We start from the raw sequence: 144,179 nt of genomic DNA, 5'->3' as shown, positions 1-144,179 counted from the left end.
GATCGGTGCAAATTAAAAATCAGTCAAAAAGTTGTTGCAGGGCCCCTTTAAAGGACCCACAAAACGAATTTTGGGCTGGTGTAAATCAATTTATATTGGGATTTTACTAATAGTACATTGTTCAGTGGGCCAAAAGAACAAAGGTAGAAAGCCAGAAGCCTGACTTTCGCTACAAAAATTTGCAAAACATAGCGGACTATTTCGTACCTCCTTCCCTTCGTAAACTCTCCGCCTTTTCACTGTGATACATCCGCGGACCCCGCAGCGCGTCACCGGGCTACTAGCCACCATAACCGGGCCCCCGCAGCGCGTCACCAGGGCCCAAGCGCACGTCACACCACACCGGACCTCACTTAATCCCTTTACCCCTAAGCTGGCATTGCGGTGGAAGCTACGCGCTTGCCGGACCAATCAGCCGCCTCCCTTTCATCACCTGACCTCATTCTCTGCGGGTCGGTATTCGCGAGAGAGCGTGATCACGTGGAAAATGTGTGGCTGGCCCAACGAGCACGTAGCTTCCACAGCACTGTCAGCTTCGGGGTGAACGGGGTGGGGAAAGCAACTAGTCGGAATTTTGAGCGACGGGCTAATCTTCTAGGGGGACAATGGCTGTGTCCGGGCTACACAAGGGAGATTCCGAGCAAGAGGGGACTCCCCCCTTTCTGACTTCTTGAACTGTTTGGTACAATGCGCGATTTATGAGTTGAGGAGGAAAGCTAAACAGAAAAAAGTTGAAAAAGCGTTTCATGACTCCTTTAAGAGGGGACTGGTCCCTCTTAACTGGACCAATGTAGTTCGGTCAGGAGGAGAGGGGCAGGCGCACTAATCCACGGCAAAGAGTTCGGACGGTGCTAAGACTTCGCGCCGATTCACGGAGAGCAGGAAACGGTCGTTGCCGGAGTGTCGCAAGCGTCATGCTGCTCGTTTGACTTCCTTCGGGTGAGTAATCCTGTCATATTGACGCTTTTGTTTTGGGTGCATTGCGGGTGGGAACAACGAGCCATCAATAATTTCACGCTGGCTGTGAGATGTACGAGGTCTGCATGTAGAGTAAGAGTGTTCAGCTGTAGTCCGCGGACGCGGTCGCTTCCTGGATCTGCTCGTTCAGCTACGACAAAGCGTCAATAATCGTTTGCCCTGCCGTGAGCCGCAGGGCTGTCTTTCGCACAAAACACTTTTAGCGGGTTAGGGTGCCCCAATGTGTACGCGTCTGTCTTAGGCTGGTGATATCAGACCATTTTCTGTCCGACGCTTTTCTCTACTTTTTAATTTCGGACGCGCGTTCGTTCTTCTCCCAGCTCGAGCTGCTAGCTTTGGCACTGCTACGCCGGCATTTCATTACCGGCAATTTCCTTGTATTTCATCCGTGAGCGTACACTGTCGGCATCGAGTACTACAAAGGATGGCATCACCCTCCCTAAGGGAAAGCCAGCATGAAGGCACCCTAGCTGGGGCAGTCAGTGTTTGTAAGCTTGGCTCGCCGATTTGTTTCTCGGTGTGCACTCTAAATGCTTGAGGTTGACCGCCCGAGAGCGTTGATTGACGGAAACAATGTTGGCGATTTTGCGTTTGTTTGCCTTCAGAGTTCATTACAGCAATTTACACTGCAACGTTATGTTGTAGACATCGTTAGCGTTACAGTAATTATGAACTTCTTTCTTAAGTGGGAGGCGAGCAAAAACCCATAATGTGTGTGTATGTATGTGAAAAGGGGGCGGAAGGGTTGACAAGCTTCTAATTCAAACCCCACAAAAAAGAAAAAAAAGTTTTTTTTTTTTTTCTTTGCGCGTTGCGTCGGCGTCGCGGCGTCTGCGGAAAGAGGAGAAAAGTGCCGCGATGGCCCTGGAGTACATTTTTTTTATATTTTCTTTCCGTATTTTTTTGTTTGCTATATTTTGACGGTCGCGCCAGCAAAGCTACCGGCTGTTTTTTTTTTTTTCGGCGCCGATCATGTTTTTGTTTTTGGAGATTTTATTTATGATGTTTATTATGCTCCTTGTTTTCTGTAGCTGGTTGAATATCTTTTTTTTCTGTGTGATACATCTGCGAAAATTATATAAACAGAAGTTTGCTTTTTCTTCTTTCTTTTTTTTTAGGCGCTTCAGCGCTAGGTTCAGTATGGGCGTTAAATGACTGACCGTTAAAAATATTGTTTTCAGAGTGAGGCAATGGCAACAAACGTCGACATGAAGGGAATCAGACGGGGGTTCTGCTCGGATTTCTCGTGTACAGAGCTCTACCGGGACCCTCTGCATGGTGGAACGCACCACCCTGAGTGATGAGTCCACTGCGGCCACTCGCACACGGCCCACAATGAACTCGGTAATTATGAACTTTTTGTATTCTGGTATGTAGGTAGGCTTGTATTCTGGTATGTAGGTAGGCTCTATTTACGTTCTGTTGGCATATGCGTTGCTTCTGAAAAAAAAAAAAAAAGAATAAATGAATGACTTGTGCCGAAATGTCAACAGAAATATATTTTTTTTTTATTTGATTATGTTGCTTTTTAAAACATGCATTAGATCTCTTCTGCAGCTTCGAGCCCCAAATGCAATCCCTGGTTTCCAAAGCACATGGGACTTCTAATGTTCATCTACTTCTAAATGCCTTTTCGTTTTGTCTTGGTAATACAAAAACGATTCGCGTAAATTGCTTAGAACAGCAGTCTATTCTCGCACCAAATATTAATAGTAGCAGAAGTTACGTCATAAGCTAATGTCACTCGCTATTTCATCGTATACAGATTGGGCTCCGAATCTTTGAACTGCTTGCACTTTAATTTCGCATTTGTTTCCTACCGCCGGCTTGAAAACAGGTGAAAGCGCTTCATTACCTTCATTCTAATTCGAACTCTTCTTATATTAAGGAAAACAATATGGTCTTTCATTCAACTAAAGGTGGATGCACAGCTTCGGTTCCATAACACGATCGTCACCATGCTGAAGAAACTGGAGGAGGTAAAAGGGGCCTTCTGCGGAGACAACCCAACAACATTCTTGAACATGAAGACCATTCTCCGGTCTCGATTGGCCAGAAGTCCTCTCATCGCCTATGGTATGTGAAAAAGCGAATGCAAAAATAGAAATGTAAGTTTGACGCTGACGCTTTTTTTTTTTTTTTTAACAATTGCTGCTTGCAGGACGATTTTATCCCTGACAAAAAAGTTCCAGGACCCAAGACTTTCTTCGGTTCGGAGAAACGGATCGTTTCTGGGAACTGGTCACTGAAACTCTCCGCTAGCACGACGGGACTCTCCTACCCTGTGGCATGTGGACAAACCCTTGGACTCCTCTAAATTCTGCTCGTTGAAAATAAAGTCTTTCGATTCAGTTTATGTCGGAGAAGCTCAGAAAATTGCTTAGGGCCGTTCGAAAACAACAGGAATTCCGAGCTTCTGCTGATGACAAGAGACGCCGAATAATTCGTTTTTAATGCTATGAAGTAGGTAACATACGCTCCAAAAAAAAAAAAAGCACAGGAATCTACTTTCCCGAACAGCACTTGGAAAGTCAATCACCGTAACTCACAGAATCAGCTCAGCGAATCACGATGCCGAAACATAAGATTAGACAAAAAAACCCCAGTCTGAGTTGTAACATTAAGCAATGCAAAACGTCACGCTTGTTGTGGTTAGTGGCGCAACTCATTTTTTTGGTATAATCATATATGTTTCGGCATCTATACATTCGCTGAGCTGCCTCCGAGAGTTATGGTGATTGTCTTTCCAAGTGTTGTGCGGGAAAGTAGACGCACGGGCTTTTTTTAGAATGTACTTATTTTTTGTGTTATCCGCTAAAAAAAAAGTTTTTTTTTTCAGCACGATTGTATTGTTTTTGTTTATGATAGGCAAAAGGAGTCACTTTGCAGCACGAACTATTTTGTGTGATTGTCTCCAAGAAACGCCAATTTCTGGCGTCGTTCTAACGTCTTTTATATCCGTAAACGCTACCAGGACATCGTTATAAAATTACTATTTTGATAAAGACATTTCAAAATTTTTTCTTGTGTCATGGCAAATAAAACACGTGTTTACTCTTAAAGCTTGTTTCTGTTTTATTTGACACATTGATTCCGTGTTTATCAAACATAATATACAGATCAAATTTCAATTCTGTTACGCAGCACAGAATAACTTTGGTTAAACAATATCAGCGAATGTGCGAGAACTGCATCACTGCAGTGCAGCATGTCAGCTGACAGTCCAAACACGAAAGAGCAGAAATTCTACGATACAATAAAAGAGATAACCTAAAGTCGGGGTCACGCTGCTTATACATCATACAAAATACATTCTGCAGACATGTTCCGGAACAAGTCACCGTGACATCCGTGCTTTGTATGCCACGTGACAAGGCAACCTCTTGATTCGGTTGCCTCGTGGCGTACGAGGCTCGGATGTCGCGGCGACTCGTTCCAGAACATGTCTGCAGAATGTATTTTGTATGATGTATAAGCAGCGTGACCCCGACGTAAGGGGGACTATACCCCTGCATTTTAAGCGGGCCACCGTCCCTCCAAATTTAAGAGGGAAAATATCTAAAAAAATGTCCCTCTTAGCAAGAGACTCTGACGTCAAATTTAAGGGAGACGCCGTATCGCCTACTTTAAGAGGGCTGGTGTCTCACTTAATTAAGAGGGAGCATCTCCATGTAATATTAAGAGGTCTGTCGCCCCCCTTAAAGTTAAGTGGGACAGGGCTTAGAGTGTACCGAGTCGCGTGGCGGGGAGCGTTGGGTGCACGAATTGATAGATGGCGTCGGGAGCAGTATCGGAATGCGTTATCGACCAGGGAAAGAAAACAGACAGCACGCAGACGAAATCCGTCGGCAGCAAGAGCACCGTTGTTACGCAAGCGCATTTCTTTTTTACTCGTGGTCTTGTTTTTATTGTCCGCATTTATTTTAAGCCAAAGGTACATAACATAAAATATTGTTCATTTTAATACAGCACGGTCGTCAAGAGCAGTCACGATGAGGAGCATCACCTGGAATCGATACGTACGCCAAACATGCCCCACCACTCGACTGGGCCGTCTGCGTCACCATCCGCCGTAGACACGGGCAAGCTTTTGGCCCTATTTTTCTACAGAATGAGAGCTACGTTTTGTAACTTTACATCATAAACCCGACCCGTAAAATGTACCTTGGACAGTAAATTTAGGGTGCTAAGTGGATTCGCTAATTTTTACGTCCCATTTCAGTTCAAGCCTGGTTATTTCAGTCACCCTATATATAGCTTGGGTCAGCATCCTTGCCAGACCATCTCGCAACGCCTCGCGACGAGCGCGGCGCTAGCACGCGGCGACACCGCCAAGACGGAAGTCTCCCGCGTTACAGCGTCTCTTGCCAAACTTCGGCGTGTTTGTCATGAGAAGACGTCGTACGCAGGCGGTGTCTTCTAGACGGTGTTCAATAGACCGTGAAGTCTGTATTGGTCTGTACCCCTCGTTCAAAAAAGCTGCGCAAAAAAAAAAAATATCGCGGGAGCCAGATTTTACTGGTAGAGGAAGACGTCGTGCCACATTGTAACAAAGCTTCTTCCGTTTTTTTTTTTCTGTTTTTTCTACTACCAGTTTGATGGCGAGCATGACGCCCGGTGAGGGATGTAATGCATCCCTAACCGCAATGCTGTTTGGTTCAGCGCTATCTAACGACTGAAGCAAGGAATATTGGGTATCCCTGGAAGTGGCGGCTGCATTGTTCAAACGTGAGCTTTTACTCTGGTGGCGCCACTTAGCCTGGTGTCTGAAGCAAGAAATACTGGGTACTATAGACCAGTGTCTGCTCTGTTCCATGGGAACCGCCATGTTTGTTTATGCTGACGTCATGACACAGAAGGGGGGCTGCGTTTTTTGAAAGGCTCAGTTTCTTTTAGAAACCTTTGCCCATATCGTATACTTCGTCTCAGCCTAGGCCCGAGCGCGGCCGATGTTATGAGCCGAAGGGCCAATCAAACTGCGAAAAAGGCACAACGTCATGGTGTGCTCTCTGCAGTTGACAGGAATAGCCGGTATTTGCCGTCCCTCTTTGCGTGCTCCTCTGCCGGCTAGTCCTATCAAGCGCAGGGAGCACGCGATGACGTTGCGCTTTTTGCGCTGTTTGATTGGCTCTTCGGCTCATAACATCGTCCGTGCTCAGACATAAGGTGAAACGAAGTATACTGCAAGAAGGTAAGAAATGCACAGTCACGAAGCTCCAAGAACCGCACCGACGCCAAGAGCGTTGTAAAAAGCAAAAATATTGTTTTATGCGCAGCCCCCCCTCTTTACAAGAGCGTGCGTTTGAGATTATTATTTCCCATTTTTATCGCTGGGGGTTAGGATATCGGACACTGGTCTATAAGGAAGCCGTGATCGCGTAAGATGCCAGTACAGCGGATGATACGGCCCTGGCGGGCCCATGGGAAGGTACTGCGTATCACCGGAGCGCGCCTCTACTCCGAATAAGTATCAGGCTTTTCGCTGCGTCATGCTCCAATATGCGTGCGTTGCGCTCGTATACGTCGCATCGCGTCACGCATTTCGAAGCCGTCGGCACGCAATGTAGGGCTTATCGTTCACCCTTTGTCAAGTTACAACGAGACAGGGTATAACCGTGGGCTCTCACTCTGCCGGCGCCGCCTTGCGGTTGCCGGCTGCCTGTACACCGAGATTACTTCTTTTTTGTCACAATATTCTACGACCCCATCGACTTTAGCATCTCTTATCACCCGGCCGAAAAATGCTGAGTCACAGAGCTGTGGACGCATGCGCAGCGTCTGACATACCGCATAGCAGAGCAACAGCGCATGCTCAGAAGGTGTTCCACAGCTCAGCAGACGAAGATGGCAGCGCGCAGAATGTGATTTTTGAAAAAAATCTAATGCCACGGTTGTTTTTTTTTATTTCTTATTTATTTTTTATTTCAAAGGGTGATCCCGTGAAAACAGGGAAGTACGCGAACACCAGGTCGCCATGTCTCCTTAAAGGGACACTGACACCCCCCAAAATTTTTTTTTTAAATTTTTTGCCAGGCGTTTCATTATGGTGTCGGAGGACTACCCAATTAATATTTTGCAACAGAGTAGCGTATTTTTTTAATAAAGCCAAAAGACGCAACTGCTCGAAACCGAAACCGAAACCCGACGGAGGTCGGAGAGGTGGAGAGAAGAGAGTGAGTGGCGGAAGTCACGTGGCTACACCCGACCGTGCGTTTTTTTTTTTTTTGTTTTTTTTTTGTCCTTCTCGTAGCAGACGACATGCGGCGTTCCAGAACTGTTCACCGAGCGATTCTTTTGCAGTTATGTATGTTCCGCTCGTTGTTCTGTACTCCAAGATGAGTTGTTTTGTACATTGAGGAGTTGGAGATGATTTGTGAGCGCCCGTGGTGAAATTTGATCGGCTCCGAAAAGAATACACCCAAGATGTTGCGTGAAGAGCTAGCTCACATGCCCTGCGTCCGAAACAGAAGTGGCATTGTGCGACAGAGTTTCCGAAAGATCAAAGTGATCGGAACCAATGGCTGGCTGCAATTCCTGTAGAGCATTTACGGGCACCTCGGAAAGCGGACGCTACCTGATTTATATGCTCCTTGCATTTTGTGGGAAGTGATTATATTGAGTTCGCAGGTGTCAAAAAGGAAATCCCGTACCATTTAATTCAGCGACGTGTCGTCCACAACATTTGTTTCTTATTTTTTGTTTCTTCAGTTATAATTGTTCAAAAAAAAATGTAGACATAAAAAAATATTTGAAAAAAAAAAAGTTTCACGGGGGATTAAACCCGGTACTACAACGTGTGAAGCGGACGTCTTTGCCACTGAGCTACTGGGACATAACGAACTGGGGAATCTCTTCCTTAATAATAATTCAGCTGATAAACTGTAAGTTGGAAAGTTTACTGCCGATTTTCCTCTAGCAAAAGCACTCCCGGGTCGAAGTCGGGATGCACCGCGCATTGGCGACATTCTCACGTAGTAAAGAAATCGTACGCGTGCATACTCAACTCGAAGTAGACACGTCGTGCTTGACGTTTGCGCGAGCGATGTCTTCAGCCACGAGAAGGGAGCGACGGCTCGGCGACGTCTTCGTGCAAATCGGCTTGGTGATCGGGCGTGTCGTACGGGATGAATACCAGTTCTTTTGATCAGTCCCGAATTTCTCTTTTAAAGGCAGACAAAATTCGCCGGTACCGCGAACGACAGTTTTGAAATAGAGGTCCCACGCCCGTCGTCCGCTGCCATCGCCGTCCCTGCGAGTCCCACGATACGCGAAACGACGCACGCACAGATTGCTTCCGGTTGTCTGTGGAACTTTTTATTCAATCAACGTATTTGCAGCTTTTTAGAAGCCACAAAAATGGGTTTCATATTTTTTATATTTTTAATATTGAGTGTGTGCCTTCAGTGACCCACGACTTTGATTAAATTTGGTGGTCGCATCGATATTTTAGAAAACGGCCCGTGACCTCGAAAAAGAGAGTGAGCGAGACTCGAACCGGCCAGTTCTTGATCGGCGGTTTTCGGGCGGAAAGAAACCGAATTTCGAGCCGCAAATTCTGTTCTGGGTAGTTGAGCTCTCATATGTCACGTACAACTAAAAACCTCGGCGAGCATAAATACCCTGTCAGTGTCCCTTTAAATAAAAGAAAGGGCAAAAACAGGTAGAAAACCTGATGATCTAACTCCATATTAAACCTGAAACCGAGGTACAAATAATAATAAAAAAAACAAAAAAAAAACACCGGAAGCTAACAGAGGCGTTGTATCTAGGTGAATGACCATTCGCTTGCCTCGATGGCTGTGTACGTTTTTTTTTTCTGTTTTTTTTGGCTTGTGTTTGCTGAATTCTTCGACTTCTAAAATATAGTACGCACGAATCGCAAAATTTTAAACGAATGCAAAAAGAAAGTTGTCAGTAGAATTAAGAAACAAAGAAACTAGACTGTAAAGCCTTGTGCCGCCGTTTCACGAATTCGTTAAATTCTATAAAAATCTGTATTTTCATTAACAAAGTAAAGTAAAAACCGATCTAGTTTCCCCTTGTAGATTTTTAACCTATTTAAATATTTTATTATTGTATAATACAACGAGACCTTGTTTTGCATGCTTTCTACAAAAGAAATCGTAATATGGCCAAATGAACAGGGTTAATTGTACCTTCGTTTAAACCAAATCGAATCAAAACGAAAACGCCCGCGCGCTTCGAGAAACCTCCGGGAACTAATAAAGGAAAGAGGCGCTTTGAATGCCTGACTTTTTCTCTTCTTTTTTATCTAAAAAAACTAAGCAAGTCTAGCGTTTTTACTTCGACACGCAACACTCTCCAGGACACTCTCGCCAGCTTGCGCAGACATTGCGCGAACGACAAACACGTGTCGTCCGTCTTGCGAGCCTGCATACAACATTTTAGCTGGCGGCTCGGGGTTTGTGACAGCGCCATTTCTTGTGTTCCCGAATGCAGCTGTATCTTTCGTCCTTCCTTATTCGCAATGTCTTTTATTCGCTAAATAAGCAACGCCTGTCAACAGACTCTGCGTTAGAAGAAACGAAAAAAACTACAACTGTCGGATGGATAGCGGAAGTGCTCGTTTTTCTTTTTAGCCTTGAATATGCCCACGATGCATGGTATTTTCCATGCGGTTGTCCAGGAGTACGAAAATATCCCCGCTGGAAGTTTAATAGAGACACATATTAAAACGTAAAATTTCGTTTTTTTTTGTTTTTTTTTATTTGCTTCCGTATATAGGACCTTAAGAGAAGTCTTGTTAGCTATATAGAACGTCTATAGCTCTCTGTTTTGCATCTGAAAAGAAAACTAAAGCAATTCACTGAGTGACTGGTACAGCTGAAAGGACCGAACGTACGACCTCCTTTTGACCCGCTTGTGCATTTACGAGGCTGTTCATTACGTCGCCAATATCTAGTGCCGTATATTTCCCCAATGAAAGCCAGTGTTGACGTCTACGCTCAGTAAGTAACGCTATTACAAATAACGCGTACTTTGTTTCCTCTCGGCACAGTCACGTAAACGTCGAGCGTTTAATCAAGAAGTGAATAGCCTAGTTATAGTTTATCGAAAACATGTTTAAAAAATGAGCTAACTTCGTATCACGAAATTCAAAACGCTAAAAAATAAAGGTCCTAGATCGCTTGGTGGTCCTGGACATACATCCAGAGCTCTTTTGGAAAATCCCATCTGTTAATCTCGCAATTGCACATGCACTTGCAACGCTTATAAATTTGGGAGCTTAGGCAAAACAAAATATTTAAAATTCACCTTAGGTGAATTGTAAAGAAAAAAAAAAAGAAGCCGCAAATATTTCTGTACCTTATTACCAAAAATCTTCTTACCACTGTTGACACCATAACGCACTATTGCATTTTGTTGCGGCGTAAAAAAAAACTCAGACGCTCCTCCCGCAAAACCTCCTCACTGCTTGTACCTTCCTTGAATGCTTGTTTGGACGAAATTCGGCAGGAAATAAAAATTACAGTTCAAAGGAAACCGCCTCCCGAGGTACCCCCATATTTGGTCCCCAGCTATAATGCATTATTTTCGGGGTAGATTTTCAGTACTATCATTTCTGTCTGTTCGACCACCGTAAGCTGCACTTCAAGTTGTGAGAATGCCTGAACCTGCAAATACGCAATGTATTGTACAGTTATATTATACTTACGCTAAATTTTCATGGTTTCGCATTGTTCGGACACCGACGATGACATCGTAATGGCTGAGTGTTGCGATTGTACACCACTAATCCTGCGTTTTATCCTTGACTAAATGCCCACATATGCAAAGCATCTTCGATCACAGACTCCGAGCCTTCAGCTGGCAAGATTCTCAAATTTATGGGAGATAAAAAATTGGTTCATATGAGGACGATAGTTTTTTGTTATCTTTTTGTGTTGTTTAATGGTGGTACTCAGTGCGGTATATAATGCTGAGAGCACACAATCACAGGGAATTTACAAAATAGTGTGAAACGACGCCAGATGTTGAGCAAAGGCAAGAGATGGAGAAAGCAAACGCTCTTTAACAAGCTCCAAAATAAAAAAAAAATGATGCAAACCACATTATGGTGTGAGTTCACCCAACTAACACGGTCACGTGGACATTAAGTTGCCTTCGTTCAGACATCTGCATTCATTCCGTTCGCTAGAACTGAACCAACAGACACGACGGACAGCGCCGCACAACAGTAATCTGTGTGCTGGACCTACTCTGAAAGGGTGGGACACGGTAATTACGTCCGACCAATCATAGTTGAAGAACAATATTCCCATGTGTCCTTTTTGTCTCTCGTTTCCTTATCGCACCTACTCTTTAAAGTGGTCGACACGTAATGGCAACGAGGAGCGTAACTTTCGTTTCCGTCGCTCTCAACGAGAATAACGTGCACGTCTGTGCCAGGTCTAGTTCCGCGTAATTCATATTAGCTCATGAAGTTTCTCAATAAATGTGACTTAGTGAGAATCCTGCTTGGCCTAGAAGCATCCATCAATCACCTGCATAATGTAAAACACGTAGTACAGAGTTCACAAGACAAATGACCTTGACACACGTGCATTTCGAAGTACAGCTAACCCTCTCCAACTGAAAAAAAAAGTTGCCCCTTTGTTTTACTAGCGTGGCGAATGCGGTGATAACACAGAACGTGATGTGCTAAGATGAAGAAAGCGTGTACACATACGGAGACCGGATGTCTCGAAGCAGCCCTGTGTCGTGTAAAGTAAGCGCGTAAGCGCGCCTCGATGTCTTACTGTGGGTGCCATCAAACACCTTGGAGACTGATACAGGAAACTCCGGAGTAAAATGGGAGACGAAGCAAGAAAGAGATCCTGGAGTCAGGGAGCGGACAACTAGCTCTTTTCACCGGAAAAGCAGCAAGTGGGTCTGGCTGAGTACAGAAATTTATAATCTATGACATATTTCTTTTTTTCATGGAGCATAGGGAGCATAAGCTCGTGATATTGGAAGTCTTTGTCTTTTGATATCAAAATGTAATGTTCTCTATAGACCCGTCAAAATGTGTATGGCGATTTTCTACAATTTAAATAATTAAATGCCTTTCCTGAGCTTCTCGATTTATTTGTTTTATTTCTAGCGACACATGTCTTATTAGATGTATTTCGCTAAGTGACCATAATTTGCAATAAGCCGCAATATTCGATGAGATCGATTTGAAATGGCTCTAAATAACTTGAAGTGATTATTGTTGATACTTATGCGATTTTTTTTTGTTCACCCGTATGAACGGCTTGCTTTTGTTCGGTATTAGCATCTTCTTTGACCAGATTGACTTTAAATGGCGGCTAATGGCTATTTATGAGATAATTGACAATCATCTATTTCGGATGTTGGTGAATGAGTACAATTTCAACTGGCTAATATTGGCTCTCAGTCTCCAGCTTTATAATTATTTTATAGATATGGCTACAAATGGCTATTAATAATGAGTGTTGAAAACTTCGAGCTATTTCTGTTAATGAATTGGAATGGCTTCAGGTGGCGGTTGTTCACTATTAGAATCTATTTCTGACCAGATTTACTCAAATGGCTACTAATGGCTATTACTGAGTATTACAGCAATTATCTGCTATTTGAGTGTTTATGAATGAGAATAGCTTCAAGTGGCTAATATTGGCTATAAGCATAAGTTATTTGAATAGATCGGCTTTAACTGGATATAAGTGGCTAACTATTGATTGAGCTATTTTTATATTTACGAATAAGACTGGGCTTCAAGTGGATATTGCTGACTATTAGTATTTATTTTTGGCCGGACTGATTTTAAATGGCTACTGAGGCTATTGATGAGATAATTGACAATTATGTGCTATTTCAGTGCTTCAAAATGAGTATGGCTTCAAGAGGGTATTATTGGCTTATGCATCTAATTTTAAATAAATTTTATTTCAATGGTTACAATTGGTTATTAGGGACTAGTGTTGATAGTTATCAGAGTGTTTTGTGTTTTTACTAATTGGAATGACTTCAAGCGGCTATTGTTGGTGATTAGCGTCTATTTCTGACCAGATTGGCTTCAAAATGGCTGGCAATGACTATTAGGGAGTATAACGAATTCTGTACCATTTCAGTGTTTATGAATGAAAATGGCTACAAGTCGCTATTATTGACTAGAAGCTTTTATTCTTTATTATGTCGGCTTGAAATTGCTAGAAATGGCTATTAGTGACAAGTGTAAATAGTTATGAGCGACCCCTCACTGGAACCACTCTTTGTGACTATTGTTGGCTATTATAGTCCGTTGCAACTCAAGAAGGTAGGGCGAGGGAAAGGCAGGCCGGGAAGAAGACGCAGACAAAAAATTGAAAAAGAGTGGGGGAGACCTCCTCCTCTATTTAGCGTTCCGCCTGCTTCCTCCTCCCCGGCCTCCTTTTCCCTCGCCCTATCTTTATGAGTTGCAACAGACTATAGCATCGATTTTTATATAGATCGGTATGAAATGACTGCATATGGCTATTAGCGATTAATATTGATAAATATATGCTATTTCTCTGTTTAAAAATGGGAAAGACTTATTCTTGGTAATTTTCACCTATTTTTTTACACTGGTTTCAAATGGCTACCATTGGCTATTGGTAGGCATTGGTAGCTAGTATTGTCGATGATAAGCACTAATAGTCATTCTGGAGAATTTTAAGCCGATTTTGTTCATAATAGATGATAAAGGCAAGAATTGCCACTTGAAGCCAGATCCCTGCCCTAAGTATGGAACAGCACAACATTGCGGCTAAGAAGCACCAAGGGCCTTTTGTAGCCAATTCAAGACACCCAGGTAAAGGGTAGATGTTCATGACCAATCACAGCCAGTTGAAGTCAATCAAATCTGTAAAGAAATCAACTGCAAAAAGTGACAAGAAGAGTCACAATTAGTCACATACAGCCATTTCAAGCCGATCTCGCAAGGAGCAGCAGCCAAAGGTCAATAATAGCTACTCCAATTGTATTTAAAGAATGAAAAAGCATATCAATGCCAGTGTTATTCGCTAACAGAGAGTTTGAAGCAATTTAAGCCGACTTCATTAAGAATAGATGCAAAGACCCAACATATTTAAGCCAAGATAGCCACTTGAACCGATACTCCTTCATAAACACAGAAATAGTGCCAAATTGTAAATTATACTCACAAATAGTCATTGGCAGCCACTTCAAACTAACCTGCTAAAATATATGCAAGGTGCGTTCTTTGTTGAGTGCGGAAGAAATGGTGCGACCAACTCCGAGCTTAGGCGAAGACATTCGGTTTAATTCACGTGTCGTCGCGCTTATGCGAACGAGTAGCGTCGTCGTCTTTGTTGGTGACGACGCTCGTCTTTGTTGGTGGCGAGCCAACAATACCCACTGGAAATCATTTCAGTTCGTAAACGTTGAAACAGCTCATAATCATCAGTACTAGTTCCTATTGGCCATTTGCAGCCATTTAAGCGAATCTAATTAAGTATAGATGCTTATAGCGAGTAAAAGCCAGCTGAAGTCATTTTCATCCATGAACACCAAAATATGACATAATTGTGAGTTATATTCACGAATAGCCCTTTGGAGCCATTTCATACCAATCTTGTAGAAAAATAGATGCCAATAGCCAAAACTAGCCGCATGAAGCCATTCATGTTTGTAGAAACAAAAATCGATACTCATTTCAAGTCACATATAGCCATATGTACCCAAATAAAGCCAACCAAGTCAAAAATAGATTCTCCCAATCAACAATAGCCAATTCAAGCCAACCAAGTCAAGGGTACATCTCTATAGCCTATGTGATCCAGTTAAAATCATTCAAATCTATACATGCTCAATTGCATAAATTGTCAATAACAGTTGCCTATAGCCATGTATAGCCATTTCAAGCAGCTTTAAAATAAGTCGATGCTTATCGCCGATAATAACAATTTGAGGTAGTTTTCTTCCATCAACGCCGAAATAACAGAGTTGTCAACATACATTCACGAATAGCCATTAATACAAATTTGAAGCCAATCTGATAAAAAATAAATGACAATAGCGCAAAATAGCCACATGAAGCCATTCATGTTTGTAGACACGGAAATAGCTAATAATTATAAATACCAGTCACTTGTCGCCACTTATAACCATTTTATGCCAACAAGGTCAGGAATAGATGCTTATACCCCTGTCAAACGGGCTAATTTAGTGTCACTGCAAGCGAGTGCACTTCAACCGGTCAAAACACACTTCAAGTGTGTTGGTGCTACACGGAAACATTTAGTGTCACTCCAAAATGATGGCAATGACGATGGGTAAGTAATGGGCACGCAAAATATTAGAGTGCATAAGTATTTTTTCATAAATAACTTCGTCGTCTTATTAGAAACACGTTACCACACATTGTTGCGCTAAGTCACCAGCTTAATCCAAATTTAAATCCAATTCGATAATTACGATCAGCCATTACAAGCCAGTGATACACGTCCACACGCCTGTACGATGCTCATCCAGATCGAAACGAGGCTCTGCAGAGCGAGCTTTTGCTCCGCGTGCTCCGAGCTGGTCTGCACGAGCCCACTCGGCCACTCGCCACTCGAAACAACGAAAGATCATGAAGTGTGTGGAGGACGAGCTGGAGGGCGATATCCGCGATGTTGGACAGTGGAAGCGCGTGGATGGGGCACTTTTCTCCGTGAGAGCCCAACGCCTTTCATATGAGAGGCAGCTGGACCTGGATGCCGAGGCACAGGCAAAAATTTCAAGTGACATCGATCAGCAGCTGCAGGTTAATGCCTTCATCATAGCCGCTCTCATGATTGACAGCCTACCCGTGATCAGTCGAGAACGGTGGACATTCCAGAGGAACGAACGGTGGTTCGAAAACACCTTGCCGCATTTGGGCGGGTTCCATTTCAAGCAAGCCTTTCACGTCTCTCCTGCCACCTTCAGATTCCTGGTGGAGTCTTGCAGGTGCTTCCTGGGGCTCTAAACTCGTCAAACACAAAGTTGGGAACGAAGTTCACGGACTGACCCGATTGGACTATCACGACGATGACTTCGCGCTTTTTTCGCCATCGTCCAATCGGCGTGCTCCGCCAACCTTCGGCTCAAACATTGTGTTTGACGAGTTTAGGTCCCCTGGCCGTCGCTGGCCGTCGCGAAGGGGTCAAGGCTGGAAACTAGTTTAGCCGCTTGTTTTTCTACAATGCACTACTTTCCTGACAACAGAAAACAAGTGCGCATCTAATATTACTTCTATAAAAATAACAATAATTTTACGCAGCGTTAATTTCCTCTATTATTCTTACTCCTTGAACACTGCTATCGAGATTACACACTCGGTCTACCGGAGCGAGCGTAGTGTGCTCCCCGAACTCACTTCATTGGAAGTGTGTTCTTCGGGCAGGGCTGGGGATTGAGCTCAGGATCACTGGGTTCTCCAGCGCGAGCTCTCTCTCCGCGTACTCCGATCTGATGGGCGCTAGCCCCCTCGGCCGCCGATACCCCTTAATAAAGACACGTTAAAAAAAAAATTGCCGTTTACAATTCTCTGTAATGCCGAATTGGAGCGCAGCTCTTGAGGAGGAGGAGGGAAGGGTACGAAGGGGAGGGTATGCAGCTGCTGCCCCTCCGTACCCTCCCAACCTCCTCTCCTGTTCCCATCCCACTTAGCGTAAAACTTTCGCTATATTTCCCGCTAAATTAAGTCGGGAGATTTTCCCGCTGAATTGTCGTGTGACGCCACATGACACGTCCCCTGAAATTTTAAGTGCGACGTCACGTGACGTCACAGGGGTAAAATTTTCCCTCTAAATTTAGCATAAATATTTTCCACCAAACTTAGCAAAAACCTTTACAGCCATATTTAGCGGAGAAATTTTACCCTCATGACGTCACACGTGATGATACCCACGACACGTCACGTGTGACGTCATTTTGGGAAGCAGCCCTTAATGCAACGCGAGGTTACTCCGACGCCGCTCAACTCAGAAACGGGTTCCTAGAAGCAGTGCTCTAAAACAACGTTACATTAATGAACAATTTTTACGCCAATTGAACGATTCTGATCGATCATCGCAAGCCAAGGTAAAGAACGAAGCATATCCAACTGTGGAGTTCCGCTTCGTTTCATGAAAGTCTACGAGGAGGCCCTGAAACTGCCTAATTAGATCATAATTATCCTGTTGTCTCGAATAGTTACACGCTGAAACAAAAGTACGCTCCATCATTCTCTACTAACCAAGATAGCCGTTGAATGACTGATTTTGTCGTCGTCTTTTATCAATTCGTGCTGCGCTAATCTTGGTTCAGATCACCCTGAACTCCAAGTCCACCCCACTATCTTTTTGCAATGCACTCTTCTACATGTCCTCTCTTTCACGAATTTCTTTTTCTTTATAAAATAAAACTTACGCCACCCTTTTGGTTTCTGTGTTGTTATGTTTTACTGTTGAAACACCCCTATTGATGCCAAGCACTCGATCGAACAAAGTGAGTTCGTCAAACTCACTCGAAGCCAAGTGTGTTCCTCAGGAAGGAGCCGTGTGGCACACTACAGAGATGACACTAAGGGCGAAGTGCACTCGCTTGTAGTGACACTAAACTAGCCCGTCTGACAGGGGTATTATAGTCAATTATTTCCAATTTACCCCAACTTAGTAAACAACAGATGCCTATAACAAATAATAGACAGTTCAAATCAATTAAATTTATACAAATTCCAAGGGCATAAATTGACAATAATAGTTGCTGATGTATAGCAATTTCAAGCCGATCTGTCCAAGGACTGCCCATAGCCAAATGTGGCTACTTGAATCCATTACCGTGCCAATAATAGTTACTAATCCTCATCCTAAACCAATTTAATGGAATTTTGTTAAGAAGAAATGCTAATTGCCAACAATAGCCACTTCAAGACATCTTCATTCATAAATATTGAAATATCAAAACATTACGACGAAGCATTACTCGCCATTTTTGCCAATTCGAGCCAACCAGGTCAGAAATGAATGCTTTCAGGCAATAATAGCTAATTCAAGCCAACCAGGTCAATGAAAATGATAGATACCTATAGCCAATAATAGCCAGTTGAAGTAAATCAAATCTATGAGCACACTAATGGCCTAAAAAGTCACTAATAGCGACTGAGAATGAGATTCATGTATAGCCATTTCAAGCCAATCTTGCCAGGAACATATACCAATAGCCAATAATATTCACCCGGTAACACCAACGCCTCAGAGGTGGGAACAATAGTTGCTAATAGTTATTTATAGCCAAGTAAAACTGATCTCGTGGAGAAAAGTTCTCAAAAACCAATATGAGCCAATTGAACCCTATTGAAAACTCCATCAAGGTACGTAGTTTGGGACACTGACTGCCAGTCAGCAGCCTTGGTGGAACGTGATGGACCATCAGACGTCATCTGATGGTCCATCAGATGACGTCTGACTGCCACTGCCAAGGGATTTTCATCAACAAGGGCAGCATTTATATAAGAGTAAAGCTATACGCACTAATAAATATCGCAAAATGCCTCGATAAAACAAAATGTTCAAGAAAAAAAAAAGAAAAAAAAAGCAGGCCAACCGCGGATTCGAACCCGCGACCACTTCCGTACAAATCGCACACCGTAACCACTATGCAATGGCACCGTTTTTGAAACTCGACTTCACTAATCGTTTTATACGAGATGCTTCGGCTGCAAATGCAGTTAAGCCGTCAGCATGTTATGCAAAGCACTCGTACATCACTCGCCGTACTTCAGTTCTACTCACCTGCCAGGTAGAGTACTTTCGAGTCGTAGAACGATCCTTTTGTTCGCGCGTCACCGGCCCAGTAGACCTGGTACACCTTGTCGTCTTCAACTACGCCGCTAAAGTCCCTTACATCGTCGGAACTCACAACAGGCTAAGTCTTGTCGGGTAGAAATTCTACTAAAACATAAGACATTGTAAAACCCTGGCAGGATCGACAGGTTGGAGCAAGCGGGCGAACAAAACGAATCGAGAGCGATCGTTCATGAAAGCTCGGCGAAGCGGCGAAGCCTCTTTGGGCGAAGCGAAGTGTCGTTTTCGGCGCTTCGGTGGGCTTCTGATCAAGGTTGTCGGTCGGTTGCGTGTCAAGTATCTAACGTCAGCGGTTTTATGGGCTCACGTCCCGAAATCGTTTTCTCGTGCATAGATTACTTTTCGTATTCATAGATTTGACGAAATAGTGGTGTCCGAACGAACTTTACGTCCTTTGACCGTACGTCTGTCTGCACGTCAAAGCTTTTTGACGTACAGTCAGAGACAATCGATGTACAGTCAGAATCGCCACCAAGACATCCTGATGGAATTTCGCGGCGGCCGACTGCCACCAGGAAACCATCAGAAAGCCGACAAGCAGAGTCTGACTGGAGTTTGACTGTCGGTCAGAGTAACTTGTTGGCCAATCAGACATGCTTGACGTACAGTCAGGCACAGTCAGCGGTCCACTAGAAAACATTGACTGCCAAACAGGGTTACATTGATGGATTTTTCCTTCGGGAAGCCAATCTCACCCATAAGAACACGAGTGCAATATACTTATATTTTAGCTTACATAACGACTGGAAGGTGACCTATCATATAAATACTCAAATAACTTGAAATAATAATTTATAGCCTAGGCATTTAACTACACAAGGTCCAATGCCAACAATTTGAGTGATTTGCATATGAACTTTCTGGGACACATCAATTAACCCAAATGTGCCATAAACAAGTGCTTTTGAATTGGAATCGGTAACTATGTATTTTTTAACGACAGTGTAAGGGAACACATCAATTAATACAAATGTGCCATAAACGATTGTTTTACAATTGTATTCGGTAACTATGTATTTTTAACGAGAGTGTAAGGGGGGGGGGGGCAGTGGTGCACATGACTGCTAGCAATTAATTTTTTTCACCAAGTTGACAACTTCTCGCCAAGAGATGGCACCACTCCTGTGTCTCCCGCCAACCCCATGTATCTTTGGTTAAGTTTCGTGTATTAGCCTGAACGGTATTTGGTGCCATCTTCGACGCTCGCAGTGTAAATGCGACGTTTTCAGAGCCTGTTGAAGTGTGAGGCGCACTAGACAAATCATTGGCGCCAACACTCAACATGAAGAGAGCCGAACAGTTGCGGCAAAACGAGCGTCCGCTTCCTTTCCTCACCGATTTTGTTTTAGCCGCTCTCTCCCGTTTATTTGCCTGGGGAAGCCCGGAGCTTGCTCGTTTTACGGAGCAGGGCGCAACTCTGTTTGAACGCATAATGTTCCCCCCCCCCCCCACCGCCGGGAGTTACACGGAGGCACTCAAGGAGGAGGTTGGGCTGCCATTGGGTGTCCAATCTGTGAGGAGACGACTGGGCTGGTCAATGGCTTGTCGACTTCCGTTGCAGGCATTTATTGGAAATGGTTAGTAAGGTGCCAGCCATATAACACATTCTTCGTTAAAAAAGCGAAGGTATTCAGAAGGGAGGCCATCAGGAAATAACCGAATTCATGATGTCCAGGTGCCAGCCATATAACACATTCTTCGTTAAAAAAGCGAAGGTATTCAGAAAGGAGGCCATCAGGAAATAACCGAATTCATGATGTCCAGGTGCCAGCCATATAACACATTCTTCGTTAAAAAAGCGAAGGTATTAAGAAAGGAGGCCATCAGGAAATAACCGAATTCATGATGTCCAGGTGCCAGCCATATAACACTTTCTTCGTTAAAAAAGCGAAGGTATTCAGAAAGGAGGCCATCAGGAAATAACCGAATTCATGATGTCCAGGTGCCAGCCATATAACACATTCTCCGTTAAAAAAGCGAAGGTATTCAGAAAGGAGGCCATCAGGAAATAACCGAATTCATGATGTCCACGTGCCAGCCATATAACACATTCTTCGTTAAAAAAGCGAAGGTATTCAGAAAGGAGGCCATCAGGAAATAACCGAATTCATGATGTCCAGGTGCCAGCCATATAACACATTCTTCGTTAAAAAAGCGAAGGTATTCAGAAAGGAGGCCACCAGGAAATAACCGAATTCATGATGTCCAGGTGCCAGCCATATAACACATTCTTCGTTAAAAAAGCGAAGGTATTCAGAAGGGAGGCCATCAGGAAATAACCGAATTCATGATGTCCAGGTGCCAGCCATATAACACATTCTTCGTTAAAAAAGCGAAGGTATTCAGAAAGGAGGCCATCAGGAAATAACCGAATTCATGATGTCCAGGTGCCAGCCATATAACACATTCTTCGTTAAAAAAGCGAAGGTATTCAGAAGGGAGGACATCAGGAAATAACCGAATTCATGATGTCGAGGTGCCAGCCATATAACACATTCTTCGTTAAAAAAGCGAAGGTATTCAGAAGGGAGGCCATCAGGAAATAACCGAATTCATGATGTCCAGGTGCCAGCCATATAACACATTCTTCGTTAAAAAAGCGAAGGTATTCAGAAGGGAGGCCATCAGGAAATAACCGAATTCATGATGTCCAGGTGCCAGCCATATAACACATTCTTCGTTAAAAAAGCGAAGGTATTCAGGAGGGAGGCCATCAGGAAATAACCGAATTCATGATGTCCAGGTGCCAGCCGTATAACACATTCTTCGTTAAAAAAGCGAAGGTATTCAGAAGGGAGGCCATCAGGAAATAACCGAATTCATGATGTCCAGGTGCCAGCCATATAACACATTCTTCGTTAAAAAAGCGAAGGTATTCAGAAGGGAGGCCATCAGGAAATAACCGAATTCATGATGTCCAGGTGCCAGCCATATAACACATTCTTCGTTAAAAAAGCGAAGGTATTCAGAAAGGAGGCCATCAGGAAATAACCGAATTCATGATGTCCAGGTGCCAGCCATATAACACATTCTTCGTTAAAAAAGCGAAGGTATTCAGAAGGGAGGCCATCAGGAAATAACCGAATTCATGATGTCCAGGTGCCAGCCATATAACACATTCTTCGTTAAAAAAGCGAAGGTATTCAGAAAGGAGGCCATCAGGAAATAACCGAATTCAAGATGTCCAGGTGCCAGCCATATAACACATTCTTCGTTAAAAAAGCGAAGGTATTCAGAAGGGAGGCCATCAGGAAATAACCGAATTCATGATGTCCAGGTGCCAGCCATATAACACATTCTCCGTTAAAAAAGCGAAGGTATTCAGAAAGGAGGCCATCAGGAAATAACCGAATTCATGATGTCCAGGTGCCAGCCGTATAACACATTCTTCGTTGAAAAAGCGAAGGTATTCAGAAGGGAGGCCATCAGGAAATAACCGAATTCATGATGTCCAGGTGCCAGCCATATAACACATTCTTCGTTAAAAAAGCGAAGGTATTCAGAAGGGAGGCCATCAGGAAATAACCGAATTCATGATGTCCAGGTGCCAGCCATATAACACATTCTTCGTTAAAAAAGCGAAGGTATTCAGAAAGGAGGCCATCAGGAAATAACCGAATTCATGATGTCCAGGTGCCAGCCATATAACACATTCTTCGTTAAAAAAGCGAAGGTATTCAGAAGGGAGGCCATCAGGAAATAACCGAATTCATGATGTCCAGGTGCCAGCCATATAACACATTCTTCGTTAAAAAAGCGAAGGTATTCAGAAAGGAGGCCATCAGGAAATAACCGAATTCAAGATGTCCAGGTGCCAGCCATATAACACATTCTTCGTTAAAAAAGCGAAGGTATTCAGAAGGGAGGCCATCAGGAAATAACCGAATTCATGATGTCCAGGTGCCAGCCATATAACACATTCTTCGTTAAAAAAGCGAAGGTATTCAGAAGGGAGGCCATCAGGAAATAACCGAATTCATGATGTCCAGGTGCCAGCCATATAACACATTCTTCGTTAAAAAAGCGAAGGTATTCAGAAAGGAGGCCATCAGGAAATAACCGAATTCATGATGTCCAGGTGCCAGCCATATAACACATTCTTCGTTAAAAAAGCGAAGGTATTCAGAAGGGAGGCCATCAGGAAATAACCGAATTCATGATGTCCAGGTGCCAGCCATATAACACATTCTTCGTTAAAAAAGCGAAGGTATTCAGAAAGGAGGCCATCAGGAAATAACCGAATTTATGATGTCCAGGTGCCAGCCATATAACACATTCTTCGTTAAAAAAGCGAAGGTATACAGAAAGGAGGCCATCAGGAAATAACCGAATTCATGATGTCCAGGTGTCAGCCATATAACACATTCTTCGTTAAAAAAGCGAAGGTATTCAGAAAGGAGGCCATCAGGAAATAACCGAATTCATGATGTCCAGGTGCCAGCCATATAACACATTCTTCGTTAAAAAAGCGAAGGTATTCAGAAAGGAGGCCATCAGGAAATAACCGAATTCATGATGTCCAGGTGCCAGCCATATAACACATTCTTCGTTAAAAAAGCGAAGGTATTCAGAAAGGAGGCCATCAGGAAATAACCGAATTCATGATGTCCAGGTGCCAGCCATATAACACATTCTTCGTTAAAAAAGCAAAGGTATTCAGAAGGGAGGCCATCAGGAAATAACCGAATTCATGATGTCCAGGTGCCAGCCATATAACACATTCTTCGTTAAAAAAGCGAAGGTATTTAGAAGGGAGGCCATCAGGAAATAACCGAATTCATGATGTCCAGGTGCCAGCCATATAACGCATTCTTCGTTAAAAAAGCGAAGGTATTCAGAAGGGAGGCCATCAGGAAATAACCGAATTCATGATGTCCAGGTGCCAGCCATATAACACATTCTTCGTTAAAAAAGCGAAGGTATTCAGAAGGGAGGCCATCAGGAAATAACCGAATTCATGATGTCCAGGTGCCAGCCATATAACACATTCTTCGTTAAAAAAGCGAAGGTATTCAGAAGGGAGGCCATCAGGAAATAACCGAATTCATGATGTCCAGGTGCCAGCCATATAACACATTCTTCGTTAAAAAAGCGAAGGTATTCAGAAGGGAGGCCATCAGGAAATAACCGAATTCATGATGTCCAGGTGCCAGCCATATAACACACTCTTCGTTAAAAAAGCGAAGGTGTTCAGAAGGGAGGCCATCAGGAAATAACCGAATTCATGATGTCCAGGTGCCAGCCATATAACACATTCTTCGTCAAAAAAGCGAAGGTATTCAGAAGGGAGGCCATCAGGAAATAACCGAATTCATGATGTCCAGGTGCCAGCCATATAACACATTCTTCGTTAAAAAAGCGAAGGTATTCAGAAAGGAGGCCATCAGGAAATAACCGAATTCATGATGTCCAGGTGCCAGCCATATAACACATTCTTCGTTAAAAAAGCGAAGGTATTCAGAAAGGAGGCCATCAGGAAATAACCGAATTCATGATGTCCAGGTGCCAGCCATATAACACTTTCTTCGTTAAAAAAGCGAAGGTATTCAGAAAGGAGGCCATCAGGAAATAACCGAATTCATGATGTCCAGGTGCCAGCCATATAACACATTCTCCGTTAAAAAAGCGAAGGTATTCAGAAAGGAGGCCATCAGGAAATAACCGAATTCATGATGTCCAGGTGCCAGCCATATAACACATTCTTCGTTAAAAAAGCGAAGGTATTCAGAAAGGAGGCCATCAGGAAATAACCGAATTCATGATGTCCAGGTGCCAGCCATATAACACATTCTTCGTTAAAAAAGCGAAGGTATTCAGAAGGGAGGCCATCAGGAAATAACCGAATTCATGATGTCGAGGTGCCAGCCATATAACACATTCTTCGTTAAAAAAGCGAAGGTATTCAGAAGGGAGGCCATCAGGAAATAACCGAATTCATGATGTCCAGGTGCCAGCCATATAACACATTCTTCGTTAAAAAAGCGAAGGTATTCAGAAGGGAGGCCATCAGGAAATAACCGAATTCATGATGTCCAGGTGCCAGCCATATAACACATTCTTCGTTAAAAAAGCGAAGGTATTCAGGAGGGAGGCCATCAGGAAATAACCGAATTCATGATGTCCAGGTGCCAGCCGTATAACACATTCTTCGTTAAAAAAGCGAAGGTATTCAGAAGGGAGGCCATCAGGAAATAACCGAATTCATGATGTCCAGGTGCCAGCCATATAACACATTCTTCGTTAAAAAAGCGAAGGTATTCAGAAGGGAGGCCATCAGGAAATAACCGAATTCATGATGTCCAGGTGCCAGCCATATAACACATTCTTCGTTAAAAAAGCGAAGGTATTCAGAAAGGAGGCCATCAGGAAATAACCGAATTCATGATGTCCAGGTGCCAGCCATATAACACATTCTTCGTTAAAAAAGCGAAGGTATTCAGAAAGGAGGCCATCAGGAAATAACCGAATTCAAGATGTCCAGGTGCCAGCCATATAACACATTCTTCGTTAAAAAAGCGAAGGTATTCAGAAGGGAGGCCATCAGGAAATAACCGAATTCATGATGTCCAGGTGCCAGCCATATAACACATTCTTCGTTAAAAAAGCGAAGGTATTCAGAAAAGAGGCCATCAGGAAATAACCGAATTCAAGATGTCCAGGTGCCAGCCATATAACACATTCTTCGTTAAAAAAGCGAAGGTATTCAGAAGGGAGGCCATCAGGAAATAACCGAATTCATGATGTCCAGGTGCCAGCCATATAACACATTCTCCGTTAAAAAAGCGAAGGTATTCAGAAAGGAGGCCATCAGGAAATAACCGAATTCATGATGTCCAGGTGCCAGCCGTATAACACATTCTTCGTTAAAAAAGCGAAGGTATTCAGAAGGGAGGCCATCAGGAAATAACCGAATTCATGATGTCCAGGTGCCAGCCATATAACACATTCTTCGTTAAAAAAGCGAAGGTATTCAGAAGGGAGGCCATCAGGAAATAACCGAATTCATGATGTCCAGGTGCCAGCCATATAACACATTCTTCGTTAAAAAAGCGAAGGTATTCAGAAAGGAGGCCATCAGGAAATAACCGAATTCATGATGTCCAGGTGCCAGCCATATAACACATTCTTCGTTAAAAAAGCGAAGGTATTCAGAAGGGAGGCCATCAGGAAATAACCGAATTCATGATGTCCAGGTGCCAGCCATATAACACATTCTTCGTTAAAAAAGCGAAGGTATTCAGAAAGGAGGCCATCAGGAAATAACCGAATTCAAGATGTCCAGGTGCCAGCCATATAACACATTCTTCGTTAAAAAAGCGAAGGTATTCAGAAGGGAGGCCATCAGGAAATAACCGAATTCATGATGTCCAGGTGCCAGCCATATAACACATTCTTCGTTAAAAAAGCGAAGGTATTCAGAAGGGAGGCCATCAGGAAATAACCGAATTCATGATGTCCAGGTGCCAGCCATATAACACATTCTTCGTTAAAAAAGCGAAGGTATTCAGAAAGGAGGCCATCAGGAAATAACCGAATTCATGATGTCCAGGTGCCAGCCATATAACACATTCTTCGTTAAAAAAGCGAAGGTATTCAGAAGGGAGGCCATCAGGAAATAACCGAATTCATGATGTCCAGGTGCCAGCCATATAACACATTCTTCGTTAAAAAAGCGAAGGTATTCAGAAAGGAGGCCATCAGGAAATAACCGAATTTATGATGTCCAGGTGCCAGCCATATAACACATTCTTCGTTAAAAAAGCGAAGGTATTCAGAAAGGAGGCCATCAGGAAATAACCGAATTCATGATGTCCAGGTGTCAGCCATATAACACATTCTTCGTTAAAAAAGCGAAGGTATTCAGAAAGGAGGCCATCAGGAAATAACCGAATTCATGATGTCCAGGTGCCAGCCATATAACACATTCTTCGTTAAAAAAGCGAAGGTATTCAGAAAGGAGGCCATCAGGAAATAACCGAATTCATGATGTCCAGGTGCCAGCCATATAACACATTCTTCGTTAAAAAAGCGAAGGTATTCAGAAAGGAGGCCATCAGGAAATAACCGAATTCATGATGTCCAGGTGCCAGCCATATAACACATTCTTCGTTAAAAAAGCAAAGGTATTCAGAAGGGAGGCCATCAGGAAATAACCGAATTCATGATGTCCAGGTGCCAGCCATATAACACATTCTTCGTTAAAAAAGCGAAGGTATTTAGAAGGGAGGCCATCAGGAAATAACCGAATTCATGATGTCCAGGTGCCAGCCATATAACGCATTCTTCGTTAAAAAAGCGAAGGTATTCAGAAGGGAGGCCATCAGGAAATAACCGAATTCATGATGTCCAGGTGCCAGCCATATAACACATTCTTCGTTAAAAAAGCGAAGGTATTCAGAAGGGAGGCCATCAGGAAATAACCGAATTCATGATGTCCAGGTGCCAGCCATATAACACATTCTTCGTTAAAAAAGCGAAGGTATTCAGAAGGGAGGCCATCAGGAAATAACCGAATTCATGATGTCCAGGTGCCAGCCATATAACACATTCTTCGTTAAAAAAGCGAAGGTATTCAGAAGGGAGGCCATCAGGAAATAACCGAATTCATGATGTCCAGGTGCCAGCCATATAACACACTCTTCGTTAAAAAAGCGAAGGTGTTCAGAAGGGAGGCCATCAGGAAATAACCGAATTCATGATGTCCAGGTGCCAGCCATATAACACATTCTTCGTTAAAAAAGCGAAGGTATTCAGAAGGGAGGCCATCAGGAAATAACCGATTTCATGATGTCCAGGTGCCAGCCATATAACACATTCTTCGTTAAAAAAGCGAAGGTATTCAGAAAGGAGGCCATCAGGAAATAACCGAATTCATGATGTCCAGGTGCCAGCCATATAACACATTCTTCGTTAAAAAAGCGAAGGTATTCAGAAAGGAGGCCATCAGGAAATAACCGAATTCATGATGTCCAGGTGCCAGCCATATAACACTTTCTTCGTTAAAAAAGCGAAGGTATTCAGAAAGGAGGCCATCAGGAAATAACCGAATTCATGATGTCCAGGTGCCAGCCATATAACACATTCTCCGTTAAAAAAGCGAAGGTATTCAGAAAGGAGGCCATCAGGAAATAACCGAATTCATGATGTCCAGGTGCCAGCCATATAACACATTCTTCGTTAAAAAAGCGAAGGTATTCAGAAAGGAGGCCATCAGGAAATAACCGAATTCATGATGTCCAGGTGCCAGCCATATAACACATTCTTCGTTAAAAAAGCGAAGGTATTCAGAAAGGAGGCCATCAGGAAATAACCGAATTCATGATGTCCAGGTGCCAGCCATATAACACATTCTTCGTTAAAAAAGCGAAGGTATTCAGAAGGGAGGCCATCAGGAAATAACCGAATTCATGATGTCCAGGTGCCAGCCATATAACACATTCTTCGTTAAAAAAGCGAAGGTGTTCAGAAAGGAGGGCCATCAGGAAATAACCGAATTCATGATGTCCAGGTGCCAGCCATATAACACATTCTTCGTTAAAAAAGCGAAGGTATTCAGAAGGGAGGCCATCAGGAAATAACCGAATTCATGATGTCCAGGTGCCAGCCATATAACACATTCTTCGTTAAAAAAGCGAAGGTATTCAGAAGGGAGGCCATCAGGAAATAACCGAATTCATGATGTCCAGGTGCCAGCCATATAACACATTCTTCGTTAAAAAAGCGAAGGTATTCAGAAGGGAGGCCATCAGGAAATAACCGAATTCATGATGTCCAGGTGCCAGCCATATAACACATTCTTCGTTAAAAAACCGAAGGTATTCAGGAGGGAGGCCATCAGGAAATAACCGAATTCATGATGTCCAGGTGCGAGCCGTATAACACATTCTTCGTTAAAAAAGCGAAGGTATTCAGAAGGGAGGCCATCAGGAAATAACCGAATTCATGATGTCCAGGTGCCAGCCATATAACACATTCTTCGTTAAAAAAGCGAAGGTATTCAGAAGGGAGGCCATCAGGAAATAACCGAATTCATGATGTCCAGGTGCCAGCCATATAACACATTCTTCGTTAAAAAAGCGAAGGTATTCAGAAAGGAGGCCATCAGGAAATAACCGAATTCATGATGTCCAGGTGCCAGCCATATAACACATTCTTCGTTAAAAAAGCGAAGGTATTCAGAAGGGAGGCCATCAGGAAATAACCGAATTCATGATGTCCAGGTGCCAGCCATATAACACATTCTTCGTTAAAAAAGCGAAGGTATTCAGAAAGGAGGCCATCAGGAAATAACCGAATTCAAGATGTCCAGGTGCCAGCCATATAACACATTCTTCGTTAAAAAAGCGAAGGTATTCAGAAGGGAGGCCATCAGGAAATAACCGAATTCATGATGTCCAGGTGCCAGCCATATAACACATTCTTCGTTAAAAAAGCGAAGGTATTCAGAAGGGAGGCCATCAGGAAATAACCGAATTCATGATGTCCAGGTGCCAGCCATATAACACATTCTTCGTTAAAAAAGCGAAGGTATTCAGAAAGGAGGCCATCAGGAAATAACCGAATTCATGATGTCCAGGTGCCAGCCATATAACACATTCTTCGTTAAAAAAGCGAAGGTATTCAGAAGGGAGGCCATCAGGAAATAACCGAATTCATGATGTCCAGGTGCCAGCCATATAACACATTCTTCGTTAAAAAAGCGAAGGTATTCAGAAAGGAGGCCATCAGGAAATAACCGAATTCATGATGTCCAGGTGCCAGCCATATAACACATTCTTCGTTAAAAAAGCGAAGGTATTCAGAAAGGAGGCCATCAGGAAATAACCGAATTCATGATGTCCAGGTGTCAGCCATATAACACATTCTTCGTTAAAAAAGCGAAGGTATTCAGAAAGGAGGCCATCAGGAAATAACCGAATTCATGATGTCCAGGTGCCAGCCATATAACACATTCTTCGTTAAAAAAGCGAAGGTATTCAGAAAGGAGGCCATCAGGAAATAACCGAATTCATGATGTCCAGGTGCCAGCCATATAACACATTCTTCGTTAAAAAAGCGAAGGTATTCAGAAAGGAGGCCATCAGGAAATAACCGAATTCATGATGTCCAGGTGCCAGCCATATAACACATTCTTCGTTAAAAAAGCGAAGGTATTCAGAAAGGAGGCCATCAGGAAATAACCGAATTCATGATGTCCAGGTGCCAGCCATATAACACATTCTTCGTTAAAAAAGCGAAGGTATTCAGAAGGGAGGCCATCAGGAAATAACCGAATTCATGATGTCCAGGTGCCAGCCATATAACACATTCTTCGTTAAAAAAGCGGAGGTATTCAGAAAGGAGGCCATCAGGAAATAACCGAATTCATGATGTCCAGGTGCCAGCCATATAACACATTCTTCGTTAAAAAAGCGAAGGTATTCAGAAGGGAGGCCATCAGGAAATAACCGAATTCATGATGTCGAGGTGCCAGCCATATAACACATTCTTCGTTAAAAAAGCGAAGGTATTCAGAAGGGAGGCCATCAGGAAATAACCGAATTCATGATGTCCAGGTGCCAGCCATATAACACATTCTTCGTTAAAAAAGCGAAGGTATTCAGAAGGGAGGCCATCAGGAAATAACCGAGTTCATGATGTCCAGGTGCCAGCCATATAACACATTCTTCGTTAAAAAAGCGAAGGTATTCAGGAGGGAGGCCATCAGGAAATAACCGAATTCATGATGTCCAGGTGCCAGCCGTATAACACATTCTTCGTTAAAAAAGCGAAGGTATTCAGAAGGGAGGCCATCAGGAAATAACCGAATTCATGATGTCCAGGTGCCAGCCATATAACACATTCTTCGTTAAAAAAGCGAAGGTATTCAGAAGGGAGGCCATCAGGAAATAACCGAATTCATGATGTCCAGGTGCCAGCCATATAACACATTCTTCGTTAAAAAAGCGAAGGTATTCAGAAAGGAGGCCATCAGGAAATAACCGAATTCATGATGTCCAGGTGCCAGCCATATAACACATTCTCCGTTAAAAAAGCGAAGGTATTCAGAAAGGAGGCCATCAGGAAATAACCGAATTCATGATGTCCAGGTGCCAGCCGTATAACACATTCTTCGTTAAAAAAGCGAAGGTATTCAGAAGGGAGGCCATCAGGAAATAACCGAATTCATGATGTCCAGGTGCCAGCCATATAACACATTCTTCGTTAAAAAAGCGAAGGTATTCAGAAGGGAGGCCATCAGGAAATAACCGAATTCATGATGTCCAGGTGCCAGCCATATAACACATTCTTCGTTAAAAAAGCGAAGGTATTCAGAAAGGAGGCCATCAGGAAATAACCGAATTCATGATGTCCAGGTGCCAGCCATATAACACATTCTTCGTTAAAAAAGCGAAGGTATTCAGAAGGGAGGCCATCAGGAAATAACCGAATTCATGATGTCCAGGTGCCAGCCATATAACACATTCTTCGTTAAAAAAGCGAAGGTATTCAGAAAGGAGGCCATCAGGAAATAACCGAATTCAAGATGTCCAGGTGCCAGCCATATAACACATTCTTCGTTAAAAAAGCGAAGGTATTCAGAAGGGAGGCCATCAGGAAATAACCGAATTCATGATGTCCAGGTGCCAGCCATATAACACATTCTTCGTTAAAAAAGCGAAGGTATTCAGAAGGGAGGCCATCAGGAAATAACCGAATTCATGATGTCCAGGTGCCAGCCATATAACACATTCTTCGTTAAAAAAGCGAAGGTATTCAGAAAGGAGGCCATCAGGAAATAACCGAATTCATGATGTCCAGGTGCCAGCCATATAACACATTCTTCGTTAAAAAAGCGAAGGTATTCAGAAGGGAGGCCATCAGGAAATAACCGAATTCATGATGTCCAGGTGCCAGCCATATAACACATTCTTCGTTAAAAAAGCGAAGGTATTCAGAAGGGAGGCCATCAGGAAATAACCGAATTCATGATGTCCAGGTGCCAGCCATATAACGCATTTTTCGTTAAAAAAGCGAAGGTATTCAGAAGGGAGGCCATCAGGAAATAACCGAATTCATGATGTCCAGGTGCCAGCCATATAACACATTCTTCGTTAAAAAAGCGAAGGTATTCAGAAGGGAGGCCATCAGGAAATAACCGAATTCATGATGTCCAGGTGCAAGCCATATAACACATTCTTCGTTAAAAAAGCGAAGGTATTCAGAAGGGAGGCCATCAGGAAATAACCGAATTCATGATGTCCAGGTGCCAGCCATATAACACATTCTTCGTTAAAAAAGCGAAGGTATTCAGAAGGGAGGCCATCAGGAAATAACCGAATTCATGATGTCCAGGTGCCAGCCATATAACACATTCTTCGTTAAAAAAGCGAAGGTATTCAGAAGGGAGGCCATCAGGAAATAACCGAATTCATGATGTCCAGGTGCCAGCCATATAACACATTCTTCGTTAAAAAAGCGAAGGTATTCAGAAGGGAGGCCATCAGGAAATAACCGAATTCATGATGTCCAGGTGCCAGTCATATAACACATTCTTCGTTAAAAAAGCGAAGGTATTCAGAAGGGAGGCCATCAGGAAATAACCGAATTCATGATGTCCAGGTGCCAGCCATATAACACATTCTTCGTTAAAAAAGCGAAGGTGTTCAGAAGGGAGGCCATCAGGAAATAACCGAATTCATGATGTCCAGGTGCCAGCCATATAACACATTCTTCGTTAAAAAAGCGAAGGTATTCAGAAGGGACACCATCAGGAAATAACCGAATTCATGATGTCCAGGTGCCAGCCATATAACACATTCTTCGTTAAAAAAGCGAAGGTATTCAGAAGGGAGGCCATCAGGAAATAACCGAATTCATGATGTCCAGGTGCCAGCCATATAACACATTCTTCGTTAAAAAAGCGAAGGTATTCAGAAGGGAGGCCATCAGGAAATAACCGAATTCATGATGTCCAGGTGCCAGCCATATAACACATTCTTCGTTAAAAAAGCGAAGGTATTCAGAAGGGAGGCCATCAGGAAATAACCGAATTCATGATGTCCAGGTGCCAGCCATATAACACATTCTTCGTTAAAAAAGCGAAGGTATTCAGAAGGGAGGCCATCAGGAAATAACCGAATTCATGATGTCCAGGTGCCAGCCATATAACACATTCTTCGTTAAAAAAGCGAAGGTATTCAGAAGGGAGGCCATCAGGAAATAACCGAATTCATGATGTCCAGGTGCCAGCCATATAACACATTCTTCGTTAAAAAAGCGAAGGTATTCAGAAGGGAGGCCATCAGGAAATAACCGAATTCATGATGTCCAGGTGCCAGCCATATAACACATTCTTCGTTAAAAAAGCGAAGGTATTCAGAAGGGAGGCCATCAGGAAATAACCGAATTCATGATGTCCAGGTGCCAGCCATATAACACATTCTTCGTTAAAAAAGCGAAGGTATTCAGAAGGGAGGCCATCAGGAAATAACCGAATTCATGATGTCCAGGTGCCAGCCATATAACACATTCTTCGTTAAAAAAGCGAAGGTATTCAGAAGGGAGGCCATCAGGAAATAACCGAATTCATGATGTCCAGGTGCCAGCCATATAACACATTCTTCGTTAAAAAAGCGAAGGTATTCAGAAGGGAGGCCATCAGGAAATAACCGAATTCATGATGTCCAGGTGCCAGCCATATAACACATTCTTCGTTAAAAAAGCGAAGGTATTCAGAAGGGAGGCCATCAGGAAATAACCGAATTCATGATGTCCAGGTGCCAGCCATATAACACATTCTTCGTTAAAAAAGCGAAGGTGTTCAGAAGGGAGGCCATCAGGAAATAACCGAATTCATGATGTCCAGGTGCCAGCCATATAACACATTCTTCGTTAAAAAAGCGAAGGTATTCAGAAGGGAGGCCATCAGGAAATAACCGAATTCATGATGTCCAGGTGCCAGCCATATAACACATTCTTCGTTAAAAAAGCGAAGGTATTCAGAAGGGAGGCCATCAGGAAATAACCGAATTCATGATGTCCAGGTGCCAGCCATATAACACATTCTTCGTTAAAAAAGCGAAGGTATTCAGAAGGGAGGCCATCAGGAAATAACCGAATTCATGATGTCCAGGTGCCAGCCATATAACACATTCTTCGTTAAAAAGCGAAGGTATTCAGAAGGGAGGCCATCAGGAAATAACCGAATTCATGATGTCCAGGTGCCAGCCATATAACACATTCTTCGTTAAAAAAGCGAAGGTATTCAGAAGGGAGGCCATCAGGAAATAACCGAATTCATGATGTCCGAGCGCAGTCGAAGGCGCGAACACACAGAACCACGTATGTAAGTACATGCATACTAAAAGCGCATGTCACTGGGCCTTCTCTGTACACGTTTGATATAGCCATGATACAAAAACGTAAAGAAACACGACGAAAATCATAATGTTGCATTTTTGCCACACTTTGATTAGGTTCATCAGCTCGTAGCGTCAACCTAGTATAGAATACAAACAGCCAGACGCACAGACAAAAAGCGCAGTGTTGGATTAGTTTAGCCGGTGACGTTGAAAAATGAGGAACGCCGGGACGTTGCGTTCTTAGCCATTTTAGCACTGTTTGTCCTCTGCGTACACTTTGAGGGAAAATAGATGCACGGGTATTTTTTAAAGTGACGCATTTAGTGTCGGTAAATCTGGCCTCCTGTGCAAAATGAGTTTGAACCGCATGCCCTAGAAATGCCTGTCGGACCAAACGCGGGATCTTAATATTCAAGCGCTCTTGTGACCTTAAAACAAAAGTTAACAATAGCCTTTTCCACGTTTATACGTCTAGTTCGTTAAAAAGAATTACGCTTGGATGGTGTATGTGTAGCAAAAAGTGGATGCATTGCGTCTAATAATTAATAAAACTGAATTATATATTTATTTATTTGGCTGCCCTTCCGTTGCAGTCCTAAACCCGCTATGGTAACGAGATGTGCGAAAAAATATGTGACAACTGCAGTCAGATGGCACAATGATATGTGCTCGATGATAAATCGGACTCTTACCCTAGGAGATTTTAAAAAAAAACATTTTCAACAAAAAATTTGAAAAGGCTCTTGTTGAGACTGTCCAAGATAGGATCTACTAACTAATTTTCAGAATGCCCGCCACGGTCAGGTATCCGTTTTTTTTTATTGTTTAAATGATTTATTTTTCCACAACCGCAATGATGTGGAAATGAACTTCAGACAAGCAGCCATGCTAGATCGCTGTGATATGTAATCGGTGTCAGAGTCCTTGTGGCAGATAATATTTTTCAGAAAATAATTGTATCTTGCATGGCCAAAATAAAGACCGTATTTTAAAAAAATTTCTAACATTTTTTTTTTTATTGACTTGTGAAGGTATAATCGTGGCAGAACTTGTGACCCTCGTTGTCGGATAATATTTTTTTTTAGCGTCGCTGAGATTCAATTTATGTAGCTAAGGATTGGGTAGGTACCTCTTTACACGTCCGATTCTACTCCACCGTAAAATAAAACTTCTGGCTCTGTTTTACCCCCATCGGGCCATCGATCTGAAGCCTGGCGACATGCACGTCATTGAGCGGAGCTGAGCAACAAACACCGTGGCAGAAAAGGGCTTGATTAACGGCACTGTCCGGAGATCGCACCTAATGTGCCCATGAATAATTCAGGAACATCGTTGTGGTGTCTCGGATGTCGAGCGAGAAAGACGTCGTGGTCATCGCTCACGTCACTTCCTCGGTTCTCTACGTGCAGCGTGCCTCAGCACTCCCAGAAATGCAAATTGTCACAAGAACCGCCTTCCGCATTTGTATGTTGATATCTCAGATGAACTGCAGACACTCATAGCGCTACCTGTTTGTTCACCATGTTTTCTGTTAGTTGATACAACGAAAACGTAAGAAGCAGGCTGTGACTGTGACATTTAGTGGTGGACTGGGAAGTGCAAGCTAGCGCGCCAAGTCTGAGGGTGGGCGCAAACGTAGGGCCCTGTTTAGCACGTGGCCTTTACTTTTACGTATGTATGGGCTTGAGGACGTACAACTGAATGAGTCATGACGCCCACGACCTTGAAGAGTTTGGCAGACGAATGAGATAACAAGATTGGAAACCGCCGCGCTGCCAAAATCATACCTGCACAAGATGAATGAGAGTTTTACGTCGCAGGTACGCAGACAAGAACAGCGGATATATCTACCTGTGCTTCTTGTGTAAGTAGTGGAGACCCTCTTGAAGAGATTCCGGATGAGTGCTGTGGGTTTGGAGAGAATGAGACACAGCGTTAGACCGGTAATACTCCTCTATATACACGAGGTTAGCCATGGAAATAAAAAAAATGTCAAGCAAACACCATGTATTGGTGTAGTTTCCGCGCCTACGAAACTGGAAATGTTATGTGGAAGGATCGAACGGAGGACAAGAAAGGGGCAGGGTGTTTAAAGAAACTTAAAAAAAAAAAACTGTTTGTGAACTGTGACTTCGGGGTGTTGTATAAGATCTCGTTGTCGTATAAAAAAATCTACCTATGGCAGACAAGCAGATGAATTACCGATATGCTGAAAGAGCATGATCTGGCTGTAAAGTCTCCACCTTTCGGCCATTTGGCGGTACACTGTGACAGGTGCGGTTGTGTGCCTCGCTTTACTTACACTGGAGTTGTGACGCGGTACAGTAATTAAAAAAAACAGGGGGATTGTGGAGGCGTTCGACACGCCACAATGCGAAAAAGCATGTGTGTTAGCTCTCCGTCTATCACTTTGTTTAGTAGTGAGATTACATACATGTATTGTTTCGAAGCGAGTTTGTAAATACCTTCATAAGATAGGCAGATAGGCAGTGCTTGGTGGGTTTGGTGCTTCGAGTGCTTTATATTTCTTCACATTAAAATTCAGTTGCAAATCTTTTACCTGTCCTTCGTCATTTTTGCCCAGTTTTTCGTTTGTACTGCAAACCCTACTCAATGAAAAATGTTATCCACACAAACACACAAAGTCGCGCTCGTCGAGGTTCAGTATAGACGAAAAAAGATACACGCATTACCGCACCAAGCGGGGCCTATAGCTGCTTGGGGAATCAGGGTCCAAGGCCCAATCTCCGGCGGACCGTGACGCTTTCGTTACGGTCGCGTACGCTCACGATAGCGCCACCGCGTCTGAGCTATCTCAGGAGAGCCCCCGGTTGTTCGACGCGATAATTCCTTTTTCCTGCCTCGCCTAGTGTCGTTAAAAGTTTAGAGTGTTCTCCAAGGTCAGTCAGTGGGCCCGAAGATGAGACAGCTTATCGCTCCTAGTTCTCTCCTCGCTTTAGTTGTTTCTCACTAAGGAGGAGCCCAGTGGGTAAAAAAAAAGGTGCCTGGAGAAAAAAGACCCGCCGTGATTGAATGCAAATTAAGGCACTCTTTTCGTCATTCTCTGGCGTCCTCAAGTACCGCAGGGGGCCTTTATAAAACGTAATTGTGATTTTCCCTCGTTTTCCCGTTAGTTACACGTTGTGCGACAACGTTTTTTTTGTCTTGACCACGAAGTTTAATTTTAAGTCCCTCTATATCCCTGTATTTGTGACCCGGCATGAATAAAATATACCGTAATATCCCGAACTATATCCCCACCCATGAAAGATTACCGTCCCTATTATCGGCCATGATTCTCTACTCTTTCAAAAACACCGAAAGATAGCCCACTTCTAGTAATTGCAGGGCCCTGGTCAAAAATGACCTCGGCAGAAATGATGTTACTTACCTACGACGGCAGACGAGTGAATATTGCTTATTTGGAATGAGTCATCTTTGCTTCACCGCCCCTATACTTCATCTCAGTTTAAAGGCCGACGTACACTTCGCGCTTTATACTTTTGGCCGCCACCTCCTTTCCTATATCCTCTCCCCGTTTTACCTTGCCCCAGCCTGGCTCCCTTCGCAGATTAGGAGAGGGGAGCGCTGAGAGGATTATCTTCCCTGCAGAAAGCCGAGGTTGTACGTCGGCCTTTACGTCCAGACGGGGCCGATGCTATGTGATGATGGGACCAATCAAACAGCGTTAAAAACGTAAGTCACCGGACGTCTACTGTTTATTATTGGTTTAGAAATGATAGAACACGTACATTAACATGCTGAGCACCATGATGGTGCTCTTTTGACGCTGTCTGATTCGTCCCACCACTTCGTAGCGTCGGCTGCATCTGGACCCAAAGTGACACAAAAGTACAGTGCTAATCACACTTGTCTATAACGCGCGAGCGTGCGGCTTTCTCCGGAGAGCGCTAGACTAGTGGCATTCGCGGAAACTAAGCTAGTCACGTGGCGCAACATGGAACGGCCCGCTCGAGGGGTATCCTGCCCACTCTATCAGCTGGCGGCGAACGCGGGAGGCTGCTCGCGCGGTTTTTACAGACATCATTGCTCGAACAATAAACAAACTAAAGCGTGAAGGCGTATCAACGATGTTGTCATCAAAGAATAAAAATATATAATAAAGCACTTTACTTTTATCGCTTATCAAGCTGGTATAAGGCTTGCTACTATGCGAAAAAACAAAAGTATATCGATTTACCGGATTCAACAGGACTGCGCATGGTATCGCGAATCCTACAGGACAAAAGCACCGATCGCCGACAATGACACCACGAGTGCCGAAAGACGTCCGAACAAGGATAGTTGGAATGAGTGAAGCGGGGTTGTCCCAGCTGATAGAGTGGGCAGGACACCCCTCGAGCGGGCCGTTCCATGTTGCGCCACGTGAGAAGCTTAGTTTCCGCGAATGCAACCAGTCTAGTCCTCCCCGGAGAAAGCAAAGCCTTACACTCGCGCGTTATAGACAAGTATGATTAGCACTGTACAGCTGGGATCACAGGTCTCACAGGTCACAATATATAAAACTAGTATTTTTCAACTTATTTTTATTGCGCACCGAAAGGGAGCTTACTTCTTACTTTCACCCTTGTTGCTTTTAATTTTAGGTGGGTTGTCTCTCGGGATATCACGGTAAGCATGACGAGCTCAGAGAATTTGATCTTTCACTACACGCTAATGTCCAAAATTGCGCAAACCTCTTGACAGGCACTTTGCCAAGGGTGGCGGGGGGGGGGGGGGGGGGGGGGGGGGGAGCATCCCTCCCCCCCCCCCCCCCCACCTGCTAGAAAAAATGAGGGAAATAAATGGAACGAGAGCAGCACGCTCCAACGGGCTATTCTACGTCCTTCGCACAGGCGCCGAAGGAAGCGTCCGGAGGAGGAAGCGTCCGGACTCATCCCTGCCGAGCATAATACGTGCAAATTGCCGCTCTGACGCAATCAACAAAGCATCAGCAGCATCCGGAGATTCGAGCCACTTTACTATCGCTACATCACCAGCATCAGGGGGAGCAAGCGATGGACCGCAGAAAAGTGGCCGGCACAAGCAGCACAGCGGGATCGGAAGGCCTTTTCTTGCCTCGTACACAATCATCATGGACTCTTGCAGGTAGGCCCGAAAAACCTTTCGGGTACTACTTTTCAATTTTTGTTGGCTGCGAGTCCCACCATTACATCCGTGTTGGTTTGCTGAGTGCAGTGATCCGCACCGACATTGTGATTTACCGCGCACCGATCTCATCGTTTCTTCCAAAAGCAAACCGAGTTTGGTCGTCTGCCAAACCGCGCTGTTCAACCCATCCATTCTATGCTTGTCTCCATGCTTGATGCTTGCTTCCTTGTTTTTGTTATTGGCTTCTCCTGGAAACGTTGAAGTGAATCAAACCCGAAATACACTCGGAAAAAATCGACAAGCTACAACGGCGGAAAACCGGATGGCAAAATCGAACCAAAGTCAATAAGCAAATGCTAACCAACTCGATCAGATAAACAACAATATCACAGCTCTTGATGCATTCTCTTGAACTTTGACAAATAAATACAATAAATTTTGAATGTAAACTGAAACCTGAGATGTGTCAAAAGAAACTGAATCTTCTGTTCAACAAAAAAACGTGGCGTTGCGTGAACACGAAGTGTCATTTGGCGACTATATAGGTGCATTCACAACCGAATAAAGAAAAAGCCTATTTTACAAAGGCATCTAAAAAAAAAATAGAAAAAAACCTTGCATGTTACAAAACTAATCCTGACTGACTTCGTGAAAGATAACCTCGTAATAAATTTGGGAACTGTTGAACGAGTTAATTGTCTTGGCCGATAACAGACCCAAATAAATCACCCAATCATTGTAATTTCTTTTTTACTTTGAAAGCAAAATGCGGTTCTTCAAACCACGTTCAAACATAAAAAAGGTGATAGTACCCACGGCTCAAATATTGAAAAAAAATGTTCGCGGCAAGTATTGTTTGCAAGAAAGAAACCGTGAGAATTCGATTCAAAGTTCATGGAAGATAATGCTGGCTACAATGTTAAATATGATTAACTGTACGTCAATGAAGAAATCTATCGTGAAATTCTACTTTCTTGTCACGCACTTCCGCAGCCTTTAATAACAAAAGACAAGTTTGAAAGCGTTACCTCCTCCACTAAATCAAATGTAATCTTTGTCACCGAATCCCGGCTGTCATCTAACTTAAAAAAACGCGGAACTTTCACCTAGTAAGCAAAGAAAGATCTACCACAATAATCGAAAAACTGGAAGACGTGGTGACGTTTTGATGGCTGAAAAAAGGAGCGTATTTTGTACAGAAACTAAGATCAGTTTAAACCTTGAGCTACTGTAGATCCGAGTGCAAATATGTATTTTTTCTTTTCTATATTTATATAACTGTGTTATCGCCGTCCTTACATTGATCAATCTGAATTCTTCGACATCGTGCATTATTCCCTCGGAGACTTAAATAAACAATTTTATTATCGGTGCACCGTTCTCGATGGCAATTTTAATTACCCTGGCATAGGCCGGTCAATGCTAAAACGTTCTTTGAATTGTGCCAGTGTCGTGAATTTTTGTCTTTCTTAGAAGTGTACGGATTTCACCAGATGATTAAGGTAAGGCGGGGTAAAATGAGACGCGGGCAAACTGCGACAGTTTTTGTTTGGCGCCAATCATCTACTAGATGAAAATCGAAGTAAGCGCGCTCAAACTTCAGCGACAAGTGTCCTGGCATGTACAATTTGCGTGTGTAAAAATTGGAAGCTGTCGGCACAAGTGTTTCGAAGGAAAAACAAAAAGCGGAGTTGAAGTTGACGAGTTTGCCATACCCCCTGCAATAGAGACGCAACATTCAACGCGACGTTTCACTTCGTGAGGGGCACCGACTCTTCTGCCAAGGAAAGCTTTAATTTCAATGGTGTGGTTTATTAACTCCAAGTGGACCAAACTTGAGCGATCTGTGTTCTTTTTTTTTTTTTTTAGCAAATAGTTATTTACGTAACGGGATGCGCGCATACAAAAGACAACAATCTGGCATTTTATGACGCACATGTTAACAACACACGAGTCTCCTGGTTGTTCAGGAGCCATATTCTCTTTCTCCCAGTGTCTAGAGTTTTCCGAAGGTATATAAAACAAAGAAAGGCTTCATAGCGCACAAGTGACATGAACAAAGCTCTTGAAAGTGTAAAGCAACAGCTTCACTTGCTTCGCGCTGCTGCCACACTTTTCGGAATACTCAAGGATGCGCTTCCAAGGCGAACCAAACGACTCGCGGAAAGTAAAAACAGCGGGCAAACGCATACGCAAAAACGGCTGTCTTACAGAGGGCGCGTTCTTTCCGACGTTTCGACTTTCAATAACAGTTATTATGTACCTAGAGAATAGGAAAAAGAGGAAAAGCAGGTCGGAGAGAAGCACTGTTCGAACGTCATTTCCCCACAAGGCAAAGCTGAGGTTGGCGAAGGCAACCAAGGAAGTGCATTCCACTGCGGCCCCTTCCCCTTCCTTCCTCCCCTCCTCCTCCTCCTCTCCTCTCCCTCCCCTCACTCCCACTAAAAAAAAAGAAAAGAAAAAAACGTGAAATTGAAGAGAGATTATTAGTGATTCCCCGAAAAAGCGCGCATTGTCCACGCGTTCTGCGGACTGTGCAATGCACACCAAAAGAAACTTGCAGCGCCTGGTATGCAACAAACTTTGGAGCCAAGCATTCCCGAATTCAGTATGGATCGAGTGCATGGAATGCGAGGAATGGGCTCATCAAGAGTGCATTATAACTACATAGTGCTTGCCAACTTTCTTTATTGCAAAAACTTAACGCGTATTAGGGTTATTATGGGTTATTCTACCCTTCTGCGTTGTCTTATTTTGCGCAGAGTGCGGGGAAAAGGTTAGAGATTGTGCGACTTGCCGATATTGCTGTTTTGTTTCAAGTTTCGCTTGCTCCAGTAAAGTAATATTTACTGAGCATAGAGTCAAGACATCTAAGAATATACCCATGCTGCGTTTCTTAAATATTAAAGCAAAAATAATCACCAAGGATACTAAAATTTTTGGTCTCACTACTACGGCTGGAACCCGTGACCTACGCCAGGAACCCTTTACCAAGCCATCTTAATTATGTGTCTTACCTTGTGGAGCGAATTTGTAACATCAGCCAGGATCATGGAACCAATAATTGATCATGCTGGTATTTGTGTACATTCAAATGTAAGTTACTCCACAACGCTCTAAAATAAATATGTTCGCTTATCCACACACCGATACCAAAAAAACTATTGTCAGTTATATCTAGATTTGGGCGCGAGTTTGCAGAAACTTACACAGACTTTACGTCAATAAAATCTTGCATATAATCAAACGACATTTAGTGAATTGCTTGCCACTTTCGTCCCGCGATTCACAATTTAAGCCGATGATTCATTATGATTTTGGACCCTTGTTTATAAACACATCAGGCACCAACATAAAAAAAAATGTTATTCGTAGAAGCGAAATAAACCGACAGCTTGACTGGTTGGCAATCTTAAAAATCGCGCTCGAAAGAGTGCAAGTAAGGAGTAAAGTGTTAAAAAGAAATACTTTTTCTCTGTGACACTCTCTCAGATGTTTTCTTCGAGTCCTCACAAAGTTTTGGAAAAATGTGAACATAAAGGCAAACAAAAGGAACTTTACATATTCAGATCAACTAATAAAGAGTGATGTCGATACTGCTAAATTGTTAAACACATATTTTAAACGTGTTCACACGTATTCACATCCATTACCTTAGGACAACGTTTCAAACAATTATTCGTTCATGGTACCCCTCTCATTTATTTCAAATGGCCTACTTAAAGTAAGAGAAAACCTCCGTTCGAGCAGTGCACGTGATTAAGGTACAATTTCTTTTAAATCCCTTAAAATTTTAAATCATTTTGCATCAACTGAACTTAGTAAATTATTTCAACAGCCTATTAACTCCGACTCGGTCTCAGTTGAATGGCCACATGCCCAAGTAGTAACAATTTTCAAAGCCTTTCATCCTACACATTATCGCCCCATCTTGCTTATTAGTGTGCTATACAAACTCGGGGAGCATGCTTTGTATACGAATATTATCTCTGAACTATTTGACATGTTCTAACTTGAGTAACTTACAGCTTACAGTTACTGTTCAAACAGCAAGTTTCTATTTTGGAAACCGAAAGCAGGAAGTAAAAATAAAACAGTCAAGATTGCGTTAGAATACTGTTGTATGCGGTGTCCCCGGGGTAGTGTCCCTCGGGCTTTTATTATTTCTAATTTATATAAATAACTTCTCTTCTGTTCTTAAAGTAACAACCAAACTTTTCGCGGACGATTGCATTATTTGAAAGAACTTCACTATACACAGTGATTGCAATATTCTTCAAGACGATCTGATTGTTACATCTTCAAGCTACTTCCTGTGCCAGACGGACAGCAACACTCACAAAACCGAACAAATGTCAGTAACTAAATACTCCACAAGAACACTTACAGAGTTCTCATTACTATCACAAAACTGGAACAAGTATCATCATACCTGTATTTGGGCATACATTTCACAGATACACTATCATGGAACGAGCACATAGAACAGACAAAAAATTGAAAATTTGAATAAAAACTTATTGCATAAAGAACATTAACCCTCCCCAAATTGGAGTACGTAAGCATCATTTGCAACCGCTTTGAAATTACTTAATCTCGTAACTGAAGTCCATTGAGAACAAAGTTGCTCGCTTCATATGCAGCGACTACTCACCCGAAGCTAGTATATCCATGTTAAAAAAGTAACCCAAACCTGTCACTTTTAGAAGCAAGAAAAAATAACCAGATTATGTTTTTTTTTTTTTTTTTTTTTGGCACAAAGCCTATGCACCGATTTCCATTTAAAGTCTATTTAGGCCACCCAGCCAATTTCACATCACGCATATTAGATCACTCGTGTAAAATAAAACAGTTTCAATGCCGCACAACTCTTTTTTTTTTCTTTAGCATTTTGCATCCATGACCGGAACAATTTACCAGAATATTATGTAAGGAAATATAATACAGTTTTGCTTAAAGACAGTTACACGATTGTATAACTGTTGACCCTGGCATGTATATCGTTACATCATTGTCCCTCGAAATGGTAAAAGTTTGTAGGATTTCCCTTGCTGCTACAAGTCTCAGGGAATGACACCACGCACTGGTTTAACTAGCCGTAGTCGTTTATTGACCGTTATCGTCCGCCCCGCGATCCCAAGAGTCCCTGCGAATACGCTGCGACGACATTTTACCAGCGGCGGGGCACCGCTCGCGTGGCCATTTGCACTTGGCCCCCACGCGGTGTAATTGACTATGGACAAGTTGGCATGCGGGCCACCTGGTCCAATGCTTTGGATCCCCAGGTTGCCTACAAGTTCTATTTTTGCTTTCTGTCTTCAGTCATGTCATTTGTCATTTTTTGTTATTATTACTTTACTGATCTATCTAAATCAACGTTACTGGATCAACTCAGTTATGGAACTTCCCACAGGCGCTGTATATTGGAAGGGGTCCGAAACCGTGTCCGATTTTCTTGCAGCTAGGTGGCGCTGCCGGCGCATTATTCCACGCGTTTTCGTCTGCTACTGCTCCGCGGCGAGGTTCAGCATGATTTTTGGTTAATTTTTCCTCTTTCGCCAGTAAAAATTACAACTTGAGCATGAAAATCGCTACGACCATTTTGGCATACGCTTTAGATTATTGTAAAATTCTGCTGCCTGAGCTGTGCTGACAGCGCGAAGCGTTTCGAACAACCCGAATTCGTCGGCGCCGCAATCCGGTGGCTACAATCAGGGCAAGTTCGTACATACTGTAATAGTAGATGTGCCGATGAGTGCCAACTGCAGCAGAAACAATTTGAAAGTCGTCTGCTACTGTCAGAAAAAGCGCCACGAACATCCGTAAGCTCAGTAGGCCAGATGCAACGGTCATGTACGATCTCTATGGCAACGGCGACAAGCGCGCCGTCAATGATGATGATAGCGAGTATTAATACGGACAAAGAAGCGCGCCTCGAGGCCGTCGTGTTTCCTCCTTTCCCTCACTCACCCCCTCCTCTCCTATCGCCCGTGTCAGCCGCGAGACGGCGTCACGCACGTTGGGGATCGGCGTCGTTCGGCAGCGGCGTGAGTGGAGCAGCGTGTTGCGTCGGGTTCTTCCCGTCGGAAAGCCTTGCGTTCACGCCTAGAAAAGCGTGTTGTTTTCTCTTCCCGATCGTTCTCCGCTCTGCTGCTTTTCTTGTTGGCCAAGAGTTAGAATCTGATGCCCGTTCTGCGTTTCTACGTCCATTGAAAACATACTGCTCGAGCCAATAAATAAAACATTGCCTTTTGAATTATGAACTATTGAATTCAAACCCATGCATAATTGAGGGATAAATAGAGCAATTTAAAATATTCCAACTGCCGATTCATACACTTCTGTTTTCTGTAACAAGTGTTCAAAGAAAACAAAAAAGGGAATGCTAGAGGAATTCAGAACTACATTTGTTTTATACTTACTTTAAGCATAAAAACCTATTTAGGTCTGCCATTACTAACCCATCGCCGTAAAATCTTTCGCTTTTGTCTTTTCCATAAAATATTTCATCAAAATGCTGACCTTCGTCGTAAACTAATTATCACACCATTCTATATCTCTGCTCGCATTGATCATAGTCATAAAGTCGGTATGCCAAATTTGAAAACTCAGTTGTTTCAACATTCTTCTATTCCCCAAACATCATTAGATTGAAACCACTTTCCCGTCTCCATACCTAATATTACTGATATTGTTCTGTTTAAGAGAGTTCTTACTAACACGTGCACATTGTAATTATTATTTTGATGTCCACTCCCCTCTTCAATGTATTATTACCTTGAGGGTATTTTAAATAAATAAATAAATGAATAAATTCACTTATAGACGCATGTGCGCGTAGTTCAAAGAACCATTGCGTCATGCGCACTGCTTAAACTTCGTGATATTGGTGCGCGAAAATTCCGAAAATGACCTGTCATGTAGTTTCTCTCAACAAGTATTAACTATCGCAAGGGTTGCATGCTTTCACTTTTTAACAAAAATTTGATTACTTGACGGCACCCGAAGATAGCGGCACGCTTCGACTTCGTTTCGTTCTGGCATATTTTTGCGGTTGTAAAAACGCAGAGCTTACACGAGAGCCTTGCTCAGAACTAAACGGAAAGAACCCGGCTCAAAAGGATGCTGTGCTAAATTACCCAAGCTTCTACACTTCGTTTCAATTTAGCTGCGAGCGAAGCCAAAGCTAGAAGCGCGAGACCAGCGCGTTTGTGTGTTTCTCTCAAGCTTGCGCGCTCGAGCAAAGCCTGAACGCACGGACCTTCCGTGCTCGCGCTTCCAGCTTTGCCTTCGCTCGCACATAAGGTGAAACGAAGTATAGGTGCGTGCGGGGACTGTAAGTACGCGCGCAGCACGTGCTGGCGTCAGCACCAGTAATTTAAAAAAAAAAAAAAAAGTTCTAGATGAAATAGAATGTTGCACGCGCGTTCGTTGGTACCTTTTTTTTTTTTTTAATTTACTTCGAATCTTTCTTACACGCGAAGCGAGCGCATGCAGATCGTGTAGCTACACTCGCCGTACGCCCGAGGGAGCTAAAACTCGTGTTTTAAACATTTTGGCATGGCTTGCCAGCGCTTCTAAAAGCGTTGCGCCTTTCGCGTCGTCTGGTACGGCGGCAACGTTGGTGGCGCCCCCACGATCGGGGGCGGCGGTGGCGCGCGACTTTTTCGACGGCGCCCGCTATTGTTCTCCCCTCCGTCTGCCAGGCACAGAGTATACAGGCGGCTTTGATACGGAGCGCGCGCCCTCTAACAGGCGCCACACAAAGGGACCCCCCTCCGGAGTGAAGTTCCAGAACTGAGTTGTTCTAATAACGTTGATCTTAATCGACTGCCATCCAATTTCACTTTTTTGTGTTTGTTTGTTTCTTTTTTTTTAATAGGATGCGCATTGATTGTTTCCTTTTAATAATCCTTGAATAATAGATCCTTTGTATACCCTTGATGTTAATAAAATGAAATAAAATGAAAATATACTGCGGTGCTGAAACAGGAGCAGATGGACATAGACGAAAACGTTGCATTAAATGAAAAAGCTATTTTATTCAGGATAAAGTATAGATTGGAATTTGCAGATGATGTAAACAAAGCACAATCTGAAATGTTACATTTTTTTTTGGTTTTTTGTTGTTATTTACTACTCGGAGCAAATTGGGGTACTATTGTTTTTAATGTTTCAAGTTGTATACAGTCAGCTAACAAAAAAGTCTGGAAACATTTAAAAAGTTTCTAGCTATTAACTTTAATGCTTAAGTCGCTGGTATTGCTAAGTAATACATAACATTGTGTTTTATTAATAAAACATAAGAAATGAAAGTAGCCTTAATTTGCAGTTCACCCTTTTTGGCAGTGTTATTCTTGTCGTAAAGGTATGCGGCAACGCAAAATGTACCATAAGGGGGCAGAAGAAAAAAGACATTACTGTACGCAATCACACGCAATCACAAAGTAACGTCTTTTTTCTTCTTCTTTTCCTGTATATTTTTATATTTTTTCTTTCTCTTTGTCTTTCTCTTTTTCGTTGAGTAAACAAGCCGTAGTTGCGAGTCAGCGCTCTGTCCTGTCTGGTGTGTCTCTTCCTATTTCTATCTTCGCGCTGTTTTATTCCATTATGTACAACGATCACCAACTAGCCCAGCTTTCAACCTTAGGAGAGCAATACTGACCGCGCCAGACGCGACTTAGTCGTTAGTCACCTCGTTTCCATTTGTTTTCTCTCTCGGCATTTCGGGCGGGTGGAGGACAGGTGGATAGGCTTCGCTTTCACGTTGAGGAGGAAAGAACGAATGACCCCCTCATTGAATGAATGACCATCCTATAAGGTCAAGGACCTTGCACGCAGAATTTCAGATAAACATCACGTCGTCACTATTTCTCTAAAGTAATTTTTTTTTCGCGTAAAATTTAGTTTGTGACACGCGTGTGCCAACTAAACTGTTTAAAAAGAGGTTTCTTTTCTGTTCAGCGGTCTTTTAAAGGATAGCTCAAACTTTATTTTATCTAATAATTGCATTCCTGTTTCCACCTATTTTTAATATAATTTTGGTTGTTCTATAATATTTCACATTAACATAGTATACTGAAGCTGCGCCTCATATCATGTGGACTTCTGAATGCAGATAGACAACCATGTGATGAAGGGTTTGCATTTCGTTCCCTGGGAATAGAAACTAATGGTGTGGCAACATTCGCATCGTCGCTATTAGCAGTTCACGGCCCATTTCCGTGGAATCGTCAATAGCCCGCCCACCCAAATTACCTGACCACGGTCGATGGAACCCGTATAAAATGCTGCGCCGACACACTCCAGCTTGCATAATCGTCCGTCTTATGTCAAGGGTGAAACTATTAGTGCAGTCGTTGGTGGGCGGCTTATCTGTCATTTTTTCAATGGATGTAAATAAGTAAAAAATCAATAAAAGGTCCCATAAGTGCTCGGACATTTGAAATAGTGGGTTACCTACTTACAGCGTTCGATTCTTTCATTCATTCGTTTATCAATTTGTTTATTTTACCTTCGGGAGCCCCAACAGGTGAATTACATAAGGAGAATGGAAGAAAGGGGGCTCTAAAAGAAAAACACAGGTGTAAAACATTTATATAAGCGAAAAACAAAGGTAGGCTATGCCCAAGCTGTGGCTACAGAAGGGGACATAACATTGAATTTATATTTATAATATACTTCGTTTCAGCTTCCGTCCGAGCGCGGCCAAAGGCTGAGGGACCGTTAGCAACTTCGAGAAGAGCATTCCTACGCACCACAAAGTACTCCGCAAAAGTAATTCTTTTAAAATAACTTTTGTGCGTAAACATTGCTCAATATTCCGGATGTGTACTGCCGAGAATGATTTGCAACTAAAGGAATTAAGTGTGAAGTTTATGTTTTTATTAATATATGTAAATTCATGTGGCTTGGTGAAAACACGTACATCCGCTGGCAACACGGCTGCGGCGCTCGGTTTTTCGTGTGATTTCGTTCCCGTAATGGCCGAATCATGTGCATCGCTGCTTTCCTCACTGAGTCCCTTCAAAACGTCCTTTCGCAAAGGCACGTTTGGGCATCAGGCGCGAAAGGTCGTGATGAATGTCTGCTTTCAAATTCGGCAGGAGATTCCGGCCGCGTCGTACCGCGAATGAGCTGTAAACAAGAAAAGCGTCCGGGCTACTACAACTCCCCGATACGCGGCGAAATCAAGGCACCCCTTCCGATCCCTTACCTGCCGATCACGTGGAACGCCGGGAAGCTGGTGGAAAGGACTGCGGCTCGAGCCCTGGTATATCCAGACAATAATAATAATAATAGGTTTATTTCCAACAAGAAAGGTACAGTGTTGGTGGGGGCTTTGGAAAAAAGCTGTGTGTACAGCTTGACTAGTCCTAAGCCCCCCTAAAGCAGCAGCTACAAGCAGCGTGGACGGAAAAAAAAAAGAAATACACTGAGAACGCTAAACAAAAAAGAGATTGAACAGTTGGCAATGAGATAAATGAAACTAAAGAAAATAAGCAGGCACTATAGAATAACGTCACTTGCTCATCGTTCAAGGCACTATAACAAAAAATACAATATTTAAGAGTAGACAAAAAATAGCACTGCCCCACATCGTTCAAGGAAAAACCAGAACAATAGTCTACGTTAATTAATTGTACAATACACAAAACACAAGCACATTCCCCTTTACAAAAAAAAAATAAAAATACTCAGAAAATACACACAAAGGCACCGTTCAATCGTGGCCGATTTGCCCAGAGAGTATCATGTCCCGCAAGGTACCCACCGATGACGTGTCAAGTTCTATGTTGTGCATATGAAGGTGGTTAAGGATGGTCGGTAGTGTGTATGCTATAGTATGATGGCCATAATTTGTTCTAAAAAGAGGCACTTGCCAGGGCTGCAGAATGCGCGTTTGGCACGAGTGTACTTTTTGTGTTAGATTCGCTAAATATTCAAGATGATGTACATGCATGTTTTTTTCAATCATATATTTTGCGTAAAGGCGATATCTATACAAATCAAAAATTTTAATTACACCCAGTTGAGTAAAAAGTGAATCCATTGGACATTCGAGTGGGACTTTACAAATACTTCTTAAAATCTTTTTTTGCAGAATGAATATTTTTTACAGTTAGTAAAAGTAGTTGTGCCCCATACTAGATGACCATAGTTTATTAGGGAATAAAATAATGAATTATATATTAACAACTTTACCTTAAGGGGAAATTTGTGTTTATTACGATGTATCAAGCCAACAATGCTGGACAATTTGGATATAATGTAGTTAACGTGATCATCCCATGACATTGTCTCTGAGAAAAAAATACCCAATGTTTTAAAAGAAGAGACTAACTCAATTCTAGAAGAGTTTAAACATATGGTCTTGTTTATGTCAACTTGTTTATTCTTTGGGCGAAATAGAACTGCCTTAGTCTTATTTGTGTTTATTTTTAAAGCGTTATTTTTGCTCCATTTCGCTAGTTTTTCTAGAGTATCACTCGCGGTATCTATGAGGTCTGAGGCGGTATCACCAGTAAAAAATAAACTAGTGTCGTCAGCATAAATGATAAACTACGTTGATCGGCTGATATTTACAATGTCATTTACGTAAAGGTTGAATAAAAAAAGGCCCAAGATGCTCCCTGGGGAACGCCTGACCGAATAGATTTTATTGATGATGAATGACCATTAATATGTACGTATTGCTGACGGGAAGACAAATATGAACTTATAAGTAGTAACAGTTGACCACGGAAGCCATACATTTCTAATTTTTTAAATAGCAAATCATGATCAAGATAGTCAAAGGCTTTCGTAAAGTCAATGAATACACCGAGAGTTAGTTTTTTCTTTTCAAAGTTCTTAAGGATATATTCTTTCTGTGCAAGAAGAGCAAGCTCAGTGGACCGTTGTCTGCGGAAGCCAAATTGAGATGAACTTACTAGATTATGATTATCTGCAAATGAAGTCATTTGTAATAGTAAAATTTTTTCTAAGCCTTTCAAAAACACTGGCGAAATTGAAACCGGTCTATAATTGCCTAGTTCATTCTTATTACCTTTCTTATATAAAACCGTTACTTTTGCCAGTTGCATTCGCTTGGGGAACACGCCATTTTGCAAGGAGAGGTTGAATATATGAGTCAGACAAGGGGAAATAATATCTATCACATACTTTACAGGCTTTATCTGTAAACCGTCGGAGTCACAACTTATACTGTTTCTTAATGCAAGGAAGACAGATATTACCTCTAAATCAGTAACGGGACTAAGAAACATGGATGCACAATTTCGAAAATATATAAACTTGCAAGCATCTGAGTCTGGGGTGTCTTTGACTAAACTCACAAAATAATCATTGAATACATTCGCTAATACTTTTCCTGTCACTTCCTCACCATCCCATTTTATCGTTTCTACTTGTTTCGGGGTACATGTACGATTCAGGACGGAGTTTAGTTTTTTCCACAAAATATCAGTTCTACTACCACATGTCCAAAAAGAAATGAACAAAATATGTTTCTCGAGCGTTTCGAAGTTCTCTGTTTAACTGGTTGCAATAACGTTTGAAAATTGAAAGTTTTTCTATCTCCTTTGTTTTCACAAATTTTTGATATAGCGCGTTTTTTATACGAATTTTTTCAAGTAATTCCTTTGTAACCCATGGTTTACGAATTTGTCTAGAAGGACTTATTGATTTATATGGAAAACAGCTTACATAGAGTTTTTGAAATCGAATCAAGAACATATTGTACGCTTTATTTGGATCTGTTTCATGAAGGACGTCACTCCAGTCCATAGAAAAAGTTTTCGTCTAAAGTCATCCAGGCTATCTGACGTTATATTCTGAAACTTTACTACCGCCGGTTTATTCTGTCTTTTATTTATGTTTATCTTCACACACAAAAATATACCTAAGTGGTCGCTTATGTCAGTGATTACTACGCCAGATTTAGTTTGTGATGGTGCAAAGCTGGAAATAAACAAATCAAGCAGTGTGGAAGATTCATTAGTGATCCTAGTAGCCAAAGATATTGTGTTCATACATCCGCCTGCTTTAATTAGCATATCCATCTGTCTTTTATCCGCAGTTTCTAGTAGCATGTTTATATTGAAGTCGCCCCCCAGGATTATATTGTATTTATTTTCATTTGCGAACTCAAGAAAAGATTCTAGGAAAGCAAAAAAAGACGAAATATTACCAGCCGGCGGACGATAACAAACTGCGATAATACTGTGGCCTATCAATACAGACAGAATCTCGTAATGAGACATCAAAGGGCCGGGTCATCGGGCGCCCTGCAATGTGTACTTACATCTCGGAACTACGTCGAAATGCCGAACAGAAGGAAAGCTCGGACACAGACGCCAGCGGCCAGCCTACGTACTGACATACCCTGTGACTAAATTTCAGAACGTGAAAGGGTAGTTTATAGACCTGTAGCAGACGATGCCGATTCACCCGAACGCGGGCGGCGCGGCGGAGTGATACAAAAGTGCAGGCGAGATCGCGTGACCTATTGCCGACGTGTGATTGGCTCCGGCCACACGTAGCTTTGGCTGCGCTCGGACGGAAGCTGAAACGAAATATAGATAGAACTGCATTTCTAAAATATCCGGGCCACTGATGTGTACTATTGGGTCCGGCAGGTTATTCTGTCATGACAACGAGAAGAAACAAGTTGCTAAAAATTTCACTGGAACCGGGGATATTAACGCGAGTTAAAATGTCGTTGGGATGAGCGATGATGCTTTAGCAGCCGAGACTGCGGACTTGAGTGTGGTAATAAAATATTTTATGAAAGAGACAAAGGCGATTTATTCTGCGGCGAGTATTAATGGTAGCAAGGTATAAAGAATTTTTCATTGCCGGTACACTGATCGTAGGCTCATAGTTATATAAGAGGAATCGAGCAGCTCTTTTTTTAATTGCTTTTGAAAGTTAGCAAGGTGTATTTTAATCGAAGGTTGAATTGCAGCTGCATACTCCACCTTCGTACGGACAGAGGTTTCATAGGCCAGCTGTGGGAGAGCTGGAGGGGCAGCGTACAGGCAGCGTCGGATACAGCCAAGGGTTCTAGAAGCTCCTGCAGACACAGAGTCAATATGGTTAATCTGAGGCAAACAGGGAGGAAAATGTTCAGCAAGATGTTTATATGATTGGACACACTGGACGTTTTCTGTGCCGAGAGAATATCGAAACGCAGATGGTGAAAGCTTGCGAAAAAAACGAAACAACATGCACTTCGAGTGGTTTAGGGACAATAGCCATTGTTGACACCATTGAGTTATTTTTTCGAGATAATTTGATAAAACAAAATGGACGGTGGTGCACTTTTTTTGGCAATATATTGCACAATCTTTGGCGAATAGAAGCATGTTTGAGGAAGTATAATTTGGGAGGTCGTTAATTAAGACCAAGAAAAGTAGTGGCCCAGGACACTGACCTGAGGGACACGTGATAAGACATTGGTAAGTTTAGATACTATTGAGTTTACGACTGTATATTGAACGCCTAATGACAGCTGCGAATCCGAGTAATAATTAAGAAATCAACATTAATTTGGGACAGCTTTGAGAGGACACGGAGGTGAAGAAGACGTCATTGGTTTGGGACTTCGAATTAAGGTTAGTATGTAATGGCGAGAAAATTCAGATAGTTTTGTATCGCAACGACCTTGAAGGAAACCGTGCTGATTATGAAAGAATTCGTTCGAGGTTAAGTAATTAATAGGATAGTGATTAATGTTAAAGTAGATTATATGTTCCAAAAGTATACATAAGATGGACGTTAGGAATATTAGACGAGAATCCAAAAAAAAGCCAGAACGGAAGTTGGCGCATTTCCTTGACGCCGCTCATTATTCCCTATTTATATCAAGCTCATAATTAGTTATAGCCTTATTCAATCACACTTTGTATACTGTCATTTAGTATAGGGGACTACCACCGTAAAAATATATATAAAAAAACTTCTCACATCGGAAAAAGTTCATTACGTGTGGTCGCTGAAATGCCATACGCTTCCCACAGTTGCGTACTATTTAAACGATTTAAGTTTGTAAGGTTACCAAACCTTCATAACTACCGCCTTCTAACTTCACATAAAACTGGACTAAAATTTTAAATGAAGCTGCTTCCTACAAATTTCAAACTTACTTGAAAACACTAACACCCATCACACGCGTCAATGTAAAAAAATAGTTTGTACCTACACCTAGTACCAACAATGGCATTGCATCTGTTCGATACATTATTTTATATCTAATAAACAAATTACACACACGGCAATATTCCAGCCACGATTTGTGTTTTGATGGTCTTTTGGTTCCGCCCTATACATAGCGAGTATCACTTTTGCATTTAATTTTTTTAATTGCGTGCTTTGTTAACCAATGCAAAAGTAATATGATTTTGTGTCAGTGTGTGTGTGTGCGCGTGAAAGTACACCTCTGTATGCGCGTGTTAAATAACGTGCATTACAGTAAGTTGTTCTTGCCGCTGACCCTGTACTGACATATTGTAGCCGGGGCCTTGTCAAGCTCTACCTCGTAACAACCCGAGCTACGATCTTTTGCTTGAAAGAAAAAATTTGGATGGTGCATAGCTGTACTACGCTGCGTAGATTTCCGAATAACTAGGTGTGGCAGGCACAAGAAATGAGTGTCGCGCTTGAGAGTCGCGTGAACTGCCCGTGCCGCAGAGGACGCGAGCTCAATCACGGCTGCCGGAGCGGCGTCTATCGCCGTTCCAATCAAACAGGAGCGTGTCTCGTTGAAGCGAGCAAGCGAGCAAGGCAGCAGATCAGAAATCGCTGCAGGAACCTCTAATGTTGGTTGTCAATGGTTTTACGGTAGCATTCGTCTAGGAGAATCTGAAGCACGACGTCTTAGAGGGCGACATCAAAAACGACGTCTAGGATGTCCTCTTGGACGACCTTTAGGGCGATATTAAGAACAACTTCAAGAACGACGTCTAGAACGACCTCTAGGGCAACCTTTAGGACAGCATCAAGGACGACGTCAAGCATGACGTCCGGGAGGACGACGTTAAAGACGACGTCGAGGACGATCTCCTGGATGACTGCGTTAAAGACGACGTCTAGGACGACCTCTAGGACGGTAACAAAGACAATGACTAGGATGACTTCAAGAACGACTTCTAGGGCGTCCTCGAGGATGACGTCAATGTCGTGAGGTCCTTCGAAGAGGGTCCGAATGTGAAGGGGTCCGAGAATTTGAGTTGAAATGGTCTACCTCGCACACCTACCGCGCATTAGTAGGACAGAAAGTCCAAGAAATCATAAGGGGGCGTATAAAGAATGCTAGCGCATGAAAATGACGCGCATGCGCACTGTGCAGTTCTCAGCAACAGGCACGGCGCGCCTTCAGGAAGCACGGTGATGCAAATCGGTCGGCGCTCCGGCGTTATCTGAAAGAAGTCACTTCCGTGGCCAAGTTTTTGTGACATCATCTCCTAACTTTCCGTGCCCTTTCACGCGTAGAGAAAAACGTAGTTCTACTTCAAAAAAAAAAAATTGAATTGAATTGAACTACCCGGATTAGAGCAATCACCGCTATTGTAGCCAGGAATGATGCGGCCTATTTTCCAGTCCATTAAAATGCCGCGGTTTACCAATGATTGGTTTCAGATTAGCTGAAAAACTAAACTTGATATATCTCTGGTGTTTTTTTCTGTTGTATTTTTTGCGAAAATGGTGTCCTGACCGGAGGAAGAAGTCATCTTGAGGTTATCGATAAGTCTCGAAAGGCCATGTGAAGTGACAGTGATAGGTTGTGATAGCTGATACGAAAGGAAACTGAAAAGGAGAGAGAGAAAGAAGGAATGTTATCTCGTTACACAGAAGTCCAGACGGAGGAAAAGTAACTATTTATTACTGCCGGGTCAAGTCGGGCACAAAGGCCCAATCCTCGTTGAGTAATTTGATAAATTGGGAACTTGAGTTGGGTGTTACGGTTTTTCCAAATTCCGTAGGGTTATTTCGAAAAATGATGAGTAAATCCAGATGAAAATGCGTATTCTTAGAAGCTTTTGTTACCCTAGTGTATTATTTTAGGCAAAGGAATTACTAAATACAGATGTGAAACTACTGTCATTCCCTTGACGGAAACGGCGTTTTTATTTGTTAATGAGGGCCTCAAACAGGTATTATACCATGGTCTACAGGAATCCTCGTGAACACGTAGTAGTGGAACACATAAATTGACCAGGTGAATTACTTTTTGCTTAAATAATATCCAGTTCTCCTGAACGGACCGTGATGAATAGTAGAGAAAAAAAAAATAAAAAAGATAGAAACTTATCATTAATACCGACATATTTGGCTTTGTTGAAGTCACAAATAACCTTAGACACGAGTGACTTGACTAGTACAGGAAAAGCTATTGGTACAATTATTATCCTATGAACGCTAAGGCCAGGCAGGTAAACAGTAGATTCAAGCAGATCGGGTGATGAAAGAGGGAGCAGAAGAAAGATATTATCGTCGCGGGTAGGCCTGTCAATCACTTAAATGAAATTGAACAACATGCACACGTCAAGGAAGTGCTTGAAAACTCGTAATGTAGATGTTATTAGCTGACAGTTGTTTAAAAAAAAAAAAAAAAAATCACGAAAGTGAAAAACAATTTCCTCTAAGGAATTGGTTGGTGATTTCATTTAAAGTAGTATGCCGTTTATAAACAAATGAGCAATGGCTACGTAATGTTGTATACCACACATAAAGAAGTGTTTTACTGATCAGGGAATATACAAATGCAACATAAAAACTCAAGGTCTCAATTCAACTGAACAATAAATGAAGACTTGCTATTTTTTTTACACAAAGACACCGATACCACGCTGCAAAGGTCGATTGCATCAATATTCCAAAATGTTAAAGCTGGAATAAAAAGATTAATCATCACGAACATCGGGTGTTAGCAAATTTTGTGCAAGTATAACAATATCAGAGTTGATATCGCTGAGAAGGCTGCATATTTTTTTTCTGGCCATGGAACTACGAACATTTGTAAAAGTGACAATATTAGACTTAAATTTCTTAGCTTTTATACGGAGGGAGTTCGGTGGCCATATTTAGGCCTTCCCATTCCGTTTCAGTTAAGCTTGAAGAAATTTTACACAGTCAATAATCGTTACGTAAACGTGACTCAGGTTATGAGTGTGCAGTTTATCAAAGCGCATCTAGAAGGCGAGTTTTGCTGCTCAGCGAACTTAAATAGCTTGCCGCGCGCTAGGCGAACTGATACAAAATAGACTCCTTCTGAAAGTTCTGCCTCTGTTGGAAGCTGTGGAGTCGAAGTACAATGAAAGACACAGATGACCCAGCAAAACTAACACTACAAGACGGTGTGTGCAAACCCTGATTAAAATATGTGTCTTAAATTGTAGATATTTAAAAATAAAAAAAAAAAATGAAAACACGAAGGGCGAGGACGACACAACACTTTTCCATTTAGCAACGACATGTGTTCATGGACGCCGTAACTAAAAAGAGAGGGCGAAGACGGGCAAAGTCGTTACCGTTTTTTGGCCTTTCTTTAACATCTCCTTATCAGGGTGACCTCGGGCACAGCAGAGACTGCTGCGAATCTCCGGTGAGAAGGGTTGACTGCTCCGGGCTCCGCCAACCCCGGGAAACAAGAACGTGATCCTCGTATAAACTCCACCTCGCCCCGCCGACCCACCGCTGCACGTCCGCGATCAGCTCGCCCGAATCTCGTTTTACGAGGGAAGAAGAGGCATTCTGCGGAGCGAAACGAACTTTCCCTACTCTTGCTTTCTGCCGCATTTCCAACTTTATCGCCAATGTCCCGCCGACCACGCTTGGGGTAGGCTTAGCCGCTATTCCTAGAATCGACCCCGTGAAGATGGTTGCCTGCGCTACTGAGTGATGGAGGTCGTCGTCGAATGCGAAGAGATCCCCGCGGAGGACTTCGGCAGCGAAGAATGTACTCAAATCCTGCGGATGCAACGAGCCCTATTCCTTGAGAGTACCGTAAACACCGAGAACCCCAACACCGTGCCGAAGATCGTCTCACGCATTCCCCGCAAAAGCCGGCCGCTACTTCGAGCCCTGCCGATGGAGCGCTTGCCGGAGACCGACATCAAAATCGCGCTACATCCGAGAGGAGGCCTCGACCTAAGGTCAGTAGCACAGGCAACCATCGCCAATATTATCTTTAAATCTGCACTAGTCCCCCTGACTACCCAAGACCAAGTTCGTATTTACCGAAATTCCATCTACATCATGATCAGTACCCCTGACCATATGCGAGCCCGCAAATTCGAAGGCATCAAATCCCTTATTCTCGACAAAAATCATTATGAAATCTCTACGCATGTCTCGACCCCTGCCAACACGGTCATGGGAATTATTTTCAAAATTCACGAAGAGGATACCACTGAAGTGATAACCCGCAACGTGGTGGACTTCGACCCGAACCTGCCCATCCTATCGGTCAAGCGACTCGGCAGCACGAACGCCGCTCGAATATTATTCGACGGATACAAGGCACCGTTTTAGATCCGATACGACCACACAACGTACCGCTGCACGCCATTCCGGCACAAGACCGAAGCTTGCACGCAATGTTATCTGCGGGATCACCGACCAGACGTGTACCCAAACCCAACGACTAGATGTCCCGGATGCGGCATAGCCGACCCCAGTGAGCGGCACCAGTGCGAGCCAAAGTTCGTCTTGTGCAGAGCAGCCCACCTCACGGGGTTCTCAGCATGCCCGCTGCGTTTTAAGCCACATCGTCCCCAACGCCCGCCGCCCGAGAAAGAAAAGAGAGAAAAAAAAAGAAAGGAAACACCCCGCTCAATCCAGAAAACCAACAGGAATGGCCCGCCCTGCCGGAACGCGGCAGTTCCTGAACCTCAATAAGAAAAAGAGCCCCAGCGAGGTCCCAATCGAGGCAAAAGAGATCCCCATCGACCAATCGACAACGAACCCCATCCTAGCCCCCGCCCAAAGTCAACCCCAACGGGTAGGGCACCCTCCCAACGACATTAAAGACCACCGTGTAAGGACAAATCGGTAAGCTTCAATGACGGGGCCTCCTACACCTACACCTTGCCACCCCCCCCCCCCCCCCCCCCACACACACATACAAACAAACCGTCCCCAAAGAACTAACTGATGAGCTAGCCGACATCAGAGCCGAAATTGCCACTCTTATGCAAGAAATCAATGCCCTAAGACAGGAACTTCAGAGGATCAGCAGTCAAGACGCGGCAATCTCACCACCAAATTTCACCGATGAAGAGGCCACCTCGCCCGCCCCCCAGAAATTAGAGATTGTGTTAACCACCCTACAAATGCTCAACCCCGCAGGAGAATCCCTTCAGCAACAAGATTTATAGACAAAAATAATCGCAATCAGGAGAGGCAACGTCGCACGCCACCAAAAACATGACCATCACGCAAAACAGCATGGAAACCTTCCAGTCAGATATGAACTCGTACTAATCGAAACTACACACCTTCATGCAAGAAATAATGAACAGGCTCGGTATCGCTACCAATCCCATACCCCGACCCGAAACGCATAAAGGCACACAAGAACACCAATAAGAGCAACCCTATTAATGTCTGGCAGTGGAATTCTCGGGGATATATATGTAAACAATATAATTAACAGATGCACCTGCAAAGCCTAGACGCCCCCCGCAAATTCTATCACTACAGGAGACAAACACAGTTGTCAAATTGCCTGGCTATAATGGCATTCAAAGTGCGACCGACCTCAAAACGGCGGTCCTCGTACACAGAAATATTCCGGCGCATAGAAGCCAGTTCGCCAGCGTCAGCATCCCCCACGACCTAATACTGTCCTCCCACGCAAAATGGGAGCGAAGAGACTATATATTCTATACATCTATAGCACTCCTAAATCCAGGGCATATAGATTCAACCGCTCATTCTCGCTCCCCAGGAAGGAACTGGGCCCCCATGCGTTGCTCATAGCTGGAGATTTTAACACTCCTCACACAGCTGGGGATACCCAACCTGCGAGCCAAAGGGCAGACACCTCTGGGATTGAATCGAGACGCACCATTTCACACTAGAAACAGGAGTCAATACCCCTACCCGCATCGGCAACAGCGCCCAACGTGACACCACTCCGCATCTCACTCTATCACCACACACCAATAGGGTAAGACGGAGGGTAACCAACCAAACACTGGGCAGCGACCACCTCATGATCGATACAGAGATGGTACCGAAACACAAAGTCGCTCAAAAAGTAAACACAAGTGTTATCGTTCAACTTTGCTTGTATCGGTGCCATAGTACGGGCTGCCACTTCACATAATTCTTTGGTGTCTTCAAAAATCTAAAGCAAAAGCAGTTCATATTCTTAACATGACACAGGATGGTAATTTGACATTTTCAAAACATAGGCACACTGCGCCACGAAGCTAGCACGAACAAACTATCGGCTCTAATGCGAGTATCCAACCTAAGAGGTAGATCTTAGAACTCAATAGATAGATGCAGATAAAAAGCAAAAAAGCAAACAAAACAAAAAAGCTGACGTCGTGTTCGCACTAACAGTGTAACGTAGTTTACGCAAACCGCTACAGGATCAGTGTAAGCACAGTAAGTCAGTAAAGTTATTAGACAGAAAAAAGGCTTTTGATGTTTCATTCTTTATAGCTGAAATTTTGTAATTGCTATAAAAGGGATTCGCCAAAGAGTGCTCCGTTTAGGCACCAACTTACATGGCATCGATCTGCTGTTGTACACTTAAATCCGCATGACCTTTTCGTTCAAATGTCAATTTGTCTTGGCACTAGCTGTGTCACGCAGAGTAATAGACAAGTCCATTTCATGAACATTTTAACAAAACCTACACTACGCCTGATAGATAGTTTGCGAGTACGCTCTATTACTGCTGATTTAGAATATTATCTACGTCAAGCAATTTGACACACTTTGTCGAATCGCTTGTATAAAAATTAATTTCCCGCTAAGAAAAACAAACAATTTCCTTTGTAAAATAAACTCATTCAATTGCACTGATTATGTAGAGGTATGCGCACAATACGCGGCACTATTAGTGCGAACACCACATCGGCGCTTTTTGCTATTTTTCCCGAGCAATGCTCCGTCTAGCACTAAGATCTACCGCTAGGGTTGGATACTTACATATAACAGTTTTCTAAACATCATAAACTTCTAAGTAGAAAACTAGAACGGGAAAACCCGGCGCTAGTTTGATCGGGGTAAGTGCGTGGCGGAATGTACCTATAATGCTTTTCCAATCTCAAGTTACAGTCCCATGACGTGTTAAAAAAAGAGCTGCTTTTGATTTACTTTCTTGAAGACTCCAAAGAATACTTTGAGGTGGCAGCCCGTGCTATAGTACCGATAACAGCAAGATCAAACAGTAACATGACACGCTATAACTCTCCAATAGATGTTTTAATAGGGAGTCTTCGTAGACCGTTTGTCTACCTCTACGGCGCCCTCCGGAACGAAAACGTAACAACTGCGCATCCGCAGCCATAGCCTTGCCTGCAGAATCTCAGATCTCCTAGCGGGTTGTGGAAAATGTTGTGGGGCAGCGGAAACTCAGACTTCTACACGTTACTGAAAAATAGTAGCCGAATACTAATACAGGCCCATGGGGCTGTAATAGTATTCGTATAATAGTATAATAATAATAATATAGTATATAATATATAGTAATAGTATAATAATATCAGGAACGTAGCCAGGGGAAAGGCCCATGGGGCCCGGGCCCCATGGGCCTTTCCCCTGGCTACGTTCCTGATATATATATATAATCTTTTTCAGATTGTTTAGCACGGCATATCACAAAATCGAAATACCCCAAGACAGAAGCAGGAGGAGGAGGACAGGAGGGGAGGAGGGGGGGCAGAGGACGAGGGGAGAAGTACGGCTGGGGGAGAGGAGGAGGAGGGGAGGAGGAGAGGCTACGCATGAGGAGGAGGGGCATACCCTTCCCTGAGTACCCTTCCCTCCTCCTCCTCAAGAGCTGAGTTCTAGTTGAGCATTTTAGGGAGTTGTAAACATCTTTAATTTTTGCATTTTTTTATTTCCATAATTAGACGTTGTTGCCAAATGAAAAAAGTGGTTGTCTCGTCCTCGTCCATCATGTTTTCAATCATTCAATTTCTAGTATCCAAACACCGAGCGCCAAAAGCGCAACGTCGGGCGCTGATTGTCTGCCAATGCGTCGTTTATCATCGGCTAAACCAATGAAATGAAGGCCTGCACGATGACCTTACGGTTCTAATTTCTTCGTGTGTTTCTTCTAGTTCTAGATTGGCACGTGCAACGGGTGTTGGTTTCTCCGCCATTTTGAAGTGATTTCCACCTCCTAACATTCGGCACATAACTTTCGAAAGGGGTCTATAATCCTCTCGAATACCGAAAGTTGTGTTTATTTTGTGACCGGCCGCCAAAATGAACTCTTCATGTTTAAAGCAGGTGTGTGAGAATACTGCTTCGAACCGAATAACACAGCTCCATTCCTAGCTTCTGTACTGTTGACAGAACCGACGGTCTTGGCTTTCCCTTGCACTGTAGAGGCTTTAAATGGCGCAGCGCTATTCTGGCTCGTTCACACTTGCGGATTTGCAGTCAAATCGGCAGGGAAATTGATGCCGGAAGGGGGAATCCCCTCGCCGGCGGCGGAATATTTGACCGCAGGAACAATCACTCGAGGACCGATTTTTCCCGCGCAGAAAGAGTTTCCATGCTGCCGCGGTCAATCGGAACTCACGGAGGAAATGGTGCTTGCCCGCGTCACATCCTGGCCGAGTCGCCCAAGTTGTTGGGGTTGCCGAAGGAGTTGTCGGAGTTCCCAAGTTCTATAAATGGCGCCGTCTCGCTGATATCGTTGTGTCGGCGGAAATGCTGATCGAGACTAACTTATTCAATCCTGTTTGACAAGAGGCGTCGGAGCAACGAAGACGGTGCCCACCAACCGCTCATTCACACTGGAAGCGGATCCGCGTTCGCAAAACGGTTGCGAACGCGGTTGTATAAAGATACAGTACAATTGCACGCGCACTCGGTGACATCACGTGCGCGTGCAATTGTACTGGATCTTTATACAACCGCGTTCGCAACCGCTTTGCGAACGCGGATCCGCTTCCAGTGTGAATGAGCGGTAAGAAAATATGTAGAACGAAATTCGCCAGAGCGGTACATACACACATTGCTTCCGTTTTTTCGTTGTTTTATTATCGCCTTCTCGTATCGCAGACAGCAGGTTGGGCATTTTCTCGGCACAAAGTGTTAGCGTTAACTGCACGAGGAAGTCTGCGAGAGCATTTTTTCGAACACCATTCGAGCCAAGGATTGTGTGCTCCGCGAGAAAACGGAGCCCCACGAACGGAGCGGGTGGCAACAAATTCGTCCGGCGAGGGATTTTTCCGCCCAGCAAATTCGGTGGGCGGCAGGAGGCTTTTCCGTAAGTGTGAACGTGGCCTTCGATTCGAACCACTATTCGCACACCCCTACTTTAAAGCATAGAAACTTTAGAATTATTGGGCATATTATGTTTTCGGTGAAACGACCTAAACGATGAGATTTTTCGAGATTCGAGGGCTCTAACTGTGTACTCAAATTTTGCGCGCAGAAATTAACGTATTCCTCCAACTTCGCCACTTTTCTGACTAAAAATCCGATAATAAAAAAAAAAAAAAAAAAAAATTACAGGAGGAGTTTGAAGTTCCGCTTTTAAGAGGAGAACGCGCAAGCCGTGTAGCATGTGTGCGTTGCCTAGTCAGCAGCGTGATGAATTACTTAATAGATGGAAATCAGTTGAGACATGCGGCAACCTTTAATTCGCATTACATGTCATGTTTTATTCACTTTCATTCCACACGTGACGTCACGTTTCACGCGAGCGTCGTGGGTTCCTTGAAATTCTCGAGCGAGGTCATGTGGCTGTGATGTCAGGACCCTGTTTTCAAACAGGATTTTCGTGTTCCACCGACACCCACACTGTCGCTGACGCCGACGCTGACTTTTCTGCGATTCTAGCTCCTTAACTCTTATCCGTCAAAAGTCAATTCGATCGACGAAGGCAGTTTTATTAATCATCACACCTAGCTTTAAATTTGAGAAGTTCTGATGGAATGATGTTTTACAGGTTGTTAGGCAATTGCGCCGTTAAGGTAACGCATTCTTCTAGCTGTGATATCTTGTACGATGTTAGTAATTCTGTCGTCAAGACTTTTGGCACTGGCACCAGCCGCTAGCTGATCAATCTGGAAGGATGTGATTGTTGCAAGCATATTTGCTCGGTCAGATTCGATACAGTTCAGCGTTCAGAACGGAAATGTATTCAACACCGTTAAGACCAGGATTAGTTTTAATGTCACCCAAAGGTAAAATCGTAAGGCGAGATGTCGTCGCCATGCTAGGCAAAAATAATAATACACTTCAAACTTTTTCTACGGTACACTGCCTAGAGGCACGACATCAACAAAATACAGTGATTGAAATTACTGCAACGAGCGGAATTGTTTAGGTAACTGAGCAGTATCAGACGGATTGATTGTAAGACAGTTCCAGAGGCGATGCCGTGCTCCAACTGGAAGTCGGATCAGGCTGTGTTCTGCAAACGCTCCTGAACTAGGTCACATGATGTTCCCGGTTGCCAGACGCGAAGACGGTTGGTTGCCAGATCTAGCGCAGTGAAGCTGGTTGGCTTGCGGCTGCGCAGCAACCAATGGGGCCATCGTAATCGTAGGCCTTGAGATACTTGTGCGCCTGCTCCGTGTCGGCCGTGAACTGGCTTGGCGAAAAAATTAAATAAACGACGACGTGAGCCGTCGACTTCGGTGGCAGCAACTTCACGTCGGAAGTCCAGCAGGCCTTGTTTACGCCGTCCACGCACAATTTGTTTCGATACCGCCGCCGTTCAGTCTCGGGTAGCGAGCTCAAATAGTCGGGCATAGCATACGACATACGTTGCCAGGAAATACGACTCACAAATAAAGCTAGAAGCGTCCCTACAACGTCAACAACGAGCGCACGCCACACAACGTAGTGGCGAAAACACGGAGGGCCGGGCCGACATAGCTACCGCGCATGCGCGGCCTTCCGGCCGTGTTGGTAAACAAAGCCGCTCCGCGTGTCGGTCTATAGTAGGGCGGCGGGGGGAACAAAAGATACGGGGAGGAAGTGGCCGAGTGGGCTAACGCGTCTCAGCTCGGAGCGTTGAGAGAAAGCTTGCGCTGGGAACCTCCTGGGCTCGATCCCCGCCGCCCCCGCCCGTTTCGATCTGGATGAGTTTCGTACCGGCACGCGTTCGTGTGATCACTACTGCGTGATGCACGTTACAAATCCCAGGTTAGCGGTTGTACCGCACTGGCTAAATTTCTCATCTACAGCTAAGAGACCGATTACCCGTTGAGGCGCATCTCCATCAAGGCTGTATAAACATAAAGAGCAAGCCAATTTTTTGAACAAAAGATTACACTTGTCGTTCCCCTTTTGGGATTGATTTACTTTACTGTATCGCGTAAAATCCCGTAGAAAAAACGCTGACTGGTGAAGAAAAAATATTGAAGTATCCTAAATTTCAACTGCGATTACCGTTTTTGAAAGTCATATCAAAATACGCTGCAGGTTGTTTTTGTTTGATTATAGGTGCATGCACAAAAGGGGACATCGTAAAATAGAGGCCAAAATCTGTATGCCGGATTTAGTTCGGCTCCAATGTATTTATTCATTTTTTCCCTTTCACTGATCACATCTGTTCAAAAAACGGTAAGCATACAAGTTACTGAGAAGGTTTTGTAGCCTTGATTAGTATGAAAAGGTATAAAAATATTATTTCTTCATTACTGGGCTCACATGTTTGTTTCAAGCAAAACAAGTTGCTGACGAGACACCAGTTTTTTGTTTACGAATTTTAGCCTTAATAAGGTGGGAAAAACAGTCATATGTTTGTCAAGAGAAGTAGATTGAAACTTAATAAAAAAAAATATTTGCAGAGGACATTGTCAGACACAAAAGATTAATAGTCGACGTGGAAGTTCAACTGCACTATACAAGAAGATCGGGATGAAGGAGGCACCCCTCAAAAGTATGCGTGGTTAACGGCGTCAAACAGGGTGCCACAACCGTAAGATCAAGCTTTGTTCCAATCGGCAGAAGTCCAGTTCAGGGGTCCCGAGGTGCAGTAAAACTTGCAAAATAATTTAATACCGCGTCATTCTCCCTTGACTCCGGACCACGGCTCTCATCCTGTCTGGTAAGAAATCATAGAGCGCGGCCACGAAGTCTGGCTCAGCCCCGAAGCCACTCCCACTCCACCTCCCATTGCTTTCCACAATTTGTAGGCAGTGGAGGGGACGCCGTGACAAAGCTACCTTGATGCGCCTCCAAATGTTTTCGATGATATTCAGATCGGCTCCTTTTAGGGGCCAAGGCAGCTTCGTCAGGCAGCGCTCCTCGAGGAGATACGAGCGTGACAGCGCATTTTCCACTTCGGCGATTTCTTGAATTAAACTGAAATTCATGGTAGCTGAAGACGTGAACATTGGGCTAGCAGACGGCCGGAAGAGCGCAGTGGCGCAGTGAGCGCAAGTGATAATTTATCTCGGCCTCAGCGTCCGCCGTGTTTCGGGAGCGATGCGACAGGCGGCGAAGGTAGTACCGTGCACAGGCCGGAGCGCTGTTTCAGCTCATATTGTCCACGATAGTACATAAGGGACTCCGCAAGGCGAATGGAGCCAGTTTCGCCCCAGCGTTCGACTCTGCTCTTTCGCCAACCTCGACGCCCGCGACGCTCTGCTGTTATCTTTCGTTTCCTTTTTACATTTGGACACAAGTTCGCCCCCATTAAACGTTTCAGTTTCCCCAGTTATTACTTGTTTCCACGCCTGTTCATTCGTTACAATCTTTTTTATACATTTAAAATTTTCCTCTTTGAAATGAAATAAAAAAATTACCCCACTGAACCAAAAAAAGATATGCCGGTCCTTTTTTCGTTCCACTAAAATGTAACGAGTTCCCGTTCGAGTTCCACCGACGCAAAATAGAACGGCGGCGTTCCCTCGTTCCTCCTAAAAGGAACGTGTTCCAGGAACACCGTTCTGTACAACACTGGTTAAGATGCTGAAGCTTAATAAAAAGCGTTGCTTAAAGTCTCAAGTTGCTAAACGAACAAAAATTCATTCGCAGACGTGTTAGTATTACTACGTGTACCTTATTACGCTGGAATAACATTTTTATAAACTGGCCACAAATAAGAGTCCCATTGGAAACAAACGATTATAAAAATTAAAAAAAAACTCAAATCGCAACAACAGCGAAAAAACAAAATCCTGCTTGTGGTTTTGTAGGTGAGCATTGCTGAACGATTTCTCATTGTGAAAACTTGGATATATTAAGATGTGTTTTACACATCTGTAAGGAACGCTTGTAATTTTACACCCAGAAAAAGGAAGTCATAATGCTGCTTTAATATGCCAGAAGGGGTGTCACGCGTGTTGCACCGTCATAAAAAAGTGACCTCATTTGAATTCAAAAAAGATTTGAAACTTTTTAGATTATTTCTGCAATATCATTTCGACCGGGTATTCCTCGCGGCCTTTCTTTATGGTACAATTCTAGCAACACTGGTCTCCACAAAATGATGCATATATACACACACCCCAGTTAGTTAAAGTTGTGGAACCGAACTATGAATTTATTTAAGTAGTCGGCGACTCGAAACATTTATAAGCAAGTTAGTGTTGAAATTAATCGGTGAGCAAAGGCGGTGGGTTCCATCCGTCGGTTCTTTCTACATTAACGAACTATATAATCGGTAACCTTTGGAGCCGCTCTTAATGAGACAAGTGTGTAGACCCAGCACGTGAGACTAACTCGCTCACAGCTAAATATGGAGGTAGGAACCTTCTTGAGGTGACATGACGCCATCAAAGGTGAAGCCAGTAGTGTGACCAAAACCACTGCTATTTTGATCACCGTTGGGGACGTGTCCCTCCACACTTCCGATTTCACCCCTGGGGGCGTCATGTCATCCCCAGAAGCTTCCTACCTCCATCCCGCAATAGCTTAAGTGGGGCGTGGCGAGTAGTGATTAGTCCATTATTGCTCCACGATCAATCAGATTGCGGAAGTCACCGATGAGAACCCTGAAGAACATATAAATAAAGAGGCGTAATCCTAAAAAGTAACGTTCGGATTTTTTGTATGCAGCTGGTGTTTATATATTGTACGGTGAACGGGCAACGACTGTAAAATATTCACCACCTTGTTCTTCAAAGAATTGGCGAGATGGTCTGTAGAATCTAATGAACTGGCGAGATGGCCTAGGAACCAATAATTTCTGTAGAGGATCAGAAAGATTTAAATGTGGATTTACTCGCCATATACTAATATGCTCCCAATTTCCTTCACATGCAATACGTGACTGAAGAAGTGTGACAGAACAGTATTAAACATTTCCGCAGAAACAAAAATGGAGGCCTTCCTGGATCGTTTTAACGTTGAGGTCGAACCATATTTATTACAAGCTCCATTAGTGAAAAAAAAACGGTTCCTGTTACAGTTTATGCTTGAAGCATATTTCTTATGTCCTGAACTTACAGTGTACTCTAAGCTATCTGTTGATTACACAAAGCTGGAAAACTAAACAATTTATGATTAAACTGCATAACACCATAATAATATAGTGGACAGAAGGCCACGTGGAGACAAAAAGCAGCAACAAGAAAGAAAGGTTCATTATGTTATAAGCAGCAATGCAAGAGGAGGATGGGAGGGTACGCAGGAGAAAGATAAGAGGGTACGGAGTGGAAGGAGGGGAGGGGATGGATGAGGATGAGGAAAGGAGGAGAAGGAGGAGGGGAGGGGAGGAGGAAGAAAGAAGTAGGGGGAGAAGGGGAGAGAAGGAGGAGAAGCAGGAAAGGAGAGGAGTAGAGGAGGAGAAGAGGGTACGGAGGAGGAGGGGAATGCCCTCTCCTCCGTACCCTTCCCTCCTCCTCCTCAAGAGCTGCGCTCTAATTTCGCATTACATAGATTTCTAAACATCTCTCAAGTTTTACGTTTTGAATATTTTTACAATGAAACAATTTAAAAGCGATATCTTCGACAAATTGATTTACATTTCTCTATGAGCTCACTTGGGCTGCCGAGTTGTATAGATAAAATAAGTAAAAAGCAAAACGACCGTTATCCTTCCAATTCTACGAACGTAAGATATAATTATCTTGTTTCTTTATTTCCCATTTATAGAACGTGCTCCAGCTCTGATGAAATAACCACAACCTCTGTAAGAAAGGCGCAGTCTCTAGCATGAGTTTGCTTCCTTTCGTTGTGCTTGGGCTGCGCGTACTCACGAGACACCGATTTCTTATTCACGGTAGAAAAGTTGCTCTGGGGGCTGAGCTTCTATTGATTTGTATGAGCTTTTAATTGTATCGACATGAACACATGAAACGTTTACTAGCTCTAGATCAGTAGCAAACATTGCTTTTATGACAATAATTTTAGCACTCCTAAAAGGAACCGTAGACTAGCGTACAACAAGGAATACAGTGTCTTCCTGCTTTTGTACACGACGTGCACCAACAGAACGTTTTGAAGAAGCACGTTTAGAATAATGTTTTTAGCCTAGTCCGGACCCTTGCTTATGCTACTTGTAGTAGATGATGAGGGAGGAGGAGAGAGGGCGGACCCTTGTCCGCACCCTCTCCTCTTGCTTATGCTACTTGCTTATGCTACTTGGAGTAGATGATCAGGGAGGAGGAGAGGGTGCGGATGAGAAAAAGTGGCATACAGTCCCGTCCATACCCTCCCATCCTCCTCCTCAAGAGCTGCGCTCCAATTCGGCATTGCAGGGAGTTGTAAACGTCTTTCATTTTTTCACTCGCGATTTAGTTTTTTCAAGATTTCTTAAAGGTTGTTTTCCTTTCATTTCACAAGTTTACGATTAAGAAATGTTGTCTTTTGTAGGAAGGTGTGCTATTATGTGATATTTAATGTCGGATTTCTGGATTCCAACCTGTCCGAGGTCAGCGCTTGTACGTTTACGTTGACCCCATGGTTTACAATTCATTCCATCACCTCTTCCGTCCAGAAACGTTCACATAATTACGAGGAACATGGTACTATTTATACAATCAAACATCATTTATCTGTTAGGTAAATTTACGGTGCTCGAAACGAGCGTGCTTAGCGTCATATTCCGCCCGTGTATCAGAAGTCGTCCCGAAGTGGAAACAAATGGCGTCACAAAATCCAGAGTTTCATGCTATCAGATGTCGCAGTCCTGGAGATTTGCCATAGAAGTTCCCATAAAAAACACATATCAACGCGAATGTCGCTGTGGTCGCAGCGTCTCAACTACTGGCTGCCGACGCTTCCGTGAACTGTCAAGCTGGAGAGCTACCTGCAGCAAAACAGGCGTCTGCAACAACCATAATCAGTGCAGTGACGCCTCCAGGGTTGTGGCGGGCTACATCACGACACATATATGACGCCATCAGCTGGAGATCAAGGGATAACTTTTTAAGACACGCTAAAAGCTTTAGTCAAAGACGCGTTCCAGGTACCATAGTAGAATGACTCCAAGCGAACGTTTCCTTCGGATAACGTTCTACATATTGCATCTACTAAAGTCATTTGGATGATGGCAAGGAAGGCTTTCAGGTGAGGGAAATGATGCAAGCTCACGCCACCTCGAGTGGAGATGACTTGCGTGCACTTGGGCTTCAGATGGTTCTTTTCAGGGACCATTACTCATACTTCGTTTCAGCCTAAGTCCACACGCAGCCAGCGCTACGAGCTAAAGGGACCAATCAAGCAGCGTCAAAAGCGCAAGTCATTAGCCCTTTTCTATTTATGTTCGATTCAGAAATGATAGTGCATGTACAGAAACATGACGAACACTATGATGGTGCCAAACGAAGTATAGCTATCTACGCCGTTATAAACTTAATGCGAAACAAAGTATAGTTATCTAGTTTATAAGTGCTATCGTACCCTGCGACCTTACAAAATTTGTTGCATCGAAGGAAGCCTTTGGTTTTCTTAATTCCACTTGAATGTTTGCTCCGTAAAATCAAGGTTTCTAAAAAAAAAATATGCTGTTGGTTGTCTCAGCTGTTTCATCTTATGTTGTCATGCTCTCAGAAACCTAGTATAAATATAACTCAGAAGTTTTTAGTTTGCCACAGTATACGCATAACTCGCTTTATCGTGAAAAACGATGGTGGGGTGTATTTGCTTGAACGCAATAGCGTCGAGGGAGAAATTGTATCTGCATTCGTTCAAATTATGGATGACATTGAGTGCTTGTGAGTGCAATACAAATATTGTGCTTTCGGTGTATTTTATCGCCCTCCATCTGGATACGTAGTTAAGTATATTCCCTTGTTTGATAGTTTTTGTAACATTGTTAGAGAGACTCGCTGTGTCCCTTTTTTGGTGGGGACACGCCTATAATAAGCACCGAAACACAGTGCAGGTCATTGAAGTAAATGTTTTCCAAGGTATTGCAGCAGAAACAACGATGAATACTGGCTCTCTTTCCAGCCTAATTGATTTGTTGTCACAAATTACGATGAATCCTCATAACATCTGGTTTAATTAGCGTTGACATTAGCGACCATCTAGGAATATACTTTTGTTGTTTAACGACCCCTACCAGTCAAAAACGAGTCCAACACAAAACACTTCAAGATACGTAATACCACTGACGCAACAATTCTGAATTATAGAGATGCGCTGTGTGCAGTAGGATTGGGACAACGTTTACTTGAAATTAGACGCAGATCGTTCATATTAATTTTTTACAAACATTTACAATTTTGTATATAGCTGCCAAACCGTGTAAGAAATACGTAATTTTTGGACAGCAAAGGAACTATTGGATAAAATATATAAGAAAAATATCGTTTTAGCTTTGTTTGAAAACGGAAGATTATGAATACCTAAAAGATTTTAAGAGACATCGTAATCATTTAATTGGTCAACAAGGGCTTGTCAGGTCTACATCCTATAAAAATTAACTTAACAGAAATGATAACAAACATTTGCGCACACTACGTGTATGGTTAAATAAGGTCATGCATCCACATTGAGAACGTCATATTTTAGATAAAATAACTTGCAGAAACTGTCCACTAGCTTGCTCTGCTTAGGAAAATGTTATTAATAATTACCTGGTAAGCCAATCAAGCGATATAGATGTGCCTCAAGGAGGACATAACGCCAGCTGCTATATCGACTGTAATTTTGAAAACTATTTATTTATGTGTCCAACTGATGAGGGGTAAGTGTTCGATATCTTGGCAATCCTAACACTGCACGAATCAAGACGTAAGCGATTTTAATCTTAACCAATTGATCTTCTCTTCGACATAGTGGCCCCGTATTTATTTATACAATTCATCTTTCTTTTTGTTCTTGTGCTTTTACGAAGGCAGTGGAGCTTGGTGAAGTTTCCACTTTATTCAACGGAGACGACAAAACACGTGAAACGTTAAGAAGTCCCTGAAAAGAAAGGAACAAGTTTATTTTATAATGTGGCTAGGGAACGCGTGGCAAAAAATAAAGTTTACGCGAAAAAGAAATAGAGAGCAATATAGACGGCGCGAGACGCGATTTAGTCGGCAGTCACCTCCTTTCAGCTTGTTTCCTGTCTTGGCATTTCGGGCGCGTGGAGAAGAGGTGGATCGGCTTCGACTTCACGACCGAGATGGTCATACCGGAATAACCCTTGACGTCATTGGCTTTGCACGCAGATTTGCAAATAAATCTCTCGCCGTCAATATTGCTCTAATTTTTTTTCGCGTAAAATTTATTTCTTTGAAACGCGTGTCCCAACTAAACTGTTTAAAATATTTTTTTTTGTCTTTTCAGGGACCCTTTAAACACTTAATTAATTTTATTATCCGTATTTTTCAAGGGTCTTCAGGAAAAAAATTACCAGAAATTTTCCACATACCACGTGGGAGAAACACCTAACTTTGCAGAAGGTTGGCAATCTTAAGGGCCTAACTTGGGCGTAATATGGTTTTTCTCCGAGGAGTTATAGTTAGCGCCAGAGTAGAGAGTGTCTCAGGTCATCAGGCTCGATCTAAAATGGACCGTAAAACTCGACGCCCGTAAGTAGCAATCTAAACTTCTCGTCAAAGGTGCACTTCCCACGTTGACTTTTTCTTGTGAAATTACAAAGCGTTGCTCCCTTTCTCTAAAAAATAGGGCCAAAAAACTTGCCAGGCTCATCGGCGGGTGGCGACGCAGACGACCAAGTCAAGTAGCGGGGCGCGTTTGACGATCGTATAGACAGCTGGCGCTACCTTCTTATCGAGACTGCTCGTGACCACCCTGGTTTATTAAAATGAACATACTCTTTTTGTAATGTACCTCTAGTTAAAAAAATAAACGCGAATAGAATCAAAGCTGAAAGTAAAAAAAAAAAAGCGTTCGCATAACGACGGCGCTTTCGCTGCCAACAAATTTTGTCTGCGTGTTGTCTGCTTTCTTTCGCTGGTCGGCTACACCTTCCGACGCTGCTCCCGACGCCATCGATCAACACGCACGCCAAACGCGTCCCGGAGCTAGCCTTGGTCGTCTGCATCACCGTTCGCCGTTGACCCTGGTAATTGTTTTGGCCCTATTTTTTGCAGAAAAAGAGCTACGCTTTGTAATTTTACAATAAAAAACTGACTTGTGAAATACACCTTTTACGAAAAGTTAAGGCTTGGGGAGAACGATGTATCGATGTAACGATGTAATTAAGTATATATATATACACACACACACACATATATATATATATATATATATACACACACACACACATATATATATATATAATATATATATATATATATATATATATATATATATATATATATATATATATATATATATATATATTGCTCGCAGGGCGTTGTAAAAATCACAAACACGCGAGAAAAGAATCTTATTGAGTACGCGTGATTTTGGGCGTCGCAGCTCTAAAGATGCCCGATAAATGTCGTTCAGCTTGGGGAGAAACCAATTCTTTTTGTTGGAAGTTTGACTAGCGTATGCTCGAAGCTCGTTTCCTGTCTGTTTTGTCTATACTCCGTTTCGCCGTAATTTGGCAAACCTTAGTTAGAGCTGCTGTGAGGGAATCACAGTCGCGGAGCAAAGCACGTGACAGCTGCTTTTAGGAGCAGTACTAGGGCACCTGGAGCGCGTTTCCGACTGGTGTGTTTAGCGTTTTATCCCGCCCACATGTTAAAAGTGGTCCCGCAGTGGCAACAAATGACGTCACAGAAGCCGGAGTGTCATGCTGTTGCCTGTCGCGGCCATGGCGATTCATCGTAGAAATGCTGGCGAAAAGCACAAGCGAACGCAAGTGTCGCTTTCGCCATGGCGTCCCAACGAAAAACAATTATGCAATTGTGACGTTTTTGTAATTCAGTAATTTAAATAACTGTATATTTTTTAAGGAAGTGAAGACATCATAATAAAATAGAAACTTCCATGCTAAAACATGCAGTGCGAAGGGAAGACAACTACTTTTTTTAATGTCCAAAAAAAGAGGCTATGCAGCATCGATCGTACAGTTTTTTCTCGCACATTATGTGATGCTTTGTAACACGAAAGTACCAACATACAAACGCTGGGGAGACGACATGAAAAAAAAAAATTTGAAGTGAACCCAGTTTTGTAGTGAAACGAAAAAAAAAAAAATTTAACGGTTTTGTATGGTAAACGCTTCACTTCTAAGTAGAACTTCAACCAAGTGAAGGTTACGCGCTTTCATGTCCATTTCAACGAAGTTGGGAGAACGATGTATCGCGTCTTGTGAATACACATGTGGAGCAGCATGTTTATGTTAGAGGCATTGTGCGTAATCGCTGCGCAGTACCTTCCAAAAGAAGATATTATTTGGGCACAGTCTCCGTTTCCGTCTACGTGTGCTACGAATACAGCAACTTTGTTCGTAGAAGAAGTGATGAGGAAATGGCGTGCCCTTGATGATATGATTGTGATTATAAAATACAATTTTAAATGAATTAATAATTGCGACCTGTCCGGTCGCCTGGAACCCCGACAACTACTATCGTTCTCTGGAAAGTTCTTTAGCTATTAGCCCCGAGAAGTTCGCCTGGCGCCCCCTTACAGCGAACCGCGGTGACGTCACGGCGAGGAGAGAATTTTTCCCCGACTCGTCCCGTTCGCCCTGTGGACGCTGTGACGACGCTAGCTGTCGGCGCGGTCGTTTCTGTTTAATTTTTTTTTTGGCGTGCTTTTCGTAGGAAGTGTAAAATTTTATATACGCCTTTATTGAGGTATTGCCTGTAGCTACAGGCGAAACTTCAACGAGCATTTTAAGCATGGCTGACAGGCCAGGCAACGCATGAACCACAGCTGGTATGTGAAAATAAAGAAATATGGCCACAATTGCAGGGGCATCACTACAGATTTACATCTCGCACAATAAACGCTGCTGATGGTCCGAATGAATTGCAAGTTATGTATACTATTTTTTTTTTGTATCTCTGTCTTTAAACAAGATCGCCGAAGTAGAAAAGCTGCATGCTGATCGAGCAATGTGCTAAATACAGTCTCGGCCATGGGGAGAGAATCACAAGTAAGACAGCCCAAGTGCAGGGGCAAAGTAAAAAAACACACAAGGAACATTTATTATATACATTGCTCGCACTTGACCTTTGCTGGATTCGGATAGTATTTCAATGAATTACACGGATGGTATCTGTGGACTTGTTTATATCAATTTTCAAGTAATATATAACAAACATAAGTTAGGGTGTCTAGCTCGTTATTAGTCCATTAAGCTCTAAAATTTAGATTTTACTTAAATCCAATTGTCCTGAAGCTAAAGTACCAGAAGCTTTTCTCACGCAGACTGTCGCCCTTCACAGGTTCCACATTTTCTGCTACCAGTGCTGCATCTACCACTGGACAGACGTTCGAATGCTTGCTTTTACTCCTGTTTTCCTCTGTTGTCAGAGAGTCCAGTTGCAGGGAGTTTGGAGGCTGAGGAAGCTTTTGGGGACCTGCGGCAGTGACTCTTAAATGGAAATGACAATTCAGACTAAACGGTGCATTTTCCGAATACCAAAGGCTGGAATAAAGAATGTCAGGAAAAAGTATAAACATCCCAAATTACGGCACTATTGCTGTGCATATTTTGGGCAGTTTACTGCATGCATATCATAGAGCCAACTGGGGGAAATTCGGCCGTTTTTGCTGCTACCATACAAACTAATTTCCAGTAATTGTGAATCCTCTAAGAAATATGCCTGCATAAGCGTATAAACTATATAATTAATTCAGGAAGAAGCTACATTTATGTAAAACAACCCTGTTTCATGAGCACTTCAAAGATCATCAGACGCAGTGCCTTTAAAACATCTGCAAACCAGCGCATGCAGAGTGGCAGCGCAGAGTCGGGGTCGCGAGCTAATTTGCCGACCACCGAAAGGCTCATGATATAAAGGCCGCTTCAGATGCCTTGAAAGCGGGATGTAATATCGTCCTAAATCATGAACATGCAAGGAACAGAATTCCAGCGTCTGAAACACTTGCGTCACCGCTTCACCGACCCCTCTCAAGATTGCCTTGCGTCGTGTGGACGGACGGGGAGGTTCATCGGCGTAATTGCCTCCGCCGATAGTTTTCGGGATTTGTAACCCAATTTTAAAGGTAAAAGGGACAAGCAGGCTTATAAGATGTACGGAAGCACGTTAATATCGGCCTAACTCAACGTCTTGTACACCGGGTAAACGAAGTCCGGCTCCTCGAAGAGCTTGCGGCACACAACGCCAAACCAGGAAACCGGCGCTGGGAAGCGACCCGATGCGAGATCGCGGAGCGGGGTACTCGCCCTGACGTCACGGTACACCTCACCCAATCAGGGCGCGGCGACCGCAGCGACGCTTGTGTTCGCTCTCGGGGCTAATACCTACACCAGTTCCCGAATCCAACGCAGCGCTTTTGAATTTTAGCGATGTAGATAGCTCTGCAAACAGTGTATACTTGTGTGCAAATATTCGTCTAACAGTTTGGCAACGTTGGAAAGCATCGGAATAATTCAGAATCACTGCGGAGTTGATATCTGGGAAGATAAGACTGGTATTTGGGTGAAACGGACCGTGGCATTTGAGGACAGGGGAACTGCCGCGGGACAAACGTGCTACAATCGCATACCCTTCCAAGGTCGTCGCTTGGGCGACCGCGTGCGCCCAAGAAACCTTTCTTTTCTTCTTTTTAGGTTGGGAGGTGGTGTAGGCGCTGATAATCTTCCTTCTTTGTGGCTTTTGACAGACGCAGAACGAGACTGGCAGAAAAAGCGCATGATTAATTTCTTTCGATGGAGGCGTTCTGTCTGTGTATGCGAACATGATTTTTTTCCCCTTTTAGTAGTTAGTTGTTCTTGCCTTGACTCGGGTCCCAGTGGGTGCGTTGTCATTGTCTGCCCACTATTTTTTTTTTTTAGTTTATGGTAGTTTTTGCGCTGATGGGGCATCAAGGTAGACGAAAAAAAAATTGTGCCTCAACAAAAAAGAAAAAAAGAAGAAAGAAACAAAAAAAGTTGTTGTTGCGATCAGGAGCGTTTTCAAACACCTCGCCTTCGTTCCCGTGACATGTCGCTCGCTTTCGCGTAGCACCCCTCAATTCTGAAAACCACCGTGTTTTTCAGGGAAGGAGGCAATTTTAGGTGCGCGCAGTGTTACCAAAGATGCAGAATTGAAAGCGTAACCCAAGCACTTGAAGAGAAGGGGAAGACGGAGCTCTCTTTTTGTCGGGACTCTCTTTTATGGGTATTCACGTCGCGATTGTCCTACAATATCAACTTTCATATATTTTTCGCTCGTGGCTTCCAAGTACTGCGCGCAACTATTGAGATTGGGTATAGTCATAGCTGATTAACACGGTGCTTATTCTAACACACAATAGTTTTGCAAAATCAAGGTTTCGCTGAAATGGATAACTCACACGTACAGTTCGACGCGCAATACCTTTCACGTATTGACTTGCGAGAGATGTTCCCAACACGGCTGAGTCTGGTGGTGTTCCAGACCTAACGTCTACATTTTTTTGCCTTACCTGTTACTATTTCGCGCGCAATTTGCGCCATATTGTAATGAAAGGGCATGATGAAAGTGACGCTTGTTTTCCGAAATTTCACGCCAGTTCGTTGTCTTCGCTGGTACCTTGAGCCTTGAGCGTTTCCCAGCGATGCAGACCGTTCAACAAGAAAAAAGCGTACGATGGCATCATTCGATCGTACACTCATTACTTCTATAACACCGAGGCGTCTCGTATCGTTTTGTTTTTCTTTCATGGTACTAATTTCTTTCTGCGCATTACAGCTCTTACGACGCTAAGTCTGGCTGCACCCTCGAATTTGAACCTAGCTTAGATCAGGGAGGGACCAGTTTAAATCAGGAAAATATAAATAACACTGTAGAAAAGTAAATCCATCATATCGATCGGAAATACGATTTGACACATTCCATCTGAACACATACTGTGCACAGCGAATGCAGTAGAGAGTCAGCGTGCAAAACGCCGCCAGGCTACCATAACATCTAAGATATTTTTGCATGGCACCGAGCACGGAAAAGAGAAAACAGATATTCATTCACATAAACGAGTAAAATTTTTTTAAAGCCCGGACATTCCGTACGTCCAACCTAGCTAAGGTTATCAATAGACTCGACCATGTCATTTGTCGAAACAGATAAAAGACGTTGGCAAATATGATTAGACTGAATAAGTGAATCTAACGCACGTATTTTACCAACCGACGGTCGCGCGCCTTCAATACCATTTCCAATTGTCACTGCGCACCTTGGACACACTTTGGGAAGGAATACATATTCACATCGCCGCCCGAGGTCTTCATTGAACGTGTAGTGCTGACCAAAGGAAAATGCTAACCTGACTCTCAATCGCTCGCCGCAAAAAAACGATTTCGAAGAGGCGCTACTCTAGGTCACTTGAGATAAAAAAAAAAAAAAAAAAAAAAAAAAAACAAGCTATAGAAACGAGCGTCGTAAAGAAGGGGACCGACATTTTTATTCCTACCTCCGAAAAGAAACGAGCGCCACCCACTGCATCACACAGCGCAGAGGCCGGACTCGGCCACCGCGCGTATTATCACTGACGTCCGATGCTATGCACACTGAGCTGACTGACCGCACACACACCAAACGCGCGCGAGGGAGGGAGAAACTTCCTCCGCCGGGAACACACGACACATTTTGGGGATCTATTTCACGCAGCGGATAACGCGGGCCTTTTCACACTTCGATACTGGCGCCATCTAGAAGTTGCTCGTTCAACCGGATGGATGGATGGATGAATACGGCTGAGCCCTTTGGATCGGGCGGTAGCTTACGCCACCTAGCCATTTTGTTTTACCATTTAAGCTTAGAATATTTAAATGTGAAATCTATATTCACTCCGCAGTGCAAAGAAAGTGAAGCTATGAAACCCCCTTGCCATCAGTGGATAAGAAAATACCTAGTTTTCTCTCGATTTCTGCCACCATTCACTTAATCTTTGCTTGGTAATTTCTACAGTCTTGAAATCCACTCTCCCTTCGCTGTGTCTAAAACCCAATGACTTTATTAAATCTATGTTGTCTTCGGTAGGCATAGGGTGAAGCCCTTTACAGTAGAGTATCAAGTGTTCAGCCGTCTCGTCCTCCTCTCCACAAGCAGTGCACACTGTATCAATTTCCTGGTACTTCACTCTGTATGTTCTGGTTCGCAGAACACCCGTTCTTGCCTCAAACAGCAATGAGCTTCCCCTAGAATTGTCATAAATGCTTTCTTTGGCAATAACTCTTTTGTTTAATCTATAGCTTTCCAGAGCCGTCTTTGTCTGCATTCCCTCTAGCCACCAATCTCTTTCTGTGGCCTTAACTTTCTTCTTAACTGAGACTTGCTCTTCCGTATCTTCGCTATAGCCCAAAAACTTTCCTCTTAATTTCCTAGTGCGCTGTCTCCACTTTGTGTCTACACTCCTCATGTATAAATAGCTGAAAACCTTTCGTGCCCATTGCTCCCCGTCCATTTGCCTCAACCTATCCTCAAATTCTACCTTGCTCACCGCTTCCCTGCTCTCAAATGATGCCCATCCCATGTCTCCTTGTACTCCCTGGTTTGGCGTTTTGCAATGTGCCCCCAAAGCCAGTCTACCTACTCCGCGCTGTTTTATTTCTAGTCTCGCATGCACTTCGGATTTCATGCATAGCACTGCGTTTCCAAAAGTCAAGCCAGGCACCATGACCCCTTTCCAAATCTCTCTCACCACCTCATACCTGTTGTAATTCCAAAGTGCTCTATTTTTCATTACAGCTGCATTTCTGTTGCCCTTACCTATTATATACTTTTCATGGTATCTGAGATATTCTGCACCATCACATATCCATACTCCTAGATACTTGTATTTACTAGCTCTCTCAACTGTAATATTCTGTATCCTCAGCCTCTCAACTTCATCCTCGTTAAAAATCATGACTGCCCTTTTTTCGCTACTGAATTCTAAACCTAATTCCTCTCCTTCCCTACCACAGATGCTCATTAATTCCTGCAACTCTGTCCTGTTGTTAGCCATTAGTACAATATCATCCACATACATCAATCCCGGTAGGGATTGCTGAATTTTTTGGCCTAGCTTACTGTAAGAAAGGTTGAACCCAAGCCCACTCTTCTCTAGTCTATCCTCCAATCCTCTCAGATACAACATAAACAGCAAAGGCGATAACGGGCACCCCTGCCTAAGGCCTCGTCTTATCTCTATTTTCCCTGTCGCCTTTCCTTCCCATGTTATAATCACCTTGTTATCTTTGTAAATGTTCCTTAATAGTGCTGTTAGTCCTTCATCTAGGTTTAAGTTCTCCATTATGTCCCACAGGTTTCTTTGGTTCACATTGTCATAGGCACCCTTGATATCCAGAAATGCCAGCCAGAGCTGTCTGTTTTCTTTTTGCGCTATTTCTATACACTGTGTTAGAGAAAATAAATTGTCCTCCAACCTTCTTTGTTTTCGAAACCCGTTCTGTAATTCGCCCAGTATGCCCTCGCAATCTACCCATTCCTCCAGTCTGTTCTTAATAGTCTCCATTACCAACCTGTAAATAACCGGTGTCACGGTTATAGGACGATAATTCCTAATATCAGACTTATCTCCCTTTCCCTTATATATCATACTCATCCTACTAAGCCTCCATTCATCTGGAATATTTCCTTTTGTTATCATGGTACTCACTACCTCCCTTAGTTTTGCCTTAGATTTAGGACCCAAATTCTTCACCAGCTTGATAGGGATACCGTCTGTGCCTGTCGACGTGCCACTAGGGACTCTTCGTTCCGCCTTTTCCCATTCTCTTTGTCCAAAATCCGCGATGTCACAAACTGGACTGCTACTTCCTTCGGTTCTCCTATCTTCCACATGTAACCGTTCCCGAAATTTCTCCTCCATCACTGCTCCTATATATTGTATCGCATCATCTCCCTCTAATTGATCTCCCTGATGCGAGAGTATGAACCTCTGTCTAGCTTGCGTTGTTTCACCGAGTGAGTTCAAGTGCTCCCAAAACTTCTTGGCAGCGTTTCTATCTTTCTTACTTACATTACTCATCCATTCCTCACCCTTTCTCTGAATTTTCGCATTGATCAAACTGGATGCCTCTCGGCGACATGTTATAAAATTGTCCCATTTTCTTTTTACTTCCGTTTCGGACTCCCCACTACGCTTGGAATACCTGTGTTATCTAGAGGCTTCCTGACGTTTTTGTATCGCTTGCTTCACTTCTTTGTCCCACCAGCTTTTTGGTCTATGTCCTTGCTTCCCCTTTCGTTTACTCTTAACTTTGTCTAGTTCTAGAGCAAAAAGCCTAGTTAGGCTCTCATAGGTCCAATCTGTATGCCGTTGCCCTGAAACTGCTGCCTCTATTCTTTCAACAACTATTTCCAACTCTTTGTCGCTGCAGAAAGTTTGCTTTGAATTATGTTGTCTAGTTTCAGCATTTACTTCTCTGGCAAAATTCAGCTTAATACGTTTGTGATCACTACCAAGACTTTTGGAACCTTCTTCATCTATTTTCATTACTTGTAACTTACCATATATTTTGTGTGACATGGGTACGTAATCTATAGTTCAATGCAGATTGCCAGTTTCCCAAGTTATGTGCCCGTCACACTTCTGACTGGTATTACATAAAACTAAGTCATGTTTTTCCACCAGTTCTAGTAATATGCTTCCAGTTGAGTCCGTATACCCATCCAGACCCTCAATATGGGCATTCATGTCTCCCATAATAATTATTTCGGAGCCTTCCCCTAGTTCACTAATGTCTCTTGATATGCAATCAATCATTTTTCTGTTTTCCTCTTTAGCACCTGTCCCTGTCCATAAGTAAACCACTCCAAGGATTGTTGATTCCCCAGCGACTTTTCCTTTCAGCCACAAATGTTCGGCGCACTCCTTTCTGATCCTTTGAAAGTTCATATTCTTCTTAATAAATGCTCCAATTCCACCTCTCTTCCTCGTTCCCTCCATTCTGTTGCATTCTTCCCACACATAGTCAGGGTTGCAAGGTGGCTGCTCCATGTCTCTGAGATGTGTTTCCACAAACCCATACACCATTAAATCCTCCTTTCTTAGTTGCTCCTCTATTTCTTCCCATTTTAACCTATTTCTACCACCCTGCATGTTAATATATCCAATGTCTGATTGTGCTGTTTTTTTATACCTGTTCTTACGTTTTCTCCTCTTTTTAACCCTGGGTGCCTCTCCTGACTTCGTTGGGTTTTCAATTACTTCAGTGCCCCCAGGGCCCTCGGTCCCCCCAAAAAAGCAGTCACCTTGCGGCCCATCCTATCCCCCACCCTGTAACCCGTGGCCTCACTGTAGTGAATGCCATCTGCAAAAGGGCGGGAGCCAGCCTCGTACACCTCTCTGTTTACTTCCATTACGTCGTGCCGAAGCTGTCGACTCATACCCTTAATTACTCCGTTGGCTTCGACAACCCTCCTCTCCGTTAACCCGGACTGCCCCCGAACTTCTGGAATGGTGCACACAACCACATGCACATTCTCAGACACGTCCTTCAGCTTACGTATTCCCACGTTTAGCTGCTTTCCGAGGTTCTGGCTCCTACCCTTCAGCACATCATTAAGCCCCGCATGAACTATTACTAGGTTCCTTCCCTCCCGGTTATCCTACACCCCCTCACGTGCTGCGGTCATAGCATCCACCATACACTTCCCTGGCTGGACCTCTACGGTTACCCTCTGGTCTCCCTTCACCCTGTTATGTACACCCCTCCTAACCCGTGCTACGTTAGAGCTCCCCACTACCAGTACCCTAGATCCCCCTGGTGCCTGCGCGCCTTTGTCCTGCGACTTATCTCCTGTCACCTGACTGCCCGACGCCTGCTGCTCGAAGGCGCCATTGAGCTGAGGTTCAATCAGCTCTCCAGCGTCGTCGAGCCCGCCTGCCAACAGGCCGGACTCCCGACCACCAGGGACCCCAGCCTGCAGACTGGTGGTTCGTCCCGCTAGAACTGACACTTCCTCCTTTCTTCCCTCGCTACTCTCACTCGCTCGAATTACCCCTTCCAGGCGCTCTACCCTACTGTCACACTCCCTCTTACGCTCCTCTAAACCCGCCTTCCATACTTCCCCCAGCTCTTCCGCCTGCTTCTCGAGGCCGACCCGCTGCTCCCTCTCATGATTAAGCTGCCTAGTCAGCTCCTCTACCTGGGCCTCGAGACCCTCCCGCTTCTCTCCTTCTGCCTTAAGCTGGGTCTCAATCTCCCGAACTCTACCCTCCCATTCCCCAGTTACCTGCTGAACCTTCACACAAAGCCGACACTCGAAACTCACCTCCGCCGCCACCTCCAGGCTCCCGAAACCCGTCTCCTCCAGGTAACACCACCTCCCACACCCCTCGCACTGCACCAACTCGTCCCCACCCTTGTCATGCCGACCCAAATCTAGACCCATGTCTAGACCGGTAACAAACCGTCCCTTCCCGCCAAAAATTCAAACAGAGCCTACTTTGCGAAACTAACGTTAACTGCTGCTGTTCAAACCTAATACTGCTACCGCATAGTCACTTCCAATCAACTCTCAAAAAAAAGAGAGAGAAAAGAAGAAAAACTGGCACTTAGCTTCGGATGCTCGAGGAGAACCAGTAAACACGTTCGCTCACCGCAACTCAGTACGAGGTACTGAGTTGCGTTACGATCGTTACGATCCGCGTTACGATCCGCGCGCCATCTGGTGGCTGAAACGGACGAATAAATAGAGGTACCGCGCCATCTTAATGCGCTTCTTTTTTGCCTTATCAAGGACGGCATCACGCTTGCTGCGGCTTACAAATTAGAGAATAATGTTAGATTTGGTAGCGTCCTGGGTTGGCACGCGATGACAGATCGCAATGTCACTTCTAGCGATTGGCTCGCCGATTGATTCCCCTAGCCTATTGAACAGGTCGGGAAGTACTTCATGATTGTGCTTTACAACGCCCTTGATTTCTAGGTTGGAGTTTCTTGAATATTGCTCAGCTTCTGTGAGCCGATCCTGGTAGTCGATTAGGCGCTTTTCCATTTGGCTGACTTTTTCCGAAAGGTTTCAGTTTTCTTTCTTAAGCTCGGCATTTTCCTTTAAAACTGTGCCAAACTTGGCCTTCACGTCTTCGAACTCGAGGTTCATGAAGTTCACACTGTCTTTAAAGCTATTTATGTCAGCCTTCATTTCACGGATGTCACTTCGAATGTCTCGCTCTCGTGATACTTTGAAAGACTTCCACTCTTGTCGGAATTCTTCTTTAAAGTCACTAAATAATTTGGCAATGTCCTTCGCCATGGAATGTCACTTGACAACAATAAAACAAAACGAAAGCGCGAAAGTGAACAAGCAATATAATTGCAGGTCAACTGACAACAGCTGTGGCAGCAGCGACGGTTATCGTTACTTAAAATTGATTCGAGAAAGGAAAATGCCAGCAAACCTGTAACGATGATGAGTCGTGAGCGCGTCTGCTCAGTACCTTCCCTGCTGCCAAGTGTCAGGAGGAGCAGACGCGTCGCTCTTTTGTAGCGCAGGGGCGCTGGAGTCCCGTAGTTCCGACGAATGGCAAGACGGCAGGAAGAAGAGCACAGTCACGATGATAGTGGCGACGACGACGGGCTTGATGTGAAACGGAGATCGATGCAGCGCCACGTTGAAGTTTCCGTCGGCCAGCAACGCAACGGGCAATCTGTAACGATGATGAGTCGTGAGCGTGGCTGCTCAGTACCGTCGCTGCTGTCAAGAGGAGGCGTGGCAGCTCGCCAGACACCTTCCTTACGAAGAACGTGTCGACGCTCGTCGATACAAACTTCGTCGCCACAACGTACATTGCCAACCTGAAGACAGGCTATGGGTGCGGATTGCGATTAGACGCCGCGGTATAGCGAAAACTGCTGAAACGGTACTTTGGACGCTACAAGATACATTGTCGACTTGGAAATCTTAACTACAAGCTGATGCCCGACGGAACAAGAACATCGTCATGCTGCCCACCACGACCTGACGTCGTCCACGCCTTGCGCCTCAAGCCGTACAACGCTATATACCACTGTGAACTGCGATCCCGTACGGCGCTCGATAGGACTGTGTTTTACCAGACTCCGTTAGTTTCCCACTCTGTTGTTTGTTTTTCTCCGTTTTGTTTTCTTGCCCCTTGCATCGAGACGATGCTCGTATTAAAGGGGAGTGTAATGCCACGCGCGTCTCCGAGCAAGCACGTCCGTGACCGAACTGTTATTGTGCTTCACTCCAACGCAAAGGGCCGCGGTTCGATTCCAGGGAGCGAACGTACATTTTTTTTTTTTTTTGTTATTTCTGTAAATGTCGCATTCTGGCAAATTCGAGAACCCTGTTGCTTGTTCGAGGCCTGAATGTTCTATGTGCCGAAGCTTCTGCTCCGATTGTTCCAGAAGTGCACGCGTGTACATAAGGGGCTCCGCGTGACGAGCCGGAGTCAGTCTCGCCCAGCGCTTGATCCTGCTGTTACGCCGCCATCAACGCCTGCGACGCTAACCTTTACTATTTTGTTCTGGTCACAAGTTCGCCCCATTAAGCGTTCAGTTTCGTTCCGTTATTCTTTGTGCCGTCACCTCGTCATTCGTAACAAGATACAGAAACGTCCATAGGCCTCCTCTCTAAAAATCGCAAGATCTTTCCAAGAACCATAAAAGCATTTTATATTATTGTTTGGTTTACACGTATTACGTGCATTGCCTTTTAATTTGAGAACAAAGAAGAAAAAACCTTATCAAAACTGCTACCATCCCAAATAGGGCTCTACGAGTAGTTGCAGATGTTCCCTCCTTGAACTCATCTTTAAGAAACTTATTTTTTTAAACATGTTATTCTTTATCAGTTGAGTAAGTTCCGCTCGCTAGAGACGTGTAATGTGGCATTGAGACATAACCAGTAATAATGTTTTTTTTAACCGCCATACTTGTCGAAATTATATAAAAAGTGTACCACATATCACGGCGAGATGTGGCCATACTTTGACACCCCTTAGGAATTCTGGTTTTGCATGATTATAGTATACTTTGAAATCGTTACCTAATGAACTAGAAGCAAACGCCCTGAATATATTTAGAAAATTGAATAAAATGTTGGCTAACATTTTATAGTAGACTATTTAATCTTCCACGTGTTGCCTCCAGTGGCCAGTGTTGTGTATGAATAAAAAAGTGTTTTTCGCGCTAGAAGGGTTTATTAGCGATAAAGCATGAGTAGTTCTGCTTGTGTTTCTGTTTTAGTGTCTGCCAGTATCTATTAGCGTAAAAATTGGAAACGCAGTACTTTTGCTGGGAGTTTCATCTTACACTCTAAAAAAAAATGGAGGAAAAAGGTAGCGGCGGTGCGTCTTCCTCCCTTCTACTGACGCGCCTCCAAGCGGACACGTGGATAAGGGTGGAACGAGACGTTTTCCTCCTTCTCCAGGCAGACGGGAGAACGCTTTCGTTCCCCGACTCATCATCTTTCGGTTTCGTTTTTCGAGCACGTCGCGCACGTTGTTAAATAAATGGTGCTGAGTTGATGAACTTCAGCGGCAGCGAAGGCCGCCTGTAATTTCGTCTTCTAGTCCAAACGTGCAGTACATTTTGGTTGCATTGACGTTTTTACCACGCATTTTATCAAACGAGCAAACGAAGCCGCTAGAAACAGCGAAGTTCCGGAGCAGTGCCAGCAGCGCTGTACACTGGGTAAGACGGCCGTCTCCGGGTTGCGGTAGGACGAATCCATATCACATGAGCGAATGGCATTTTAGCGAACAGCGACATTTGAGCGAATCGACGTTTTAGCGAATAACGGGGGCGCGCGTTAACCCATCCGCCGCGCTGCGCTTTATGCCGCCTGGCGGCGACAGTTCTGCGGCGGCTCATTACAAAATGTGAACCCATTTGGCCCACCCGAAAACGCAGCTTCGCGGCGTCCGACTATTCGCTAAAGTGTCATTAGGTGAAACGTGGGCGTTCGCTAAAACGTCATTCGATCAAGTGAGTGCCTCCTTGGTAGGACCCACGCGGAACTACAGTGGCGGAACCACAGTAGCAGAACCACGCGGAACTGTGTCGACGTTTTCGACGTTATGGAAAACGCAGGAACTGCGTCCAAGGCAGGCAGATTTCCTGCCGTCTTCCTGGGTGCCTTCCGTGCTGAGTTCGGTTCTGTTTTCCCGTTTTGAGTGCCAGCCGACGTTCAACGTGGTTCTGTATTTCTGCGTGCCAGCAACATAGCAGCACCATCGTGATGGCAGTGTTGTGCGTAGTGAACAGAAGACTGGAATTATCGCCGATGTGACCGTGTGTTCGCGTATCAGTGATGTAACAACAAAATGAGATTACGTAAACTGTCGGGCATTGATGCCGCTGGTCGGGCCGTGATCGGAGGGGGCGGGTAGCCGAAGGTTGACATTCCGCTTTATATTAAAGAGTTTAAGACCACTTGAGGAATTAGGTGCAATCGATCGACGTGGGGATAGTCAGGTTGGAACGCTGGTCCGAACGGTAAGCTCCTATCGTACAGTGGCCACTGGCCAGTGTGATTGTCGGTCCCCGAGAGCGATTGCGCCCTGGGGAAAAGACTGAACAGTAAGAAATTATGACGGAAGGTATGTATATTTACAGTAAAATTTTAGCATTAAAAAAAAAAAAAAAAAAAAAACAAGTAAAATCGAAAAAAAGCTATCCTTTATTTTGCGGTTTAAATATACTACGGTTCCTGGAGAAACTGCCCTCGAAGTGGCGCGCTTTGATGAGCGCAAGCGAGCTCGCCACGGCGTAGCTCCGTACACTTAACACCAGTGTTGCGGAATGGGCACCCCCATTCCATTCCAATTCCATTCCGGGGAATTAGAGTTTTCGATATTTGAGTTCCTTTCAACTCCTAGGAATGGGGACAGCGGGCCCATTGCCACTCCTGGAATGGCTGAATCGTTCCATTCCATTCCTCTAATTCCTGAACGTAAAAATTGACACCTGACAGCTACATTGTTTTGCCGGCATAAGCAGCATAAATCTGACATTATCAAATGCAGAGACAATTGCAAAAAAAAAAAAAAAAAAAAGCTAAATTCCTAAAAAAAAGCACTGATTTTTACTAAGCGGACCGCTGGTGCAGGAAGTGTTTATTTACAATGTACTGCAAACGTCGAGAAAGCCCCTTGATATGTCGATACTTGTTTAAGACATGGGTCTCGCGACCACGTTGCTCCCAACAAACAGCAAAAGTTAAATCCACTCGTTTTATTTTATTTTTTAACTTTTTTGCATTTGACTTTTAAGACATACGCGGCCAGCGTGTTTGTTTGATAAAACGATAAAAATATCCAGTTCGTGTGTGGCGCAGGAATAAGCTATATTACTGTATTCTTCAGATACAGCAACACGGCTAGTACACTGCTGGAAGCGACTCCACGCACAGCGGCAAGAACAGATCCTCTGACAAAATGCAACCTCTGCGGCGCAGCACGAGGGACCGTACAGACCATGTCATGAAACCTGTTTTAAAACGCATAAGTTCACGCTTGCTTTACGAATCTCGATATTTCGTATCATATTCTATTCAATTTATGGCTGGTTCGCCTGCCCTTTTCCACCCTTCGCATACTCATTCTCGTGTTTCCTCTTCAGATGGCGAATAAAGTTTGATGATATACGCCGACTGCACCGTGTATAGTTTCGCTGCATACCTTTCAGCGTGCAGCTTGTCTATTTTCTTCGCGACTAATGTACAAAAATGTCTTCTACGATGCCATGACTCGATCTGTATTTATCTTGTCTTCTCGTCCGAATTGTGATGTTCCTCTTCACGCTGATCGAATGGCGGGTTCAGGCAGCAGACGGTACCAAACGATTCATTCTTCTACCTCGGTGTCGGTTCTTCGCGTTGTGGCGACGGGTCGGGAAGCCAGCGTTGACAAAGCTTTTCACATCAAGATACAATTAACGGGGTAATACCGCACCGTTTGAATTGACATTCCCCGTGTTTCCCCAACAACATCGTCCAACTGACTTCTCACCGCCTCAAATAGGGTCCAGTACAAGGAGCACGAATGCCGACCGGACAGCCGAGAAGCGCGGAAGCCAAAACCTCAGTGGCAGCTAGCACCCAGCTCTCCTTCTCACGGTATTTCTGCAGGTCTAGTCAGTTCGGTCCCACCAAGAGCGGCGACGATAGTCTACTTCACCTCACGATGGACCTCAAGAGACAGCACGAGAGCCATCCAAACCAATCCAGTGCTTTCTGAGTGTCGCGTGATCCTGCAGTCCCGCTCACGGTACTGGATTGCCTAGGGTGACTCGAAGCGTCCGCAGCGGTCCATGGCAAGGTGAAACGAAGTATGCAGAGACTAAAGTCAAAGGAAATGAGCGGGAATCCGCTAGCTTGTTTGTAACCCCAACCCACTAAAACATATAACACAGAAAACAAGCATCGGAACAAAGACCAAGTAATAGGCGGACATACAATACAAATGCAGTACAAAAAAACAAGCCTCGGAGCAAAGCGCAAGAGAAGAAGGAAGTGAATCTCGTTTTGGTTTTAATGCCGAAGCAAACCCACATTTCGAACTTCAAAGGAGTGCGCACGAATGAACGTGGAAGGCAGCAGGGTTGGCTGCCTGCTAAACAACGCGCCTCGAACTATAAGAAAACAATACCTGATCATCTTTCGACGGAGCCCGAGTCAACGAGTTATCAGAGCTCTGCGAGTTATGAGTCGCTTCCGCTCCGAGATCTCAGTCTGCGCGCGCGCGTGCATTCTACAAACTGTCGCAACAACAACAAAAAAAAACATGACAAGAAAGACGATGAGGAGTTGTGCATGGCGGTGTCTTTCTTTGCCGCTCCCCTTTCTTTTGCTTGGTGCTTGGTTTCCTGTTTCGCTCTCGTGTAACGCCGTCGAAGCCCGACGCCTGCGCGTCCGTGAAAGGCGCCACGTTACCCCCTTTCTCCCTTTGCTCTTCGCCTTGACGCTTGTTTTTTGTATTGCATTTGTTTGGCGTATAAGTCTGTTAGGGCTCCTCGCGGGCTAGCAGTTTCCCGCTCATATTTCTGAGCAACTGACACGCTGACTGGCTCAATTTAGCTAACCGTAAACACTAAAAAAAAAAAAAAAAAAGAATTGTGCCCAATCTATTCCCATTCCATTCCGTGCAAAAGGCACCTAATTCCATTCCCATTCCATTTCCGTCAACGTTGCCGCCCATTCCATTGCGGGGTCGTGAAAATGCGGAATGATTCCGGGAATCATTCCCAACTCCGGAGTGGCATCTCCGCAACACTGCTGAACACCTGCCGCAAGTCGCGGCTTTGACTGCATTCAAGTTGATCGAAAAGCGATTTCTCTGCCCGTGAAGCATCACTTCCAGCTGAGTGAATATCCGCTCTACAGAGATTAATTCAAGACGGCAATTGCAGCCGTGCGCGAACGGCACAAATAGAAAAACAAACACTACAATAGAAACACTGGCCACGAAGTGCCGTGCGGGGAAACAAGCTCATGGCTTGGAACCGCATTGGAGCGGCTCGATTTATTGGTTTACAAATAATTACGGCATGATCCAGCGTTTTCGTTTAAATAAGAGATTCATCCCCTGACCCATTATGAATACTTTTAGAGGTGTGACATTGCTGGAAAAAGTCAACATGCTGGGAATTTGTTTTATTGCTTAGGGGTTTTATTGCTTAGGGGTACCGAGAAATTCCGTACGTTCAAAACGACCAGTATAAAAGACGTAAACGCAGAGCTCGCGAGTAGTGATCGGGTTAGTGCTGTTGTATTGATGTTCGTATGTGCGATGCATGTGTATGTATGTTCAGCTGATGCTTGCAGAATGCGTAATGCGTCTACATGTGTGTATGATAGACGATCCCGAAGCGCAATGGTGGCGTAAGAAAATAAATATATTTTTTGTAGAACATTAATTGGGCGGTACTTCACACCACCTAGCCTAGCTGCTTTCATTTATTTATTATTCCCTCAGGGCCCGAAGGCATTACAGAGGGGAGTGGGCGGTCAACACATAAAAGTAACATAGTTGAACGAGGTTTGCGACTACTTTGCTTGACGCTGCCATCTGGTACAAGCGATTTAACCTCCTTTTACTCTACGCGACTAGGCCATTATTTCATGTTACCGTGCTGAAATGAGCAAAGAGGCTGCTTCGGATTTGCTTTTTTTGAGAGCGGCTTTTAGTTTTGCTGGCGAATGGTTTATCACTCCTCCGAGATGTGCTGTTGACGCAACGGCTGACGAAGGAATTGTGGCTCGAGGAATAGCAAAGGTAAGACATAAAGTGCGCGAACTGGGTGCCGGTTTTCTCCGTTTAACATCGCAGTGCTGGCGATGAGAAGACTGAGTGACTGCATGCTTTCGAAGCATAAGTCTCTTACCAGCAGGGGGAAGCCGGCTTCGGAAATAAATACAGTTCGCGGAAAGCTCGTGTTACGTTTTAATTTGCTGCTCCTCTCGCCCCGTGCAACAGACTTAGTGTTCTCGTTAAGCTTTATTGAGCTCGATTTGCTCAATTCGTGGCCGCCATAATGAGATGCAGGCGAGGGAGGAACCTTTTTCTCCCCTGCTTTAAGGACGAACGTTTCTCCCTTTCTGAAGGAACATATGTGTGAAGAGCGTACCTCCATTTAGGGAGGACTATACTGACCCTTCTTTCTAAGAGTGCAGAAGTTTTTTACGGTGTTGTTTTTCCGCCTATGTGCGTCAGGGAGGCTGTACCTCATTAAAGAGGGGCTTCGGCGAAATATTGATGGTCATTAATTTTTATACAATTTTCACCGTGGACTGAATGTCGACTCCTGAGCATGTCCACAATATATATATATATATATATATATATATATATATATATATATATATATATATATATATATATATATATATATATATATATATGGGTGGTTTCATCTCAAATCGTGCAGGCAAAAAGGGTCGAATTTTTAATTTCGATGAAAAAAATATATGTTATGGCGCCGTTATTAAAAACGCAGTCGCCGCAGACCGCAAGTTTGTCGGATTTTTTGTTCGCGACTTATGAATTTTTAAAGAGGCCGCGGCGAAAAGCAGTGTTTTTCACACCCGTCGTGGGTCTGATGTTTCGCTTGATCTCCCGCCGTGGATTTTCAGTCCACATTATATCATCTTTTTTAAAGCACTCTGTGGACACATTTAAAAGGCTCCAATACCATAAAATAATTTTAGGCGTTTTGCTTTTTTTCTGTAAAAATGTCAAAAACGCCCCCTCTGTCAATTGTTGACGAACTTTGACAATTAATTACTGGCGATCTACTTGGGTTACATCAATAATTTTTATGTCCACGGAGAGCCCAAAACACGTTCTTTATATGTAGTATAAAATGACTTGGCTGTATAAAATATTCTTTGCGGTACGTTTACGTTAATGTTATGTGAAAACCAAAAAGTACCATTTTTGAAATTGATTTTCTCAAAAAACCCATTTTTAATTTTTTTTATTTTTTGTTCAAATGTAGATATGATAGTTGTCTACACGAAAATCAATCCTAGAAAGTGTATATTTTGTTTGTATGTTTTATATTTAGTCCTCAATATCTGAAAAAAAAACGTCTTTGTTTTGCAAGACCTAAGTCAGACATAGCGACCCATGCGTCTCTATGAATTGTAAAAAAGTTCTCTTGAATTTTCTTCTGCATTTTGTAATCAATTATAAACGAATTTTGTGGTATTGAATATTTATGTATGTTTTGATAAGAGCGGGAACCACGAGATACATATCTAACCAAATCAGCAGGCCTAGTAGACTTTCAATAACCAAACGGCACAGACGTTGTATTGTTTCGATTTATAATCCTTTCACAGTAAACTAGCACGACTAGCTATTAGCTGTCATATTACTAAGACAAAGAAAGTCACCACATCCGTCGATATGTTATATACAATTCTTTCCGAAACCAAACACTGGGGGTTTGTTCGCCGCACATCGCACAGGTCACCAGGGAACGTCCTTTCACTTCCGTAATACACAAAAGTGGTGACACAGAAACGGTCCGAAACACACAGAGAGTGTGTCATGGAAAGGGGTAAAAATAAAAATAAATAAATAGGAATTAAATTGCCCAACTGCGATCTTAACGAAAATTGCGTTAAAAAAAAAAATAAAGTATTTAGGTTCGAGTGGTGGCAAGGCGATAGGTCCACGCCTGGTGGAGAGTCAGACAAAGAAGTCGACGGCACGTAAAGGTGAAAAAAAAAAAATCAATAATTTAATAAAGGCGGGAAAACTCAGCCGCACATGGCAAGAACAAAAACCAACTCCTCCGGGCATTCCCTAAATGGGACGCAACCAAATGCGTGCGAACACGCTCTCTACATCACCGCCTAGGCCGCTACGTCATGACAAAATAAACCCAACAACTGAACAGTGCTAACAAACAGTTAGTAAGAAAACATTGAAAAAAAAAAAAGTTCAAAAACGCACCCGAGAAACTAAGTTCAGCGGGGCGAAGAAACACACACGAGTCGGTCCCACGACACTGAAGTCTGGCAGTATGACTGCTTCCAGATGATGCTCGAATCTGTTTTTCCCTCTATTACGCACATGCACGACGGCTGTGCGGAACAGTGGCTGTGCGAAAGAAAGTGAAGAATAGATTCGAGCAGGCGATGCGCGAGAAGGTAACCGAGACTATGCCTGAAGCTTCATATCGGGAGAGGAGCTTTCGAGGTAGTTTCTGCAGTTACTCAAACTTTCTCTTTCCCCTTCCCTTTTTCAAAAGTACACGTCAGCCGGCGCTGACTTTTCATCTCGCGAGAAGCCCACTCTTCACAAACGGTTATAGTAGACAGGGAGGCTGACTTCGACCCAACTAGTCTCCGGGCAAAATACAAACACAAGTATATTTACCAACACGCTCGTTTTAATGTCAGTCTCCGGGCTTTGCTGTTTCCAAGAGAGATAGCCCTTTATAAGGACAGAATGAGCGGGTTGGTGGGGATAATTAAACTTAAACAGCCCCTTCTCGTTTTCTTCCTCAAGTTTAATAGATAACCCTTCGGTGCTATCGGATCTCCCCGGAGAGAGAGAGAGAGCACGGCCGTTTCAAGGTAAGGATAGGGCGCTCGAAGCTGGGGCAAACAGGCGGTATCGTTTCACGCATGCACGGATGGCTGGTTTCAAATTTCCTCACATCCCTAATGAAACCGGCCCATCTTCGTGTGTGCGTCTGTGGTATTTCTGTCCCGCGCCGCCGGTTTTAGCGCGCACGCGGCGTTGTTTTGGCTGGCAGAACAGTTGTTGACCGTCGATATTGTAAGGCCGTGGTGTCCTCATCCTTTCATGCAACGATTCCTTTGCTTTCCCTTGTGCAATACTCTGACTGACTGCTCCTGGGTGGCTGTCACTGTTTGCCGCGTCAACGACACAATCGTACCATTTCACTCCTCGTGACACAGGGTGCGCTGCTCGCTTTACTGTCACGGGCCGTCCTATCTAACACAACGAGCGCGAAAGGTCGTGGTCATCTGCTGGCTCCGAAAGGGTGGGACGTTCATGCAGGCCAATGAGGGCCCCGAATCAATACGACGTCTGCCGACTCCTACACGTTAAAAATTTACGACACCTGCTGGTCTGTTAAGAAGTGTTGCTTTCTCTTTTTGCAACTCCTCCGATGTAGCTTGCCGCCTATAATAAAATTAAAATAATCAATAAATATAACAGGGTGGAAATACTGTATTTCATTTTTATGTGGGAACGTTGAAAAAAAATAAAAAAAACTATTTCCAAGCTTGTGAAGACGCGCAATTCGTAAGTCCATTTCGTGCCGTAAAAACACGTTTTTGTACGATATTGATGCTCAAATATAAAACATACAAACAAAATATACACTTTCTAGACTTAATTTTCGCGTAGAAAACTATCACATCTACATTTTAACAAAAAATAAAAAAAATTAAAAATGGGTTTTTTGAGAAAATCAATTTCAAAAATGGTACTTTTTGGTTTTCACATAACATTAACGTAAACGTACCGCAAAGAATATTTTATACAACCAAGTCATTTTATACTACATATAAAGAACGTGTTCTGGGCTCTCCGTGGACATAAAAATTATTGATGTAACCCAAGTAGATCGCCAGTAATTAATTGTCAAAGTTCGTCAACAATTGACAGAGGGGGCGTTTTTGACATTTTTACAGAAAAAAAGCAAAACGCCTAAAATTATTTTATGGTATTGGAGCCTTTTAAATGTGTCCACAGAGTGCTTTAAAAAAGATAATATAATGTGGACTGAAAATCCACGGCGGGAGATCAAGCGAAACATCCGACCCACGACGGGTGTGAAAAACACTGCTTTTCGCCGCGGCCTCTTTAAAAATTCATAAGTCGCGAACAAAAAATCCGACGAACTTGCGGTCTGCGGCGACTGCGTTTTTAAAAACGGCGCCATAACATACATTTTTTTTTATCGAAATTAAAAATTCGACCTTTTTTGCCTGCACGATTTGGGATGAAACCACCCATATATATATATATATATATATATATGTATATATATAGGGTGTTTCCGACAACAGAGGCCAAATCGCTGCTGCGAAAACTACTCATCGCAACAAAAAAGGCATGTGTCTTTCCCCCCCCCCCCTCCCCCCCCCCTCCCCCCCCCCTCCCCCCCCCGGGCGGCATCTCGCCCGGTGGAAAGATAATGCAACCAGCCTCTGCTGCGTCCCGCGATGACAGCGCATCAGAGGTTGGTTGCACTATCTCTCCAATTAACAGCTTAGTTATCCCGGACTTTAATCATTTTCCTAAATGGGCCCCTGGCCAAGGACCAAAATGACATAAGCCTTGTTTCGTTGCGATGAGTAGTTTTTGCAGGAGCGATTTGGCCTGGGTTCTCTGAAACACTCTGCATAAATATATATATATATATATATATATATTAGAAAAAAATTTGAAGTTTATGCGTACACCTCCGGATCACCGGCTGCCGCTTTACTGGCAACAACAGGCAAGGGTGCTCGTGACGTCAAATATTGCATCCGAGAGCAGACGACGCACTCTAAACCACGGCGTTGTGCGTTGTAGTGATAGTGAGCGCCTGCGGTTTTATCGATTGCTTCCGGTTTATTATTTTTGCTGCATCACATGGAGGGGGGAGGGGATTGATGATGTGCTGAGGGCTGCAAAAACACCATAAAGAAATGCAGCAGAGCGAACCTTTATTGGTTTCCGGCCGAGAAGTCTGTTCAGCGGAAGTGGTTCCGAGAAGTCCAAAGCGAACGCTCCATCTATAGCGTTAGCGTTGTACTAGAAAAGAAAACCTTGCACCATTCTGCTTATGAAGCGGCATCAGGGTCCACATGTCGGCGGATCGCGAATGCAGCCGTCACGGGTGGTCCCCTCGGAGACGATGCGGCGGATCAAATGCGAACGGGGATCCGTCTGAAATAACGTGCTGAAAATCTTAAAATATCTGCTGGTGATTGTATGAGTCAGACAAGCTTTACTAATGGTAGTCCATTACTTCCCACGGACCTTCACGACGGCATTCTGTCGGATTCTTACATTTGGCTAAAGAGACTCAAACTGCCCATGAGCTGATGTTTATGCAACCTCTGTTGAAATAACAAGACGACGGACCGTTAAATTTGCAGCTTAGTTCTAGTTTAGGTTATATGGTATTAATACAAAACAAAATTACTTGAGAACGTCTTTTGGGGGGAACTCTGCTTGCTACTCCAGGCTGAGTTTCTTGTGCTTTTTGCAAAAATTATGTTTAGTTCAAAACAGCAACTGTTTGCCAGGTTTCCCCTTTTTTTGTGTGTGTACAAAACTGGAATGAAAATAAAAGCCTCGTACGCTGTGTGTTTTGAAGTTTATTAGGGGGATCAGTGACCGAGTGGGCTAGCGCACAACAGCTTGGAGCACGTTGAACGAAAGCTCGCGCAGCAGAACCCAGGAATCCTGGGTTCAATCCCCACCCTTGCCCGTTTCTAAATGGATGAGCATCGTACCGGCGTACGGTCGTATTTCACTACTGCGTGATGTGCGTTACAGACCCGAGGCTAGCGGTTGTGCTGCACTGGCTACATTCCTCATCTACAGCTGGGAGACTCGTCGCCCGTTGAGGCAGACCAAGTTCTAGGCTGTATAAACGTACACACAAACCATTTTTTTTTTCTTTCTGAAGTTGGTTACAATGGAACTGTACACCTTGGGTTAAAATATTTGCTAACACGATAATAAATAAGCAAATTCAAAAGCGATTCCACTCCTCGTTTTGACTTGAAAACTCCCTATGGTTTAAGGACAGAACGAGCGGGTTGGTAGGGATAATTAAACTTGAGGAAGAAAACGAGACGGGGCGGACAAACACAAACTTCCAACTGGCAACAACATTTATTGATACCAAGAGTTTGCTTATATACAGGAAAAGGAAGGGGGTGAAGAAAGGCGGGATTCACTAAAAATCGCTAAAGTCTGCCCAATCCATAAATGTGGGAACGTTAATGAACCTGTAAATTATAGGCCTATATAAATTACCTGATATAGTTGAACAAGTCATTTTCTACGTTTATTTCCTATTGTCTTTCTTTCTTTTTTTTTTCTTTTTATTTTCCTTTTATTGTATTTCCAGTAATATTTGTTAAGAGTGCTGCCTTCCTAATCTGTTATTATTAAAATGGGGCCAAACTAGCCAAAAGGCTATGTTCCCATATGGTTCTCAATAATTTGTACGATGCAACTCATGACGATAAACTCGATTTATTTGATTGATTGAAAGAAGGTGCACTATGCCGTCAAGCGTACGTCGCTGTCGAGAACGCGGGGGGGGGGGGGGGGGGGGGGGGGTGGAGGGGGGGAGAGGGCTCTGAGCTAAGAAATCTTATCTCTTACCCCGAAAGGGCAATAGAGGGATAACCGATGTTGTACTCAGATCGACACGTGGCGAAGGCTTGTAGTATCTCCCGACCATACCTCGAGGTTAAAAAAGCGGTCTCCAACGGTTCAGAGGTTATTCACCACCCGAACGCCAAACACGCATCGGAATGTACTTCCTGCTCGGCCGTTCTTTTCTCTACTACAAGAATCGGGGGTCACACCTCGACGTATACGTTCGGGAGATACTAGAAGCCTTCGCCATGTGTCGATCCAAAGACAACATCGGTTCCCCCTCCATTGCCCTTTCGGGGAAAGAGGAAAGAGATAAGATTTCTTAGTTGAGAGCTTTCTCCCCCCCCCCCCCCTACGTTCCCGACAGCAACGTACCCTTGACGGCAGTTTGCTCCTTCTTTCCACCTGTTTTCACCCCCTTCCTTTTCCTGTATCTAAGCAAACTCTTGGTGTCAACAAATTTTGTTTCCAGTTGGAAGTTTGTGTTTGTCCGTCCCTTCTCGTTTTCTTCCTCTAGTTTGATTATCTTTATGGTTCGTCACTGCTGTGCTTGGGTAGACACGAAGCTATAGGGAAAACAAAAGTCAGATATAAGCTAAGATCCTTCCAGACCTTCATTACTGCCAGGCCCAGTATTCCTCGGTAATCTGCAAATACACTGCGCTACCGAGGCCATACACTCTAAGAAAAAGAGGGTGTAGGGGGTGCATAGGGCGCACATGCACCGCTTTCCTAAAAGATGCATCCTCCGTTACCCAGCCAGTGTACTTGTACACCGACCTTAAGCATTCCCCTCTACCTTAAAATCTCTAGATGTATCAGTGCATTCAGCTTAGTACACCGCCACGCTAGCCACACGCCTCGATCAGCGCGTGCTTGGATTGGATAAGTTTGGTTGAATCTTTCAGGGTTTGTGTCTCGGAGAAGCCTAAACAGGACGGCTCTTTTATAATGATTAAAATTAAGCTTGTATCTTTAATGTTTTAAAGATATGCGAGGATGATTATTTCTGTGCCAATGAAAGCTAATAGCTTCGGTTAAAACCGAAACGGAAACGTTCAAGATCCAACCACACGTAAATGAAAAAAAAAAAAAAAAAAAACTAACATGGCGATGTAGATGTGCGGAGCGCTGGTTTTGTTGTTAGCAACGTGGTTGTTTGTTGGTGGCGGGCAGCGCCGTGACACAATTGACGCTATCGTGGTGATTGACGCCACTGATGCTTGGTGTACTAAAGTGGGCAAAATGCTCTTATTCAAGACGCGACGACGAAGTGCCGGCACTCGTAGACTGGAAAAAGGCGCCAAAAAGGTTGTGATGCTGCGCGGGCGTTTGCCGACAGACGCTGCTGTGTATACGGTACACCGTGCACGAGAACGTTTTCGCGTTCGGACGGCAAAGGATTCTCAACGATAAAGCACCGTTCTGCATTATCAGCAAGCTAACGCTGCTCTAGAGTTCCACGCTCAAATGTTCACAGAGTGGAAGCGGTCAATCAACGTGGTCGCGGTCAACGTATTCGCGTTTAATGCTTTATTTTATATAATATAATGTAAGCTATACGGCGAAAAACATAGTATATTCAAACTTCCCGTTTTGGGGTCACTTTTGGGCTAGGTTGTTTCTTTGGAAGTATAGACCATTCCATTTAGCGCTCTCAGGGCGGCGCCATTTTGGTCGACTGCAGCCACACACCACACAAACCCCACACATCCGGGAAGTTCCACACATCCGGCAAGTTCAGCAAGTTCGGCGGGGTAAAACGAGAAAGAGGGCACGCGCCTGACTCCGCTAGCAGACGACAAACCGGGAGGTTGCCGTTCTCCATCTTTGGACTGCTCCGGCTGGCTGCACCGAACATCAAACTCTCGCTCCTGGCTGACGTTGTCAAGTGTTTTGCGTTTTTAGAATATTTATGGCTACTCCAAAATCAGCCTAAAGAGCTCTGTTGTTTTATTTCATAAATGATCAACTAACGTATCTTTATTTCGTTACCAATAAGACGGAGGCTTATTGCGGAGAAGGCGCCGTGTAACCGAGCTTTCGGTTGCACGTCAAAAGATCTCCAGGTGGTCTAAATTAATCTCCAGTCCTCCGCTGGGGCGTGCCAGATGCCCGTCGTAGGTTTGGCACGTAAAACCCCCAAATTTCACTTTTTTATTTCGTTACTTCAATAGCAATGTAGTCAGCTGGCAGTACTAGCCTCAACCGCTGCGTCTATGACGTAAGTATATCACGTTTTTATTTATTATTCCAGACTTCCAGTCATTGTCTCTATAGGCCTACAGAAGTGCGAACTTTATACAGTGAAAAAGCTACAGCAACCGGATTTACTTTTCGCCGGAGCACCGGCCACTCTGACACAATTTTCACAATTCTTCTTTTTTTTTTGTGCGCCGGTAATAGCGCAACGAGACCCGGTTAGTCTTTTAATCAAGCATAGAATTACATGATAACTTGCACATTAAAATCCGCCAATCTGGGCTTGAAATTTCCAGAATGACGCGATTTTAAACCGAGTTTGAACGCCAACCGATGTTAGGTACAGCCCAATCGGCGGAGCAGACGACGCGCAGGGTGAGAGGGGGTGGGCATTTTTCCTCTCTCCGCTCTTCCTAGTGGAACGGTCTATACATAGCTTGAACTGGCGTCACATCGCATACTTCTGACTAGGGAGCCTTCATGTGCGCTTTGCTAGGGTGATGCCACGCTTTGTAATACCACTGGCCGACAAACCAGCAGCCATTTTGGTTTGCGGCGATAATCTGTGGAGCTTATAAGTTATAACCCTCTTGGAAACAAGCACCTCATCTCACAAGTTCGGAGCAGTGTTGTGGAACCCACGGAAGGAGGATTAGCATTTTCTCCTCGGATGGGAGGACCGATGGACACAAAGGCCACTTTCCGGCGCACGGGGAAACAATGAGAGGAACAAAATGGCGGTGGAAGAGGGTGTGGGAAGGGAAACAGGCAGTTGGCATCGCTCTATGCGAAGCGCACATGAAGGCTCCCTACTTTTGACCACCCTGTAAGAGGAGGAGAGGGAAGCTGCTTTTGTAAGAATTTTGTGTGGCGGGTAAATCTTCTGTAATCTTCTATAATCTTCTGGGAGGAGAATAGCGACGGTTTGTGCAAATTCGGGAGGCACAAAAGAGGATCCTTGTAAGCGGGGAGCTCCTTCTTCCACTTTTCTGTGGTGGTCATCGGAGCGCTCTTTGAATGACGTCACGTGCAAGCCATGTATGGAGCTGCCCTGTTGACTCGGTATTGACAGCAGAGTTGACGATAGGCTTGTTTTAGGCCAATCGTGTCTCCGGGTAGGGTCACGCGACTACAGTCTCCAAGCTAGAGGTAAGGCAGAGCACCGCACCTGTCTGAAGGTGAGGGCCACAGATAGCATCCATTGCACTATCAACTTTGGGTCGAACTTTCAAAATCTGTGGGGATTCCTGTGATTTCTATTTGCCGATGGCTGCGATAACGGCCGCGGGTCGAAACGCTCGTCCTCCTTCGCCGTGAGCTCCGACCGGTTCGTGAGGCGGAGGGTCCCCTGTCTTGGAAGGCTCTCCTCTCACTCTCTCACGGGAAGACCGCGTTCTGCCCCCCCCCCCCCTCCCCCCCCGCCACCTACCCCCCCCCCCCCCCCCCCCCCCCTCTGATGCGAATCACTGATAAGAGGCGAGGAGGCTTTCGCCTCTACCTTTCCCGCTTTCAGGAGGGGGACTCGTCCGGTGACCGCGAAAGAGATAGGACGTGTATGGGTGACTTCTCCGATGCTTCCCCGATCTTGGCTCTCCGGAACCCCGCGTCTGGCAGGTAAGGACCTCTTCTTACCTTGCCGGCGCGGGGGGCATTTTGGATTGGGACATATTAGTTTATTAAGAGAGTTTTAATAAGTGCTCTTGGACTCTGTCCTTACTCTGGTACGTGTGTCTTCTCTTCCGATATATTTGAGAGAGTGAGACAAGGCAGGCGACGATCATTGGCACCGACAGGGGTAATTTATTAAACCGACCCGCGGTAATGTAGCCCTAACCGTCGTCTATTGCCGCTGAGATGTGGAGACCACGCTACTAGGTTTGACGTCTCGTTTGAGATCGCCGCCGCTGTTGAGAAAACCCTTTGGTTTCTCTATCGGTACCTGTATTGGTAGCAATATTCCCACAAAGGATATGAGTGGCAAATCCTCTCGTAGTGTTCATTGTAGGGATGCCCCTGAAAATAAGCCTTTGTGAGCCACACCCCTTTTGGCCTTGAAGGAGCTGTATTCCTACTGTTTCTATATTCTTCTCTCTCCCTAAGCTGAAAGCCTGGAAGAAGGTGCGCAGTTGCCGGACCAATCAACCTGAGGCTTTTTATCACATGACTCTGCTCTCTGGGCACGATCACGTGATAAAGGTTTCACGAATGACGTAATAGCTTTTTAGAATCTCGGAATGCCTGTTTCTTGGCCTAGTTTGTTGTGTGCTGTGCTGCGACCTGCGGGGTGCCGTAGATTTCGTCCGCGACAAAATATTCGAAGTGTACCAAGGCTACCAGTGTTCGAAAAGTCCTACGCGTATACAGGCAGCAATGGATTTCTACAAAAAAGCCTAAGAAAATCTTGTGTTGCTTTCAGTGTTCGGTTCGGCAAATGTCTGCTTCTGTGACATCGTGTTGAATCTTCAAGGACCCGTTTCTTCTCGTTTTCGTGTCTCACCCTAAGAAAAAAGGGTGTAGTCAGGTACACCAGGCGTAGATGCACACTTTTACTGAAAGATGCACCCTCCGTTACCCAGCCAGTGTACTTGTACACCGACATTAAGCATCCTAATCGAGAGGCAATTTTACATTGAACTAAGTCATATCTTTGCCTCTATACAGCGCTCTGTAGAGCTTGATAAAGAAGGAGGTGCGACTCAATAAACAGTGTGCGGAACGTTGAGGCATGTGGTTTAGAGAGGCTCGTTTTAACGAACGCCGTCTCAGTTACAACAGAATGTCGAATCGCCTCAAAACTCTGTTTAAAGAAAATGGCGACCGCCGGCATGCTGCGCGCATTGTTCCCGATTCATTAGCCCTACTTGCTGAACCGTTGGCGGCGCCCAAGAGAAGCATTGTTTACCGAATTGCTTGTATTAATATGGTAACCTTTCATTTATTAAAATAAATTGTGTAATAAATCCATTCCCATGCTATGCTTGCGCTGATCTTGTAGCGGTATACGTACAGTCGGCGGCAAAAGTTTGCGGGGCGCGGGAGCGTGAGCCGAAACGACTGGTTGCGCCTTCTGACGGCGCGCGGCCGCTCTCTAGATTCACGCTTCGAGAATGTGCTTCCTGTCGTGCTTGAAGTCATGACTTTTTTGCACACTTCCGCCCGACGTGCACGATATAACCGGGACCGGCGCAAGGTGCCGCTATGACAGCCATCATGCCGGGCGTATGCCTCAGCCACCGTGATGGGTGCGGAGCTCGCGCATGCTACAGATAACATTTCGCGGCACCTTGCGCCAGTCCCTGTTATCTCGTGGGCGTCGGACGGAAGCGAGCGAAAAAAGCATGACCGCGAACAAGAAAACAAGAAAGCTCATATAATGTTTTAGGATACGGTTATCCAAGGGCTAAAAACGATCCTCTAAGACTTTTTTTTAATATACACACACCATTGCTGCCTACTCACCTCATGTGGTTGTTGCCCATTGGCCATCATATAGTGTCAGTTAGGCACACAATAATTTTTGCTCGCTGCTAGAAAACAGAGATCCGCTAAAAGATGCCCGCGCCTGGTACATAGTTCTCTTTTCCATCGATCCTAATTTGAGGCAGCTTTGAGCGTGATAAGCCGGTTTTTTGAAGATGCAATGTTTTGTGAATATGTAAGTCATCCTCACATATTCAAGTCACCAAATCTCGCGCATAAATTTTGAGCTCCTTGGTCAACCGATAATATCTAGGAAACGTGCCTTCAATGGGTGTGGGGATGCACCGCAGCTCCCAAGGATTCGACGGGCTACAGCCAAAAAACTTCAACAGCTCAAATTCGGTGACTGGGATGGCGCAGCCTTGCAGCTCCGTGAAACTTACAGCCGAAGGGCTAGGCTTGGCGAGCGCCAAAAACTAAGGCAGATTACGCGATAGGACCAGATGATACCTGTAAGTCACGAGGTCGCTTCTGCCACACCCATCTCCCGCCGCTCAGAATGGGGATTTTCTCGGTTTATCCTCTCAGAAGAAGCCAGCGCAACAGGGGACCCTTCCCACCGCATCGCCGTGCTACAAGACAAGAGAGAAAGGGAAAAAAGAGGGCGAGGAGAACTTTCCGCCAGGTGGAAGAATATTTCCGCTGGTCCCACTTTAAAGGGAAGATGGGGCACTTCTGCATTGGAGAAAAAACTATTGAATTGCGTTCGTTGGCCTCTAGAATAACAGATATCCGAATTATGTTTCAATGCGACGCGCCGGAGAGCCATAAGAGCAATTTCAAAATAAGGCGGAAGCCCCGCCTCCCTAGCCTTGGGCAGCCAAAAGATCAATCGATGATGTCACGTACAGCGACTATCTTTCGCGTTTTCTCGCGTTTAACAATACTTGCCCAGGAAATGGCTTGGGTATTCGGGTTCACGAGGTAAAAATACACTAGGATTCCCTTCTAACTCATTTTTTCCAAGAAGCTCCGTAGGTTCCCTTTAAAGGGGCCCGGCAACCATATTGAGGCGTCCACCTTTTTTGCGGTTTCCACGTCTCTTGGGGTTCGGGCAAGCGAGCGGGCACGGAGAGAGTAACTAAATATCAGTGCGTCATATTTTAACCTGGCGACGCGGAAACCTCCTCCACCTACGAGGACGACCCGCGGTGTTGGAAGTGCGCGAAATCTGACGTCATTGGTCCTGGGCTTACTACTGTTCAGAGCCGCTAAAAGCTTCTTTTTAGTCGAAATACAAAATATAAGTGGCGCGAGCCGTTTCAACTATTTATAAAAGTAGTTTTTGTTCAGTATTTTAGATCAGAAAATTAACAAATGCAGTTTAGAAATTACAGAAAAAAGAAATGACCCGTGGACATACCCGCCATAAAGCGGTGGAAAAGACGGCGCATACTAGGAAGGTGTAGTGGGATCAGGCACCGACGAGCGGCGAGCGTAGAAAAGTTCCGGATGTACGCCGCGGTGCTGCAGTCGAGGATCCGACCGGTTCCGAGCGTTCCGAAGACCTCCGGCGAGCAGCTTTGGCTTGCGGTTTGGCCCTTTGGCGGTATGGCAGCGCGAAGTGGCCCTCGTTTTGAACTGATATTTACCCCGTGTTTGCTGTCGTTTGTGGCCAATGAAGTGTCATGCCGAATTAGTGTTTAATCGCGCAGCAAATGCAATGCGAGCCGCCTTGGCTGCCCACTTCATACAGCCTATCCAGAATATGCTTTAGTGGCACCCTCTCGAGCCGTCGACAGAAGTGCGGCAGCCGTGAGCGCTCGCTGAACTCACTACCTCTTCTCTAGTTCACGGCCACTCAAGCGACTAAGGACGTCATGAAGGAGGTTATATCTTGCTTGTTTTTGTCATTTTAATTTGCCTATAACTTTTAAAATGAAGCAAAATTCGAGAATTGAAAAGTTTTATAAGGTAACTACGTTCAGTGCGCTCAGGTTCGGTGCAAATTACAAAACAAAAAAAAAGTACTCGCAGGGCTCCTTAAGAACTTCCAGGTATATCGGTGCACCACCACGCTAGCCACGCGCCCGATTAGCTTGTGCTTGGATTCCCCCTTGGGGGTCACGTTTGGGTTGGGCAGTTTCTTAGGAATTATGAAGCCGTCCTGTTCACTCGGTATTTACATTAGAGTAGACGCTATGCTTGTTTTAAGCCTATTGGATCTCCGGGTAGGATCACGTGACTAGTCTCAAAGCTAGAGAAAAGGCAGAGCACGAGACCTGCCTGAAGGCCAAGGCAATGGATAGCATCCACTGCCCTATTAACTTTGGGTCGAACTCTCAAGGGTATAAAAGTGACAAATCCTCTTGTTGTGTTCATTGTCGCGATGCCCCTGAAGATAAGCCTTTGCGAGGGCGCCGCCCCTTTGGTCTTGAAGGAGCTGATGTTTTCCTACTCCTCTCTTTTTCTTTCTCTCCCTAAGCTTAAAGCGCGGAAGAAGGTGCGCAGGCGCCGGACCAACGAACCGGAGGCTTTTTTATCCCTTGACTCTGCTGTCTGGGCGCGTGTAACGGCAGGAGCTTGATCATGTGGTAAGAGTTTCACAGATGACGTAGTAGCTCTTTCCGATCCCGGAATGTCTGCTTTCCGGCATTGTTTCTTGTGTGCTGTGCTGCGACCAACGGAGCTGCCGTAGATTTCGTCCGCGACAACGTGTTCGAGTGTACCAAGGCTTCCAGTGTTTGAAAAGTCCTACGCGAATATTGGCCAGAAGCGATTTCTTCAGAAAAGCACAAGGAATTCGTGTGATGCGTTTAATTTTCGGTTCGGCAAATTACTGCTTCTGCCACATCGTGTTGAACCTCCACAGAGCTCTTTCTTTTCGTTTTTGTTTGTTCGGTTGTTCTGCAGTACCCTTGTCGACATATATCTCGATTTCATGTTTCACGTCCGGTATTTTCATCGTAAGTGCGCTGCAACCTACTCCTTTACAACATGTGACCGTTCCATTCCGGATTACCTCTAGAATTAGGCAGTGTCTATTTGCTAATAGCCGGAAGAATAATTTCCCAGAAAATTTATCGGCAGTCGCCTGCCATTAGCTGTATTCAGTCATGTGACAACTGCAGGTAGAATACTGACTATTTATTCTCCCGGCGTTTTGTGAAAACCAGTTTCATGGACCCCTTTTCGCTTATGCAGGTTTCGTAGAAACGTTTCGTCGACACTAACGTTTCATTCTCACTCATTACTGGAAAATGCACACCGTCGGCGCATTTTGTCGAGCGTGAATCTCTGAGGCTCGTGCTCACCGGCCCAGCCCACCCGTTCAAGCCGCTTCGTGGTGACGGTCTGCGGCGGCTCATTACAAAAATGTTAACCCACCTTTCCCACCCGTACACGTCACTTCGCGAAGTCTGGGGCGGCTCAATACAAGAAAGAAAAAGAGAAGCTAATATAAGAAAGCTAATCTGAGCTATCTATGAGACATTGCGTGTCGATGAAACGTTGTTCGATGAAATGATTGTACCTCCAAAGAGTAGCAACTTCTGTTAGAATTTCACGGAAATAATTCTGTCGGCTGCTGGGAGCATAGACACTACTTAAGAATCACCCCGGTTTGTGTTTGCTTAGTAATCTTCTCAGTTGTATAACAAGTTCGTTGTACCTCTTCACATATCGTGGAGTGCTTGCAAGTTTGTATTTGTTTACGGAATAGGCTGTCTAATAAACTTCTAGGAGATTTGAAAAGAGTCCCGTGTGACCATTTACCTGCCATTTTTTGCAATCATATTTTCAGGGTTTCCTTGATGTCTTAATTAGGTTTATGAAGTTAGCTATGAAGCGGTTGCATAAAGTGCTATACCGGTGCACCTTTTGAATGGGGTACATCTGTGTTCCCTTCGAGTTCAGTGGTTGTAGAAAGAGGTGTAACAGTGCATCGTTGAAAGGTGTGCTCCTGTGTTCCTTTGAGGGCAGTAGGTTTAGAAAGGGGAGTAATGGTTCACTCTTGAGCAGGGTGCACCTGTGTTCCCTTTGAGTGAGGCGGATTTATGAAGTGGTGCAATGGCACACCTTCGAATGGTGTGCATCTGTGTTATCTTTCATTTCATTGGGAATAGAAAGGGGTGTAGCTTTACGCCTGTGTTTTCTTCGAGTGAGATTGGTGTAGACAAAGTTGTACATGCGCACCACACCAATCTGTGTACACTTACTCCCAGCTTTGGGGTGTACGAATATTTCCCCAAAGGGGGTAGTATTTGTGACAAGCACTAACACCCCCAGTCTTTTGCTGAAACGAGCACTTGCACCTCTGAGCGTTATGGGCGTATCCCTCTACACTCCTTTTTTTTTAAGCGCGCATAACTCTGACGTTTGTGTGAATCGTTGCACACTCCCTTAGCGAAAAAAGCAAACTTCTAGAGTGCTTCTGACGAATTTAGTAGGCCTACTTTTTCTGTAATAACTCTGTAATAAATTGGCCGATATGGAGTATATTCGCGGTTTACTTGTGGCGTATAGATTCCAAGTGTACTTTTAGGCAGCCCTTCGGCCGTGCTCCCCGTCTGTTCCAGTGATAAAATAAAATTCGTGCTGTGCGTATACTACACATACTTACTAAGCATGCATAAATTTATACTATCCATGAGTACAAATGAGCAGGTTAAGAAATCATATCACGTGAAACAATAAGTCCAGACACTCCTGTATAACGAATCGATAGCGATAGGACACGTTTGTGTGCAGTTCGCAATCTGTTTTACAGGAGTTTCTTATTTTAATGTTTTACTTAATACGGCTCATATGCCTAGTTCGAAATTCAACACTCACGAGAACCTCGAGAGTTCCGACGGATATTTTTGCACACGAGGTAGTACAAACACAAATTTCCGTGCATGCAGACACTGCGGAGGGAAGAATGACAAAATAACAACAGAGCAACTTTTTTCGTAATCACAATTGCAAGAAAGGTACAAAAGAGAAGCAACAACACGGCGCATAAGTATTGTATACGCTTCGCGCGAATGATTTCGACACGCCAATAAAATTTGTCGGAGTACTTACGGTGAAGTGACAGCGAACACCAAGCATAGGCTTCATACAGTACAATCGCAAGCCAAACTTTCGAAATAACTCAACCAGACTCAACACCGCTTGAAACAAACAGCAGTAGGTAATACACATGGCACTCCCGCTGATCGCGAGCCAGGAACTGAGCGTCAGCCTAAATCTCCCGCACATGAAGGCGAGGAGACCGGAAGTCCTCGGTGAAGTTCGACGGTCGTACGGGTTGGTACAGAGCGTGTGACCGGGGTCGACGGAGCCGACCGCGTACACTCTAAAAAAAACAAAAACAGGTATAACCATTACACCCCTTGTCACTTACATAGCACACTTCAAACCTTCAGTTTGGCTTAAAGTTCACTGACGTCTACACGACGGCCCCAACTTTTATAAAAGGCTTGATGTCTGTGCGATATAACCTGTTAAACAGTTAAAGTGCGCATCAAAGCCTAGAGAAAAAAATACACTGAGGTTTTGCAGCAAGGCCAAGAAAATCGCGATTACTTTTTGTGCAGTCTGTGGCACCTCTATATTAGCTATTTTAATACGTTGTACAACTCGGCTATCAAGCCGCTCGTTAGAGTTGGTACCGTCAGTTCAGTGTCAGTGCTCTGTACGTCGGACTAAAGTTTTGGGGTGTATTTTATGTGACAAGGGTTGTAAGAATATACCTTTTTTTCTTTTGTGTCTATACAGTACTATCGAGTTCGCTCAAGATGGATCAAGCTGCGACCGAGATAATGCTCCGTGCACTGGCGCCTACTCGCCTGGCTTCGATGACCATCCTTTCGAGTCTCAGACTCCCGAACAACCCTTCACTACCTCCAAAACTCGACAACACGCAGCCGTTCGTCCGGACAGCGACGTCCCTCGAAGTCGACTGTCGATTTTCATAGGGTCCCCACTCCCCACACACTTCACGGCCCGTTTGCTCCAAGCGCTAACCGCGGCAAAAGTTAGCCGCAGTACCTAGGAGAGGGATTTTGAAATCACGTGACTGGCTCGGTAGGGATGCGGGGAAACATTGCGGTGCCCCGGTGAGTGAGCGCCGCTCGCTTTGGGACTAATATGTCGTTGTAGCTGCAATATCGAGCACGTTCTTCAGCAACGAATGGTGCAGGTGGCTTTCGCTTTGCCTTACCTCACTTAAATCGCAAAGCATGAGCAATGACCTCGCCATATTTTTTTAAATAGTCTTTCGATTGTGGCCATTCCTAAGCCTAAATGAACGCGACAATTGTCGGCATGGCACCGTCTTTGGAAAGCGGATTGCCTTGACTCAATCGGCCGGGTATTGATAGCACACAAAAGCAGACAGCGTCGCTATAGACTTTCTTCGTAAATTAGCCAATCATCGAAGAGAACGCTAAAGTGTAATTCTATGGTTCACGCGCGCTGGCCTTCCTGTTATACAAGAATTAGAAGTAAATATTCATAATAAGGCTTTGACGAACGCGCGTGCAAGGCAAAATCTGTTTTAGACCTTTTGCTTTAGAACAATTACTACTGCAGACGCCAGCACGTGCAACGCGTGTAACTGCACTCGTAGCATGCACCTCGGTGCTTGAAAAATTTAGAAAACGGTCAAATGGGACCAAGAATGGGACGCTGCCTGCTCTTGTGCGCTATCAATACCCGGCCAATACACCGATCTCACCAAGCGTCCCACGCATGCGTGACGCCGCCATAACTGTAGCTCGTAGGAGGCAGAGGCCAGTTCACGCGACAGCTCATGCTGCCTCGTAGTCTGCTCGCGCAGACCTCTAGGGTTGTCGCGCGTGCAGAACGACTGCAGCTCCCACAATGCATATCGGCAGCTGTGGCGTACTCAAACTAGCTGGTGAGATCGGTCTATGAGTCAAGGCAATCCACTTTCCAAAGACGTTGCCATGCCGACAATTGTCGCGTTCATTTAGGCTTAGGAATGGCCACAATCGAAAGACTATCTAAACGATGCGGCGAGGTCATTGCTCATGCTTTGCGAATTAAGTGAGGTAAAGCAAAGCGAAAGCCTCCCGCACCATTCATTCGTTGCTGACTAACGCGCCCGATATTGCAGCTACAACGATATATTAGTTTTAAAGCGAGCGGCGCTCACTCACCGGGACGCCGCCATGTTTCTTTGCTTCCCTACCGAGCCGGTCACGTGATTTCAAAATCCCTCTCCTAGGTACTGCGGCTAACTTTAGCCGCGGTTAGCGCTTCAAGCAAACGGGCCCAGGACCCCCATGGGACCATATCACATGAGCGAATGAAGGGTAGCGAACAGGGGCATTTGAGCGAATCGACTTTTTAGTGAATGGCAGTGGTTCGTATGGCTCGCATTTTACAGAACGCCGGAAAATGCTGCCCCTGCGTTATATCCTTCTAAAAAGAGTTGATTTAATGGTTTTTGATGACACTGAGCAAGTTTCTAAGTGGAACCATATGTCTCTTTTTTATTAACAAGTTATCTAACAAATTCTAGCTAATTAGCCAAGTGACCGTTACGATGAGCCCCCTGTACTACGTCCCCGTGGCCATAAAACTCACCTGCACAAACCGCATTAATGTAACTGTCACGGCTTTTTTTAAACAAATCTGTTAATTAAAAAAATATATATGCCTTACGCTTTGAAGCTACTTGGACACATTTCGATATGATATACGTGGAGTACACAGTATTTATAATCATGAATCAAACTAGTGACAGACTTAAATTATTTCTACAGTGCATCATGTGATTAAAATGTACTTTTTATGCACTTACAGTCTGCATCCTATAAGTACACTCAGCCAGCATACTTCGATCACAGGGCTGCTTTTGGGGGCTACATACTATTGAAGTACTTTTAGCAATTCCGTTACTCTACCCGCTTACTAGCATACTAGAAGCATACCGAGATTACTTTTATTACGCTGTTTTTCGCTAATGGTATGCTCAGCCGCAAGAAAAACAAGACAAGCTGGATATAAAAAATACGCCTTTATGCGAATAGGCCAAGCGACTGAGTGCTTAGCCCTTGCTCGCCCTGGGTCGCGCGAACGTCCTCCTCTTCCTCAAGGCCACCCGTCGCATATCTCGTCATAGCTACTCCTTTTCGTTGTTGGATCGCGGAGCGATTCCATGCCAGGGCTGGTGGCGTTCAGTTGGCGCATTCTTAACTTTTATCCGACTAACAACTGTTGGCGAACAGAAGAAAGCGCCGTCGAGAGACGAAGAGACTGGCATTACAGCGCCGATAGTCTGAGGGGTTAAAATTTTAATGATATATGAAGACCAAAGGAATTCATACCACCCCGCCAGCAGATCGATCCTACTTGATTTCATAACGTAACGACCGAGGGAGAGAGAGAGAAACAGGCGGCATTAAAAGAATAGTGGCAGGGGCTAAGCATATCATCATATGATAATACGGTATAGACTGTTATTCACCCCCCCCCCCCCCCCCCCGTTGATATAACAAGTGAAAGAAAATACTGCGTACACTTACTCTCATTACTAAAAAGGAGGAGACGGCCGGGGGAGTGATGCAGGAGAAGTAAAGGGTAAACGGAAGTGAAATGTTTGTCCTATGGCATTGGGAAATAGCGCGAGGCATTAGGAGTGGTACCAGAATGGATACATCAAAGTTGGCTGGCGGACTTTAACCCTGTGTTCAACGCAAATTTCTGGGACCCAAGCTCTAGAGAACGGCACGGGTGATACATGGTGTGAAACGTACCTCCGCCTACTGATATAATACATCAGTAACATATAACGGCACATTGACGGGGTACACCTCATAACGGCGAAGGTGGTGGCGAATGAAACTTCGCTTAGCTGAGCAAGTGACGGCAGTATCACTGCTAAGTGTGCCACTAAGAACTGTCTAGAAAGTACAGTTAACAGAAATCCGGTATTGCCATTACGCACCTCGGTAGCCTGGCCTGTCTCCAGAATTCCGTTATCGCTTCGTATACGATTGCATTCCGGCATTCTTTGACAATAACACCGGAGAAAAAATCACGAGTAAAGGAGCAAGACCATAATAAAGTACGCCCTGCATTTTTTAAAGAGGCCCTCCGGAGCGTTCTGCGATGGTCTATTTATGGCGGTAACTCAATCTACGGGCCCTAAGGATCCTATAAATCATAAAATTACGGTCATGCGCGGCGGATTTCCCTATTAAAATTCCTATCAAAGTCCCCAGCACGCCCCCCTTCTGAGATGACCCCGGAAAACGGGAGGGGCATCTCTTTACGCGTCAGCCAATAGCAAGCGAAAGATTCCGGCGTCACTGCGCGTCACCAACGCGGCCGACCGCCAACCCGCGGAGGAATTTCTCCGGACTTTGTGCTAGGCAGTCTTCGTTCGTCGCACCGCACCGTCGCGCTGCTACTGCAATACGCAGTCGCATTCCACAGATGACATGGAAAAGTTTGACTCGTTGACGCGGAAGGATCGCAAAGCTGGCTTCGGAGTCGGGATCCACGGGAAGAAGGAACACGTGTCCCGCAAACGCACGCCTGCAGACGCCCCGGGAAGCAGACGAGCCGACGCGCCGACGCATCACCCCTTAGCAACAAACTTGCGGGGAGAAAACATAGTTCGCTGGTTTTGGAGCGATAATTGCGGACTATGTTTTCCGCACCACAATCAGCTTACGTTTTTCTTAAACTCTAATTTACAACAAGCTTAAAAAGTGTTGCAATAATAACGTTCGCATTCACCGCGAGATGCAGCATTTCCATTGGTCAAGTTTTAGCGATGGGCAGGGAATGGGGGATTGTCTCCCAAGAGCAAATAGTCCCGATATATTTCTTCTGCCATGTGCTTAATAAACAGTTTTGTAATCTAAAACTTCGTATACATATTAACTTGCACCCACTACGCAATATAACAACATAAAGAGACGATCGCAGAAAGCTCCGGAGGGCCCCTTTAAAGTCGCCTGAGACTATAATCTAATCAATTAACTGAGTAATCGCCCTGTCTCTCTGGTATACGCCTAGCGGCTGATGTTTACATTTCTAGGAATAAATTAGGGGAACGTCGCGGCTTGTAATTCCTATATTCTGCTCACTAAACTTGTTTTACTAAAAGCACGTTATTTAAGATAAAAAAAAGAACACGAAATATGAAAGCTCTTTGAATTGAGCTTTACGAGTAAAATAAAAGGGAGCATAAACTCCCCACTTAAATTTTGTTGCCACAATACACCCACAGGAAAAGGATCACGGGCCTCTACAATTATACTCGCAAACCACCGGTTCCTGAGCATGAAAATAGAGTAGCGATCTTTCCCAGTCTCTAACAACAACGCGTGGAATGCAAGCGGATTCTCGAGGTAGTGATTAGAGTCTGGGCTCAGGCGGTGGTGTAAGCTAGTTACGTGCTCGTAGAAAACGCAGCGCGCCGAATTCGCGGAGGCACTGAGGGAAAGGCCCTTGTTCTGACCATGAACCAGCTCACATATATTATAATTTTTTTCTAATTACGGCCTCTTTTTTTTTTAGTTATAGCAGAGTTTACATCGACGCTTGCAAAACTAACAACTGAGCTGCCAAATATATAACACATATAATCTGCAGCTCCGAGTTCCCGTGTGCGGCTACAAAATTGCACGTTTTGCGGTGTTGGCTGTTCGTCAAATTGCATGCGTGTAGAGTCTTGGGAAGAAGCACCAGGTTTTTGAGAGGAGGTCTGAGAACTAGCTAGCTGTTTCCCCGTTATAAATAAACAACTGAACGTTATTGTCAAATCCGCCAGTATTAAAAGCAGGGCTTGAATGAAACTAAAACCGCCATTGTGTCATCAAAACGTTTCTTTTCTTTTTCTCATGGTACCATTTCGAAAGAGCGGCGTTAACGTAACGCGTTCTTGTTGTTCTTAAGGTCATTTTCGCTTACACTCTTGTCTGAAAGGCGAACGATTCATGATTTTGTATTTTTGCATAAGGTTGTGAATAGTGTAATTGATTCGCCATCAATGCTCAGCAAAGTTAATTTTCATGTTAACTTACGCCATACTAGACATCCCGTATGCTTTGATGTACGTTCACCTTGTTGTACTTCACCGCTTTCTCGGATTCAGACATTATACAACAGCATTGCTCCTAAGCACCTCGATTTCTGTATATCCATTTCATTGTACCGCCATCAGTTGAATAACCTTGTAATTTACTGATAACATTTTGTTTGTTTATTTGTTTTTGGGTGATGGTAATATACCAACGTGTTTCTAGGATTGAACAGGTGCACCAAAGTGAAGACCGCTGTGGTTGTTTTTGGGCACTGAAAATAAAGTCATTATTATTATTATTATTATTATTAGACATGATGATAATATAGCAATATAGCGTGCCATAAGACACGCTATATACTTACAATTTCGGTTAAAATATAGTTTTATAAATATTTATTTCATTCCCATTTAAACTATTGTCTCTTGGTTTGGGGCTCGGCGACAAACTGAAGGCCCATACGCACATTCGCGTTTGAGCGCGGTGCGTTCCGTAGCGGCAAGCGGACGCGTTGCGTTGCGAAGACCGCTTGCGCCAAACTTGTACGCACAGTTGCGTTGACACGATGTCAGCCGCAGTCAAGAGCCAATAAGAACGCGCTATCGTCGCTAGTGGCTCACCAATAGTAAGCGAAATCCACGGCAACATGGCGGCGCACAGCGACAGCGTCCAAGTGCCCGATCTTGGGACAATCTCGCCGGCTTCCCCGACGTTTTGCCAGGCTTGAAACATCGCAGCCTTGGAAAATACAGTCCCCACCGCCCCCCAAAACGAAAAAGCAAGCACTGTGACCGGCGAACCGGATACGTCTCGCCGAGTCGGCCGGGTGGGGCGAGCGAACACGTCACCCCATCTCCTCTTTCGGCTTCTGATTGGTCGAACGCACCCGAACGCACCGCAACGCTTCGGAAAGTTGAACAAGTCTCTACTCGCTTGCGTCGCGCTACCGAGCGTTGCGGGGAGGCGCGCGTCGCTCCGCAAGCGACCGCGCCTGGCCGCAAGGACTCCGCAACGCACTCAAACGCGTTCAAACGCGAATGTGCGTATGGGCCTTTAGAGGAAGTGCCTAATTTAAAAAAAAGAAAAAAAAAAGAATGATATGTATAATTGCAAATGCAACTCAAATTTCACGCAAAAAAAATCTTGAAAAAATTTATAACATAGTCGGTATTTATAACATCTACAATTATAGGCTATCCACGCGACTCAAAAAAGAACTTAGGTATAACACATCGTTCTTGGTGGAATTGTTCAGCCTACAACAATGCGTCGTAACATACGAAGTCCAGAATCCTGATTACTGACATGTACCGACATATCGATTAAATACGGGAAAAAACAATGTTAGCATACTGAATCTCAATATTTCGAATTGAGTTTTCCTCTGATTGTCTCTATTGAGAAATCAACTTTGAATGAATTACGTTTCATTATCTATACCTTATTTTTAAGGATTTGATTGTTTGATTCTGTAATACATATATGTGGATTGATGCCAAACAATTATTTAAATGTTTGTCTTGCATCTGTGAGTGCTATATAATTTTGTGTGTTTCAATATTATTTTTATTCATAACTTCCGCGGCATGTACTGGCGTTGAGAGCTCGTCAAGCCGTCTAGGGCGGTTTTTTTTCTCTACCCCACCCATTATACGTAATGGGAAATAAAGGATATTATTATTAAAATCACACAGTATTCCGTTTTTTTCGCGAGAATTATGGAGTAGGGCAGGTTTTACAGAGAACGGCAGAGAGGACCTTCAATTGCCCCTTAGCCGCAAGTAGCTGCTATGCCTAGAGCAAGTCGTCTGCTTCATGCGCAGGAGGTGCGACGACGTCAGAACAACGCCGAGTTCTGATTAGCTCGTATTTAAAGGTTAGTGGGTAGACCTCAATGCTAGATGCCTCGAGGTCAGGGTCAAGGTCAAAGCGGACGCGCTTCAGAATTAGAACACAGAAAAGCACAACGTAATGCTTCGTCAAGGAAGTCGTCGTGATGCCGCCAGGGTTCGCCGCGCTTGCGCAGTGGGGGAGCTTCACGTCACCGCCGCAGCACCGTGAGCGACCGAAGGCGTGGCGCGCTTGCAGGAATGGGCTGCGAGTAGGAATTCTTTCGCATTCCTGCACGTAAACAGTCTTAAGTGTCTCTGCGGAATTTTCTGAACTCTTTTCTTTTATAGTTTGAAGTTTTAACGAAGAGTAACACTCGTTTACAAGCTTTGCTGTGAATTTCGTTGGCACGCGATATAGAATGGGATTCCGGATGCGCGAATTGGGAGGTTAGAAGTTCAAGCTGCGTGCGAAGTAACTTATTGTGTCTCAAGAACAAGGACTTTAGAGTTGTGAAATGAATGAGATACAAGCTCGCCAGCGACTTCCTCAGGCACGCGCTGAGCAAGGCGGCAACGTTATTTAGCTGCTATACCAGGTGAAATTGAGGACAGGGTGAGCTCGGGGCCTTTCGGACTCCGCCACGAAATATTTTGCCATGTGGCATATAACGAGGAAAAGAGAGGAACAGGTAGCAAGAAGAGTTCTTTTCCCCGATATATATATATATATATATATATATATATATATATATATATATATGTCACCACGTGCATGCACAGGCTTGGAGTGAGCATTAAAATATGTGGTAAATTGCTAGGCGATTGTATGCATACGTGAAAAGTTCTAGCATCACAAAGCTTAACGATACTCTGTGTTTGAAGAGTATCGCTAAACGCCTACGATCACGGCGCTCTTTATCAGATAGTTTAACGCGTACCATGTATACACTTGATGGTTCTTTCTAGAATGAAGCGATACTGCCGCTAATCGGGCTGATAAACTTGGCGATCTTTTGGAGCTTTCCATACTCGCGAGCTCCTCTCCTTCAGTGCGCACAGGTGGTCGAGCCCTTCCTCGCCTAATTCACCCCTCCTGACCTACCCCTCTCGTCAAATGACCTTCCCATTAACCGATCAGTGTCGAGCTCTTTACTTCTCCTCTCCGACATGTTAACCAATCAGTATCGAGCCTCGCGGCCACGATTTTATCTGGGCTTCACGAAATGCGGAACACCTAGCCAAAGAATGTTTCACAAGAAAATTAGTGCCCTATTTTCTCGTTTTCATTTTAAATGCGAGTAAAGTGAAAACTAGAAGCGAAAAAATATTGTTTCGAACTGCGCTTGCATTGAACAAACGCGCGTGCACGCCATTTATGATACAAATTCTGTAATCAAAGCACGGGGCTCGCGCATGTTGTCTCCGCCGCCATTTTTCTGTCGCGGTGCCGGTAACGCCGTCTAGAGGCGTCGTTGGCACCTTAATACAGGCTGGTTCTCGTAGCGCAACGGCTAGGGTAGGCAACGTTGTGAGTACGCGTATGTTTTTTTTTATCCCCTATTTATCTTTTATGGACCTCCCCACCATAGTAGGGGAGGTCCATAGGAGAGAAATAGGCTATGCTTAGTGCTATCTGACAATTTTCTTGCGGGCGCCGCCATTTATATTTATTTCCTTTGTGCAGACCGTTCGCAATTGGTCACAGTTATGATTCTTGACCACTTTATTGATGAAATCAATGCACTGTACATTTTGAAAATTAATACAGTATGGAGCCTTGGTACATTTGCAATCGTTTGTGCATTCTATCAGCAATGCTATGTTGAAGCCTCTCCAATCACGTTCATATATGAGCCAGGTAGTGTTCGGAAAAAAAAAGTTACTTCATTACTTTAAAGCGCGAAACGCACGTGGGCAAAATCGCGTCGCTTCCAGCCGCTTAGCGGCGTAACCATACCAACCGCCGCTGACGCTATGACGTGACCAAATGCCGTGTCATCCCGCCTCATGCTTAAGAGTAAACATTTCCTCTGAGAATCAAAAAGATTTTTCTAAAATCCGTAAGTGTTAGTGAAGTTATTTCGACAACTGTTATCATTGTGCTTTCTGACTTTTCTTTATTTAGCTTAATTCACACATTCGCGTAGCCCGCGTTTCACTGTGTTGCGTCGTGCAGCACATCGCCTCCCCATTGGCTCGTTGTAAGGGTCGCCATAGCAACAGCTGGACGAAGTCTTAAGTGCTTGCATTCGCAGTCGGTTGCCACCGAACGCAACTGTGTGAACGAGCCTTTATTCTTTGTTAGACTTATAAAATAGCGCAAAAAAGACAAGGAAAAGAAGGATAGCGCTTGTCCTGTATACTTCTTGTCCTTGTCTTTTTTTGCGCTATTATACATGTTTAATGAAGAATAACCAACGAGCCCAACAACGTACACTACTGAGCCTTTGTTCTCGTGCTGATAAAATGTAAAGAGGGATGCGTCCCAATCAGGTGACATAAGACGCCTTTTGTACCAGTTTTACAGACGTTTGTCTGAATAAAACGATTTTTTATTTGATTTGATCTCCGATCAACAGTAAACCTGAAATAAGAGTCAATCGTTTTTTTTTTATTTTTAATATATATATATTTTTTTACTTTCTTCCTTCTTTCAGATCAGTATTCGCTGTTCAGTTCGTCAAATCAATTACTGCCCTCAGCAAAGTACTATCATCTGGAGAATTATTTTATGAACTGTCGTGTCTTGCAGAATGATAACGTTGTGACGGCCTACTTGGTTTCTAAACTGTGATATAAGCTATAATTGCTTCTGTAAAATATTTCCGAGGATTAAAAAGAAACATACAATTAAAAAAGAAACACTCAATTTAAAAAGAAACTACACATATTTTTTTTATAAGCTCGATTAGCCTTCAGTATTATATTGGTATCTATTTGCCGTAATGTCCCAGTCGTTTTTCATGCCACACACGGTATAGCCCGAAAACTAACGACTTAAGTCACGTCAGGAACAAGAAAAATTATTTTTCTCAATACGCCATTTTTAATGTAATTTATCTTTCTACATATGTTTCTCTTTTCTTCTGTTTCAAAGTCGCAGTCATCATTTATTCGCTCTAAACGGGGTAAGCGTTTCTTTGCACATTTATATTTTTATTATATTGAGTGCGCTGATTGATGATCACTATAACCTTTCCAAGCAATACCACCTTAAACACAGGGTCTATACACGACGCCATCGTTAGTACAAACCCGCGAACCTCCCCCAAGCGGCAAAACAAGCTGCTGCCCCACAAAGGGTTGCTGCAAAGCGGTAGACGCGTCCATCTTGATGCCGCCGCGTGGTAGCTTCGCTCTGGTTCTGAGACGCTGCAAGACACGCTGGCGGCGAGGCTGGCGCAAGCTATAGAGTCACTGGATAGGTTTCCAGAGTACTGAAACGTTTACGCTCCGCGCCGTGGCGCTCAAATTCATCCATATTCGTGTCGCCATTTTGTATCCTTGCGTAGTACACTGCACAATAAGTGTGGTGTACGCATACCGTGTCACTGGCGTTGTTGAAAAGACTTTCAGGAATGTGTGTGACACTGTGGATAGCCGCTTTAAATCATCTGCGATATCATTTAAATTGCAGTCTAGCTGGACTCGTGTAATCATTACTCCGTGGTGCACGTTAAAAACACCCAGTTTAGTAGTCATAACTCGCTAGTAAAATATCTCATTTTGAGACGAGTCCCCTATCACTCTCTAAATATCCCTAAATACCAATAATTAACTCGACAAGGGGGATCTGTGCCGTGTTCTCATTGCAGTGGCGAACCTTATCGCTTAGAGCTTAGCCGCTTATTTTTGTCTTCACATTAAGCCGCTAGAATATTTAGTTTACGATCTTTGATCATTCAAAAGACTGTCGTATCAATGCAGAAGCATTTCTTCGATTTATTTACAACTGCATACAAGATGTTCAGGAATGGACAGGAACAGGATAGATTAAAACATAGTATCAGGCCCTTGTGATAGCTTGACAATAGACCATTTGCTATATTATACAAGCATCAAGGAGAATGCAGGGATTTGTGATCCACGCGCCCCACGCGCAGGCCTTCCCCGTATAAAAGACTCGAAGTAAATAACCAAAATAAAGCGTTGACGAACGCACGTGCAAGATGCCGTTTGTTTTAGGTTCTTGCTTCAGAAAATTTCCTACTGCTGAGGCGAGCACGTGCGGCGCGTTGAACACAAATCCCTGCATTCTCCTTGATGCTTGGGTAATATAGCAAAAGGTCTATTGCTTTGCTGCCCAGATGAAGCAGCAATGATTTCGCCATGACAATTCTCAATGCAGTTGGCCGTCGACGCTATCTCTGTAAATGGTTAATGCAGACAAATGGAACTGACGGTGTGTTACAAAAATAACTTGATATGAAATCAATGACTCTCTAAACCGCAAACACAAAAGGATGTTTGTGTCATCATTCATTCTACCTGAGCAGCAAGATGGATCTCTTTCACTCGGGACACCAAGTAACATACATATCTAAGACCGTACTGCCAAGGCTTCATTCGTGTTTTTGGGCAATAAAAGAGAAAATCACCAATGTTATAACAAATAAAAAAAAAAAACTCAAATGACAATATCCTGGGTGTCCATTCACACAAGACTGTTTGCTTAAATTGCGTAAGGAGTCACCTGGACCTTCATGCTCTGAGGTTTGCTTGCAAAGCTACTACCTTCATTTTTTTTTATTTCACGCTTTTTACGAAGCGAAGCAATTTGAATAACGAGCACATGCCATATATTTCTTGTTCAGAAACAGCCGTTCTTCCAAGCATCGTTCGTGCCGAACCAAGCTCAGTCGCAGTAGCCTGATCGGCTGCAAGGTGACAAGCAATACACGGGGAAAATCAGTGATATGCACTCACCTCACAAAGCTTGCCTCCGGTGGTAAGCTTGGGATTATTTCGTTTTATTATGTCCAGCCACGCACTCCTCAAATTGCCTGAGGAGTGCCTGAGGGGAAGCGGAAAAGTCTTTTGCCGTTCTCTGACCTGTTTCGGCACCCGAAGAAACAGCAAGCAGGCATATGGGAGTAGCAAAACACGGAACGTTAAGATGTGACTACATAAAAATATGTGCGCCTCAGCGCTGCGTGGCTGAAGAGCGACCAGGAGCGTTCCAGCTGAAGCTGGCTGGACGCAATATGGTGTATCATGGCGGCGATTAGAAAAAATGACAATGATTGGCCGATTGGCTAATTGAAAAAAAAAATACTGAGTAGACTCCAAGGAATCTAGCATTAAGGTCTACCCACTATCTCTTCAATTAAAGCCAATCAGAATTCGGCGCCGTTCTGACGTCGCCGCAGCGCCTGCGCAAGAGGCAGACGAAGTGCTCTCCGCATAGTCTGCGCGGCGTGGACCCACCAGCGGGGACCGTTTGGGGAAAACGTCGCAGGCCCATTTTTTGGGTGATATTGATAGAAGCCACTTCGACATGTTTCACTATATTAGGCACTTGAGTTTGATGTTTAGCACGACCGACAACTTCTCAAAAACGATCAGGATCGGCTAACACGGTACAAAAAAATATAATATCTACCTGTGACTCGGGTGGTGGTTAAGATTTTCGTTATCTACATTACAATAGCAGTAACCAAAGCGTTCTGCAGGAACGGTGGCGATCTCTAATCAACAAACGTAACGCCGTGCAGCGCGGTCCCGCGTCTTCGTGGTAATTGTCCCTAAGGTTACACTACATCAGCGCGGGCCGGTTCGAGAGAACGCACGTGGTGCTAATGATCAACGCTTGAAGATAGATATGAAGCACACGCACATAGAGTAGGACGCAGTCCGAAGACGCTTATCAGAAGTCACTTTTTAAAGGCATCGCAATGTCTGCGCCCGAAATTCCCGCGAGTCGACAAGGTGAGAAGTAGCGGTTGCAAATGGAGCTGCGTGTGGTTATTGAGATATTCTGTTTTACGCTATAAGTCATTTCTTCTTTGTTCTCAAAGCGGTAGCAGGTCTAAGCTTGATTCTTGCTAACCTGGCCACTTTTACCAAGTAGAGACCATTTCACAAGATCCTTAAATCCTTCCATTAACCGCTCAAACGAAAAAAAACAAAACAAAGAAAACACAGACAGTTTTTTTTTTTTTTTGTCACTTTGTACACCAGCCTGTAACGTATTGTTTACAAAATCTTGAGAAAACATACCCGAGGTTCCGGATTCAAGCATTATGACTTATAAAACGGTAACAAATATCCGTTACTAACAAACAAAAGTCTGACAAAAGAACGTTAAAAGCCTTCTTGTCCCTCTGTCCTATAACAAATCAAGATTCATGCTACATAAATAAACCATTACAAAGTCAAATTAGGACTATTTCATTTTTATTTTAAATCTGCGTTTAGCTAAATAAATCTTCTGGCACCACAAACCCTAATAATCGTTGTAGTGTCACTTGTTTACGAAGCGAGGGAAAGACCGAATAAAATGTATGCCCGTAGTACAAGAGAAACAAATTAGATAATAATCGATCGCATCAGATATTGCGCACGCGTGGGTTATTCGTAGAACCTTGCATATCCGCGGCTTATCTGCGGATACCATTTGCGATTATCCGTAGTCAACTGTGGATGCGGATAACAATGAATCCAATTTGGCGGACTGCAATGGGGATGCCAGGGGCTGCAGATGGAGATCTGATGCGGATTTCCATCCGCATCAGATCCGGAACCGCGGAACACAATTTTGTTGAGGCGGCTCATAAATGTGTGCAGCCGCAGAGTGTAGAGTGAATAAGTGAGTTAGATTAAGAAGTGAATCATCGAATCTTCTGATGTAAAGAATGACTTTCTTGGAAAACAGCAAGAAAATTGTTCTTTGAACCGATGGAGACCGCATTCTCCCCAAGTATTGCTCTACACCGTTCTATGTACCCAGAAATGCCGTCCTTTGAAAAAGTAAGCATCGCAGGGGCATACATCTTTCCGAGAAAATGTGTTCTTGTTTGGCAGGAGAAAAGCAGAAAGCATTCTTCAGGCAAAGAAAATCCAAAACGTACACGTCACAAGAAAATAGAAGAAGCCTCCTTCAACCCTGTAACGAGTATGTACATTTTTTTTTCTCGGCAGTTGGTTAGTTGTTGCTAAGTATGTGGTTCATAGTACGTAGTTGCAGGTTCATGTTTGAACTGAAAGCAGTTGGTGGTGTGGTCATTATTGAATACTTTTATATTTTCCCAGCGGTGTACTCACTCTTACCATGCAAATACGAGCATTTTGCTCCGGCAACTGGCCGCCTTTCCTTTCCCGCTTTTTTATTGTGTGAACTAAATAAAATCACACAATTTTATTAGTATGTACTATGTTACCTTTTATGTTTGTAAAATATACGTCAGCTTCTAGTGAATGTTTACAGAACAAACAAAAAATAAATATTCAAATTTTCTTACTTTTCAAGCGTATCTTCTGGGCAGAGTGTCGCAGACTCTTAAAACGATCTCATAAGTGCGATCATGTTTCCAGTGACGCGAAGTGTTTGAATGAATGATTAGTTATAATATAAATACGATAGAACAAAATACGATACAATTAATTTAAGCATATTTTGACTCGAAGAGGGTATTCTACAAAGATAAGCAAACGGCTATAAGATATCCAAAATATGTCGTTTTTTCTTATTCAAACTTGATTTTATGATTTCGAATGAATACACGGACTGCAGGTCGGATGCGGTTTCCAATTTTTCGGACGCGGTCCGTATACGAATACAAATTATGCGGACGCGGATCGGATCCGGATCTAATTATTTAAGGACATTGCGATGCGGTTCGGGTGCGGATAGAAAGTATGCATGTGCGGATCGAATGCGGATGATTAAACAATTATCCGCGCAGGGTTCTAGTTAGTTTGGTTGCGTAGAAGATAAGTGAATGCAAGTAGAGCGTATGCCCATCCAATTTATTGCGCGACTGATAGAAAATTGTTTTCTTTTCGTTAGCTGCCTAATTGCGTTTTTATTGCTGTCTTCTCAAAAAACTGTAAAGTGCAAACCTAAAAAAAAGACGTTAATAAAGGTGTTTTGACTTTATCATCCCAATCCTTGGCTTATGGCATCTTTGTATGAGTAATAGTATATCCTGAAAACACCACCAACAACGCACAGCTATTATTTTTGCTTTCTTACGTTTGAGCTCTTTGCTTTACCGGTGATAATTTGGTTGATGCGACCTGCGTCATGCCAATTAGCGACGCAGGAGAAATTACTTTTTTTGGCAACGACCGGTTCGCGAATTTAGACATTACATTTTTGGGTGACCACTGCAGCCACCGCCCAAACAGGCCGCGCCCTTTTACAAACGTAATTTATACATTTTGTGAACACTTTCTTAACTGATCACCCGCGACAACATTTTGTGAAATTTTCATTGATTTTGTTATTCTAGCGCTGGGCATAATGCTAAAATAATGAATCATCTAAGTACTCTAAGAACCGTTAAAGGGTTCGCACTTTATTATTTCACAAGGCAATTATTTGGGTGAGAAAAAGCAGCAAAAACACGCACCGACCAGCGATGTTTTTTTTTTGTTTTTTTTTTAACAAATATATTATTTAATGTTAGCTCTCAGCAGTATGAAAGACTGTCTTTAACACTGAACTCTTAAAAAAAGTTTCAACTGCCTAGATCGCATACATAAGTGAGAAAATAAATTTTTATGGAAATGTTCATGTCTCAATATTTACGCTGTGAGACAAACAATTGAGTTAGGAGCTAAACCGAAATTAATATCTACATTGAGCTAATAAATCCAAACTACAAGCTAGTTTCGGTGTCATTCCTGAATTAAAACGTGCCTCCTGGGGTAATTATTACGCTAAACGTTTTTTTTTTTTTAATTTTTTTTATTTGATGATAAAGAGATAATCTGCGCGCATAACAACCTAACTTTCTCGTATAAGCGGGAAGTAATTCGCGTCGCTCAGTGAAGCAAGCACACTAGCCAGGCTTAGTAACTGGTATACCTGCACGCATCTCTAACCCTCACTAAGACCGCCATCCTGGAAAACGAGTGGCGCCACGTACAGAAAGTTGGTGTCGCGAATAATGTCTTACAGATCGACTAGAGTCATGTTGGACGATCTGGAGGCAGCGCCTTGTCATTTACCGTTCTGTGGCTAACCGTCCGGTATACACAGAGGCGTTTTTCTAGGTTACGTTATGTTAGGACCGCTTACGACCACTCACGTTGCGAGTCACGGAGACATCCGTACTTCAAATGAAGCATGGGGACCGGTTCATGAAGCAGCTTTGCACGCGGCGTACGAAACATGAATGTCCCGGTGACTCCTCACATAACACAAGAAATCGTGAACTAAGGCCCCTGTGTGAACCGACCTTTAAGCTGAGACTACACCCAAAGCTACAAACACGAGCTAGCGCGCGCTCTTTGCTCTGAGAAGTGCATTTCTAGTGCGAGCGCTCGTTCTGGGGCAGAACGTTTCAAAGCAGCAGCCTCGTGCTTTCATGCTTGTGGCATTGGCTGCAGTCTCAGCTTAAAAGAGACCGAAATATAGACCGCCGCCCGAACTCTGCCCCGTGCCATCCTCACCTCCTCTCCCTTGGCCGCCGCGGGTCCATGCCTGGTCCCCTCGTAACCAGGATTTCCATACTACCCCCCCCCCCCCCCCTCCCCTTCTTGAAACGTGGGATTGCTGGAACTTCAGCGAGGAGATTCTTCTCAGAGGAAGTTGCCACCCAGGCTCGGACACAGGAACGTCCTCGACGTCCACTGGTGCAGCAACGCGCGTAAGGCAGGTGGACGTCGACGGGGTCTATGCGACGGCGGCTGCGGTGCCTTGAATGGCGCCGGTGGCGGCGGCGTGGCTCTAAGTATGCTGAATGAGGGCCCGGGCGTCGGGTGCAGGCAGGTCGGGCCTGTCTCGTCGGAGCAGCGGGACTGCGACCTCCGCGTTGGTAAGGAGAAGACAGCGTCTTCGGCCGCTCCTGGCCCACGCCTATGGCCTCGTGTCTCTCTGGGTTTGTGAGGGGGAGACTGCACTGCCAATAGTTGTTCTCATGGGCCAGGGGGCGAGACCAGAGGGAGTCGTATGCCCTCAGAAGCGCAGCGGGATGGTGTTCATGGCCAGCCCGGCCTATGGCCTTGGTTGGTAATTTCACTGACGTTGACTGACAAAGTGTACTGCCCCAGTCCCACGGACGCCGTCTTCGTAGCCACCCCGAGGGCCTGCTCCAAGCTGGTCCCCCGCCGCGGACGCAATTGACCCATCCCGCGCAAGGTTAGCCACGGCGGGAGAGCGCCGTTAGAGCGCGCGACTCTCGAGCGCCGACGTTAGTGCGCGCGACACGAGGGCGCTGCGACAGTAGCGCGCTTGACACTAGAGCGCATGTCTCGAGATCGCATGACCAGTTGAGCGAACACCCCAAAATATGTGATGTACCCGCGCCTCGAAAGACAGAACAAAATTGTGCGACTCATCTTATAGGACCATTGGTGATTTTTTATCGATTGAATATGCGTTTATTAAAAAAATAAAAATAAAACGCGTACGACCCTTTCTAACCAATTGTTTACTGCCATCGGAGAGAAAAGGGGGCGAGGGAGTGGGGTGTGGCATATAGCTAGCTCCTTTCCCGAAATTGATCTTGAAAACACCACAATACGGGGAAGCATGTTACATATTGCATCTTTCCATTTGAACATTTTAAAATAAATTAAAATAAGAATTAGTGAGGTCAGTGGTGAACTTTAAGAACTAAAATATAAGAACCAATAAAGCTAAGTCATCTGCAATGTTTTATTTTCTTCGGAAATGGACACTACAGATATTCTTTCTTTTTTTTTCTGCTGCCAGCTTTTTGGAACACTTCTTGGTTTGTCACACGCAAAAATTGCGTCGACTCATTTCGCAATGTCCTTTCTAATTGCCGCGGCATTAATCCCCGCAAATTCCACATAAAACACGTGATGTCCGAACAAGTGATCGGTCAGATGGGGCCACTCGCGTTAAACTGGTTGGGCGCTCTCGTGGCGTGCGCTCTAATGACACGCGAACTAATGTGGGTGCGCTCTCGGGTCTCGCGCTTTAACGTTGCGGCACTCTCGTGTCGCGCGCGCTAACGTCACAGCGCTTTACTCTTAGCGCTCTACTGTCGGCGCTCCTGTGTCGTGCGCTCTAGTGTTGTACAGCTAGCTACGGCGGGGTCAGATGGACCTGCTCCCGCTGGGCTCGGTAGGGGGCTATGTCGATAATGACGGGCTCCACTACTGTGCATCCACTGGGGTGGCCCCTCCGGGGTTGGGTACCTTGCGGGTCGGACCACCGGAATCCCGGATAGCCGCCTTGGCTGGCCGGGGAGGCCGTGGCGTTCACACTCTGCCTAGGTGGGCTGTACCTGTGGGGTCATCCACGAGTGGTGCGTGTCAAGCTCCTCCCCAGCGGTCGTTCCAGGCGGGAATTCGATGTGACTGGACATTGTTAAAGGCGAGTAGAATCAATGCAATTTGCACCACGCGCTCTTGCGACGGCCTGAGCTGCTCTCAACATTAACACGAACCGGCTGACCACAGCAGCTGGTCCACGCTCGTGGCCGAGCGCAAGTGGTTGTGGAGTGGGAGGCTCCCCGGCCATCTCCCGGTGGCGTAGGAAATACCCTTTGAAATGGGCGACGTGATCGCGTCCATCCTGCTCGTTTGTATTGAGCCGAGTGAGTTTTGTAGGTTATAAGACGTCGTTACCTCGTGGGGCCCTTCCTACTTCGGAGCCATGGCGAGCAGCGAAACCGCAAGTTGCACTACTCTCTGGCTGGGCTTCTTCGTAAGACCAAGTCCCCGACATTGAAGTCCAATTGACGATTCTTACCACAACGAGCCGCCTGCCCGATTCTTACGCCACTGACATCTTGCGACGGGGCAAATGATTGCAGACGACCTCCTCCCACTGGTAGTGACTCACCAACGGCTGCATCAAATCTGCAGTTTTCCCGCCTCTCGGCTTTGCTCCCTTTGGCCAGCCGGGAATCTACGAGTGTACCCGAATATGTCCCATCTCATCTTCAGCCTGCAGGTCGTGGCGCAGCATAACCTATAGAACGTCTTGCTGCTACTGCTATGACCAGCCGGACCGGAGCCGTGCAAGTACCAGAAAAACCTCTTCTGTACGGAATCATTACCCTGTAGTACCCTCCTCTTTGTCGATTGTTGGAATGTAGCCAAGCAACGACCAGTCTTTGCCCAGTATATATGCGTACAAGCGCTCATTAACTTGTCCGCCAGCGTTCCCGGTGTTAACTTAAATGTCCGCAAATGTTCCCATCACCTACTGACAAAACCCATATTCTTTGTGGACCTCAATACGCTTTACCGCGCTTACCACACCACCCCAAATCACAATACTTTGCTCTCTCGTGCAGCGTCCTAAAACTGCTACGATATCCAATTTTAGAGTCTGCGGCCTGCACTGTCCGCACGCAGCCGGGCTCCAAGGTGCCCTGAGCTGGCAGATGTGGGCTATGTACGTATCCAGGTCCTGTAGGAAATCGTGGACCGATTTCCCGTCAAGGTATTCTGATTACATCGACGTCAGGATGTTCAACCGCGGTCGAGGCACAGACGTAGGGCTCATTCACACTGGAAGCGGATCCGCGTTCGCAAAGCGGTTGCGAACGCGGTTGTATAAGGATTCAGTACAATTGCACGCGCACACGATGACATCAAATGCGCGTGCAATTGCACTGGATCTTTATACAACCGCTTTCGCAACCGCTTCGCGAACGCGGATCCGCTTCCAGTGTGAATGGGGGGGTAGGCCCAGCAATTCCAACATTCGCGAAAGTGTCTCCGACATAGACGTCATGGCGAGCATGAGCTTATCAACGTCAGGCTGCCACCGAAGCTGCAGCTCCAGGCGCCGACAGCGTTAGGGAGCCCATGATTCCGCTCACCGGAACACGTCCGGCGGCGTCCGACCCTAGCTGAGCCTCGCTAGGACAATGCGCCCGAATTCGCAGCCACACTAAACCTCGCATTGACGGGCAGCTTTGGTTCTCACGATAACGAGCCTTAAGCAATGCAAGTTGTGTGCGCCATTGCCCCAAGATGGTGGAGGAATCCGTCGAGTGTGATCTCCGAGGGACGAAGGAAGGCGAGGACCAGCTGATCTGGCCCCACGGTCGAGCCCTAGATAATATGGTTGCTCACTCTAGCAGCCGCCCGATCAGGCCCCGCCTCCACCGCCCCGAAGGACGTCACAGAACGCAAGTACGAAAGGTATACTGTCTCACAATTGGACGATCTGGAGGCATTGCCTTGTCCTTCACCGTTCCGTCGCCAACCAAGAGCTCGCTGTCGGAGCGCTGTGCCGTGCCATCCTCCTCTTCATCTCCTTTGGGCGCCGCGGGCATATGCTCGGCACCCTCGTGGCCATGATTCCCACACATTTTAATTTTGTGTAGGTGAAAGGATACTCGCTGGCCATTTTGAGAATAGACCCTTTCAGAAATTTAGTCTCGCCACTTTGCTAACTATCATATATTAAGTGTATATCTATAGCTAATGGCAGCCTTTAAAGGCTGGTAAAGCAAGAATTTGAAAACGGGCACCGATGTGAAGCCTGAACTTTCTAGACGTTAGTTCGGCAGTTGTTCAATGTCACCGTGGCGAGTATGATAATCTTCTATGCGCTATGCCTTTGAGTGTGGCATGAAAATCCTTGGAATGTTCAGCCTCGGCACAAATCAGAGAGGTGATGACGATCAAATGTATTGTTTTTTTAATCAAGAGTTTTACTTATTTAAGCGCCTCGAACAGAGTGATAGATTCTTGACATCATCTACACTGCAACAAATAGAGAAATAACTGTGCAGCGAAGAACACCATAAATTTCGTACGTCTGCCGCTGACTGTAGGTGTTAAATTTTAACCGCCATTAGCATGAACAAATTTAGACTGACACTTAAGCCACTATAGGGTGCACTGAATCTGTGAAAGCGTCAATTACTTGGTGCAAATGTCAATTTTTTTATTTGTTGTTGAAAACTGCCAGTAGTAGGCGGCCGAAATATTGCGTGATGCTGGTCCTCCGGCGTAAAGCACTTTAGTTATTTCACCTCTTACGGATAATAAATTACCGACCCTGCTCCGCGCATGTCAATAAAAAAAAAAAAAAGAAACCTACTTTACTGTGTACAAATTCCTCGTTGCTAGTTGATTAGACGTTTATGTATCCTTTATTCAACAATTCATTTTTTTTTTCAGTTACAAGGTGATGTGTTTCCGGAGTGGTAGGGGCCGTTCTTTTTAAAGACTTGTGGAAGGCTTGGCAGTATTGTAACTTTCAATCGCATGTAAATAGTAGCTAGGAAAGTCTGAGGTATTCACCAAAAGAGTATTACGGTTCGCGCGTCCTGAAGATTACGATTGATCGCAGAAGTTAGTTGTCAGTTTCACTTTGATTTATATTCACATCATAAATCGAGATGAAACTGCGGTAGTTCTATTTCAGCAATCTGCCACAATATTCATGGCGTTTGTTATTTCTTAGCTTTACATTACACAAAAATGATCGCTAGATCTATACGTGATGATGCGATTATTTTGTTTGTGCGCGTCTCAGTAATTTGCAGTAAAACACAAAGACTCTTCAAGGAATTAATCGACTCTCACTTATAAGAAATTAATAATACCACTCAGTATCTTGGTATTACACAGAACAGAAAGAAAATGCTGCAGATACCACTATTGTTGGTTGTCTATGAATTGCGCTAGTATTCGTCATGAGACTTAAGACGCGCAGCCTACTGTGAATACGGCGACTCAAATTTTAGCTAAACAATTTATTTAATTAATGGTTTAAGACGCTATCAGCGCGACTGCAGCGCGCTACTCCGAAACTGAGTGATAACTTCGTGTCTGTGTAAGCGTTTAATCTTCTGTCTCAGTTTAATAGTTCACTCTTCAGGCTGTTTCTTCACCATCATTGCAGCTTCGTGTGTGTATCTCGTCCTGGCCCTTTCTAATCATTTAATGTTCAAACTGTTTAACCACCATAATCGATCATGTATGAACTAGCACAACTCAAACCGATCATTTCTTCGTGGCTTGGCCGCAATTGTTAATGGGTGCGTACTGTCACTCCGTGCTGGCGGGGCTCGGGTTTATCTGCTCGCTAGTACGATGTCAAAGGCGACGTCTAGGACGACCTCTAGGGTGATCTTCAAGACGACTTAAGGACAATCTCTGGAAAAACCTCAAGGAGGACGTCAAGGACGACGTCCTAGAAAGTAACGTCAAAGATGACGCCTTAAAAGGCCTGTCGGGCGACCTTTCGTGCGACCTCAAGGATGACCTCTTGGACGACCTGAAGGACGACATCTTGGACGGTGTCCAGGAAGGCATCCTAAAGGATGGCTCCATAGATGACGTCTAGAGCGCCTCTAGGTCGACCTCTATGACGATCTCAAGGACGACCTATAGTGCGACGTGAAGAACGACGTCTAGGACGACGTCGAGGACGACGTCGTAGAGGACCACGTCAAAGACGACGTCTAGGGCGACCTCTGGAACGACCTCTAGGACGACGTCGAGGACGACGTCCGCATACGCGCTATGCCTCCGTATGCGGATGTCGTGCGGATGTGAACGTCCTGCGTATGCGGAGGCGCCGCTCGCCGCGCGGCACCTCGCATACTCGCGCAAAGCGCACACACGGCGCATTCGAGGCCAGGCACCGTATCGCGAAAACAGGGTGCTGCACCTGAACAGGGTGCTGCAGCAATTGTATCAACTTTTTTTATATTTTAAATGCATATCTTATCATTTTTACCTTTTAAAAGTTTAACGCTTATATTTTGAAGTATACTGTAGTCGTAGGGAGCTACAATAGGCGAATTTACGTAGGGTCATTAGGGTCTAGCCTTGTCCGTCCGCGTGCTCACATCGATCTTGCTGGTGCTCGTGCTCGTGATCTGCTCGTGAGTTCATGTGCTCACGTGCACGTCTAGGGCAAAAAAAAGAACAAAAAAGTTTGCGCAGTGGACAGGATTCGAACCTGTGCGGGGAGACCCCAATGAATTTCTAGTCCACCGCCTTAACCACACGGCCACGACTGCGGGACGAGTAAGGGGCTCTGAGATGTGGTAGTAACTCAAGAGCTGGGGATGTCATGGATGAAATGTTGCATGTAGCCGCTCAACATCGATTCAGGATAGGGCGCTGCGGTCAAATGCGTAGAAAATCGCGTTAAACTTCGCAATCACTGGCTCAACGTTCATAGACGAGAAGGCCCTGCGGTTAAATGCTCAAATGCGTATATAACCACGTTCCATACCACACATTCTCTTTATGACATGGATGAAAACGAACGAAAGGCTCGGCATGCCGCGGCTCAGCGTCTACGCAGAGAAGCACCACCAGAGCTTCGGCCCAATCAACATAACTCACCACGTGGAGATGCGGTCATTTTTTTTTTTAATTTTATTTAAAAGAGGTAAAATAGTGCAGGTAATATGTTCCTGGTTATTTTAGCATACATTCTCTTTGTAATTCTTTCTCAACTGAAAAACGAAAGAAAATATTCACTTCGGACAATTTTAGACACTCCTACATACAGTCTTATTTTGTAACTTTTTTTTCTTTTTTTTCATTTGTAAGGTGCCCTGCAATCATATTTAAGCGTCCATTTTTTTTTTTGCTGTTTCCACTTCTCTTGGAGTTCGGGCAAGCCAGCGGGCACGGAGAGAGTAACTAAATATCAGTGCATTATGTTTTAACCGGACGACACGGAAACCTCCTCCACTGACGGGGGCGAACCGCGGTACCAAAAGCGCGCAATATGTGACGTCTTTGGTCCTTGGCTTACTACTGGTAAGAGCCGCTAAAAGCCTCTTTTTAGTCAAAATACAAAATATAAGTGGCGCGAACCATTTCAATTATTTATAAAAGTAGTTTTTGTTCAGTACTTTAGATCAGAAGAGAAACAAATGCAGTTTATAAAGTACGGAAACAAGAAATAACCCGACGACATACCCGCCACCAAGCGATGGAAAAGGCGGCGCACACTAGAAAGGAGTAGTGAGATCAGGCGCCGACACGGAAAAATCCCGGATGTACGCGGCGGCGCTGCGGTCGTATCGACTGGAGGATCCGACCGGCTCCGAGCGTTCCGAAGGCCTTCGGCGAGCAGCTTTGTCTTGCGGTTTGGCCGTTTCACGGTACGGCAGCGCGAAGTGGCTCCCATTCTGAACTGATCTGTACCCCGTGTTTGCTGTCGTTTGTGGCCAATGAAGTGTCATGCCGAAATATAGTGTTTAATCGCGCAGCAAGTGCAATGAGAGCCGCTCTGGCTGCCTGCCGCATACAGCCTAACCAGAACATGCTTTAGTGGCGCCCTCTCGCGCCGTCGACACGGAGTGCGGCAGCCGTGAGCGCTCGATGAGCTCACTACCCCTCCTCTAGTTCACGGCCACTCAAGCAACCAAGGACGTCATGAGGGAGGTTATTTTTTGCTTGTTTTCGTAATTTTAATTTGCCTATAACTTTTAAAATAATGCGAATTTCGAGAAAAGAAAACTTTCACTAAGCTACTACATGCAGTGCGTTCAGGTTCGGTGCAAATTAAAAGCCAGTAAAAAGTCCTTGCAGGGCCCTTTAAAGGGTCATATTTGCTATAAAGGAGTATACATCGTCCTCAAACATTATAAAGTGGCCTCTGAAACGTAAATCTTAGTCAATAAAAAAAAAAGAAATTTCTCGGGATAAATATTTTGCAAATTATTTCTTTCAAGACACTGATTGACAAGGACGTCTGCTAAAGCGGTGTTTGGCGATTCACTTATCGGATCAATACGATAGCAATTGAAAAGCGACTGGATGTTCCAGAATATGATTTCAATGGACAAAACGTTAGTATTCAAACTAGCTGGGCATGATTGAACATACTTTAAGACAAAAGCCCGAGATAGGAAAAAAAATCGAATGACTTTGTCTATTCTAGCGTCCTTCGTTTTTTTTTTTTTTTTTTTTTCAGTTTCGTTGTTTTGTTTTAAAATCCTTTTTCGCAAGACACCAGCACGCGACCTTGACGTCGCGCAACTGCGGTGGCTCTGTCAATGACACTGCGCACGCGCAGACGCTTCACGCGAGTTTGGTTTCGGCGCCCGCGCAGTGCTCACGCTTTGTGCGGGCAAACGCGGGCTTGTTTGTAAACAGCGTGTCGGTCTATTGGTAAAATTAAAGTGCCTAGATAGAGGTTGTGCTTACAGACAACTGGACTCCTTGAGGTCCCGAGTAAGTTGCGTAGTTTGAGTAGATCATTCCAATATCTCCGACAATATCTCCGAAAACTTTGTACTTCTCTGCGCCTTTGCGCATGTATAGCATATTGATATCGAAGCGTAAAAAGTATCTGGAATTTTTTATATCAATTAAGCACAATTTAGGAGTCTATAGTTTATTTTTTACAAACATATATAATGTTTGGGACCTTTCTTGAAACAGAACGCAAACAACAAGCATGGCGGATTTTTTTTTTTTCTTTCACGTTATTTATTATTGCAGCGGCCGAGGCCAGAGCAGGTGCTTCTACCAGCTGTCGGGGATCGGAAGTTTGATTGCTCACTATTTCGTTACTTCTCAAGCAAATGCACTAGTACTCTTTTCTGACGCTCTGAAAATAAATTTCATCATGTAAATGAAATAAAAAGAAAAAATGGTATTTTAAATTAATAGACCCAAATGCTGGACGATCTCTCATTGTTGATTTTTGGCAAAGTTCTGCAAGTTCTTACGTGAGGACTATTGGTGATATGTTGGTTATCTTGATATCCACAGAAAGCTTAAGTCTAGCTATTTTCATTTAAGTTCGATATTATTTGTACAAATTAAAAAAAAATATATTATATACATCTGCTTTATTTACCACGGAATTATCCTGATCTATCATGAAATGTACAGACGAAAGTTGTAGTATTTTGTTTATATAACCGGAAAGAATGCTTGAATATTGTGAAATGATCGAGCGTTGGAAAACGGCAAGCTTTATTGAGGATTAAAATAACTTATAATTCTCAGCGTGCTCAATTTCAGGTATTTTCAGGCAGACGTGTTAAGTAGTATTAAGAGGTAAATGACCATATTAATTCGACTATATTGTCTAGAATATCATTGATCCCAGAACGCCCGCCCTCACAGGGCTCTTGTGATAAGCTTCACGTTTGAAATGCAGTCATACAAACAAAATGCAATATTTGATATTTATATTTTCGGATGAAACACAATCATTAAGTTTTTACGAGTACAACACGAAGCAAACGAAATAGGTTTTGTTTTTAAGAAAATAAGTTACAAACTTGCTAAGTTTTATAAACATTTGCTCAATCAAATGCACAGCGTGCACCCAACAAATATCTACTTATTTTCATCCCCCCCTCCCCCCCGCAAAAAAAAAAAAAGAGAAAAATCTATGTCTCGCCGAGCGTCCATTTTCCGCCCCGATGTAGCGCAAGGGGTCCTAACCAGATGCCAGTTTAAGCACTAACCTTTATCTTAATAAATAATAATAATAATAAATATTTATTTTCAAGTGCCCAAAAACAACCAACAGGTATTTTCTTTGGTACACATAATAAATGAGGAATTAAAATAACAGAGGCATGGCAAAAATACACAACGTTACAAATTGGCAACAAGCACTTTCATTTTCATCGCGAACACCCGAGAGTCGCTAAATATATCCACTTCAGCATTGTTGATGCGGTTAAAAAGCAGTTGGCAGCGTGATAAATGCGAGGGATCACAGACAGTATTAATGTAAAAAGTACTATGATTTCTAGTGGGTCGGGAGGGAACATGTAAATTAACATCACTTAAAAGCGAGCCACAATCAGATACACCGTTTACTAACTTATGAAAAAAGACTAAGTCACGTTCCGCTCTTCTATCGTACAAGTTTGTCAACGAAACTTTTTTAAGAAGAAATTCATAATCAAAATAGATATGACGATGAGAGTATCGATCATACACAATGCGTATTAACCTCTTCTGTACATTTTCAATATTCAATGCCTGAGTTTTATTTAACGCATTCCAAGCTACTGAAGCAAATTCAAGTCTAGACCTGACTAGGGCACAAAATAACCGAACCAAGGAAGCCGGGTTATTAAAGTGCTTCGTAATACGAGATATAACACCAAGCATTCTTGTTGCACTGCCAACGACAAATGACACATGGGCAGTAAACGTTAGAACATTATCAAGGTATACGCCAAGGTCTTTTATGACAGAAAGACGTTTGATAGCCATCCCCTCTAAAACATAATCGCAGTCTATTATGGTGTGACGCCTTGAGAAAGATACGACTTTTGTTTTCAATGGATTCAGAGATAAGTTATTCGCTGTACACCAAATAGCAATCTGTGAAACATCATGCTGTAGAGCGTTGCAGTCGACAGAAGAGTGAATATTCATAAAAAGCTTGATGTCATCGGCAAACAACACAATTTGAGCGTTATCAACATATGACGGCAAGTCGTTAATGAATATCAAAAACAACAACGGGCCAAGGATGGAGCCTTGAGGGACACCAGATGTGGAAAAGAAGTGGTCGGAATGACTGTTATCTACACGGTGTTCCGTCGAGATGATAAATAACTCCGGAACCAGTTACAAAGCTCTGGACAACAACCATATGACGATAATTTGTGTAACAGCAATTCATGGTTTACTTTATCGAAGGCTTTAGACATGTCAAAAAAGATACAATCAACTTGTCCTCTGTTTGTAACAACAGGGGCAGAGTAATTTAAGAAAGAGCAAAGATTTGTTTCAACCGAACGTCCCTTCAAAAAACCATGCTGACACTCTACAAACTTATGCCGAAAATAAAAAAGAATCCGGGAATACATAACTCGTTCAAAAACTTTAGAAAATCCAGAGAGCAAAGATATTGGGCGGTAGTTGCTTTTCACAGAGCTGTCACCTTTTTTCAAAACTGGTACAACAACCGCTTTTTTCCAAAGGGAGGGAAACACACCAGAAGTAAGAGAGAGGTTGAAGATGTGCAACAAAATAGGTATAAATAATTCGCTACATCCCTTAATAATAAATGATGGAATAGAGTCAGCTCCTATAGATAGCTTCGGTTTTAATTTTTTTATTGCTTCCGCAATTTCAACGGCATCTACTCTAATACCAGACGAGAAATCATGGCAGTTGGTTTTTATTTCTAGCGGCTGAGTGCTCTGCTGAAAGGTTGAATAACAACTGCTGAAGTAATCAGCAAAAATATTGGCAACTTCTGTAGGCGAAGATACGTAGTTAGCGTTGTTATCTGTGCGCAGACAAAGACCTTGGTTAAAGTTGCGCGTGTGTTTCTTGGCATAGCGCCAAAAGGTTTTAGGGCACCGGTTTAGCTACACTCCACTTGTTCAAGGTGCAAGCGTTTGTCCCTAGCGTACAGTTTTTAACTAGAGCCCTGTAAATGCTAAACTCAGTATAAAATAGAGGCAAACCAATACGTTTGAAGAGTCTATGAAGTTGAAGAGTCTATGAAAATTAGAAGTTATAAGTGATTTTCTAAGAATTTCAACGGGAGAATAGAGCCCATTTTCGGCCGTTTTCAGTGAATGGTGCCGTAATAATTGTCTGAGAGCTCTGTCGGCCACCATTTTTCAATTAAGGATTTAATAGGATTCCGCATAACTGTCGAATAGAGTAACTGTTAGTGCTAAAACTTTAGCAGATCTGGCTCGGACCGCTGGCGCTACATGTGAGCGAAAATTAGCATTCAGCGAGACGCGTAATTTATATTTGTCAGAAATGCACGTACATACGTGCATGCCTGACGAGGCGCTCAAAAAAAAAAAAAAAAAGAAAATAGACTGCGTTTTTTTATGAAACTTGAAAGAATAAAACAGAGAGGACGTGGACAGGAACAGGACATCTTTCATGAAAGATGTCCTGTTCCCGTCCTCGTCCTCTCTGTTTTATTCTTTCAAGTTTTGTATCTATTAACCAACACGCTGGTTTTCAAATTTCAATCGCGTTTCTTTTTTTTTTCTTTTTCTTTTAGTTTGAGCGCTGTCCGTTAGGTGGCGCGTGTCGCCGCCCAATTCAAGGAGTCGCGCGTTTATGTGTCTACTTGTTCGAGTGAGACCATGGGGGCGTTCCATGGCTCCACGGAACAGCCTACGGAGGGTTCGGTTCTCGGCCTCTCGTCCCAGTATCGTGCCTGGAACGCGTCTCCGACTGGTGTGTTTACCACGCCCAAAAAAGTGGTCCCTCGATTTCCGCCTGATGACGTCATAGAAGTGTCATGCTGTCGCCGATCGCGATCCTGGCGGCGTCCCAACAGTTGAGGTATATATGGCAGACGCCTGTTCTGCTGCACTGGTCGCTCTCTACTGCGACAGTCCACGGAAGCTGCGGCAGCCGTAAGTTGGGACGCCTGGGACGCCTGGGACGCCGTGACGACAGCGACACTCGCGTTCGCTCATGCTTTTCGCCAGCATTTCGACGGCCAGCGGCCAGGATCGCGATATGCAACATCATGACACTCCGGTTCTGTGACGTCATTTGTTGCCACTTGGGGACCACTTTCGATGAATGGGCGGAATAGGACGCTAAATACACTAGTCGGAGACGCGCGCTCCAGGCACCATTGTCCCATTGGGATCAGTCCCATAGCCAGTTGAATGGGTGTTCCGTGCGGTGAATAGCACCAAGTGCGAGCACAGACGCGGTGAGGATTACCGGGAACTTGAAAGTGAATAACGAACGCTAACAGGTGAGCAGGAGCGTTGAACGATCGGAACCGACGCCGCTTCAATCGGTGATGCTTCGCCTCGCCGCTGTCAACCGAAAACGCCGGATCACTTGCGGCAAGCACAGCAAAGCAGATGCTCTGTTCAATAAAGATGTCATTCCATTTGTCGCTATACGATTCCTTCTTTGAATGTTTTCTGGCCGCGAAGTAAATGCAGCTGGCCGCGCGAAAGCAGTCGCGGACAGACCCCCTCGAATGCGCCTCCCCTCACATCGTCGCCCCTACTCGTAATAGTACTCGTAATAGTGCCGGTGCTTCGAGGTGCGTTTTGGAGTGCTTTAGTGCGCACGGAAGGCAGCGAACGGGCGTGCGCACTTGAGAATCGTATTTTAGCAAAAAGCAGTCCAGCTCGCTAGGCCTTACTCGTATTGCTCCACTGTCGCTTGCCAGCCGCCATGTTGCTTTTGGGGGTGGTCACTGTGACTACCTGTTGATTGCGTGCCGTGTGACTAGCAATGGGGTCGTTAGTATAACTAAGGGGGTAGCGATATCTGTGACGGCTTCTGACTACACCAAATGTAGTATACCCTACGACTACCCTTTTGTTGAGAGTGTACCCTACCCTTCCTGCAGTGCTTTAATTTGATGTGAAAAGCACCACCACCACACCCCAGAGCCGTATATGTGGAGAGTTTGGTCAATGGGAGGCGCGGGCAGAGCCAAGGCGTGCGGCAGACTCGGAAAGAGGGCTCGGCATGCTCTCTTGACCAACCAGAAGCCAAAAACAATCCCCTAGCGGTGGTAGCGAGAAACAGTTCTAAGCCGATCGATCATCGATGGTCTATGTTTGTATATGGTTTTAATAAGTGCGTAAGAGTGAAGTGTAGTAACTCTTTGTGGTTAAAAATAGGGTGCACGTGTTGCTTCATCATGATCATGCAGAAAGATGTAAAAAACGAATGCGCCGCTCAACTCTGTTTTGCGCGGACAGAGTGTGACCGCTCTGATGGCAGATTCCCGGCGCTCGGCGTTTGGCGTAAGGATTATGTCGATCTTTCCGCTAGTCGCACTCTTCCACCACTATTTCGGATGAGCGTGATTGAAACATCACGTGTACCATATTTTCAGCCATCGAGAGTTACTCCAATGCAAGACTTGTTTCTCGTGACCACCGCCAGGGTATTATTTCCGGCTTCTGGTTGGTCACATTCGAATTTCTGAAGACGCCCTGGAACACGCCCAGCCCGCTTTCGGCCAATGGCGCCGCTTCATTTGTCTCCTATACTTCCCAACGAATGACCAAACTCTCTACATATACGGCTCTGCCACACCCTGTTGGCCTCTTTGCTTCGGGTTTGAGTTTGGGAAGGTTCTAGAGTAATTACACCCGCAGGTCACGTGGCGGCCTGCTTGTAGGAACTTCTGCGGAACACATCTTTCTCTTCGTCTCCTAAAGAAACGAGTTTGTATAGACAAGCATTTAAATATCATAAACCAAAATTTATTTTAATCGGCCCACTACAGTTATTTCTAATACATATAACGGCCTGCATTTTCCACCTGCGGGGAATAGGCAGGGTAGATTACGTACCTTTTACGCCCGGGGACAGGTATCCGATGCCCGTCCCACCGCGCAGCCGACGGCTACCAGCGAGGGCGGTCGCCGTGCCGGGTTCGGCCAACGCCATGCCAACAACGATGATCCCGGTGTCAGCAGCGTTTATTGAGTACCAGGGGTCCCCAACAAGACACTGCGGTCAAGCGAGCCTTGGACACAGTGTGCCCGCAGCACCCGCCGACCTGAGGGCCAAAGGGGTAATAGCGAGCGGAGTCATCGCCGGTGCTCGTACAAAAACAGATTTCAACATTTCTTTTTTAATTTTTTAGACTTCTTACTGACTTTCCGCGATCCTACTGAATTCCTTTACAAACACACTTTATTTGGATTATCGTCAAAAAAAACTTTCAAATTAAAAAAAAAGAAATTATTTTTGTAAACTTATTTATAAAAAAATTTAAAAGAAGTTTTAATGCCGTTTTTCGGTAAACTATGTTCTAAAATGTTCAAAAAAAAATCAGAAATTCTTTTTTTTGGTAGATGTATTTATTAAAAAAGTTAAAAGAAGTTGCAATGACGTTTTTCTGTAGGTTATTTTCTAAAACAATTAAAAAGGAAAAAATATTGTTTTTTCTCTAGACTTACTTATAAAAAAAAAGTTGTAATGACGTTTCTTTGTAGGTTATTTTCATTGTTTTTATAGTATTTCATAAAAAGAAAAAATACAATTATTTCATGTAAAACATTGAGGACATCTTTTTTTTATTTGGAAGAAAGTTTTGAGGAATCGTTTTGAAAATATAAAGGAAAAAGGACATTTTCCACAGATTTTTTCCTGTTGACATATTTGTATGAGCTCTAAAAATGACAGTACCCTATTGAAAATCGCTCTGATGGGACTTCGGGATTTTTTTTAGAGGGTGTGAAGGGGACTTCAGGAATTTCTGAGACGTTTGACGGGGGCACCGATATTTCCTGGTGGGTCCACTGGCCCCGTCAGAGGCTCTCCTGAAATGTCTAAAGTGCCCTTTACAATGCCTTGAAATGTCTGAAAGCCTGTCAAAAACGTTTCTAATGGGGTCGGGAAAACCTTCAGGCTTCTTGAGATGTCTCTGGGCAACGGCCTAGGTGGAAAAAGACACATTTCGCAGAATTAATGAATATAGCTGCTTATTGTTCGCTACGGGGGAAAAATAAGTATTTGGAGAATGCCGATCGTGTGTGTGTGCGGTCAGATTTTTATTACTGCTCTTCTATCAAATACGAGTGGGCTCCTGGACCCGTGTGTCACTGTGCGGGTGTTCGGTCGCCAAAGAAGCCACTGAAAACGACTTCCCCATGTGGAGAATTGACGAGCCGCGGGCCGAGTGGCGTTGGCCGAGCGGCGTTTTGAGGCGAACGCAATCCTGTCCGCTCAAGGCGAAATCCGTGCAACCATGTATAAAAAAAACAAGAAAAAAAAACAATTCGAGAGCAGTGCGCGCTTTCCAGGAAAAGGGACGCACGTGGGAGCGACTCGTTCCGGGAACCGGTCCCTCCACGGGGACTGTCCCCGAAAGGCAATCGCCTCTCTCCGCCCGGCTATGGGGACAGGGTGAAGGGCTGCCAGGCCAGCGGTCGGGGGGGGGGGGGGGAGGGGGGGTGGTGTGTGCAAGCGGGGGAGGCCATAGCCATTTTCTTTCTGCTCGTGTGCGGTTCCGGTTATCCCACGAGCCGGGATGTTTGGAGCGGACCAATTTCCTCAGGAAAGTGAGCATGCATGGTTTTGAGGGCTCGCCCCTTGGTCTGTTTCGATCCGTGCAGTTTCTTTCTTCGTACCGCAGGTGAACCATAGTTCGGCGCAGGCCGCCTTCAGCACCACTCGAGCGCTATTGTGTTCAGCGCGTTCAAGGAGATGGTGGCCGGTGTCGGCTTACTCGCTGAAAAGCCTGGCAGTCGGGGTCAGCATCCCACCGCATGTTGTGCCTGCGCAGCGGGATTAAGGCACTGTGGGTGTTGAGACGGTGGATGACGGCCGCTGTCCGGACTTGTTGCTTGCGCCTCTTCGTCCGTCCGACTTCAGACCAGCGAGCGAAAAATACGCCGAAGACGCCGGCGCGATGTCATCATGGACGAAACCGTGACTGTGCTCGGGATTTCTCAACGGCGGCGGGGGCTGCTCACGAGTTCGTGGTTTTCGCTAAACGTGCTTACTGAGACTGTGTATGTGTCCGTGAGGTGCACCTGCTCGGTTTTATTAGCTGAACTACCGTACATCAGGAATATACCCAGCGGCATTGTGAGTACTTCGAAAAGTATTTTTCTTTGTGATAAAGAGGTCAGTTGTCCCTGTTTGATGTGATCTCTTTCGTCTACAGCTCCTTGCGCCGGGTTTGAACAAGCGTTGCTTTTTATCACCTCTTTGAGTTATAATATGCATGTAAAACTAAATGTCGGCAATAAATTTTCAATGTTTTGACATGCATTTTTGTCAATGGTTCACAGTCATTTGGGCGTCTAAAGGGTTGATGGGCTAAAGGGTCTGACGGGTTGAAGGGCTGTGGGGCTGGGTTTTTTCTATGGGGTATCCTTGAAGGGTTTTTCTGTAGGGTATTTTTGAAGGGTTTTGAGGGCC

The sequence above is a fragment of the Ixodes scapularis genome, unplaced genomic scaffold (genome assembly GCF_016920785.2).
Source record: "Ixodes scapularis isolate PalLabHiFi unplaced genomic scaffold, ASM1692078v2 PGA_scaffold1__304_contigs__length_218370807, whole genome shotgun sequence".
NCBI lineage: Eukaryota > Metazoa > Arthropoda > Arachnida > Ixodida > Ixodidae > Ixodes > Ixodes scapularis.
Note: the sequence above shows the minus strand (reverse complement) of the source record.